Source organism: Rhineura floridana, chromosome 5, assembly GCF_030035675.1.
Source record: "Rhineura floridana isolate rRhiFlo1 chromosome 5, rRhiFlo1.hap2, whole genome shotgun sequence".
Lineage (NCBI taxonomy): Eukaryota > Metazoa > Chordata > Lepidosauria > Squamata > Rhineuridae > Rhineura > Rhineura floridana.
Genome location: NC_084484.1, coordinates 88,912,115 through 89,056,293, shown reverse-complemented (window position 1 = coordinate 89,056,293; position 144,179 = coordinate 88,912,115). Strand labels below are relative to the sequence as shown.

Below are 144,179 nucleotides of genomic sequence, written 5' to 3'. Positions count from 1 at the left end.
GCCAGTGGCCCTCCAGATGTTGTTGAATTCCAACTGCCATCAGGCCCAGCCAGCATGGCCAATGATCAGGGATGATGGCAGCTGGAGTCCAATAACATCTGGAGGGCCACGAAATCCCCATCCTTGCTATAAACCAATGTGTTACATGTATTGCCACATTCAGAATAGTGAGAAACCAACACTGTGTGGTAAAACCTTTAGAAATTACATAAGTGCTAATTTTTGCTATTTGCCAGAAGTTAGCACAATCAGTACACCACCGTTCCAAATATTATGTTCATAATATAATTCTGTGAAGCCTGTGATAAAATATTTCTTTTAATACAAAATACTAAAGTCCAAGTGATTTTTATTTACTGGAGTGAAAAAATAAACATTGCTCTACTTAGAGAAATTGATTTTGATGCCACAGGAAAAACTCAATGTAGAGTTGAAATAACCGTATCGCTAACAGCTTGTCTAGTCAATTGTCTCACTTGAATGTGCCTGCTCTGTTACAGGTGACTGTTGTCTTTTAAGAATTTAAATGTTCAGGCTTTTGATCTCTCTGATCCAACTGTTCTCAACTCTCTTTCCATGAAATTCAAAGGAATGACTGTGAAATTAACAAGAACATTTAGTACTTTTCAAAAGGATGCCACAGATTACTCACAGGTGGTTGGTACTTTTTACCCTTTTAGTGCTAAGCAGCACTAACAGAGAAATATGTGTGTAACACCACCACCACAAATGTAAATCCAGCAACACAATCACAATTATTACAAATGCATTTAATTGCAGGTCTAGCAAGAGTGCCACCACTGAGCACTCTTATTTCATGCTTTCACTATAATGTGTCTCAAAAGCCATTGAATGTATCCCTGTGGTAGTGATAATCCATGACACATACACACACAGAGAAGCAAGGTATAATCCAGACTAAGTTAAAATTAATTGGAAGAGTTAACTATGTGTTTAACAGTTCTTCAGTTTGGCTAAATTGTGCTCATAGTAAAGAAAGCAGTTTGAGTGAATCAGAGCTTGGAAGTAACTCATTGTTTTTAACGAGTTACTTGTAATTAGTTACAATTTTAAATAACGAGTGGGTAATTCCATTACATTTGGCAAGTAAAGGAACGACTAGTAATTTCCCTACTTTTCAGCTGCAACGTTAACGTTTCCACGTTAGGTTGGACGTTACTTGGGGGCGGGAACAAGGGGAAGTCAGCTCCTGGCTGTGATTGGTTAACACAAGACATGTGCCTCACACTGATTGGACCTCTGCGCAGACTCTCTCTTCCCTCGTGATCTGTGTTAGGAGGCACGAAGGAAGAGGTAGGCAGGGCCTGCTAGCGTTTGAGAGGACAAAATGGACGCCAGAGGAAAAAGCCAGGACAACGGAGGAGAAGGCCTGGCAGCAGCAGAATGGCAAAGAGCTGTGGAGGTGAGTGACGATGATTTGTGTGTGTGTGTGTGTGTGTCCCAGTGTGTGTGTTTTTGGCTGGAGTCTCTGGTTTTGGGAGGGGCCTCTGGCTCTCTGGGTACCACCCCTTACTCTCCGGACTCTCTGCTTCAATTAAAAAAAAAAGTAAGTTTCTAGGTGGTCTAATTCCCGAGATATACACCAAAACGTCAACCCCCCCGCACAACTTTTTTTTAAACAGATCCATGCTCTAGCTACAACTCCCATCAGCCCAATCCAGTGGCCATGCTGGCTGGGGCTGATGGGAGTTGTAGTTTAAAAAAGTAACTTTTCAAAGCTCTGGCTGTAACCCTGCCCTTTCATGACTGTAGCCAATGACGCCAGAGTTGTGACTTGTTGATCCAGGCATGCCTAGGCTGAATGTCAGAATATGGTGGCTTTGAGTTTTTTGCAGTTTGCGTAAGTAATATGGCTTAATGTTTTTTTTCCTCTTCTGTCCAAGAGTCAGACCCTGGGCTATGAAATATGAAAGTATTTAATCCAATATCTGCTTTTCTGGGAGTAAAGCCATTTCTGGGAGTAAAGCATGTACCTGGAGTAAACCCCATTGAACTCCATTAGGACTTGCTTTTGAGTAGACATGGTTAGGATTGTGCTGTAAATTAATGGGACTTGTGAGTAAACATAGTGCAGACTTGTGTTTGTGTTGTAAATCTCTCTCCCTCCAACCCTATTTTTAAAGAAATTAGGCAGGGTTTATCACAGTTTTTATTATGTAGGAAACTAATACTCATTTTTTAAAAAAATGAATGAAGTTTATTTATTTATTTATTTTTATTATTCGATTTATATCCCACCCTTCCTCCCAGTAGGAGCCCAGGGCAGCAAACAAAAGCACTAAAAACACTTTAAAAATCATAAAAACAGACTTTAAAATATATTAAAACAAAACATCTTTAAAAACATTTTTAAAAGCTTTAAAAACATTTTTTTTAATAAAAAGTTTAAAAACATATTAAAAAGCAATTTCAACACAGACGCAGACTGGGATAAGGTCTCAACTTAAAGGACTTGTTAAAAGAACAAGTTCCTTATCACTTGAGGCTGCAGTTTTCCCTGGTTGAGTAAGCCCCATTGAATACGTTGGGACTTGCTTCTGAGTAAACAAAGATAGGATTGCACTATAAATATCTTTACAGGTTATATAAATAAACATATTTGATAGTCATGCTTATATAAGTATTTTCATAGAATCATAGAATAGTAGAGTTGGAAGGGGCCTATAAGGCCATCAAGTCCAACCCCCTGCTCAATGCAGGAATCCAAATCAAAGCATTCCCGACAGATGGCTGTCCAGCTGCCTCTTGAAGGCCTCCAGTATCGGAGATCCCACTACCTCTCTAGTAATTAGTTCCATTGTTGTATGGCTCTGTTAGGAAGCTTTTCCTGATGTCCAGTCGAAATCTGGCTTCTTGCAACTTGAGCCCATTATTCTGTGTCCTGCACTCTGGGATCATCGAGAAGAGATCCCGGCCCTCCTGTGTGGCAACCTTTCAAGTACTTGAAGAGTGCTATCATATCTCCCCTCAGTCTTCTCTTCTCCAGGTTAAATACGCCCAGTTCCTTCAGTCTCTCCTCATAGGGCGTTGTTTCCAGTCCCCTGATCATCCTTGTTGCCCTCTTTTGAACCTGTTCCAGTTTGTCTGCATCCGTCTTGACGTGTAGAGCCCAGAACTGGACACAGTACTCAAGATGAGGCCTAACCAGTGCTGAATAGAGGGGAACTAATACTTCACGCAATCTGGAAAGTATGTTTCTATTAAAGCAGCCTAATATAGTATTTGCCTTTTTTGCAACCACATCACACTGTTCGTTCATATTCAGCTTGTGATCAACAACAATTCCAAGATCCTTCTTGCATGTCGTACTGCTGAGCCAAGTATCCCCCATCTTATAACTGTGCATTTGGTTTCTTTTTCCTAAGTGTAGAACTTTGCATTATCCCTGTTGAATTTCATTCTGTTGTTTTCAGCCCAATGCTCCAGCCTATCAAGGTCCCTTTGAATTTTCTTTCTGTCTTCCACGGTATTAGCTATGCCCCCCAATTTTGTATCATCTGCAAATTTGATAAGCATGCTCTGTACCTCCTCATCCAAATAGTTAATAAAAATGTTGAAGAGCACTGGGCCCAGGACCGAGCTCTGCAGTACCCCACTCATTACTTCCGCCCAGTTTTGTCATGCTGTGTCCCTATAAGTATCCAATTGCATACTATGGTTGTACAATACTTCCTTTACATTTTAAGTATGCCTTGGGGTAGTCATGGTTCTCCATTGTTTTCATCCTGAGGAGCAGATAGGCTGAGAAATGGTGAGTAGCCCATGGTCACCCACTACACTTTATAGCTTATTTCCATTTTGAAAAATTAATTAAAACAATTTACATGCAGGCAAAATTTATTAAGCAGATTCACACAATATGTGTAAAGCACATCCAACTCGCATTTCAAGCGCATGACTTCCCCTAAAGAATTCTGGGAAGTGTCATTTCCCCCTCACAGTTATAGTTCTCACCACTCTTAACAAACTGCAGTTCCCATGATTCTGTGGTGGGATTCATGTGCTTCAAATGGGTGTTGAATGTGCTTTAAAGGAATGGTGTGGATCTGCCCTAGGTATGATGTTCATTCAAGAGTGAATTGAAAAGAACAATTGTAAAAGATACTTCTTACTCTTACTCATTTTTCAGACCTCTTTCTGAAGTAAAGGGTCAAATCTGTAAAAACATTTGGAGCAGCCACATTAAAAGATAAGGGCAGGGTATTCCAGGCAGGGGGTTGCCAACCCTGCTTGGATATGGATGTCTTTGCAGAAGAACCCTAGTCAAGGTTTACCAACAGCACAGTCCAAACTATATCTACTTAGAAGTCAGTCCTATTGAGTTCTATGGGGCTTAATCCCTTAGTAAGTGTGTTTAGAATTGCAGCCTTCAGGAGCCTCCATCTTTACTCCCCAAAGCTCCCATCTAACATCTCCACAACACTAGGCTCCTTTGTCTCTGCTGTGGCCTTCTGGTGACTGCCCTAGCCTGAAGGCACTTAACCCTTCTTGCTGAAAGCAAGTAGGCTAGATTAAATGTTCCCTACCCAGGCTCATATATATAAAATATAAAAGATAAAAGATAAACGGCATTTTGTCAAAAGTATTTTTGTCTACATTTTATACCTCATCCTTGGTTTTCCAAGCTTGGCATGGAATGCTTCTCATACAGAATTAATTTGAAATGCTGCATATTTATTATCATAATCATCATATTCAAAATAAAAAATATATGTACCGCCTTCAAGTTGATTCCAACTTATGGTGACCCTATGAATAGGGTTTTCATGAGGCTGAGAGGCAGTGACTGGCCCAAGGTCACTCAGTGAGCTTCATGGCTATGTGGGGATTTGAACCCTAGTCTCATTTTGTTCTCACAACAACCCTGTGAGATAGTAGGTTAGACTGGCCCAGGCAGGGTTATTCAGTGAGCAAAAGTGATGCAAATAGGATCTCTTTTAATTGTGCTATCGACCTGCTTACTTCCACTCTGACTGGGGCATCTGGCAGCATGGGGAAGAGATGGGGGCACATCACAGCTGAAGTTCACCCATATAGGAGCATTATCTCTTGTGTATTACAGAGACGCCTGTTGCAGGTTTTGCTGCTCAGAGCAGCAGTCAGTTAGTGCGGCCACTTGAGTCACAGCTTGTTGATCCTGAGGAGGCAAAACTAGAAAGTGAGGTTCAGAAAGGAGGCCCTGTGCACGAGGAGGAGGAGGGCATGAAGCAGTGCCAGTTGCCCACAGCCACATCTGCAGAACAGCAAGTACCATGGTTTGGCTTTGAGAAAGCTTGTACATTTGTGAGCCAGAGTGGGAAAAATGTTGTTGTACGATGCAATTACTGCCTTCCAAGGATCAAAAATCTGAGATCAGCTGTTTCCTCCTCATCCAATGTGAAGAAACATTTTGAGGTAAGCCTTTGTCATGCTGGTCCTCAAAGAGTGTCCATTGTCTATTTATGTTTAAATTGTGAAGTTCCTCTTCCATTTTTTCTTGGATTCATGCTTTGTTCTTCTTCCTCAGAGGGCACACCCTGAGAAGCTGAGAGCAATTGAAGAAGCAATAAAGGCAAGGAGACGTGGCCTTCCTGAACCAATGCATGACACCCCTCCTCCCAAAATGCTGAAGCAGCAGCATACAACCCTTGAGAGGTGGGGATCTGGCAGGGATCTGCTTCTTCTGGCAGCCTGCCTACACCCTTGCTTCAAACTAGATTGGCTGGAATCGTGTCAGGCCACCACCCCATACCAACAAGTAAGAACATTAGGGAAGCCCTTTGGGTGGATTACTCCAAGGGAAATGTTGTCTCAAGGGAGGCATCAGAGGGCTTAAGGTGGTAGGCAGGGGCTGGGCCTTTTCTTTCTGGGGCTCCTCATCACAACCTTGGGTTGCTGCAGGTAATCCTTAAGGGTCTGCTGTGCTGCCCCATGAGTGTGGTGACTTGGTCACCTTCCTACCTTCCATGTCATCATCCACAGGCTCAGGCTGGACCCTGAACCAGGGGACATGACAAGCATCAGGAAATGAAGAGCAGATGATGGTTTCCTAACATATATGTGTTAACATATCCTCTCTCTTTCTTAGATACACAATGGAAGCCTTGCTGAAAGCTGAAATAAAGATGGGTGTACTTAATGAGGACAGTGATCAGTCTTCAGATAAAGACCAGGAAGGAGATGACTTAGAAGATGACTTCTTTAACTTTCTGCCCCAGGGCAAGAAGTCAGCAGTGGACACTGCTGAGGAGGAACTGGTGAGGTACCTGAAGTCTCCCAGCAGGGAAGTGTCATCACTCCATGGCTTTCCACGTGTGCTGCGGTGTTTTTTGCAGCACAACACAGGCATGCCTTCAAGTGCCACAGTAGAACGCCTGTTAAGTACTGGTGGCAACGTAATGACTGTAAAAAGACATTCCTTGTCTGACATGCTCTTTGAGCATCTTGTTTTTTTGAGCCATAACAGAAACATATTATAAAAGCATTTCAAGTGTAAAATTTGATTTCAAGAGTTGGGGTATCTTCATTGCTTGGGGGGATGTGAGATTCTGTTATGCCATTATGTTAATCTTAAGGATAACTTTTTTTATTCTACTACCCCCTGTGTGTGTGTGTTTATTTTTAATATTGTTTTAGGCTTCTTAGATGTGCAGCAGCCAAGGCCAGCACCTTGTAGGAGTTTTTTTTAAAAAGTAACTGAAATGTAATTGTAGTGATTACTTTTAAGAAAAAGTAAAGTAATCAGTTACTTTCAGAGCAATTGTAATTGTAACGGTAATTACTACTTTTATGGGCCAAGTAATTGTAACTATAATTTATTACTTTTTAAAAGTAATCTTCCAAGCTCTGGAGTGAATCCAGTGGTAACTACGGTATCAATAGTAACTATGGTGAAAGGAGAAGAATACAGTTGACCCACAAGACATTGCCAGGTCAAAAGGCTTGAAATGTTTCCCAACCCCCACCTATATTGCTTTGTAAGGTGAATGTAATGACATCATTATTATGCAGTGCTAAATTACAAAGTGCAGGAGGCCATAATGAAAGCCCCCTTAGCCACTCCCCACAAAGAGTCAAAATTAAGGGTGGCTGTGTGGATATATTTACACATACTGTATACTCATCCCCAGCAGAGAGCAGCAATACATAGCATAATTCCCAATTTATTAGGATCAGATGACAGTTGTAGAATAGTGAGCCAGCAAAGGGTGGTGTAGTGATTAGCATGTTGGAATTTGGCTGGGTAGATTTGGGTCACATCCCTGATCAGCCATGTAGCATTACTGAAATCTGTGCATAGTTACATGGGAGTAAGCTTTAAGGAGCTCAGTGGTACTTCTGAATGCATAGGCTTGACGTGTGGAATACATTTTTAAAAAGTTCTTCAACCAGCTGAAATGCAATGCTTAGCTTTTAATGAGAAATGCAAATAGCCTTCCACAGAATGACTAACGTGAGGTAGGAATTCCATCAAAGAACATGAAAATATCCAGCCTCTGCTTTTCTCACTCCATAGAATTCAAATTGTAATACAATACAATGCAAGAAATAAAAGAAGCAATAAATACAATTAAAAATCATTATGAATACTTAATGCGGAGACATGCTGCAGACTATCTGAATGAAGCTTGCAGACCATTGCTGGTCCATGGACCACAGTTTGCCCTACACAAATCTGTCAAACACAAACTTGAAAGTCTCATTATCACCACATTCATTTTTGCAGAGCAAGAAGGGTCCATCAATTACCCTAGAGTTCTAGGAGATGACAACAACATAGTTCCTCCTCTGAAAAAAGTTCTGGATCTGCATTCCCCTGTATTCTTCCTCCGCTATGCTGGTCAGAATACTCTTTTGAATGACAAAGGCCTTTCCCCCACTTTCTGTTCCAGAGATAGGAAACTTGTGGCCCTTCAGACTTGTTACTAGACTTCCATCATCCCTGTCCATTGGCTAGACTAGCTGGAGTTGAGGCAGTTGGGATACCAACAACATTGGGAAGGCCACAGGTTCCCAAACCCTGTTCTTTTCCATATAAACAATGATCACACATTCACTTACATACCATGAGAGAAGCCGTGTGTGAAAATGATCACTATTTCACAAGTCGAGATTATGATTTCCAATGTTTCTTATTTTGCAAAATGCTTCAGGATTAACTGGAACCAACTGGATGATAAGGGAGCACTCATCATTTTATTTGCTGCTAAAGGGGAAACGCTAGTCACCATTTGTTACCGTTTTTAAAACAAATCTGAGTTGGAGATCAGTTACTGATGTATATTTTAGGCCAAGTAAACAAAACTTTGTTATATACTATGGATGGCAACAACATTTCTCTCTGTTACAGTTACAAATTAACATAAACATAAAGAAGTCTCAAAGAACACTTGACAAGAAATAAAAAGAATTGGAAACAAACGTGAGATTCTCAGAATTCAGGGTAAATTATAAAGAGTTTGAATTGTTGGGCTTAAATATATTCACACAGATGCTGAAATGTACAAACAACTCCAGGTTTTCTTGGATCAAGGGAGCTTGGAAATATTTAGGAGTTCCCTTAACAGAAAACCATTCTGACCTGATAAAAAAAATCACATTCGTTGCCAGAAATATGAAAAGCAGATTTAGGAGTAGAAAACATAGTAAGTTGTACTTCGGCAGAATAACATTTAAGCTGCTTATTTCAGATTCTGCTTCTGGTTATTTATAATGAACTTATATGGAGCTGACAGACTATTGTGAACAACAATTTAAAATCTTGTTACAACAAAAAGATTTACAAGGAGTGGGGGGAAGCTTTGGCATTTCAAACCTGAAGCTCTATTACAAAGTCTACTGACTTCAACAGTTGACCTATCTAGTCCTAACCTCTGATTCCCACAGCAGAATGAAGAAAAAGTTAGGAACTAAAAGTTTCTTAATTAACATGAAATCACATCAGATTTTGAAGCTCTAGGAAGGAAACTCAAGGACTTTGGTGCCCAGATAGTTTTTTCATCCATCCTTCCAGTAATTAGAAGAGGAGTAAAAAGGGAAAGAAAACTACTCTATTTGAATGAACGGCTATGAAGGTGGTGCCAATGTGAGAGATTTGGATTCTGGGACCATGGGCTATGCTTCCTGGAAGATGGACTGCTGGCAAGTGATGGGTTGCATCTCACAAGCACTGGGAAGAATGTGTTTGGTCACAGCATGAAGTTCATCAGGAGGGCTTTAAACTGAATCCTAAGGGGGAGGGAGATGTAAATTGGGTGGTAACGACTGATGAAGGCTTGTACACACTAATGAGAACAGAGAGATCAGCTCTAATAGGGCCCAGTAACAGTCCTCAGAAACATGTAGTAAGGAAGCCAAGCCATAAATCACATGGTCTTCGATGTCTCTATACCAATGTGCAGAGCATGCAAAACAAGCAGGATGAACTTGAACTCTTAATACAGGAGGGTAATTACGACTTGATAGGTATAACTGGAACTTAGTGGGATGACTCCTATGACTGGAATACAGCAATTGAAGGATATAACTTGTTCAAAATGAACAGAAGGAATAAAAAGGGAGGTGGAGTTGTGCTATATGTTAAAAATATATATACATGCACAGAAACACAGGAAGATGAGCTTGATAGCTCCACCAAGAATATCTGGATTAAAATTAATGGGGCAAGTAATAAAAGGAATGTGGTGCTTGGAGTTTACTACCGACCACCCAATCAAGGAGAAGACAAGAATGTAAACTCAGAACAATTGTAAGTACGGTTCCATGGCAAGCGACCCTAATGAGAAAAGGAGTCCAAGATGGGGGAGGGGGAAGTTTCTAAAAAGGGAAATTCTAAAAGTGCAATGGCAAGCAATTCCAACCGGGAAAAAAGGGGGGAAACAGCAGAAGAAGCCAGTGTGGCTTCACAAAAAGCTTAGAGATGACCTGAAAACAAAAAATGACACATACAGGAAGTGGAATGAAGGCCAGGCCACAAAAGAAGAGTATAGGCAGGTATCACGGAATTGCAGGGATAGCGTCAGGAAGGCTAAAACTAAGAATGAGCTGAGGTTAGCGAGGGATGCTAAAAGCAACAACAAAGCTTTCTTCAGGAATGTCCATAGTAAAAGACAGAGAAAAGAAATGGTGGCACAGCTACTCAATGAGGATGGCAAAATGACAACAGATGACAAAGAAAAGGCAGAAGTCCTCAATTCCTACTTTGGCTCAGTCTTCTCCCAAAAAAGGGTCTATGACCCGGGAAACATGAAGTAGAAGGGGCAGGATTGGAGCTTGAGATTGATAGACAAATGGTCAAGGAATACCTAATCACTTTGAATGAGTTCAGATCTCCAGGGCCCAATAAACTGCATCCTAGAGTATTGAAGGAACTGGCTGAAGAACTCTCAGAACTGCTCTCTATTATCTTTGCAAAATCATGGAGGACTGGTGAAGTGCAGAATGACTGGAGGAGAGCTAATGTTGTCCCTATCTTCAAAAAGAGCAAAAAGGAGGAACTGGGGAACTACAGACCAGTCAGCCTAACATCAATCCCTGGAAAAACTCTGGAGCAGAATATAAAGCAGTCAATCTGTAAGCACCTTGAAAACAATGCAGTGATTACTAGGAGCCGACATGGATTTATGAAGAACAAATCCTGCCAACTAACCTTATCTCATTTTTTGATTGGGTAATCTCCCTTGTAGACTGTGGGAATGCTGTGGACATAATATATCTCGACTTCAGCAAAGCTTTTGACAAAGTGCCCCATGATATTCTGATTAGCAAGGTAGCTAAATGTGGGCTGGATGGAACAACTATCAGGTGGATCCACAGTTGGCTCCAAAATCATATTCAAAGAGTGCTTATCAATGGTTCCTTCTCAAACTGGGCAGAAGTAACTAGTGGGGTACTACAGGGCTCGGTCCTGGGCCCACTGGGCTTCCACATTTTTATTAATGCCTTGGATGAGGAGATACAGAGCATGCTTATCAAATTTGGAGATGATACAAAATTGGGGGGCACAGCTAATACCGTGAAAGGCAGAAACAAAATTCAAAGGGACCTTGATAGGCTGGAGCATTGGGCTGAAAACAACAGAATGAAATTCAACAGGGATAAATGCAAAGTTCTACACTTAGGAAAAAGAAACCAAATGCACAGTTATAGGATGGGGGATACTTGGCTCAGCAATACAACATGTGAGAAGGATCTTGGAATTGTTGTTGATCACAAGCTGAATATGAACGAACAGTGTGATGTGGTTGCAAAAAAGGCAAATACTATATTAGGCTGCTTTAATAGAAACATACTTTCCAGATTGCGTGAAGTATTAGTTCCCCTCTATTCAGCACTGGTTAGGCCTCATCTTGAGTACTGTGTCCAGTTCTGGGCTCTACACGTCAAGACGGATGCAGACAAACTGGAACAGTTTCAGAGGAGGGCAACAATGATGACCAGGGGACTGGAAACAAAGCCCTATGAGGAGAGACTGAAAAAACTGAGCATGTTTAGCCTGGAGAACAGAAGACTGAGGAGAGATATGATAGCATTCTTCAAGTACATGAAAGGTTGTCTGTGACGCCCTTCCCTGGCTCTCCCTGTCAGGTTCCTACCTGCTCGTGGTTACTGCCTGTCTCTAGGCACCACCAGGGACTCCACCAGTCCGGACTGTCCTTTTTTATGGTTTCCCTCTCCGCTCTAGCATAGATCTCAACAGATCCCCCTGCTAGGCAGCACCACCAGTCACATCCTATAACCAGTATTCCTAGAGACTCTGCCTGAGTCTCCCTCAATTAGGTTACCTCTGTGACTGCGTGCTTAAGCTGTCCCAATCCCTTTGATTTACTCAGACTGCTTATAATTCTGGTTTGCTCTGAATACTTGTGGTGTTATATTCTTCCCTTCACCCGCTGCCACCATTTGCCACTCTTCTGCCTTGGTTATTTACCTCACCCTCCCTTCTGGTCTGTGAAACCCCAGCCAAGGATCAGGCCTCTGGTAAACCAAATTAAGTATTTATTAAATAACACAGAGAACAAGATTAACAAGATTTCTTCATAAGGCACATAAGCATATGGTTTTATCTAATACTAATCCGAACTCCACGCCCCTCCTTCTCCACGCTGTCCTGACAAACAACTCTCTCAAACCCACCAACGTCCACCTCACATCCACTTCACATCCCCCTCACATCCACCCACATTTACCTGTCATACTTCCTTTTATACTGTCAGCCATTTTAAACATTCAGCCAATCATCCAGCATTCTACTGCCCATTCACTCCCCCTTCCTCTTTCATTCTACTTACCATGTATCTCCTATACAACCAGCACTTACCCTATTTACACTAATACAGGAACATCACATTGTCACACAGAGGAGGGCCAGGATCTCTTCTTGATCATCTCAGAGTGCAGGATGCAGAATAATGGGCTCAAGTTGCAGGAAGCCAGATTTCAACTGGACATCAGGAAAAACTTCCTATCTGTTAGAGCCATACGACAATGGAACCAATTACCTAGAGAGGTAGTGGGCTCTCCGACACAGGAGGCATTCAAGAGGCAGCTGGACAGCCATATGTCAGGAATGCTTTGATTTGGATTCCTGTATTGAGCAGGGGGTTGGACTTGATGGCCTTATAGGCCCCTTCCAACTCTACTATTCTATGATTCCATTTAGGTCACTCACCTTAGGAGTGTGAATTTTATTGTCCATAATTTTATACTGACCACTATGTACCTATGGAAAAGTAGGCTGAACACTAACAACCTCTCACTTCAGCACTTACGTCCTCCTTCAATCTTCCTACATTGAAGAGAAATTATAAAGAACATTTCTTAAGAATAAATTTATCTTTTGCTTTACAAATGCAGTCAGGATAGTCACCAGGAGGAGTTTACAATTAAATTACAATACATAATAAACCGCACAAGTCATGTGAATCAGCAGCATCTAAAGTTTTCACATGTCTGCTTCTCCTTTTCATTCGTTTTAGGTGAAACAGTGGTGACTCAGAACTGCCTGGGATCAATATGAGAGTGAATACACTTCCATTCAATCAATAATGGTAGGGGACTCAAGAGTGGGAAATGCCCATTCTAGATAGGATTACTTTCTCTGAGTATTGTGTTTACAACACAAAATCTTACAAAATATAAATAATTCCTAAAGCACCGTACAAATATACAAACTTTTTTTAAAATCACAATTTAGATACTAAAACAGAAATGCATTTGATTTCAATCCAACAATCCCATTATGAAACCCCAGATCACAGCCATTAAAAACAATTCACTAAAAGGCAAAAAACCCTTGTGATTTAAGAATATACCTATAGCCAACAAATATTTCTATCAAACTTTAAAATGCAGGTAAATTTGGCAACTATAATAAATATACTAGGGGAGCAGGAGACCTGACCTCCTCTCTGAGATATTGTACTGCCCTACAAATTTGTCAAAATGCAAACACAATTTAGGCTGGTCTTTCACAGTCCAATCCACTTCTTGTGTAGCTTGGTAGAATTTGGTAATATATGTCTCTGAGTATATGGTGAGTGGTGGCAACACCTGCCATCAGGGCTACATCTCCAAAGATGAATGACATTTTTTGTATGATTGTTGGTGTTCTTCTTTCTTTGATTCTTTCCTGTGTTACTACTGTTTCTACAGAGAATCCAACCTAGAAAATTATATTTCTCTCATTATTCATCCTAGAGGTCTGTGTCAAATTTATTTTCATTAATTTCAAAGCCCTTTTATTGGTCAATATCATATGATGGTGAAGATAGCCTTTTGTGTTTTAAACTGGAGGTTATGTTCTATTTTGGGTGCATTAACAGTTGAATCTATAACTGCAGTTTGATGTAAAATCAGACTGGCTACAATATGTTGATACTTAAGCAATGAATCTAGCTCTTGGAAAAAAACAAACTTGGCCTGCCCAAGATGCATGTGTTCAGCCTGCTATGCCCAGAGCTTGGAAGATTACTTTTAAAAAGTAATAAATTACAGTTACAATTACTTGGCCCAAAAAAGTAGTAATTACCGTTGCAATTACAATTGCTCTGAAAGTAACTGATTACTTTACTTTTTCTCAAAAGTAATCACTACAATTACATTTCAGTTACTTTTTTTTTAAAACTCCTACAAGGTGCTGGCCTTGGCTGCTGCACATCTAAGAAGCCTAAAACAATATTAAAAATAAACACACACACACAGGGGGTAGTAGAATAAAAAAATTATCCATAAGATTAACATAATGGCATAACAGAATCTCACATCCCCCCAAGCAATGAAGATACCCCAACTCTTGAAATCAAATTTTACACTTGAAATGCTTTTATAATATGTTTCTGTTATGTCTCAAAAGAACAAGATGCTCAAAGAGCATGTCAGACAAGGAATGTCTTTTTACAGTCATTACGTTGCCACCAGTACTTAACAGGCGTTCTACTGCGGCGCTTGAAGGCATGCCTGTGTTGTGCTGCAAAAAACACCGCAGCACACGTGGAAAGCCATGGAGTGATGACACTTCCCTGCTGGGAGACCTCAGGTACCTCACCAGTTCCTCCTCAGCAGTGTCCACTGCTGACTTCTTGCCCTGGGGCAGAAAGTTAAAGAAGTCATCTTCTAAGTCATCTCCTTCCTGGTCTTTATCTGAAGACTGATCACTGTCCTCATTAAGTACACCCATCTTTATTTCAGCTTTCAACAAGGCTTCCATTGTGTATCTAAGAAAGAGAGAGGATATGTTAACACATATATGTTAGGAAACCATCATCTGCTCTTCATTTCCTGATGCTTGTCATGTCCCCTGGTTCAGGGTCCAGCCTGAGCCTGTGGATGATGACATGGAAGATAGGAAGGTGACCAAGTCACCACACTCATGGGGCAGCACAGCAGACCCTTAAGGATTACCTGCAGCAACCCAAGGTTGTGATGAGGAGCCCCAGGAAGAAAAGGCCCAGCCCCTGCCTACCACCTTAAGCCCTCTGATGCCTCCCTTGAGACAACATTTCCCTTGGAGTAATCCACCCAAAGGGCTTCCCTAATGTTCTTACTTGTTGGTATGGGTGGCGGCCTGACACGATTCCAGCCAATCTAGTTTGAAGTGAGGGTGTAGGCAGGCTGCCAGAAGAAGCCTCTTGTCCTCCCAGATAGCTGCAAACCGCTTTCTTAGGGCTTCGCGCACACCTCTCAGCAGCTGAAAACAGTATGTGTACCTCTCAGGTTTGTTTTCCAGTCCTTCTAACTTGCGGTCCAGATTGCAGAGCGTTGGTAGCAAATACCCCATGAACAGGCCGTTCTCCCGTTGCAGGATATCTAGGGACTGGACTAGTTGCTCCATAATCTCTGTGTATTCCTGTACCACTTCAATCTCAGCAGCTGTGATCCTGGACAAGGAGCAGCGGTCTATTATGGCATGCATTTTTAGTGGCACAGTTGACAGGAGCTCATGTAGTTGCTTCAACGCATCAAAGGTGGAATTCCACCTGGTCTTATTCGGTACCTTCAGATACACACCATATTGCGCATGGATATACTCAGCAATCTGTGCTGACTGGTTCTGCTTGGACCACAACTTGCTGCACTTTCCCATCAAGGAACGAAACTGTTTCTTGAAAGGACCAAGAAGACTACTTTTGGAGGAGTCAGAAAGCATGGCCTCTATGTCTTGTGTTGCCACAAGGTTGAGGGTGTGGCTAGCACATCTCTGTTGTGGTGGTAAAACAAAATCCTCTCCTGAGTCTGCAGCTTCTTCCTCTGCCTCAGGTCCTGTGTCCAGGATCTCACAGATAGGCACAAACTACACCTCAGCCTCCTCCTCCTCCTGGTTATCACCATCATCGTCACTGGTGCCTGCAGCTTCCACTGGTTCTTTGGCCATGAAAACTCTGAACGCTTTCACAAAGTTGGAGCCATTGTCTGTAGTAGTGCACATAACTTTGTTGTGGATCCTATACTGCACATGTACATCATGCAGTGCTTTTGAAAGGACATCGTATGTATGGCGCCCCTTCAGACGCTTACAAGCCAAGGCCCCGACCTCACGTTTCAGGGTAGTTGGGTTGATCCAGTGGGCTGTTACCCCAAAGTAACTCTTCTTGCCATTGGTCCAACAATCTGCAGTGGTTGCTATATATGCCACAGCACCCATTCGGTTTGCAAGAGTTTCTCTCATGTGGCATGCTCTCTTCTCAATTCCGTCTCTCAGAGTCTTGGCACATATGATGGTGAGATCTTTGGGGAGTCCAATGCGAACCAGATTAATGAATGATGGTTTGTCCACAGTCTGAAGTGGTAATGTCTCCTCTACAATGAAATCAATGATTCTCCTGTCGAGATTGCTCTGGGTGACAGGCTCCCTGCCAGATCCCCATCTCTCAAGGGTTGTCTGCTGCTGCTTCAGCATTTTGGGAGGAGGGGTGTCATGCATTGGTTCAGGAAGGCCACGTCTCCTTGCCTTTATTGCTTCTTCAATTGCTCTCAGCTTCTCAGGGTGTGCCCTCTGAGGAAGAAGAACAAAGCATGAATCCAAGAAAAAATGGAAGAGGAACTTCACAATTTAAACATAAATAGACAATGGATACTCTTTGAGGACCAGCATGACAAAGGCTTACCTCAAAATGTTTCTTCACATTGGATGAGGAGGAAACAGCTGATCTCAGATTTTTGATCCTTGGAAGGCAGTAATTGCATCGTACAACAACATTTTTCCCACTCTGGCTCACAAATGTACAAGCTTTCTCAAAGCCAAACCATGGTACCTGCTGTTCTGCAGATGTGGCTGTGGGCAACTGGCACTGCTTCATGCCCTCCTCCTCCTCATGCACAGGGCCTCCTTTCTGAACCTCACTTTCTAGTTTTGCCTCCTCAGGATCAACAAGCTGTGACTCAAGTGGCCGCACTAACTGACTGCTGCTCTGAGCAGCAAAACCTGCAACAGGCGTCTCTGTAATACACAAGAGATAATGCTCCTATATGGGTGAACTTCAGCTGTGATGTGCCCCCATCTCTTCCCCATGCTGCCAGATGCCCCAGTCAGAGTGGAAGTAAGCAGGTCGATAGCACAATTAAAAGAGATCCTATTTGCGTCACTTTTGCTCACTAAATAACCCTGCCTGGGCCAGTCTAACCTACTATCTCACAGGGTTGTTGTGAGAACAAAATGAGACTAGGGTTCAAATCCCCACATAGCCATGAAGCTCACTGGGTGACCTTGGGCCAGTCACTGCCTCTCAGCCTCATGAAAACCCTATTCATAGGGTCACCATAAGTTGGAATCAACTTGAAGGTGGTACATATATTTTTTATTTTGAATATGATGATTATGATAATAAATATGCAGCATTTCAAATTAATTCTGTATGAGAAGCATTCCATGCCAAGCTTGGAAAACCAAGGATGAGGTATAAAATGTAGACAAAAATACTTTTGACAAAATGCTGTTTATCTTTTATATCTATATCTATAATTAGCAATACAGCTGAATGATGTATGTAAAGTATTTTTTCTTTCCCTTTTCTTTTTTATTAATATTTTAGTACTACTGCTAAAGTTCTGATGAAAGAATAAAGCATTCATTGGCCAAATTCAAATGATTAGAACACATCACATAAATTCCACTGAAGTTGGAGTTTTTGCCATAGAAAATGAAAAAAACGTATAACCTATGATAGCCCAATAGACAATCAGAACTAATATAAAACCCTATTGCTTCTCATTTGCAAATCTTGCAAGATCTAAGGTAACTCTAGATCATGTGAGTTCAGGTGATGCATGTTATGTACATTTGTATAGATATTAGCAGAGATTGTCAACAGTCTATTTCTCTCTGGGACTGGGAATCTCTCTCTTTCTCACAGAACATGAGTTTGAGAGCTGGGGGACTGAGAGGAGGAGCTGCAAGGACCCTACTTCTCACCTCATCTCTGCCAAGAACAAAAAAATCAGCCTTAAGCCATTTATTATACGCCTAATGATTTATTATTATTATTATTATTGTTATTATTATTGTTATTATTATTATTATTATTACTGAGACAGTTTTTGTCCCACATACAATTCAGTCTTGTGATTAAACAGGACAAAAATACAAATAAAAAGAAAGATGGAGTTCAAATAAATATACAATAAAAAGCTAGCCGGCATTTTAAAAGGCAGGAGTGCTCTGTCTGGATAAATATAGCACACAGCTATGCATGGGAACAAGGGGGAGAGTTCAAAAAGGGGGGGGGAAGGAAGAGAAGTAGTAGGCCGAAATTTCGGAAGTGCCTTGTGATTGATGGAGGGGGCGGCAGAGGCAAGGAGAGGCAGTGGGGGGGGCAGAACGGTGCCACGGGGGGGGCGGGGGGGCAGAACGGTGCCGCGGGGGGCACACACACACACACACAAATCATTGTCACTCACCTCCACAGCTCTTCGCCATTCTGCTGCTGCCTTCTCCTCCGTTGTCCTTGCCCTGGCTTTTTCCTCCGGCATCCATTTTGTGCTCTCAGATGCTAGCAGGCCCTGCCTATTCACCTCTTCCCTCGTGCCTCCTAACACAGATCACGAGGGAAGAGAGAGTCTGCGCAGAGGTCCAATCAGTGTGAGGCACATGTCTTGTGTTAACCAATCACAGCCAGGAGCTGTCTTCCCCTTGTTCCCGCCCCCAAGTAATGTGCAACCTAACGTGGAAACGTTAAAGTTGCAGCTGAAAAGTAGGAAAATTACTAGTTCCGTTACTTGCCTAATGTAATGGAATTACCCACTCGTTATTTAAAATTGTAACGAATTACAAGTAACTCGTTAAAAATAATGAGTTACTTCCAAGCTCTGGCTATGCCTAAACTATTCCACTTAAGGAAAGGTGGGCATGGACAATTAAAAACATAGAGCACACCTAGAAGTTTGCTAGAATAAGTTTCACCTCCCTCTGTTTTATCTTGTGCAAACAGAGACACTCCTCATGTCCACTGGAGACTATCCTGCAGAATAGTCAGTGCCATTATTCCACAATTGGTTTGGAGCTTTTTTAGTGTAAATTATGCAAAGTGTTGCTGTACTTCACATATACACAGAAACAGAAGTAAAAGAAAATGATTTCCTATAGGAAACTTCACTAAAATTGCAAAGTAAATCAAACATATTTAAAGTGACTATCTGAACTATATAATCTATCTTAATATTGTTGCTTCCTCCTTGCTAAAGCAAGATCAGCACAGCATATGCCTTATTTCTGTTATCTGGGCTGATTGCAGTTGTTGCCACCACTCACCGTATGCTCAAAGGCATGTTACCAAATTCCTCCAAGCTACACAGGAAGTGGATTAGACATTGAAAGACCAACCCAAATTGTGTTTGCATTTATATTTATTTATTTATTTAATTTGTATCCCGCCCTTCCTCCCAGCAGAAGCCCAGGGCAGCAAACAAAACACTAAAACACTTTAAAACATCATAAAAACAGATCTTAAAATACATTAAAACAAAACAGCATTAAAAACATTTTAAAAAACAACCTTAAAAAGGGTTAAAAACATTATTAAAAACAAATTTACAAATATTTACAAATTTGTAGGGCAGTACAATATTTCAGAGAGGAGGTCAGGTCTCCTGCTCCCTTGGTGCATTCAGTATAGCTGCCCAATTTACCTACATTTTAAAGTTTGATAGAAATATCTGTTGCCTAAAGGTACATTCTTAAACTGCAAGGTTTTTCTTTTGCTTGTTAGTGAATTTTTTAATCCAGGAGATAAGAAATGGAATCCTGTGCAAATTTGCTGAGAATGGATTGATCATTTGCATGCTTATTGAATTCTGTGGGATTTACTCCCCTGCAATCATGCTTAGGATAGGTGAAACTGACCGCAAAGGAGAAGGAGAATAGGGAGGGAAGTCTAGAGTGGGCAGAGGAGGAAGAAGGAAGGAAGAGGGAGAGAGGAAGAAGAGGGAGTGAAGGAGAGGAGAGAGGGAGACAGGGAGGGGAAAGGTATGTCTGATCATCTGCATGCTTACTGAGTTCAATGGGATTTACTCCTGTGTAATCATGCTTAGGAGAGGTAAAACTGACCATGGGGAGGAGGAGAAGGGAGACGGGAGAGAAGGGGAAGGAGGAGGGGGAAGGAGGAGGGAGGGGATTAAAAGGGGAGGGGGAGGGCCAGGAGGGGCTAAGGAAGGGGAGGGATCATTTGCATGTTTTTTTGAGTTCAGTGGGATTTACTACAGTGCAATCATGCTTAGGATAGGTGAAACTGACCTGGGGGAAGGGGAGGGAGGGGGAGGAGGGAGAGAAGGGGAAGGGTGGGGGTAGGGAGGAAGGTGGAGGGGGGTGAGAGGGGCAGGGAGGGAAGGAGATTGGGGGGTGGGCACTGAGCAGAGGGAACGCCCCTTTTCTTTCCAAAAGGAAAACATTGTGAACAGTATCGTCTTTCAAGGTTTCCCCCACCTTTTTATTCTACAGCAGAAACATGTAGTCTCTCACCCAAATTTAAAAGCTGTCCCTGGCCACATCCACACTAGTCCTTCATTTTACTTTAGACAGTCATGGCTTCCCCTAAAAGTCTAGTTTGTGAAGGGTGCTGAGAGTTGTTAGGAGATGCACTATTCCCCTCAAAGAGCTATAGTCCCCCCAAGAGGGGCTGAGCGTTAAACCACTCTGGCCACTGGAGCTCTGTCAGGGGAATACGAGTCTCTTAACAACTCTTAGCATCCTTCACAAACTATACTTCCCAGGATTCTTTGGGGGAAGCCATGACTGTCTAAAGTGAAATCAAGGTTTGGCATGGGTATGATAATCTGATTAGCCAAGCCAATCAGCTGTGAGTCTGGCTTTTAGATCATTGACTGTTGGTTCTTACTGAGCATGCCTGTGCTTATCATTTAGTGTTAGATTTCTGAAATTAATTCAAAATCAGCCATGCATTATTTTTACTTTTAAACTGCAGATGATGAAGGTCAGAGTATGAGGCAAGGTCAGTAATAGGATTACAGGTACTGTGTGAACATGGCTGATTTTTACTTAATTTCAACAAATTATGAGGTCACTGACAGAAAAAAGTCCAATAGTGGTCTGAATTTCCCCCCTCTTGTTTTACAGTTTGAACTCTTGATTCTCTCTGAGTGTTTTGTGTATCACCATGAAAACCTAGAGGTTTGTTAAGCAAGCATTTGTGAGCTCAGGACTATAAGTTTTGTAAGGTTTTGCTTTGAAATGAGCTTATAGGAAGCAGCAGAGTGGCATGGGGGTGTTTTCAATTTAACACTGTGGAATGCGAAAATCCATGCTGGCTACAGTATACAGCCACTCTTGCTCCGAAAGTAACTGATTACTTTACTTTTTCCTGAAAAGTACAGTAATCACTACAGTTACATTTCAGTTACTTAAAAAAAAAAACGCCTACAAGGTGTTAGCCTTGGCTGCTGCACATCTAAGTAGCCTAAAACAACATTAAAAATAAACACACACATACGGAGGTAGTAGAATAATTATTTTTATCCATAAGATAGCAATGGTGGTCTCTCCGCTGGTAAGGGTGGTGTGGAAGGAGGCAGAGGCCACTACTCAGATCTTTGCACATCAAACCAAGTGCAACCCCCCCCACTCAGCCAGCAAGCATAATCTCTCTCACTTAACCACCTCCCAGACCCTGCCCTGCCACCAAGTAAGGGACACTCAGCCAAGCAAACTTTTCCCCCCGAGATGCAAAAAAGTTAAATTACTGTAAATGCAGCACGGTAGCCAGAGAGGGTGGTGGAGGCCACTCTGTGTGCCAAGTGCAAACACAGTATTCACACACACACACACACACACACACACAGAGAGAGAGAGAGAGAGAGAGAGAGAGAGAGATCTTTTACCTCCACAGTGCTTTATCTCCATTTTGCTGCTGCCTGCTTCTCCTCTTTTATCCATGTTCTTGCCCTTCGGCTCCTTTTTCTCTCCACTCCATTCTTCACCAACACCATAAAAATTTTTAAACAATTGTTTTCTCTGCTCCACCCCGTCTCACTCTCCACCTCCTCCCTCATCACCTTCTACCCACCCACAGAGCATGAGGGAAGAGAGACGCTGCACAGAAGCCCAGTTTGAGGCACATGATTTTCATCCACAAATCAGAGGAGCAGAAGACTTCTCCTGCTTCTCCACCCAAGCAATGCCCAAAGGTAATGCTGGAAACATTACAATTATTCCTCAAAAGTAATTAAATTACTCCTAGTTCTATTACAATCAAAATGTAAACAAATTACCCACTCGTTCCTCAAAAAAGTAATGAATTACAAGTAATTCATTACTTGTAACGAATTACTTCCAAGCTCTGGACCTACCAAAAAGAAAAGTGAAGGGAGCCAATTGTACCACTTTGAGGAGAAGCAATACTGGGTTCCAGATAACAGCTGCGCCCAAAGTATCTTTTTTCAGCTTAAGCCAGCTTTCCACTATGTTCCTGGAACATACCCTGGCCACTGTCATGTTCACCTTTTAAACTTTCTAATTAGACTATTATTATGTGCTCTACATGGAGCTGCTCATAAAGATTGTCCAGAAGCTTAATTCAAAATGCTGCTCCCCATTTTTGATTATGAGAACTTATTACTTTTCAGTGGTTATCAGTGTGTTTCATGCTCAATTCAAGGAGCTGCTTTTGACCTAGAAATCCCTAAATTACGATGGAGAACCTGTGGCACTCCAAGTGTTAGACTACAACTCCCATCCCCAACCATTGTAAGCAGGAATCCAACAGCATCTGGAGGGCCACAGGGCCCCCATCCCTGCTCTAAATGATTTGGGGGTATTTCAAGAAGCATCTTCTCCCATATGAGTCTCCTCTCGGCACCCTTTTAGGATATAACAATGAGACCTTGCTAAGGACTTCACCTTTTGTGGATTCCTGTTTAGTATCCACCAGAAGCAGTCTTTTCAGTAGTTGCCCTAGGAAACTCACTTCATCCCATCTTTCAGAAGGAGATGTATTCTTATTTCAGGAGATGTATTCTTATTCTACAGGTTTTTTTTTTAAGAATCATACCCTGAAAAGTGAGGTAGGAATTTGGAAGCTGAGGAGTGAGCTTATTTTGCCTTGCTACTGCTTGGTTTTGTTTTGTTACCAATTTTATTGGTTTTGGTTTTAGTTTCATTGGGCGGTTATTGTTTAATTATTCATTTACGGTTTTATGTTGCAAGCTGCTTTATAAACAGCTAATGAAAAGCAATAAATATATTCTGTAAACAGTGAAACTGAGAATCCACAGATAATCCTAAATAAGGATATGTGGGGGGGGGAAATCTTGCTGTACATCTAAAAGCCTACACAGCTACTTCTTCCTTTTAACTATTATTATTAATTACAAGAACAGTGTTTGTGGGCAATCCTTACTGAAAATGCAGTAAGGAGATTTATCTGTTTCCTCCTCAGTGCTAACTAAACCCACCTCCTCAAAAGGCTAGAAAGCTTTTTCTAAGTATTCAAGGTATGCTGGAAAGTGTTTTAGTTCTAATCACATGGGGTGAGGCATGGGGGGGGGAAAGAGATATAATTATCCTTTCCCCATGCACTTCATTTCTGGTAAAGACCCCTCTCAGCTATAATCAACAAAATAAAAAGAGTGAGGTAGATACATACCATACATTAAACATAATGTGTCATTTGGACCTAACCCAGCTAAAAAAAGGTAAATATTGATTTATCAGAAACCCTACTTTGGCCCTGAGGAACAGGCCAGGTTGTACCTTGCAAGGGGTAAAGGAAGGGGAACCATATGGGGAACTGTATAGCCTGGGTGATGGACCCTTAAGTTTTGCCAGGCATCTTGCTTGACTACATCATCTCCTTTTGATGATATGATGCTTTGCACAGGACCTGGGTAGGATGGACCTCAGTGGGAACTTTGCTTGTATGTCCATCTGCTATGGCACTTGACTTCTGCAACAATCAGGGACTTGGAATTAGGAGGAGGTAAGGTGAACCTGGGATCCTCTGCAGGGAAACACTTAAGTAATATAAATGAAATGTCCTGCATCTGGGAAGTGTAGGTCACCAATGCACTGAAAAATAAAGACGATGTGGGCAGGAAGAGGAGTGAGTAAAAAATGAAAGGAACTAAATGTAAAAGATGCAGGGTCCAGGGGCAGAAAAGCAGTGAATCAAACAAAAAAGAAACTAAATACAATCAAGAATCAACGATTAAACAAATGGAATACCAAGTCAGGCAAGTGACAAATATGGGATGAATCAAATAAAGGGATATAGAACAATTTAGTAAGGAAATAAAGAATGCCATCTTGACACATTTGGGAAGCTAAAGTGGTTCATGGAAGGGCATATCTAAAAATGGAATTCCTCTGATGCATACAGGAGAACTGCAAGTGGAATAATTTCTAGCGAGCCGTATGAAAATGTGCAGAGTTAGGAAACATAGGACAGCCCAGGTGAAAAGTAGTAGTAAAGCGTTCACTGTTATCTTCTGTATCTGTCAATTCAGTTTGCTGTCTGCACACACAGACTGAGACGAGACCCAGGCCTCTAAGGCTGGGGTTTTTTTAGTGCTGTGGATGATTAAGACAGAATATTATGATGACTGACAATATGTTCTTTGTTTGGTTTTCTTGTTTTAGTGCATTCTATCATCTATATTTGCTTGAATAATTTGGATAGATGTTTAACTATACATCACCCAGAGAATGTTAAATTATGGGGTGATTAACAAATCAATAAATAATATGTTCAGCAAAATGACAGCAAATACTGTTAGAATTTAAAAGGCTTTCTCCTTGAAGAAAAACCTTATAAAAAGAAGCAAACCTTTCTATATGAAGAGAAGACAGGTTAAAAAGATGAAGATTTGCTTGTGTTGGCTCTGACTTTGATGAGCAAATTGCATTTTTGCAGATATCCAGTTTGTCCTGTATTTTTTCAATAACTTCCTCTCTTTAGCACAGAAAGCTATTTCTTTTCTGTATTATTATTATTATTAAATTTTATTTATACCCTGCCTTTCGGCCAAAGGCGGCTTACAAAGAAAAATAAACACAGGTATAAAAATACAATAAAAGCAATACAATTTACAAAAAATAAATTTAATAACAAATAACATTATCATTATCGGCACCGCCAAGAAATAAGAGGTGGTGTTCTGTAGTCATTTTCTTCTGTAGTTATTTTTGGCCACCCACTCCATCAAGCTCCACTGCTGCTAGCCAGAGACTAGAACTGCATCCACAGCATTGTAGATACTTAGATGAGGACTCTTCTTTCTGCTACTTTTATAGGTAGCATCTTATAAATAGGTAGGAAGCATTTAGTCCAGTCTTTGTAAGATATCATCAGTGAGGTTCTAGGGTCACATACACCAGGGTGCTGCCTGCCACAGAAACCAATGGGAACAAAACAAATCCCACCCACTACCACATTTAGAGATTTTTAAAATTTTGAGTAGAAAGAGTTAAATGGAGCTTATGCCACGGAGCTGTGGGTACAAGATTACAATTTTAGCACACTATGAATAGGTAAGAGCTTTTCAAAAGAAGAGTATAACTAAAGGTGTGTTCACTAACTGATATTTGATAAAATATTGTTCAAGTAAAGAATAAAAACATGGGCAGTAGCTGTGCGATAGAGCTCCTTCTTGCCATACAAAACGTCTCAATCCTGGTCATCTGAAACTGAAAAATAATCTCAAATAACAGATCACAAATACCTAGTTCTTAATCTTCATAGAGCTTCCTAAGGTTCCCCAGAAAAACCCAGGCTGAAGACTTGATTTGCAGTCCCTGGTAATAGCTACTACATGCTAGGAAGAAGTCAGCAGGTGGCACAGTTATACACATATTCTGCATCTTTTTCATTAGCTGACTCATTTTCTTTTCAGAGTTGGTTGTTATGCTGGCTTATAATGCAACTTTCCCTTTAACTACCTTATGCTGTACACTTAAATTTATTTCCAATTCACAAGGTAAGAAACAAAGGCATTCGTATACCGAATGTGTTTAAACTAGTTCCCAGTTCCTTATTTGCTTGAAAGTTCAAAACACTAAAAAAGAAAAGTTGACAGTTACAGCAACTTCAAGCCAAAGTTAACACATCTCTCAACCCCAAAATATATGTTGGGGTACCCCATATGGTATATTGCTTTGATTGGGGGACTCTCCCCATCAAGAATAACAATAAATTTATTCAATCAAAATCATCAGGCTTCTGAAATGGTATTAAATGTATAATTATGTCATAAAATCATAAAAAATAAGTAACTGAGGGTGCCCACCCCAAAATCTGCTCTGGGCCAGGACAAATCATACACCCTAGGAAATGGGAGGATGTCCTCTGTGACATGCCAGTGCTTCCTGTCTAGCCCAGAGCTTCTGCTGGGCACAGGGCATGGATAAGGGCATCGACACAAAATGAAAATTAAAAAATGCAGAAAAAATAAGTAACTGGGGGTGCCTATCCCAAAATCTGCTCTGGGCCAGGACAAATCATACACCCCAGGAAATGGGAGGATGTCCTCTATGAAATGCCAGTGCGTCCCACCTGGCCCAGAGCTTCTGCTGGGTGCAGGGCATGGATGAGCGCATCTACGCAAAACCAAAATAGACAAAAACATACAGGAAAAAATAAGTAACTGGGGGTGCCCACCCCACAATCTGCTCCAGGCCAGGACAAATCATACACCCCAGAAAAGGGGAGGGTGTCCTCTATGAGGTGCCAGTGATTTCTGCCTCAGTTACTTATTTTTTTCTATTTTGGTTTTGTGTTAATGTCTTCACCCGTGCTCTGCGCCCAGCAGAAGCTCTGGGCCAGGTGGGATGCACTGGCATCTCATAGAGGACACCCTCCCCTTTCCTGGGGTGTTTGATTTGTCCTGGACTGGAGCAGATTTTGGGGTGGGCATCCCATTTACTTATTTTTTCCTGCATGTTTTTGTCTATTTTGGTTGTATGTAGATGCCCTTATCCATTCCTGTGCCCAGCAGATGACCTGGGCCAGGCGAAAAGCACTGGCATCTCGTAGAGGACACTCTTTCCTGGGGTGTATGATTTGTCCTGGCACAGAGCAGATTGTGGGGCGGGCACCCCCAGTTACTTATTTTTTCCTGCGTGTTTTTGTCCATTTTGGTTTTGTGTAGATGTCCTGATTCGTGCCCTGCGCCAAGCAGAAGCTCTGGGCCAGATGGTAAGCAGTGGCATCTTGTAGAGGACACCCTCCTCTTTCCTGGGGTATATGATTTGTCCTGGCGCAGAGCAGATTTTGGGGTGGGCACCCTCAGTTACTTATTTTTTATGATTTTATGACATAATTATACATTTATTACCATTTCAGAAGCCTGATGATTTTGACTGAATAAATTTATTGTTATTCCTGATGCGCAGAGTCCCCCGATCACAGCGATATATCACATGGGGTACCCCAACATATATTTTGTGGTTCAGAGACATGTTACTTTTGCTTGAAGTTGCTGTAGCTGTCAACTTTTCTTCTTTTTTAGTGTTTTGAACTTTCAAGCAAATAAGGAACTGGGAACTAAGAATCAACTTCAGCGCCAAAACAGTCTGAACTGGAAAGGTAGTTCATGGCACAACTGTAGCCCAGGCCTATGCATGTTTAGTTTAATGTAATTCTCAATTTTTTCCAGTGGCAGTTACTCCTAGGTAAGCATTGTGGAATGTACACTTGTCTACAGGGGAAGAATAATTTAATGCAGTGGTGGTGAATTCCAAATTAACATACCTAGAAGCAATGGAATCTGCCTTATATGAAATGAGAACGTTGATCTATTTACCTTTATGTTTCCTACACTGAATGGCAGTCGTTTTCCAGATAGCACCTTTTCAGCGATACCAGGTGTGACCTTTTGCATGCAAAATATGCACTTTTATCACTGAGCTTTTGCCATTCAATAATAAATAATTATTCAATTATTCGTTACATCTTCTCCCACTATCCCCTTAAGGAGACATATAAAAAAAGAGTTCTTTCTCCTAATTTATAGTTGCAACCACCTCCTTAAGTGGAGTAAGCGAAGTGTTCAGGACAGGCTCAATTTCAACTTAATTACTTTCACGGACAAGTGAGGATTTGAATCTGCGTCTCTGGTCCAAAACTTAACCCACTAGCCAGTGGCTCAAAATCAGACTGATTGTGTTTAAATGGACTAATTTCAACAGGGCTTACTTCTATATCAGCATGCCTAGCTGCTTTCAATTGTTTGTTGTGAACAGACTCAGCATTACCATTCTTCAAACCCTTGCACGATTATCTTTGTTTCTACGAAGCAGATCAGCAGGGTTTAAATAAAAGAATAACAACAACCCGGCAAGGCCTTTTTTGTTACCCGTTCAGCGCAACACCTACTGTCCTACTTTGGCATTTCAGACTTACAGTAGTTTGCAACCTCACCAGTTCTTCAAAGCGACCCCCACCCTCCTCGATGGTAGGACAAGAAGCTTCCGGAGCGTTCGCTGGAAGCCTCGACTCCAATCAGAACGCTGGCCCCGTTGCTATGCGACCGTTCCCAAGCCGCTATGTACGGAAGGAAGTTTGCGTTTCCTCGGAGACGAGAACGCTCAGTGCTGGGCGCCGGCTTGGCTACAGGTCGCCATGAGTTCCCGGAGCAGCGGGAAGGAGGGCGACAGTGGATGCGGAGTAGGCATGAAGGTCGCCGCAGCCTCATGGGACATAGCCGGGGTGCGCATTACGCCGCCCGAGCTGCGCTTCGTGGACGCGGTGCCCGGAGCTCGCTATCGGGCGCTGTTGAGCATCCAGAACCTGCGGACTCACAGCTGCGTCCTTTATTTGCTGTCTCCGGAACGGCCTCAGGTGGGCAGAGATGTGGGGAGCCTGGAGGTCCGGCATCAGTGGGGGCGAGGAAGCTGAAAATTTCCATGAGGGGCAGAATTGGCCCTCGAAACACCCTTTCTTTTCCTTGAAAATGGCCCTGTATGTAAATGGCCCTTCCCAACGTGCTTCCTTTGTCCCAATACTGTCTCTTGGGTGCGCGCGCTGTGTGTTTACAAATTCGACGGAATTTGTTCTGTTAACGTCTACAAAATAAGTGGGGTCGCAATTTAGCAACGGACATCTGTTATGCATGAACTCTCTTACTATTTTTTGCCTTGTCGGGGACACCATGCCGCCCAGGGCTCCTGTGGGACGAAGGGCGGGATATAAATCTACTCAATATTAATACGGGGGGGGGGATGGCTAGGGCCATCCAAGGGAGAATAAAAAACAAGCCCTTCATTGTGCTTGGCTCAAGACATTTTTTAAAAGGAATTGATACTGAGTGTCTCTTTTTTCATTCAGATGGTTTGCAGGTGGCCATGTACAAGTCCTGACATTTGTACTGAGGCCAAAGTGGTTCAGAAAAAAAAGGGGGGGCTGTGAATACAGCCTTGCAAATGCATTTACACAAGTTCCTAGGCTAGCAAAATTCTTACTAGCCTGCCCACCACTAGTAAATACATGAATTGAAAAGCAAATTAAAATTAAAAACTGATGCTTATGATCCATATCCTGCAAAAGAATGAAGATGCAGAGAACCAGACGTTGTCATGAATTCAAGAGCTGTTGGAGTGTCCTGCTTCAAGGCACCAAAGTGCTAACAGTCGAGGGAGTCATGCTGAATCTGAAGACGACTTTGACTTCTTGAAAGACAGATTGAATTTATGACTTTGCAAATTGAGGCCATGAGAGAGGACTGCTTAAACAGACAGGAATTGGACTGGGTGTGGTCTGAAAGACAAATTGGAATGGGCGCAGAAAGACTGCGAGTTCCAAATGAGAGAGCAGCAGATGGCACAAGAAAGCTTGGGAAATCTTAATAAAAAGATGTTTCCAACTTTCCATTCTGGAGAAGATGTACGCATGTTTTTCCAGATTTTGCAGCAAGTCTTTGAGGACTAGCATGTTCCTAGACAGCACTGGATGTGCATGTTGCGGGAGAACTGAGAGAACTCTTGGGCACATTGCCTAGGCAATTATGCTGATGATTTTGACCATTTTTTTTGGACTTGCTCATGAACATTTTGCCCTCTCAGCAGATGTGTGTTATTGCAGGCTGGAGGCTGTGCAGAAACGGGGAAAATAGAGTTTTTCAGCTTTTGCTTCCTGGCTGGGAAGGGCCATGGAACTGTGGGTCACTATGGCTGAGGCCAGGACCCTGGAACGTGTTCAGGACTTGTACACCCATGAGCTTTTTTATAAAGACATCGGTTCTGGTCCGGGATCAAAGACCAGGTACCTTGTGAGATGCTGGGATTTCAGCTGATCAGGTGGTATCCTATAGAGATAGAGGCGGGGCTGGCCAAAGGCTTCCTTTTGGTAAGAAACCTGGGACTTTTCCTAACAAGCAGCCTGAATGCAGAGCTCAGGGCACAAAGAAACCATGGCAACCACCGGCCAGGGAGGAGGGAGTGCAGGAGGAGAGAAGCAGAGTCAAGCCACCTGTTGCCTTGTCTGTACCTGCTAAAGTTCCAGTGGATATGAAATGTTTCAAATGTGGGGCTCTATGGCACAAAATGGATTCCTGTCCTAAAGTGGACCCCAAACCAGCTGCACCTATGACGAGAGGGCCAAAAGTTGCACCAGTTCAGTGGGCAAGGGACTGTGAGGAGCCAGGAGGGCCTGAGGGGCCAGAACCTTCTGGCTGGTCTTCTGCTAGAGAAGAGGATTCTTCAGACTTTGATTTTTCAGTCCCCAGCTCCCATAATAGCCCTGCTGTACCAAAGAGACCCACTTACAATTTGGCTTTGGTGAGTGTTGTACTGCGGGATGTTCAGGTGCAGAGTGGGGGAAGGAGGTAGCCCTGCTCCAGCGGAGTGTTGCTATTAACTCAATTCGGCTAGCCATGGCTGTGGGGGTTCTGACTCGCCCCAGTGAATAAATAGTTATGAACTCTGTATGTAAACCACGGCAGTATGAGTCTGCTTCTAAAGAACTGTCAAGTGGTGAACAAATAGTTAATGCAGAAACTGAACAGAGGCTTGTCAGCTGTGAAGATTTATGAGCTGGAGATAACTTTCCTAGTAACCAGGCATTCCCCTTAGCAACTGACACTGGCCCAGAAAGGGAAGAAGTTTGGCTAAGTGAAAGAGGGGACCTGGAAGAGACTTTTGAACCCCCTACTGCTGTTGAGATCTGGGGGGAGGGAGTTTACAATCTGAACTTGGAACTGTGTTGTCTGGGGAAGAAGCAAAAGCATGTGTTCCTGAGACTAGCTTACCAGAGGCGAATCTTGGAATGTTGGAGAACCAAGGAGGTGTTGATTCTGCCAGAAAAGAGCTAGTAAGAAAAACCAAGCTTGTGACTTTGGGGAAGTTTGATACTGTAAGCGTTTTAACTGGGATACAGCAAAGCAATGTTGGGGTCTGTGTGGAGAAGCTGCTTCAGCCGAGAGAGGAAGTGGGGGAAGACCAGCCTCTCCTTAATAGACAGGCTGGGAAGATGCCTGTGTTAGAGACTGCAGCTCTGCCAGACTTCACTTTGTCTGAAACGGTGGAGCAGAGTTTGTCTGCTGAGATGATACCATCTGTGGCCGAGGTCAAAGTTTTGATTCCAGACAGGGGAAGAGGAGGAAGCCTGAATCCACTGGGAAAGACTGTTTTGGACTGTGACACTGAGATTGTGCCTAGTTGCCTACCTTTCTGAGATCTGAATGGCAGCGTGGCCTAGGGTTTTACTGCACAGACTATGGGCAAGATTGTTTATCTTCGCACAAGGCAGAGTTTGTCTGGTTCAACTCCTAGATCGTCCTGCGAGTGAGAATTTAGCCCTTGTATCAACTGCATGTGTCACTCTTTTACCAACAAGAACTTCTGAAGAGAGGTTTTTGCAAGAATCTTGGCAGTCTGTTCCTGATTTTGGGACTGTATTTTTTCCAGTCAGATGTATGTAACAGACCTTGTGTTCCTCAGAAACTGAATCATAATTGTAATGTCATTGCTGATGTGTTATTCATTGCTGAAGTTACCTGTAATTGTGATTGCAAACTGGTTCTGTTAATTTGTCCTGACATTCCTCAGGTTAATTTCATGGGAGGAGGTGAGAAGTCAAACCTCCAGACAAAAAGGAACCACATGTTAATCATTTGAGCATTGTTTTCAGAGACTTCAGGATGCTGGGTTGACCATTAAAGCTCAGAAATGTCAATTTGGGTTGGGGGAGGTGGTTTACCTTGGACACCGTGGGGGTGGTGGTGGAAGTGTGAAATCCCTAGATGCTAAGATGGAAGCAATTCATAATTGGCCTGTACCTCGCACTAAGAAGCAGGTCCAGTCTTTTTGGGGGTTAGTGGGTTACTACAGGAAATCTGCACCCCATTTCAGCAGCATGGCTACACCCTTGACTGACTTGTGTAAAAAATACCAGCCTTATCAAGTGCAATGGACTGACAAGTGTCAGCATGCTTTTGATGCCTTGAAAGCTTTGCTGGTTCAACATCCAGTTTTGAAAGCTCCTCATTTTTCTGCTCCTTTTGTTGTACAGACTGATTCTTCAAATTTTGGTCTTGGAGCTGCGTTGCTTCAACATAATGCAAATGAAGAGATGTATCCTATTGCATACCTTAGTAAGAAATTGACCCCAAGAGAACGGAATCTGGCCACTATTGAAAAAGTTGGCTCTTATATGGGCTTTGGAGAAATTACGCCCTTACATGTGGGGTCGTCATTTTCACTTGCAAACTGACCATTCACCTTTGTGTTGGTTGGCTAAAATGAAGAACTCCAATCAGAAACTTTTGAGATGGAGTTTGGCCTTGCAAGATTTTGATTTTTCAATCACTCACATCAAAGGAAGAGAAAACATTGTGGAAAATAGTCTGTCCCGAGCTTAGGCTCCAGAGGATTGATTTTTTGGTTCTGCTGACCTTCGCCTGAATTTTGGTTCTGATTTTTATGGTTCTGTGATTTTAAATTGGTTTTGGATTTTGATATTGGATTGTTATGGTTTATGACCTATATTTTGTTCTTGGACCTGATTTTGGGTTGTCCACTTTTTACTCTTAACTTTTTATTCTATTATTAAAGTCTTTTTGGAATCTTTTGCCTTTTTGGGGTATTTTAGGGGTCCTTTTTCTTGTTAAGATTTCCGTCTTTTAAAGAATTCTCTTTGAGGTTTTTCTCTTAAATTTTTGAAACATACTTTTTAGTAAGGCTTAAGTCAAGAAGTAGCTATCAGGCTTGGGGCATATATTCAAATATTTCTTTTTATTAAAGTCTTTCAAAGATGTCTTTTTGAGTTTGGTTGCTAACCTGTTTCTTTTCTACATCTTCTTGGGCCAATGATGAAACAGAGCTGTTTAAGCTCTGATGTCATCTTTTTGAAGGGGGAACATGTAATGAACTTTTCAGAATGGTTCAATGTAACATGGCTCTGATGCAGTGTATAGTGGGGATTTCATCTTGTGCAGAGATGGGCCTCTGAGTGAGTGGAAAAATCCAGATTTCATTTCTCAGCTGCAGTTAATTAGGAGGCCTATTTATCTGATGAAAACCTGGTACCAAGATCAAGCAGGCCTGGGAACGGAGGGGAGGATAGGCCTGTTAGGCACGAAGACTGGAGAAGCCTTGAGAAACATTACCTCATTAGAAAGCCCCCTGATTGGCTAAATTAGTATGGTCTGTTACTAGGGTCTTTTCTTTAAGTATAGGGGGTGAAACCTATAGCCTTTGTTCCCCTGGGTTCCATCTAGACAGGTGGTTACCAGAGTGGGGTTCCACTTCCTTTCACTACCCAACTTATGCCTCTCTGGGGAGAGGTTAGACTATCAACGACTACCTCTTCAAGTAAGTAGAATAGGCTAGTTAGTTTTGTTATTTTGGTTTGTGTCTGAATTCTCTTGTATGTTTTACCTAAGCCCCTGTTTGGGTATGGGTTTTAAGGAATTGTTTTGCTGCTATTAATTGTGCACTTATATTTTGTTCAATAAAGCTACTTCTTATTTACCTATGTGTGTTTTTTGCAGGAAGGGAAATCTGGCTCTGAATCTGGTACCTTGACAACTGACTACCGTGTTTTTGGGTTGCTTGGGACTTCAGGACAAGGAGTGCCTGTTTGGCTCTTGTCCTTGGAAATCCCTAGCAGAACTATTTCTGGGCTCTCGGTTTCCCCTGACTCAGTGTGATTACTCAGATTAAGGGGTGGTGGCAGCCTAAGTACTACCTTGCAAGGTGTTGTTGGTTTGCTCAACCTTGGCAAGGGGGGATATTTTGCCGGGACCAGTTGCCCAGTGTTTGGAATTGGGTCCTGGAAATGTGCCTAGCACCTGTAGGGTGGCACTAGGGCATGACAGACGTCATAGTGTACAGGGACAGAGATTGTTAATAAGTTTTTCAGTAAGAACCCCAAGAATTATAGTGTAATGTGTGCCTATGTTCTACTGTTTCTATTCAGTTTCAATAAAATGTCATACCTCTACTCTGTGTTTAAGTGGCTTCCAATCTGAATTTGTGACCTTAGTTCATTGATTTAAATTTTATGTGTCCATTTGTGTCCACTGGGTGTCCAAGTGGCTTCCAATCTGAATTTGTGACCTTAGTTCATTGAGTTAAATTTTATGTGTCCATTTGTGTCCACTGGGTGTCCAAAAGATAGGACTGGGTGTCTATTTGGACACACAACTATTACTTGAAAAATGCTTTAGTTTGCATCCAGGTCCATGATCTGCTGAATTACTGCCTGCTATGCAGATGTGAAGTGCAGTCTAACTATACCTGAAAGGGAACATGTTCACATTTCAAAATCTCTCCATCATTAGAGCAAAAGTTTCATGGACTGAGGCATTGGACCAAGCAAGACAGGAGGTGGAGCCAGGGAGGGAGAAGGTATGTAAAATAAAACAGACTGGAAGCATTCAATATACATCCCAATTCCAAAGAAGGGGGATCCCAGGGAATGCAGTAATTATCGAACTATTGCCTTAATATCCCATGCAAGTAAAGTAATGCTCAAGATTCTGCAACGAAAGCTCTTACCATATATGGAGTGAGAAATGCCAGATGTCCAAGCTGGATTTAGAAAAGGAAGAGGTACCAGAGATCATATCACATACATTGGATAATGGAACAGACCAAGGAGTTTCAAAAGAAAATCACCCTGTGCTTTGTAGATTACAGCAAAGCCTTGATTGTGTAGATCATGAAAAACTATGGAATGCTTTAAAAGAAATGGGGGTGCCACAGGACCCGATTCTCCGGATGTGCAATCTATACTCTGGACAAGAGGCTACTGTAGGGACAGAATATAGAGAAACTGATTGGTTCCTCATCAGAAAGGGTGTGAGACAAGGGTGTATTTTATCGCCCTATTTGGTTAATCTATATGCAGAACATATCATACAGAAAGTGAGAGGGAGAAATATCATTAAGATATGCAGACGATACCATACTATTAGCAGAAACCAATAATGATCTGAAATGAATGCTGATGAAAGTTAAAGAGGAAACCACAAAAGCAGGAGTATAGTTGAATGTCAAGAAGACTAAAGTAATGACAACAGAAGATTTATGTAACTTCAAAGTTGATAATGAGGACATTGAACTTGTCAGGTATTATCAATACCTTGGCACAGTCATTAACCAAAATGGAGACAACAGTCAAGAAATCAGAAGAAGGTTAGGACTGGGGAGACAGCTATGAGAGAACAAGAAAAGATCCTCCAATGCAAAGTTGTATCACTGGCCACCAAAGTCAGGATCATTCAGACATGGTATTCCTAATCTCTATGTATGGATGTGAAAGTTGGACAGTGAAAAAAGCAGATAAGAGAAAAATCAACTCATTTGAAATGTGGTGTAGGAGGAGAGGTTTACGCATACCATGGGCTGCGAAAAAGATGAATAATTGGATGTAAGAACAAATTAAACCAGAACTATCACTAGAAGCTAAAACGATGAAACTGAGGTTATCCTACTTTGGACACATAATGATTAGACATGATTCACTAGAAAGGACAATAATGCAGGGAAAAACAGAAAGGAGTAGAAAAAGAGAAAGACCAAATAAGAGATGGATTGATTCCATAAAGGAAGCCACAGACCTGACAAGATCTGAACAGTGTGCTTTCTAACGCATGCTATTGGAGGTCACTGATTCATAGGATCGCCATTAGTCGAAATTGAAGGCATATAACAACACAGTTAGAATAGAAAGGTATAACCCACTTCCCAGTTCACTTCCTCCTCCCTCCATTCCCCTTTGCTGCTTCAGTTGTTGCCAAAATAAACAGAAAACCCCAAGTTCATCAAAAGGTAAATTTTGGAACATCAATTAATATTTAAGAAAAAGAGAAGGCATTTGCCACTGGAGAGTTACTGAGTAGTATTTCAAATCAAAATCCTCAGTAGGTGTCAGGCCCAGGATGTGACTCAGGAACCAGACCAACGGCTGTAGTTAATTCGTGTTTTATTAGGGTAATGTCCAAACAAAGACTGCGTTTTCTCATGAAGCAATACAGGGATACAGGTCCTGCGGCATTGGGAGAAAGTTGACAGAGCAAGGGACTTCTTCCCGCCTGTTCTTTAAGAAGGGGCCAAACGGGCACGCAATCTTTCACTCCTCCTTAACTGCCCCTCAGGTACTGCCCGCCTTTCCCCCCTTCTCTCCTGTCTTTTCAGCTGTCTGCGTGTGCGCGGTGAGGGGGGAAGCATCACCCCCTCCTCTTCTGAAGTTTCCGATTCCAGGATGGGGGATAGGGGAGGGGCTGATGGTAAACTGCCTCCCCGCTTTTCGGCTGTGAGCAGCCCTCCCTCTTTCCCCTCTTGCTCTGAGCCTGAAAGAGGGGGAGGCATGAGAATGTCCAGGGAGGGCTCAGGCTCCCCGTTGCTAAGCGACCTTATCACTGGCAGTTCCTCTGTTTCGTCTTCGCTCCAAAGGGGGGAAGTTCCTCCCCCTTCCCTCTGCCATCCATCCGAATACTCTTCTCCCAACTCTCCGGAATCCAGCTCCCCGGGATTGGGACCCCAGCTCTGCCTTCCGACAGTAGGTAATACAATAGAAGTTTGTTATAATGTGTCTCAATGTACCACGGAATTGGATATACCACAGTATGACCATGTCCCCCGAGTAAAATATATAGTAAGCAGTTCACACATCTTTTAAATCACAAGATCGAAAAACATGGAGGTACCTGTCCTTCCAAACAACTTTCCTCACTTCAGTACCTGTCTAGGAACCAGTACTGTACTAGGTGATTTTAACCCTTAAGAGTGAGCCGGAGCTGAAATGCAACCAGGGACTGTTTCTCATTTACTATTATATCAGCCTTGCTTTCTTCAGAGGTGGTGAACACATGAATGAATGAATGAATGAAACTTTATTTTTACCCCGCCCTTTTTCCAAACTGGAACTCAGGGCGGCTTACGAATAAAACTACATGTAGTTAAAAACATAGAAAAACATACAATTAAAATACAATTAAACAATGCACAACCTTAAAACCTTAAAAGGCACTTAAAAATCTAAAAACAATTTAAAATAATACAAATAATAATATAAAACAATAAAACAAGCCTTGTAAAGTCCAATCCTAAACACCTTCTATCCCAAAAGTCAGTCGGAATAAAAAATCTTTACTTGCCGACGGAAGGATGGCAAGGAGGGGGCCATTCGTGCCTCCCTAGGAAGGGAGTTCCAGAACCTAGGAGCAGCCACTGAGAAGGCCCTATCTCGCGTCCCCACCAATCGCACTTGCGAGGGTGTTGGGACTGAGAGAAGGGCCTCTCCTGAAGATCTCAGGGCCCGGGCAGGCTTATACAGAGAGATACGGTCTGACAAATAGCCTGGACCTGGGGCGTATATGGCTTTAAAGGTCAAAACCAGCACTTTGAATTGTGACCGGTTGCACTACCCTCTCATGGCCGGAGACAGGAACACAAACTGATCTTTGTCTGTTGGGCATGGCCCCCCAGTCCATTTTCTGACTCAGTACAGAGCTAATGTGTGTTTCACACCCCACTTGTGTCCACTTTTATCACAGGCTTGTGTTTCTTGTTTCTTACTGTTTTGTCTGTTTTGTTCTACCTTGTTCTTCATCCTCAGTGGTTCTTTCCCTGATGAATCCTTCAGTTTGCTTCCTTGGGTATTTTTGAGCCATTTTTTCTGTCAGTGTTCTTTCACCTTTTCTCCTGATGTCCTTCACCCTCCATTCCCCACCCTTTTCCTACCTCGCAGCTTTCCCCCCCAGTGGTCATTTATCACTTCTCAGTGTTGGTTACTTCTCAAGCTCTTTCATTATTTTCTGTGGAGGTGAATTTGTTAACTTATTCTTTCCTCAATATTACCCTTCTTTTTTTCCTTTCCGGGTCCATCCCTCAGCCTCAGTTGTGGCAGATGTGTCTCAGCTGCGATAGCAGCAGTTTTTTCTTTTCAAGCATTTTTCTTCCTTTTTTTCTCCACAGCCCTATATCTGTTCCCACTTTCCTCTTTCTGCTCCCAGTTGCAGCTTTTATTAGTTTTGGTTGCTTCTTCTTCTTTTGCCCTGATCTTCTTGTCTGTTTACTTTTTTAAAAGAATCTTTCTGAGTGCCTTTCAATGCCATTTTCATTATAACACGGAAGCCCTATACTGCGGGTGCATGCTTTGTCCTCCGTCCCCGTGTTATAATGAGCTTCTACTGTATTTCATAGATGGGCAATGAATATTCTCTTGCCAAGATAAAATGATTTACTTTGTTGAACTGGAAATTGAATGGTTTATTTCTTCAATATTTTTTGCAGTTCAAATTAATTGTGGATAATCCAAAGAACCCGGTTGCTTCTGGACTTCACATAACAGCCACTGTGGAATATCATCCTGATAGTGAGACAGACCTTCAGGATAGGCTACTCCTTCATGTAGGAAAAAATATAATTGAGATTCCTCTAATAGGGTATGGCATTTAAATGTTTTGTTTTAGTAGTTAAATTTTGTTTAAGGCTTTTCATGAAAATGCATTTATTTTTAAAAACAAATACCGGCACACAAGACTGAAGAGTTTCTAGACAGGAATCTGTGGGCATCTTCCAAAATTATGGTTTAAAACAACCTGAAATTTCCTCCATATGATTCTTGTGGCTTAACGTTTTATGTGGGAAATGACTTTAGGAGCCAAACCACATATTGGAAATGGAAATGGACTGCCTTCAAGTCGATCCTGACTTATGGCAACCCTGTGAATAGGGTTTTAATGGTAAGCGGTATTCAGAGGTGGTTTACCATTGCCTTCCTCTGAGGCTGAGAAGCAGTGACTGGTCCAAGGTCACCCAGTGAGCTTCATGGCTGTGTGGGGATTCAAACCCTGGTCTCCCAGGTCCAACACTCTTAACTACTACACCACACTGGCTCTCTAAACCACATATTAATTGCTTGTAATTAAGCTCCATAGTTTTAAAAATTGAAATAACTGTTGAGGTGTTTGTAAGCAGGATGAAGACCATGATTCTGACCCCCCCTCCCCAAATTACATTGATGCCAATGGAAGTTTCTCTCCTAGCTCTAACATCAGCAGGGGTGGGGGTTTCTTCTGTTAAAATGGCTTTGCTCCATTTTTAATCTTACTGACATGGGGTTGCCACTTGTCAAATTTTTTACTAGATTAGTGTGTTTCTTTTTAAATGCAATGCCCAACAGAGCAATCCAAACTCCTGCTGAACAGTGGCAGAGCATGATGGAACTGGGGAGCTGCCGCCACCAGATCTACTTTGCTCATTCTGACTGGGGTAGAAAGTGGGAGGAGACAAGCAAAATTCTGCTCCCTACACGAGTCTGGAGCTGGCGTAGCGATTGAGCCCAATGTCTTCAAGAGATTAGGCTCGAGTAGATCGCATTCTGGCTTGGGGCTTTCTGTGGGTTGTTGTTGGCCTGCACTTTCAGTCAGCAAAATGGGGAGCTCTGCATGGGTGGATTATCACTTTGTGGGCAAAGGCTGGTGAAGTTGTTCTTAGCTGGGTGGAGGGAGACCAGCACTGTGCATCAGGGATTTGAATTGTGCCCTAAAAACAGCAGTATTAACCCAATTTACCTGAGAGGAAGCATCATTGAATTCAGCTGAACTTTCTTTTGAGTGATCATGGTTACGACTGTGCTGTAAGCCAGCTGTTCACATGAGCTATAAGAAAGCTAATTAGCACCTCGATCAGAGTTATTAATTAATTCATATACCACTTAAATGCCAAAATGGTTTCTGATATGATGGTGATGCCCCTAGGGATTGTGTAACTGTTGTGGGAGGGGTTCCAAAAGGCAAATGTTGAGTTTTGACAGAGCTGCAATCTTAGGTACCCTTGGGAATAAGTCCCATTGATCTTACTCCTGATTAAACATGAATACTCTTGTGTTGTCCATGGTTATAATTTTATATTTTTATTTATTATATTTGCATCCTGCTTTTCTTTCATCCTGGATCTATCATGGTTCTTATATTAGGTCATTTTTGGCTCAGAAATGTTGTGGGGACCCTGAGAAGGCCCTGCTGAGGATGTCAGTGCATGGGCAGGCACATGTGAAGATATGTCCCCAAGCTGTGAAGAGCTTTTAAGGTCAAAACTAGTACTTTGAATTGGGCAGGGAAATGGACTAGAAGCCAGTGCAGTTGGTGAAGCATAATATGTTCATAATGCACAGTCCTAGGTAGCTGGCTAGCAATTATATTCTGAACTAATTGAAGTTTTTGAACATCTTCAGAGGCAGGCCCATGTATGATGCATTACAGTAGTGTAACCTGGAGGTTTCCAGAGCATGGATGACTGAGACCAGGCTATCTCTGTCTAGGTAGTTAAACCAACCTAAACTGGTAAAAGGTGCTCCATGCTATGGAGGAAACTTCACCTCCAGTGAAGAGATTGTAGTGGCTAGAGTGTCAGACAAGGACCTGGGAGACCAGGGTTCAAATCCCCACTCTGTCATGAAGTTCACTGGATGACTTGGGCCACTCACTGTGTCTCAGGCTAACCTACCACACAGGGTTGTTGTGAGAATAAAATTGGGAGGGGGAGAACCATGTTTGCAGGCCACCTTGATCTCTGTGGAGGAAAGGTGGGATATAAATGTAAGAAATAAATAAGAAGCACCTTTGAGGTTTATCTCTGGCAAGTTGCTATCAATATTCCTGGGTACCAGTAGATTTTTAACCTTTCTCTTTCTTTTGTTATCTCCTCACCAAAATATATTAAAACAGTGTGCAAATGAAGGCTCATTTAGGATGCAGTTTGTGATGTTTTGTTTCTGCATTGCTCTCCTAGTGTCATTTGCTACTCTGAAGGGATGGGGCAGCTAGGGCTGCTTCATATAATGGGCATAATCCACTGGAAGTTAGTCATGATTTGTAACATGAATCCATGTTTACTTAGAAGTAAGTCCTATGCAGAGCTTGGAAGAGTACTTTTAAAAAGTAATAAATTACAGTTACATGACCCCCCAACAGTAGTAATCACCGTTATAATTACAATTGCTCTGAAAGTAACTGATCACTTTACTTTTACTCAAAAGTAATTGCTACAATTACATTTTAGTTACTTTAAAAAAATTGCCTACAAGGTGCTGGCCTTGGCTGCTGCACATCTAACTAGCCTAAACAACATTAAAAATAAGCACACACACACAGAGGGTAGTAGAATAAAAAATTGTATCCGTAAGATTAACAGAGTGGCATAACAGAATCTCACATCCCCTCACCCCACCCCCAGCAATGATGATATCCCAACACACATATTTTTTGTATATATATATTGCCTCCAGCTCTTTTCTCCTTCCACTCCTGTCAATTGTTAATTGTTTTCTCCACGCCGTCTCGCTCTCCATCTCCTCCCTCGTTGCCTCCTAAGTACCCATAGAGCATGAAGGAAGAACAACGCTGCACAGAAGCCCAATTTGAAGCTCATAATTTTTATTCACAAATCAGAGGAGCAGAAGACTTCCCCTGCTCCCCGGCCCCAAGTAATGCACAAAAGTAATGCTGAAAACATTACAATTACTCCTCAAAAGTAATGAAGTTACTACTCGTTGTATTACCAGCAAAATGTAATGAAGTTACCCACTCGTTACTCAAAAAGTAATAAATTACTTGTAACTAGTTACTTGTAACTAGTTACTTCCAAGCTCTGGTCCTATGAGTTTCAGTGGGGCTTATGTTCAGGTAATTGGGTATAGGATTGCATTCTAAATCCTATTGGTGTTACTGTGATTTTAGCTTTCTCTCTCTTTCGCTATACTGTATCCAGTGTCTCTTTTGTCAGAAATCATGAGCTCATACAATACTGAAACTTATATAATGGTATAAAATTTGTTGAGATATATTAAACTGTGTTGATTTTTTATTTTAAGTGCAAGTAGACCAGATTGATTTTAAGAATTTATTGTTTGATGCTACAAAGACATTCACACTATTTAAATATTTGCAGTTCAATGTGATTAAATTGTCCTTAAGTTACCATAATTAAGAAAACACATCTATCTATTGGCGATCACTTGTGGCTGAGTAAGATTGTCTTCCAAGATAAGGTCTTTAACAGTGGGTCTGTAAGTGACTGTGGAGGTCAATTCTGGATCCAAACAGCCTCCCACAGTGAGGACATAGGTTTCCAGGTGGAAGATGGTCACGATGAGGATTTGTTTGATGTGCCTTCCGCTAGTTTGTTTGCCCTGTATTTGTGTTTCTTTGAAGTCCATAACACCTTCGATAATAGCCGACCTCCATTTGGGACGTTCATGGGCCAAGACTTCCCAGTTCTTGATGCTCATGTTACATTTTTTTAGATTCGCTTTAAGAACATCTTTAAACCTCTTTTACTGTCCACCAATATTCGTTTTCCATCCTTAAGTTGGGAGTAAAGTAGCTGCTTTGGAAGACGGTGATCAGGCATTCGATGTTGAAGGATCACATTCACACTAATTATAATATTTGCAGTCCAATGTGATTAAATTGTCCTTAAGTTACCATAATTAAGAAAACACAATGACATTTTAATAAACCTCTTCTGTCTGCAGTTGCTGCTGCTAAATTTGGTTATGTAATTAAATTCTGTGTGTGTTGAAAATGGAGGAAAGCTTATTTCTAAAACATTTTTTTAAAAATGCAACCAATAAAATAATAAAGAAATAAAGTAGTGTCAAACCAATTAAAAGTGCAATTGTTTTGCAGTTTAATCCCATGTTGCTGCCTAGAAATTGAACCTGAGATAGATTTTGGCACAGTGACTGCAAATAGCAAAGTAATTAGTCGAGAGTTTAAAATTACTAACTATGGATCATCTCCAGGTAAATATTTTCTATGTATTTAATTATACTAAGTTCCTTTTCTGATAATACGGAATGTTGATGGGTTTCCTAACTAACTGTATATTCTGAAAAAATCTTATTTGTCTCACAGTTGTTGGACTCTCCAAACGAGGGTTGTCAACTTTTGGGAGAGCTACTATCATAGCTGGTATCATCAAATAAAGTTACATGTTGGAAGAGTCAGGATAGTCAAAAGAAAGTACTTCTTCATGCAGTGCATAGTTAAACTGTGAAACTCACTCCCACAAGAGGCAGTGATGGTCACTGATTTGAATGGCTTTAAAAGAGGATTAGACAAATACATGCAGGATAAGACCTATCAGTGGCTACTAGCCATGATGCCTATGTTCTTTCTCCATGGTAGGAGGCAGTATGCTTTTGAATACCAGTGGTTGGAAACTGCCAGAGGGGAAAGTGCTGTTGTGCCCAGGTCCTGATTATGGGCTTTCCATAGGCATCTGGTTTGCTACTGTGAGAACAGGATGCTGGACTAGATTGGCCATTGGCCTGACCCAGCAGGCTCTTCTTATGTTCTTATCACATATTGCTAGGCTAGGGAAGCAAAAACTGTTTTTCTCTTCTTCCTTATTTTCCACTAATTTCTTAAATTGGGGATTGTATCATTGTATGTGAAATGGGTATGTATGTATGCACCACTAGCAATATTGCTGTTTCCACATGCCATGCATGACCATTGTCATTTGGCCTAGGCGTCCTGATTGTGACTTTACTTACAGTCTGTGGCTAAGGGCGCAATCCAAACATCCAACTGCAGTGGCTCTGCAGAGCTGCTGCTGCATTCACAGCCCTGTGTTTGCTGAGGTAGAAGGTGGGGAGCAGGATGATCGAGCCTCAGCCCTGCACCACCTTCAGGTTGACATAGTGAACAGCTCTGGATCAGATCCTATGCCAGCTGGCAATAGCTGTGAAACTGGCTTAGGATCCAGCACATCCCGAACTTGCTCAGCCCTGTTCCCTTCTCTCCCTCAGAATGACTTGTTTTGTGACTTTCCACTGGTCTCTGCTGGTGGGGATCTCACCAGCAGGCCTACTGCCTGCATGTTAAGCAGGTGGCAGGAGAAGGTTGGCATTGATGGAGTGATGTTGGCAGCAGCCTGGGGGAAGAGGATTTGGATTGCTCCGTTAGCTTGCTTACTTGAGCTTTCTGCTTTCTAAAGGCTTTCAGTCGTTTTGCCATGGATTCATTGTTTTAACTCTACTGTTTTCTATGTGTAAAATGAGGTCATTTTTCTAGAGACCTTCTAAATGCTTAATTCCTTATTAATATGCAGTATTTGTGATTTGATGTGTGTTTGCAGCAGTGCTTACTTGTTTGAGTTGTGTGCTTTTACATCTTGTGACGTAGTTTTGTCAGTCTTGTGACATTGGGTGGCATTCAATGATGTCCGCTTGCTTGTGCAAGGGAAATCCATTTGCACATTGGAATTTCTTATTTCTCTTCTTACCCCTCCCCCCCCGGCATGCCCACAAAATGTGCTCTAGCAGTTCCTGCAATTCTCCGGAACAGATTTTGAGGGTGCACAGGTAGCAAGAAAGAAGCCCTGTTGCATAAATGGACATCTGTTTGCACTATGTTGGATGTCATCTATAATGTGCGTGACACAGTTGAAGTCCAGGTTGTGTTAACTTTGTCTGTGTTGGCCTGAGGTCATGTGCAGTTGTATTTCTTGGTGCCAGAGGGTTTGTTAACATGTGTTGTAGCTGTATGGCTTAGATGAATTGAGCCTTTTCTGTGGGCTCTGCCTCTGGGAACCTGGCTAAGCATCTGAATTTTATCTTTCAAGAGTTGGCAATCCTACTTTACATTATTTTTTGTGTGTCCAGACAGGAAGAAAGTACTATCTTTTTCCCGGCAGCTCTAGAAGTTTTATGAAGGTTCAATTGTAGTAAAGTTCTTTGTTGTAAGCTTAGAATGCTCTCTTCTCTGGAAAGAACTCTCTCTTTTCTCTTTGCTTACCTAAGTAGAAGTGTAATGACCATCACTATGCAAAGATAGGTGTGGAGGAGGATCTGTGGATGGCAAGGACCTTTAAAGAGGTACATTGTATCTTTGTCCAGATTTTGTGCTGCTTCTGGGATTCTTGTTGGTTTGGCCAGGCTATCCTATATCAGAGTGGGAGTGGGCTTTGAATCTATCAGTTAATTTTACATGTGATGCATAACATGTTTATATATTTTGTAGGTACATTTGGTATAAAATATAGAGGGAGTGCCCCCATTTTTATATTGCCAACCAGTGGGGTGGTGGAACCCCAAACAGTACAGCTGATTAAAATGGAGATCTGTACAGATGTACCCCGAACAATTCATCAACCAGCCATGTAAGTTAATTTTTTTCTGCTTGGATTGCTTTTGGATTTTACTTTAATTAATTATCTTTAATTAACTTTAATGCTACATATTTATAAGTTAAGTGTATGGCTTGCACATTAAAACACTCTGTACTCAAATTACTCAGATCTAAGAGGTATGTATTTATATCAGTCAAATATGTGGAAATATTGCATCTTTGCAAGAAGAGCAAGCTATACTGAACAGGAGAACATTTCCCCATACGGCTCAGTTACCTTTCTAAAGGAGTTAATGGCTCTCACGTGGCTGAGGTTAATGTATTACAGTGTTACCATCATCTAGAGCAGCCTTTCCCAACCAGTGTGCCTCCAGATGTTGTTGGAGCACAACTCCCATCAGCCCCAGCCAGCATTGCCAATGGTCAGGAAAGATGGGAGTTGCGGTCCAACAACATCTGGAGGCACACTGGTTGGGAAAGGCTGATCTAGAGGATACATAGCTGCCAAAGTCCAACTCTCAGTGAGAGCTGTTCTTGCCTTGAAGTTGGATGTACCCCTTATTGTTACAAACTGGGGATAAAGGAATGAATACATGCCCAGAATGTTGTGTGACAATTATACCACCATCTACTCTGATATGAAGCATTAAAGCTGTAGATGTGTCTAATATATTTGTGACATAGGCAGGTGCTTCTATTGATGTCCCAATAAAATAATCTGTGTATTTCACCCCAGCCATGGAATGCCAGAAGCAGACAGCTTCTGTAAATTCCAGTTATAAATATATGCCTTATTTAAATGCTGTAATAAAATACTGAGTTCATAAGACTAATACACTATTGTAACGCAAATCTTTCATATTTTCCCCTTCTATTCCTTCTTACCTGTTGCTGTTACTCAAAAGTGTGAAACTGCAAGGACGGCCCAGTGCTAAGATAATCATCAAAGCCAATATAGTGGAGCAAATTCTTGAGCTTTTGGGCACACCTCAGTCGAACACAATAAAATGTGTTAATTTTGGATGTGTATATTTTGGAACCTCCAAGACTGAAGAGGTTATTCTTCATAATAAAAGCCCAGAGCCTATGGACTGGGTGGCAATCTTGCAGGACAATGCTATTGGTGGAGAGATGGTAAGGAAACCTCTCTTGGCTTTAGTCCTGTTTTCTAAAGTGTGCCTGTTTTTCAGCAGGGGTTCCTTTCCTCATGTGTACCATGGTTGGAGGCTAGTCCAAGAGAGAAGAAATGTTTGGAGTTTTTCTTTAAGCTAATATTCTATGCCATTACTATATACATGTATGTATACCAACTGTGAAGGAATCCAGCTGGGTGGGAGTGCCTCACAACAGGAGGACATGCAGAACATCTGGCAGCTGTTAAAAGGTCAGCATGAGTAATCGCTTGAGCTGGGTCCCAACAGGGAGGAGAAGGAGGAGGAGGACATAGAGGAGTGATATAGAAGAAGCAGAGAAACCAGGGTGGTTTGGAGGTCAAGGAGAGGTTTCTGAGGGAAGAAGGAGCAGGTAGAGGGAAAAGAGATTAACCACAAAAGGCATTTGAGCTGTCTTAGCAAGAAAAATGAAATAAAAGAGCAGGAGTAATAGGACAGATGGGTCTGGAGCTGTCATCTCTAGTGGCTAACCAGAAAGAGAGATAGACATGAAAAGGCAGACAGGAGAGAAAACTGTACAAGGAGAATCAGGAGAAGAAATGCGTAGGGAAAGACATGGGAGGAAAGGCAAGAGACCCAGAAAGACAGATAAGAGAGAAAAGACAGACAAAAGAGAAAACATTGTATAGTTAACAAAACAGTGGAGTCCTGGGATGAACTCTGAGTTCCCCTTTGGGGGCTCTCAAAGAACAAGAGGCCACCTAGAGTGTTGAGGCACCTGAGACCAGGGGCAAGGATAGAGCTCACTCCAATTTTCTCAGCTTTGTGTCACACTCCAGTATTATCAAGAAACAGAATGTGCAGTGTAGATGTGGGCTGGCTGGATTTTGTAATATAAATTAGGATGGGAGTGCAAAACCTGTTCTGTGCTTGATACACTGAAGTCTCCAGGAGTAGATTTAGCCCTAACCCCAGTGGTGTCCTTTAGTGCAGCTCTGTTCACTCTCCTGTAGGTATCATCCATTCTCCCCTGTAGCAATCTTGACACCTTTATTGCAGTCTCTAGGGTGGTGTCCAGCACAACACCTGCTGAGACATCATGGCAGCAGTTTCAATTTACGTGGGCTGATGATGTTGGCAGGGTGTTTGTAGCCATGTGCTCACCAGTGAGTTCCCTCAACCTTTGCCCCTGTTGGCTTCTTGAAGCATTCTTTGAAGGGAGTATGGCTGGGTGGGTTCAGAATGTGGGAGGGAGTGGTTCCAGCTGTCTTGAAAGAGGCAGTAATTTGACCACTCCTGGAAAAAATCCACTCTGGACCCACTGGTTTGTGACTATTGCCCAGATGCAAATGCCCCTTTTGAGGGAACATGATTGAGATGATTATGGTGGGACAGTTGCAAGCACACTCTGATGAATCCAATTATTTTGACCCATTTCAGACCAGATTCAGGCCTGATTATGGGACTGAATCTATCTTGCTCGCCCTGATGGATGCCCTTTATCAGGAGAAAGGCAGTTATTCTTACTTGATCTCTCAGCAGCTTTTCATGCTGTTGACCATGGTATTCTTCAGAACCTACTCAGTGAGATGGGCACTGAGGCACTGTTTTACAGTAGTTCCAATCCTAACTCAGTTTTATAGAATAGCATTGGGTGATTATTATTCAGCCACTGGCACTTGTGCTACGGGTGCTTCAGGGTATCATCACGTCCCTGATGCTATTTAACATCTATGTCAGGTACAGGGAACCTTTGGCCCTTTAGATGTAGCTGAACTGCAGCTCCTACCATCCTTGGCCATGCTTGCTCAGGCTGATGGGAGTTGTAGTTAGGGTTGGGATCTGATTGTTGCAGCTGGGTTGACTCCTTTTTGCTGGACTGACAAGTGGCTCCTTTCTGTTTCAATTTGTTTTTCGCAACTTTCCATTTTTACCATCCCAGTCTCTTTTCCTCCTGAGGAATATCAATACTTAGACTGTTCCTACCTGCTCGTGGTTACTGCCTGTCACTAGGCACCACCAGGGACTCCACCAGTCTGGACTGTCCTTTTTTATGGTTTCCCTCTCCGCTCTAGCATAGATCTCAACAGATCCCCCTGCTAGGCAGCACCACCAGTCACGTCCTATAACCAGTATTCCCAGAGACTCTGCCTGAGTCTCCCTCAATTAGGTTACCTCTGTGACTGCGTGCTTAAGCTGTCCCAATCCCTTTGATTTACTCAGACTGCTTATAATTCTGGTTTGCTCTGAATACTTGTGGTGTTATTCTTCCCTTCCCCGCTGCCACCATTTGTCACTCTTCTGCCTTGGTTATTTACCTCACCCTCCCTTCTGGTCTGTGAAACCCCAGCCAAGGATCAGGCCTTTGGTAAACCAAATTAAGTATTTATTAAATAACACAGATAACAAGATTTCTTTAAAAGGCACATAAGCATATAGTTACATCTATTCCTGAGGTACTGGTCTTAGTATTAATCCGAACTCCACCCTCTCCTCTCAAAACCCACCAAAACAACCCTCTCAAGTCCACCAACGTCCACACACGTCCACACCACATCCACCCAGATTTACCTGACATTCTTCCTTTTATACTGTCAGCCATTTTAAACATTCAGCCAATCATCCAGCATTCTACTGCCCATTCACTCCCCCTCCTCTTTCACTCCACTTACCATGTATCTTCTAAACAAACAGCACTTACCCTATTTACACTAATACAGGATCATCACAGCCTCCTCCTCCTCCTCCTCTCTGAAATGTATCACACACACACCCAGCCATGGAAAAAAAGAGATCGCCTGCCTTCCAGGTAAGTTTCATGTTAGCAAAGCAGAGACCAGACTAGTTAATTCTCCTCCTCCTCCTCCTCTGACTGATGTATCCTTTGCCCACTCAGCCCAGCTCAATGAAGCTCCCACCCCTTTCTATCTTCCTTTCTCTGTGAGTCTGGGCTCCTGCTGGGAGGAAGGGCGGGATATAAATCAAATAATAAATAAATAAATATGTGTGTAGAAAAGCAGCTCATCTGCTGTGCTGGAAGAAAAACAGCTGTCATGATTGCAGTTTGATTGCGGTTTTATTTTACATACACGCATGCACGCACATATATGTTATGGAGAGAGGATGACAGAGTGATAAGGAGGGAGAGATAAATGTTTGAGGATTCAACCTTACAGAGCAACACAGAGCTCTTTCTCAGTTCCTGCCCCCTTTGGCTCAAAACAAGTTCCGAGAACTGCCAGGCTATGTTCTCATTTTTATTATTTATTTATTTTTTACATTTATACCCTGCCTTTCTTTTCATGACTGAAACCCAAGGCGGCTTACATATGGTTCCCAGGCGGTCTCCCATCCAGGCACTGTCCAGACCTGACCCTGCTTGGGAGCTGGCCTTACGTGCCTTCAGACCATAGCCTGGGACCCTTTGCTAAAACAGCATCAGCATCTTCCTCCTCCACATGCCCATTTTTCCCTTTGCTAGACATACCTCCTCCATACCTAATTGTTTTTGACCTCACCCTACCCCTGGAGAAAGCAGTTTCAGCTTGTCAGTTTCAGTTAATAAACAAGACAGGCTGGTCAGTCAGCTAGTTTAATGTTGTATCCTATACTTAAAAAAAAAAAAACTATGTCAGGAAAAGCCACAGATGTTCTGTAGCATTCAGTATTGGTCCACAGAGATTGTGGACATGTGAACTGTAGGGGAGTCCTGTTTCAGTCCTACTTCAGCAAAAAATCTTGTCCATCCCCAGTTCAGTAATATTTGGAGGGCAAAAGGTTGCCTACTCCTGATTACACATGGATTTGTTGGGAGCAGTCAATAGCAGCTTTGAGATTATCAGTGTGCTGATAATACCCAGCTCTATTTCTCTGTAACATCTGAATCAGGAGAGGCCATGTAAGTCTTGAACCAGTGCCTACGCTTGGTGGTAGGCTGGGTGAGGGTCAACAAACTGAGTCTTCATTTTGCCTAGATTCAGGCACTGTGGGTAGGCAGTTCCTTAGTCTGGATAACTGGTCAATTGCCTGCTTTTATGGGATTGTTCAGGTTTATAATCTGAGAGTGCTGCTGGGTCCATCTCTGTCACTAGGGGCTTTGTTATCTCTGGCAAGGAGTGCCTTTAACCTGCTTTGCATATCATGACCGCTGTTGTCCATGCACTAGCCACCTCTGGATTGGATTACTGCAATGCACTTTATGGAGGACTTTCTCTGAGATTAGCCTAGAAACTGTAGCTAATGCAAATGCAGTAGTTCGAATGTTCACTGGCATCATGTTATGCTACTGGTGAAGGAATTGAACTGGTTCCCAATTAGCTGTGAGACTAATTTCAAGGTGCTGGTAATGGTGTACAAAGCCCTTTAAAGCTTGAGACCAAGATACCTGAAAGATAGTCTCACTTCATATGTACCCAACCGATCACTGTGATCTGTAGTAGAGGGCCTTCTGAAGATAGTAGCATGATACTGGAATCAGGCTTTTAATGTGGTGGCATCTACTTTTTGGAAATCCCACTGATTACATACCAGCACAATCTCTATTAACTTTTTGGTGCCTATTGAAGACCACCTGTTCTAAACAAGCCTTTTAAGCAAATATTTTTATTCCTATCTGGATTGGATTTGAAATTGTTTTATTGTTAAATTGCTTCAGGATGTTTTATGGGAAGTGATCACTACTTTGAATGAAAAAAAGATTCTTGTGGGAAAAATACATCACTGTATTTGGGTATCATGTTGTGATGGAACTAACCCAATCTCCCCCACACTGGGTGGCTTGTCCTCTACCAACTAGGACTCCATGGCAAAGTTGTAAGGCATCTTTTCGTTCCTCCAATGTGTGGGCCTTCCCTGCCTGCATACCCTGCCTGTCATAAAGATGGCATTTGCCAGTGTATAATAATGCTGTGGGAAGCTGGAATTGCTTTTAAACGTGTTTTTTAAGATGTTTGGTTTTTTTAAAGATGTTTTAGAGTGTTTTTAGTGTTTTTGTTTGTTGCCCTGGGCTCCTACTGGGAGGAAGGGTGGGATATAAATTTAATAAATGATAATGATAATGATAATGATAATAATAATAATTTTAAATTGGCATATTATACCAGTTATGTCTAGAAGTGGTAAACACAAGGCTAGGTGGGATCTAGTATTAGGGATATGTGCCTTTCAAATATATACAGCTTTTACTTAGCTACTCTTTCAGTGTTAGACTCTATGACATCTCTTTATTGCTTTTGTATGTAACAAAACCTTAGCCTTATTCAATATGTGCGTTATTAGTGTTTGCTTTTCCTGCTTTTGTCATTTTTGTCTGAAAAGATCAACATGAAAAATTGAGAATCTGAGTGTCTCTTAATATATAATTTATACTTCTCATTGTCTGCCAGGGTGCAGATATTCAGAAGAGTACAGATGCTGTTTTAAAAGTCTTGTATTACACTGATGGAAAACCAGAACAAGATGTTTCCAGTCTGATTGCCTGCATTCCTAATGAAGGAACACTACAGCCTTATCAGAAAATGATGATTACTCTTTGTTTTAGCCCAAAGTAAGCATGAAATGTGAACTTAACTATCTATATCTATATCTATATAATAAGATGATGAAAAAATGAGAAATTGACCTCAAAGATTATATACTCCTATACTAAAAGAATCATTAAAGCTGTAAAAAAGTAAGCCTCTAACTTTTATAATTATCATGTTTTGGCTAACTACTCTCATGGGAAGGTAGCTAGGTGAGCTGGAGGACTCATCAAATGGGATTATGAAAAGGGCTATATATTTAGATGATTTGGAAGTTGGTACACCGGGAACATTCTTAGCATAGTGACAAGTGAGAAGTCAAAAACGAAAGTATTTATTTTCCTGCACAGTGAATGAAGTAATGACCCTGTAGAAACAACCACATTAATTAGTGTTGATATATTGATATTGCATAGAAAACCTTAATTACTAGTTTTTCTGTTTATGCTTGTTAAGATATTAACAATTATAGTATGGTATTTTACCCACCTCCCCCTAGTAATATAAATTTAATTGTAAATTTTACAGGCAGCTGAAAAGGGACAGGGACCTTAACAAAATTCCACCAAGACAAGATTATGCTCTCTTTCTGAAGTTTGAAGCTATAGGAAGTAAAAATGACTTCTTACAAACAATGGCTGGTGATGATAGACCCGCAAATGGTATGGTACTAATGAATATGAAATAAGTATAATGGAATTAGAACTGTACTCTTGCCTCTATATTATACAGCCATGAGGGTGGCTGTATACTATAGCCAGTGTGGATTTTTCGCATTCCGCAATTTTAAATTGAAAATACCTCCCATGCCATTCTGATACTTCCCATAAGCTCATTTCAAAACAAACCTTACAAAACCTGTAGTCCTGAACTCAGAAACGCTTGCTTAACAACTTTCTAAATTTTCATGGTGATACACAAAACAGTCAGAGAGAATCGAGAGTCCAAAGTGTAAAAAGAGAGAGAGAAAAACCAGACCCCTTTCGGACTTTTTTCTGTCAGAGTTCTCATAATTTGTTGAAATTAATTAAAGATCAGCCATGTTCACAGAGTACCTGTAATGCTATTACTGACCTTGCCCCATACTCTGACCTTCATCGTCTGCAGTTTAAAAGTTAAAAAAATGCCTGGTTGATTTTTAATTAATTTAAGAAATTTAGCATTGAAGTAAGGGATAAGGCTAGGCATGCTCAGTAAGAACCAACTGTCAGCATTCTAATAGCCGGACTCACATCTGCTTGGCTTGGCTAATCAGGGAGCCACACACCAGACCTTGATTTCCTTTAGTCAGGCATGGTTTCCCCCAAAGAATCCTGGGAAGTGTAGTTTGTGAAGGTGCTGAGAGGAGACCCCCTGACAGAGCTCTGGTGGCCAGAGTGGTTTAACAGTCAGCTGCTCTGATTGAAGCTCTGTGAGGGGAACAGGGCGTCTCCTAGCAACTCTCAGCATCCTTCACTAGCTACACTTCCCAGGATTCTTTGCGAGTAGCCATGAATGTCTAAAATATAATAAAGGTGTGGTGTGGATGTGGCCAGGGACAGCTTTGGTTTAAATTTAGGTGGGAGACTACATGTGTCTGCTGTAGAATAAAAAGGTGGGGGAAACGGTGAGAAACAATGATACTGTTCACAATGTTTTCCTTTTGGAAAGGAAAGGGGCTTCCCCTCTGCCCAGTGCCCACCCATCCAATCTTTCCCCCTGCCCCTCCCTCTCCCTTCTTCCCTCCCCCTCCCTTTCCTGCCCTCCTCCTCCCCTCCCTGGCACGTTACCAAATTCTTCCAAGCTACACAGGAAGTGGATTGGACTGTGAAGGACCAACCCAAATGGTGTTTCCATTTTGACAAATTTGTAGGGCAGTCCAATATCTCAGAGAGGAGGTCAGGTTTCCTGCTCCCCTGGTGCATTCACTAGAGCTGCCTAGTTTCCCTGCTTTTTAAAGTTTGATAGAAATATCTGTTGACTATAGGTACATTCTTAAACCGCAAGGGATTTTTTGCTGATTAGTGAATATTTTTTAGGAAGATTAATGAGATTTGCATATATACAGTATATACCACTGCCATATTTTGCCATGGAATTTTTTTCTCTTGGCACAGGCACTCTACAGGCCACCTCAACCAGAATGTCTTGCTCTGAGGAAGGACCCCCTTGGCACTTTCTGAGAGTAAGGCTCAGGCAGGGAGGAGAAGTTGAGGTGGCAGTGGAGAAACTGATAGTACTGCCTTTGTCAGTGCAGCATAAAAATGGTTAAAAGTGAGACCAGAAGGGGAATGGGGGTTTTTTAAGGCGAAGAGGAGGCTGCTGCTTCTGCAGAAGGGTGGCAGTGGTAGTGGGGGAAGAAGAGGTGTCAGAGGCACTATCCCTTGTGCTGGCCCTGCAGCGTATGGAACTTCTTGAAGACACTTCTGAATTACAAATACACATATCAAGAAACATGTTACCTGACAATTTATGTCAACTCAAAGAAACAAACCTTAAACACTGCTTGTAGGAGATACAAAATCTCTAAAACTACTGCTGGAAGAGACCTTTTTGGTTAGGGATGGGAGAGAAAATAATTTGTACTTCCTGAACTTATATGTGAAAGGAAATACAGCTCTACTTTGAAATTCATAGCACTCTACATTTTGTAGTGCAGTTCTCCACCCAAATAATATATACAAAAATGTATGTATTAGTGAGCATAATGTATAAAAACACATTCTGTTTTGGAAAAATGGCTTGCAAGAGGCATATACAAGTCAAAATCACATACAAAAATGTATATTGGGAGAAATGCACACAAAAATGGGTATGGGTCTTTATATGGACACATATGCAGAAATGGGATGAAGTGATGTTAAGGTTGGAAAAAGGAGAAATGGAGAGAAGTTGAAACTGACAGATTTGTCCATTCCTATCTTGTGCCCCTGTGCTTTGAGTCTGTCTGTCCGTATTTATTTATTTATTACATTTATATACTGCCTCATAGCTGAAGCTCTCTGGGCGGTTTACAGCAATTAAAAACTTTAAAAACAAATTTTAAAACAAAAAACAATATAAAAACACATGCTAAAATGCCTGGGAGAAGAGGAAAGTCTTGACCTGGTGCCGAAAAGATAATAGTGTTGGCGCCAGGCGCACCTCGTCGCACAGATCATTCCATAATTTGGGGGCCACCACTGAGAAGGTCCTCTTCCTTGTTGCCAGACTCCCAGCTTCCCTCCAAGTAGGCACCCGGAGGAGGGCCTTGGATGTTGAGCGTAGTGTACAGGTGAGTTCGTGTCGGAAGAGGCGTTCCATCAGATATTGTGGTCCCAAGCTGTGTAACGCTTTATAGGTAAAAACCAGCACCTTGAATTGAGCTCAGAAACGTTGTTGTTGTTATGTGCCTCCAAGTCACCTACAACTTATGGTGACCCTATGAATCAGCGACCTCCAAGAGCATCTGTCATGAAGCACCCTGTTCAGATCTTGTAAGTTCAGGTCTGTCGCTTCCTTGATGGAATCAATCCATCTCTTGTTTGGCCTTCCTCTTTTTCTACTCCCTTCTGTTTTTCTGAGCATTATGATCTTTTCTAATGAATCATGTCTTCTCATTATGTGCCCAAAGTATGATACTCAGTTTCATCATTTTAGCTTCTAGTGATAGTTCTGGTTTAATTAGTTCTAACACCCAAATATTGGTCTTTTTTGCAGTCCATGGTATCCGCAAAGCTCTCCTCCAACACCACATTTTAAATGAGTGGATTTTTCTCTTATCCGCTTTTTTGACTGTCCAACTTTCACATCCATACATAGAGATTGGGAATACCATGGTCTGAATGATCTTGACTTTAGTGTTCAGTGATACATCTTTACATTTGAGGACCTTTTCTTGTTCTCTCATAGCTGCCCTCCCCAGTCCTAGCCTTCTTCTGATTTCTTGACTATTGCCTCCATTTTGGTTAATGAATGTGCCAAGGTATTGATAATCCTTGACAAGTTCAATGTCTTCATTGTAAACAGTAATGTTACATAAATCTTCTGTTGTGATTACTTTTGTTTTTTTGACGTTCAGCTGTAGCCCTGCTTTTGTGGTTTCCTCTTTAACTTTCATCAGCATTCGTTTCAAATCATTACTGGTTTCTGGTAGTAATATGGTATCGTCTGCATATCTTAAATTATTGATATTTCTCCCTCCAGTTCTCACACCTCCTTCATCTTGGTCCAATCCTGCTTTCCGTATGATATGTTCTGCATATAGATTAAACAAATAGGGTGATAAAATACACCCCTGTCTCACATCCTTTCCGATGGAGAACCAATCGGTTTCTCCATATTCTGTCCTTACAGTAGCCTCTTGTGCAGAGTATAGGTTGCGTATCAGGACAATCAGATGCTGTGGCACCCCCATTTATTTTAAAGCATTCTATCATTTTTCATGATCTGCACAGTCAAAGGCTTTTCTGTAATCTATAAAGCACAGGGTGATTTTCTGCTGAAATTCCTTGGTCTGTTCCATTATCCAACGTATGCTGGTGATATGATATCTGGTGCCTCTTTCCTTTCTAAATCCAGCTTGGACTTCTGGCATTTCTCGCTCCATATATGGTAAGAGCCTTTGTTGTAGAATCTGGAGCATTACTTTACTTGTATGGGATATTAAGGCAATAGTGCGATAATTACTGCATTCCCTGGGATCCCCTTTCTTTGGAATTGGGATGTGTATGGAACGCTTCCAGCCTGTGGGCCATTGTTTAGTTTTCCATATTTCTTGACAGATTTTTGTCAAAATTTGGACAGATTCAGTCTCAGTAGCTTGTAGCAACTCTATTGGTATGCTATCCATTCCTGGTGATTTGTTTCTTCCAAATATCTTAAGAGCAGCTTTCACCTCGTATTCTAAAATTTCTGGTTCTTCATCATACAGTTCCTCCGTGAATGAATCTGTCATCCTGGCATCTCTTTTATAGAGTTCTTCAGTGTATTGCTTCCATCTTCCTTTTATTTCGTCTCGGTCAGTTAGTGTGTTCCCCTGTTGATTATTCAACATCCCTACTCTTCGTTTAAATTTCCCTTTCATTTCTCTAATCTTTTGGAATAGGGCTCTTGTTCTACCTTTTTTGTTGTCCTCTTCTATTTCTATACAGTAACTATTGTAATAGTTCTCTTGTAATAGTTCATGGAAACATACAGGCAGCCAATGCAAGCGGGCCAGAATTGGTTTTATATGTTCAAACCATCTGGTCCCTGTTACCAATCTGGCTGCTGCATTTTGCACAAGCTGCAGCTTCCAAACCGTCTTCAAAAGCAGCCCCATGCAGAGTGCATTGCAGTAATCTAACTTGGAGGTTACCAGAGCATGGAACACTGAAGCCAGGTTATCCCTGTCCAGATAGGGGCGCAGCTGGGCCAACAACCGAAGTTGGTAGAAGGTACTCCGTACCAGCGAGACTACCTGAGCCTCAAGTGACAGAAATGGTTCTAGGAGAACCCCCAAGCTATGAACCTGCTCCTTCAGGGGGAGTGTAACCCCATCAAGGAAAGGTTGGACATCCACCATCCAGTCAGAAGAACCACCCACTAGCACCTACTATTTGATCAACTGTGATTGTGATGAAAATCCAAAGTTGTAATGGAGATCTTTAAAAGGCTTGAGAATGTTAACCAGTATTAGCCTCTGTTAGTATACTAGTATGCTTTATTATGGAACCAATGTTTGTGTGATTGAGGTATTCTCTTTCTCTACTGTGAAGTAAAATACTCTGTATTAGTGCAGAATAGATGTTCACATCTGGCTGGTGAAATCTTTGGCCCTATAAAATAGCCGCTGCAACTTGCTAGGAGCTAGGGAAGGGAGTCTTTGCCATTCCAGGCTTTATGATCTTAGGGAGAGGGTGTGTGTCTGTGTTGGCTGTGTTTGTGCCTGCTCTTGATGGTATATTGACACACAGTGTTGGGGAATTAGGTCTTACCAATGAACCCAAAGCCACTCCTGGGTGATCAGGCCTGGAGATAGCTGGAACAAATAGGAGTGTTGGGACCACACCAAGATAAAAGGTTTTAAAAGATTTAATGCCCAATTAATACAGCTAGAGGTGCTCTTGTGAGTCATCTATTGCAAGAATTGTAAAATGCAAAATCAGATATGCCCAATAGTCCTGCTCTTTCATACTCACACAAGTAGCTGGTGGCCAACCAGTACTATAGCGAGGAAGAAGAGACTTGGAGAGGGAGAGGAGGTGCGCTCATGGAGCCTTGGATAGTAGGTTGTGATAGAAAAACTACTCAAATCTTCTGGTGAAGCTGGGGTTTCTTTATAGTTAGATAATGTTTTGATGTTCTTTTGATATCTTCACTGAGCCCTGGTATCACATCCATCAGTTGGTCAGCTGGCACTTGTAGCAATGTCAGCCTCTTGGCACATCCATGTTCTCAAGACTGCATTACCTCTTTCTCATGCCAGCCTGGTGCCTATCAAGGGCGCTGGTCATGGGATCTCTTTTAGGGTACTCAAACTTGCATTAGAATCATAACCTTTGTTTATGTTTAATGTGTTCCAGACACCCAGCAGTTGTTCATAACTTTCAGTGCCTCCAAGGCTCCAGTTTCAGCCATAAGCCCTAGAAAGAGAAATTCATTCACACCCACACATCCTCTGCATGTTATCATAACATAGACCACTCTGTTATCTGTGGCCTTGGTAACTAGCTGGTTCCTTAGTACATACAAGCAATGTAACAGACACTGTACTTTGTTTTGCAAACAAGATGGAAAGTTATAAACATTCCTGGCTTTATCTCAAACATTGTATTTCTGACATTTTCAATATTCAGAGCTTTTCTTATGTTTATACAATGATAGAATAATTACAATAAATGCATAGCAGTGCAGAAGCATATAGAAATATTCCAATAGCAGTATCAATTATAAATGGCATGAATATATAAGTGTCAAGAGGTGTTCAGGCATTGATACTGATAGGAAGGAGGAAAATATACAGCAAATATACTTTAATTAGTGTCAATATGACTTTATCTTACCATTCAGATTTAATGGGCCGGCCCTGTACTCATTGTTCAACTTGGAAGCCCAAGTTGTGGGTGGTGCTGGGTAGGTGCACCCTTTAACAGTCTGGACATTCTTACCAGATTTAGCTGTTAGGATGACTATGCTAATGTTGCTTATTACTATAATGGGCTGTTTGTGGCTGGGGTTTTATGATAGTTTTGTTGCCTTTGTTTAAAAAACTGTTATTACATTTGGGTATTTTATGTGCATTTATAATACATTGTTACCTGCCTCAAATATTCAAGAGGTAGCAGGATGTACATTGATATACTAACATGCTATTATGTATGAGTAATCATTTATATAAAAGGGGGCAAATTATATGAAGACAACCTTTTATTATGTATAGCTTATACTGGTTACTATATTGTCAGTCTTTTCACACCAAATGATAGCATATTCTTTTTTCCCAATGCTTTTTACAGAGAATAATCCTCATCAGGTTGAGTTGGGTTTGACAGGCTCAGGACTTCCGGTCATGTTGACATTCATCCCAGGACCAGTTGTTAATTTTATGGAGTGTTTCATGGGTGAACATACAGATGTTCTTTGCACACTCAGTAATGAATGTGATATTCTTCCAGTAACATTTGTTTTTCGTAAGATTGCACATTATAACATTTGTCCTGAAAAGGGAAAAGTAAAAGCAAACTCTACACAGGTACTCTCTCAATTTTTCTTTCATCCTATATACCATATATGTAATTAACTTTCCCAGTCTGCATCTGTGTTGGAATTGCTTTTTATGTTTTTAAACCTTATTTTTTTAAAAATGGATGTTTTTAAACCTTTGTTTAAAGATGTTTTTAAAACATTTAAAAAAATGTTTTTAGAGATGTTGTGTTTTAATATATTTTAAAGTCTGTTTTTGTGATGTTTTAAAGTGTTTTTAGTGGTTTTTCCCCCTGTCCTGGGCTCCTGCTGGGAGGAAGGGCAGGATATAAATAAAATAATAAATAAATAAATGTTCAAAGTGCTTTATATTATGAAGTGTTGTATAGTACAATAACATAAATTTAATTTGTCACTAAAGCAGTGTTATCATAATAATGGCATAAATTAATGATGGTCACTTAAAACAAAAACACCAGAACTTGCTTTTAAAACAAGACAGGCTTGTATAGTTTGGTATATGCAATATACGTCATTGTGCAAACATTTTGTGTGTCATTGATGAATATGGTGAAGGCACACTCTTAAAGTGGCCTTCCCTTTCCCCCCTCTACCAACTTGTCATTGAGATATTATTTCTCACATGCATGACATTATAGTCATCTTTGCTTCTTCCTTTAATTTCTCTTCCCACATCAAAGCAATTACAACATTGTTACTTCATTCTTTTCTCACCTCCAAGATGCACCCTTTTCTCGGTAGTACTAAAATGTTTTCTGTTCTTCCCTCTGTGACAAAAATTATTATGACTATCTCCTTGCTACCCATCTATTCTGCCATATCCCCTTAGTAGCATATATCCAGAATACACCTATTATAACTCCTGGCCTGAGACTGATCCTGTATCTTTAGGAAAAGAGAAAGTCAGCCAAGTGCAGGTGTTCTTGCAACCCTGTAATGGGAAAAACCACAAGGTGGAATTCTCCCTTCCCCCTGCCCAACTTTTAAAGATACAGAAGACCTCTTGGAGGCCGGGCCTGGCAAGGGGGGAAGGGAGGATTCCACCTTGTGGTTTTTCCCATTACAGGGTTGTAAGAACACCTGCACTTGGCTGACTTTCTCTTCTCCCAAAGATATAGGATCAGTCTCAGGCCAGGAACCTGGCAACCCTAATTATATTATATATATGTCCTATTATTGTTCTGATCTATTATTGGCCATTACTCCTCTCCTCACATTGATTCTTGTCAGGCTCCACAGGCTTCAAGCTTCTATTCCTTACTTCTAAAGCCATGTACTTCTGGATGTATCTACCCTTATTTCCTCTTCCCCCTCTATTTTGTCTACCCAGTCTTCTTCCAGACTCCACTTCGGTCTTAATGCCTACTTTCTTGCAGTTCCTTATCTTCAAAATAGCCTTTTCTATTTTGAGTCGTTTGTCAGGGCCCACCTTTGCAGAACACTTTTATCGAGCCATCTTAGCAACACATACTTTCTTATTGCCTTCTGAATCTCCCTTGTCCCATTCCTTTACCTCATTAATAATCATTGAGCTCTGTTTCATCAACCTTTCCATACCATCTCCTGTTTATACATTCACAGTGCAGGCCTATAACATCTACTTAGAAGTAACTCCTGGGTAAGTATGTGCAGGATTGCAGCCTTAATGTACATTGTAAGGGACCTTGTTTGTTCTATATTGTATGAAGCAGTCAGCAGATTGTGAAAATGAGTAGTTGGATGAGGATGTTTTAACTTCATTTTGCTGTATCACTCAATTAGAAGAGATTTTCACTACTTAAAATGCAAGAGATAAAAGCTGTTTATTTGAAAGATGGGGATTTAATATGTTGACATTAAAACAAACCAAGATCAAGCATAATGTAACATTTTAAAATACCTTATTGTGTGTATTTTTTGTCTTTAGGATGTGATATTTTCATTTATTCCACGTCACATGGGAACCTTCATAGTGAAGCAGGTGGTAGATATCATTGGTCCAGTGGCAAAGAAAGATGACTTACCAGCTCTGAAGATGAAACCTTTTCATCAGATACACTTAACTTTTTCTGGTCTGTGCAAGTCTGTAACCAATAAAGTTGTGCTGAAAACAAACCCTGGTATGTGGAAAAAGTGACTTAGATTTTAATGTGTTTGAAATTATATTTCAGTCAGTTTTTCTGATGGAGAATTCAGACAAACAGAGACTGATGTATTACAGCTAGCACTTGGTGATTTTTTTTTTGTATGGTAATCAAATGCATTGACAATTCATTGGCGAAGTAACAAGATAGTTTCATGTCATCTTGTGGCTAGGGATGCGAGGGAAGCCTTCCACTTGCCCTAAACATGAATTTGGGGGCCCTTGAGCATCCAATTAAAACTCAAAGTTTATTGAGAGGATTTTGTAATGCTTGATTGGGCCACTTAAAGGGCACGGATTTGTGCCTCTCCACCTCTGGATCCAACTCTCCACCCATCTGCCTGCCAACCAGCCCATTCCCTACCCCACCTCAGTGGAAAAGCTTACCTTGAAGGCCAGGACTGGGCCATAATTGGTAGTTGGATTCTTGGGAACTGGAACAGGCTCATCGGGCCTCTCTCCAGATTTTTTCTGAACTATAGAACAGGTTCCCAAACTGGCCTGCAAATTCAGGTGGTCCGCGGTGTGTCTGTGGATTTGTGATTGAATGTGGGAGACGGTACATCCATTGCATTAAATATAAGGATTTAATTGTATTTTTATTGCTTCTTTTATTTCTTACTGTATATTATTGTATTATGATTTGAATTCTATAGAATTCAAATTGTAATGCAATAAAATACGTTAGTGTCTTTTTCCATCCACTATCATGGGGGCTGAATTGCTGTCTCCGTGATCTCCAGCCACTGTCGTTTTCTGCTGGAGATTATGACAATTGTAGTTCAGCCATCATGATGTTAGGTGGATACAGATACTAGCAGTATCGTAATGGTGTTGTTAGCATTCCTTGCTGTTTAGAAAAAGCACAGGGGAAAGGCCCAATGAGCCTCTTTTGTCTTTCAAGAAGGCATTTGCTACCCTATCTTGGCTCCTAAGGTAAGCCTTTCTTTCTTCGGAATCAGGATAAGCTGGCAGGTGGGGTATGTGTGAGCACAATCAGTGTTGGCAGACCAGTTGAGGTGGGCTGTGCTGCCCACCTTGCTTATGCTTGCAGAAATTGAGAGCAGAGTTCACTTATGTGAGCACCCATAGCCAATTTCCTGTGGTAATCTTTCTAAGGTGACTTGTGTTTCCCAGTAAAGGGTGACTTCTGATCTCTGTCTGTTGACTTAATGTGAGAACATTCAAGTCAATAGGCACTGTGCCAGAATCATTGTGCTACTTTCACTAACTTGAATAGTTTGTTTGAATTATCCTTTATGGAACTGAAAGTAGCCAATTCTGGTATAGCATGCTGGAATTCCTTTTTGCAAATGCAAAACTGAAATTTAAATTCAAAGAGATGCCTGAGCATACTCCATATGCGCAGCCATTTTTTCTTTTGAACTATCCTTTTACATTGTCTCCCTTGAACCCCCAAACTGCTGTTTGAATGCCTGAATTAAAAAATATAGTTTGCTGCTGGGCATTAGAGCTTTTCAAAGGAGACAAGTGTCTGAGGCATTCATGCTAATTTCTTTTAGCAAAACTCTTATGCCTAATTGCAAAACGGTTTCATGAGTATGAATGGAGGCGTCTGAAGAGCAGTTTACGAGTTCTGGCAGGTTCTTAAACAGGTAACTCAGGATACAGTCTATTGTATACACAGAATGCCTGTGACTTTTTGGATCCCAGTCAATGTCCTCATTCATATGTAATGCTAAACCAAACTGCGGCTTAGCATGAATGAATAAATGTGTCGACTCTTGGAGGGGAGATGGTGGCTGCTTTGCTCCTCCCTAGTTGTGCTGGTGCTGTGCTGTGCTGTGCAATTGCCTCAGGTGGCAGATGCTGGAGTGCAGTGTTGGCAGCTCCGTGGTTGGTCCTTCAGAACCTTCCAGTTGTTGGAGGATAGAGTTCTGCATGGCCTGCATAGTACCCCTAAATTAGCTTGCTACCTGAGGTACAGAGGATTACATTACCTGGACACCAGTGTTGAAGTAAAATTCAGCTGCCACAGCCCAGTCGGCTTCTGTCCGTGGAATGGGGAGGGATGTCACCTTGTTCTTTGTTTCAGGCACCAAAATGTCTTGAGCTGTTCCGATATAGTAAACTGTATAAACATCTATAAAACCAATATGAGAATGTGATCCTTCATTTTTAGAAAAGATGATTTAGGAATTGAGTTTTTTATAATTTAAGGGAATAAATATGATAGTAATTTGTACTCTCTATTTGTGATACCCATATAATTTATTTTTATTTAAATTCTGGCCAAGGTTTAACACCACTGATTTCCAATGCAGTGGGAATATTTGTAGCTAACAAGATGGAACAGACCACTGATGTTGCACCTGTAGCACTTCTTAAATCAGATCAGACACATATTCATGCTCACCGGATAAATAGAAATTTGAGCAATGCATTGGTAGCTCTTCCTAATGATCGTCCAGCGAGCATAAGACCTGCTGAATTGCATAAGGATTACAGGTAATATTGAACAAGCAATAATGATCCAGAACAATAATTAAGTTACCACCTTAAGGGTGGCATTCAATAATGGCCATCCAATTGCACAACAAATTTCTGCTTGTGCAATAGGACTTTCCATTCCTCTCCCCACCCCCACCCCGTAGCTCTCCACATGCCCTCACAATATGTTCTGAAAGGTTCCCCTAGCCCTCCAGACCAGATTTTTGAGTCAATATGGGGGGGAGAAGAAGGAAAGTCCCATTGCATGAGTGGATGTCTCCTTCCATGACATTGGATGTCGTAAATACTTTATTTGGTATTCTTTATTGTTTTGTCCCAGTGACAATTAGGTTTATGTAGTGAAACTGCACTTAGTTGTAATTGGTTTCTTTTTGTGTAGAAGGATGTTTTGCTAATATTGGATCCGATCTATATTGTTTGTTTTGCAAATGAAAGGGCTCCTGTTCAGAGAAGGCACCAAGATCCAGTAGAGAAGGGGGCAGTCTTCCCTCTGCAGCCCACTGCGCTGCCTCAAGCCTCCTCTGAAATGTCTCCCAGTCCTCTAGAGCAGCTTTTCAGGAGGCACAGTGCGAGGGCAGGGAATCAGCAAATATAGTTTTCTTGTCTGCTTCCTCCAGTGCAAGTAGAACTCTGCTGAGTGGGACTCTAGATCCAACCCATAATTTACCTTTATTTCAAATCTGATTACAACTATCCTGTGTTAGGATTGTCTTTGCAAGTTCAAATGCTGGTAATAATCAGTGGAAGAATGGAGGTATGAATAAAATATATAGCAAAAGCAGAATTGTCTTCTTTATCCAGCACATATTTAAATCATCCATGCCCTAATGAGGCTGCATTTCTTTTTCCATATTTAGGACTATTTTCACAAAGGTTGCCAGGTACAGTTATTTGGATCCAGAGTTTTCTTACACGGAATATGAAGAACTGGAAAAGCAAGTGAATAAGGATTACTATGCAGGCTATATTCAGAGTTTAAGACAGCATCGTTTGCATAAAAAAACTGCTCGGTAAACATTGCTTTCAAATAAACTGCAAAGTGCTCAAATATTTTGAAGATTTATAGCGCTGTAGTTTCATTCTTCATTTTAAACTTTTTTTTAAAGCTACAGATCCTTGTACTCAGCTTTGAATTTGGAGGCCCAGATTGCTGCTGTATCCAGGAGCGCATTTGCCCAATTAAAACTGGTGCGCCAGCTGCGCCCGTTCCTGGAGCTACCTGATCTGACTAGGGTGATGCATGCCTTGGTTACATCCCACTTAAACAACTGTAATGCGCTCTACGTGGGGCTGCCTTTGAAGACTGTTCGGAAACTTAAATTGGTACAAAGAGCTGCAGCCAGAGTGCTAACCGGGGCTGGTTACAGGGACCATACAACTCCCCTGTTACAACAGCTCCACTGGCTGCCAATTTGTTTCTGGTCACAATTCAAAGTGCTGGTTTTGACCTACAAAGCCCTATACGGCTCAGGTCCAGACTGTTTGACAGATCGTATCTCCCTACATGAACCTGTCCGGGATTTGAGATCTTCAGGTGAGGCCCTTCTTGTGTTCCCCACACCTTCGCAAGCACATACGACGCGGACACGAGATAGGGCCTTTTTGGTGGCCGCCCCTAGGCTGTGGAACTCCCTTCCGAGTGAGGTGCGATCAGCTCCCTCCTTGCCGTCTTTCTGGCGACAAGTAAAGACTGTTTTATTTCAACGGGCATTTGGGATAGAGAATGACCAGGATTAAGTGTCATAGGTTTGGTGATTACATTATATGATTTTATTATTTTAAATTGTCCGCTGTTTTTAACCTATATTTTATGGTTTTAATTTTTCTCATAGTTTAATTCTTTTTTAATAATATACTCTGTATGTTTTAATGGTGTTGTTTTTAGTTGTAAGCCGCTCTCCTATTGGAAAAAGGGCGGGGTAGAAATAAAGTTTATTATTATTATTATGAATAATGTATCTAAAATGTGGCATAAGGGTTGAGAGTAATTCTACATACCTGAATGGGCTTGAGAACAATCAAACCTACGTAGATGATATTTAGAGATACAGATTTTAGTCTGTGTGTGTTCAGTCCCTAGTCATTGGCGGTTCCCTCCAGGGTCAACTTACTGATTTGTGATCTGCGATGCCTCTTCCCCACTTCCTTTCCCCCTAACCATATTGGATTCTTCACCGTTCCATGCTGAAAATGCATGGAAGACCAGACTTGACATTTCTAACATTTTAAAGTTGAACAAATGAGAAGGGTTCCATCAGCCAAATATACATTCACAGATTTCTGGTATGTTTGTTCTCACCACGGTGGACTGAAGGGACTTCATTTGTTTGGAAAAGCTCGCCATCATGTAGGCTTCAGACGCCAGGGTGACTCCCACACATTCTTCCTGATACTAGTATCAAGGAGGCAGGAAATCCTTTGCTCACCAGTCTAGATAACAATTTCAAGCAGAAAAGCCTGACAGTGTTTTAAGTTCTGTGGTGGGTGAGTCTTCAAGTTCTACATTTGTGAGGCAGCCACATCCTAATTAGAGCTCTCATTGTAAGGGTATGGTGTATAGATGACACAGTTAAGAAGATAATGCTACCTTCAGCATCATAGTGGACATACAGGAGGAAGTTACATTGGGATATATATTTGGCCCAAATAATTTGAAAAAGATGCATTTGGGTATATACATGATAGGTTTTAACAGTAGAATTGAACTGGGTGTCAGTGCTGAAAACAGGACTCGTTTGGGGAGTTTAATTTTTTTTTAAATTAGATTTATATCCTGCCCTTCCTCCTAGTAGGAGTCTAGGGTGGGCTCTTCCCCCCCATTTCTTGTGAATTAAATTAATCAAAATGTGTACTCAAAAATTTAAAAAACTTTTTACAGTGTTTTTGCTACATAGCTGAATGTCATACGTTTCTTTACCCCCCCACCTTATAGGATCTTTAAAATGCTTAATAATTCTGTGGATATTGGGCTAAAACCAGCATCGGGCTTGAAATCACCAAGGATTAAAAATTTACAGGAGGAGAAATTGGAGGAAGAGGTTGCTTGTGTAACAGAAAGTAGCCTATTAACTAGTCGACAGTTAGCAGAAATTGAATCTAAATCTGCAGCCAGAGAGGTAAGTTCAATATGTTTTGATATGTCCTAACTTACTTGTAGCTGTTCAAAATATAATGTAATGTGTAACTTGCCACTCTCTACTGTGTTATCCCTACTGATATCCCTGCAGCCCTATCCATATTTCCTCAATAATCCAGAGATGGGGGACCGTTTTGGGTCTCCTTGGCCCAACTTTGACAGGAAGGCAGGAAAAAACCACCTGTCAACATAATGATGTCATTATGATATCACTTGATTGGCTAGTGGGTTTACCTGTCAATTATTATTATTTTATTATTATTATTGTTTATTTCTATCCTGCCTTTTGGCCAAAAGGCCCTCAAGGTAGCTTACAAAAAATAAACACAAATATAGCAATACATATAAATAAAAACAGCACAATTTACAAAAATTAAATAACAAGGTAATATTATTATTAAAAAGCAACAATAACAACTTTAAATGAAAATACAACAAATCACACTTTCCTAACATTTTCCTAATAAATTCCTAACAATTAGACATCTACTAGTTCTTACATCAATATGTTGACATCACAACATAATACCACTCAGGTGTCCTGCTGGTACTGCATCTGACAGGAAAAGGAGCAGGAGCAGTATAGCTTTTTGCCAACATAGATGGTGTCCACGGTAAGCAGTACTTCAACTTGTTCACAGGGATGAAGCAGTTGATGTTCCAGCTCTCGTAGGTCGTTGCAAAGGTGGAAACGATGGGCTTGGAAAGAAAGGAGAGGAAAGAAGTAGAAGCCTGTTCGGCATGGGTGGGTCTGCCTTCGGGAGAGATGGAAACGACGGGCTCAGAGAGGAAAGGAGAGGAAAGGGGTGGAGGCCTGCTCAGCACATGTCATTATGACATTACATGATTGGTAGGTTGGTTGTCCCATCTACCTATCAAAATCCCTTTCATAGGGTTTCCAGGTTTGGGAACCACAGCACAAAGGGCATTGCCAGCCCTATGGTTTGCAAGAGTCTCCATGCTTTTTTCCACCCTCGATGTCGGAGGTGCAAAGGAGGAGCGTGGGGAGGCTTGCAAAGCCCTTTGTGATGCTCCGTGCCTTTCTTTCCATCCTTGATGTTCGAGGTAGAAAAGAGAAGGGGGGGGCTCATAAAGGGCTGCAAAGGGCAGTGCTGGAAAGGGTAACTAGTTGTCCATTGAATGGAAATTGCTTCCCCCTCCTTGAGCAAGGCACACTCATGGTTGGGAGCGTGCCTTGCCTGCTTTAAGCTCTGGATTGTTCCTCTGAAGTCCTGTCCCACACCTGATGTCATATATGACACATTTTGGGGTCCGCAAAATGGCCTGGTGGGCTAAATGGGAAAGACTGTCAGCCAAGTTTGACACATGGCCAGAGGTTCATCACACTTCAATAGTGCCACTAATTTCAGTGGGATTACTACTGGAAAAGTGCATACGATCCCACATTTAGAGTGGTATAACATCAGTCTGCAGCCTCCTTTTTTCTAAGGACCTCTGTAGATTGTGCATTAAATATTCTCTTGTGTTCCTTTTTGTTGTGGTTCTGGGTAGCTTGCTTTTTGTGGTGGTGTTTTTCTTGTAGGAATATCTAATATTTCCAGCTAATAATAGTAATAGTTATTTTGGTGAAAATCTGGTTTCCCTCCTTCCCCAGCTACAAAATGCAATTGTAAGGTGTGGACTGGTTGGACAAAGTTGTGATACAAATGTTAGTTGTGAAACACCCCCTGCTTTTCCATTCCCCCTTGGTTGCATATTGTAAACTTGAAATTTTTTTTTTATAAATGCTGCCCAACTTTACATCTCATGCATATGAGTGCTGCTTTCTGCTCAGCTTGCTCTTTGATCCTCCCTCTCCTGCACAGATGTAGGCATGTAAGAACATAAGAAGAGCCTGCTGCATCAGGCAAGTGGCCCATCTAGTCCAGCATCCTATTCTCACAATGGGCAACCAGATGCCCATGGGATGCCTATGTACTGATTGATCATTTGTATACCTAGGTACTGGTTGACCATTTGGAAAATACTTGTGAGTAGGTTCAAGTTGAGCAAAGTCCTGCTGGTAGTTTGTTGCAAGTTGGCTCTGAGCAGGTCTGAAATTTGAGCACCTGCCCCCCCTCCAGGACCCAGTGATTTACTTGTGGTGGTAGGAAAGGCAGCTGAGGCTATTCATGCAAATTTCCTCCAGGGAGAAGAGCCTTTGACACTTGGAAGGTCTTCCCTAGTGGAAATTGACACAAATGTTATCATTTTCTGAGGGAATGTTGCCCTAGTTATCTTCTTGGAAGGAATGGATACTCCTCTGGAGAGCTAGAGTGCCTGCTGCTGCCTTTCTTGCTGCCATTGGTAAGCTGCTGGACCCCTTGAGGGCAAGGAAGAGGAATGGTGGGTGCAGATACTCTGTGAGCTTTCTCAATTTTTTTGCGGATTAAACTCATGTGTTTGTAAAAGCCAAGCCTGGAGCCTCCACATGGGGCACTAATTGTGGGGTGGAGCACACCCCAGGCAGCAACGGGAGGGAGGAGTTAGAATTCTCCCATCCATGGCCCAACTGTCCTGAGATCACCCACAATCCTGGGCAGTCTCGTGAGAGCAGCCAAGGGGTGGAGCCAGATCCTGGCCTTTGAAGGCCTCAGCCTCCTGAGAGCCGGCCTCTTTCTTCGTGTGCCGGCTTTCCCACCCACCGTCCCTTGGTCTTAGGGTATCACTGAGCTGTGTTTAACTGGGCTGCTAGTTGACAGGGCTGGATAGGAATTTTTCCTCTCAACGAATCTGTCCCCATTATTGAGCAGGTTTTTTTGCCTATCCCCCAGTGGTTCGCTGTGCAATTGTTAGGCGTTCATTCACCTATGTCACAACTTTAGATGGAAATGGCATTGGGCAGGTTCAATCATAAGGGGGACTCCCATAAGGAGTCCAATGGGGTACACGCTGGCCACACCCCTAGCTCGGGAGGGGCATCGCCTCATCCAGCTTACAACCCCTCCCATTGGTTGGTCAGTGGGACCACAGGTGCTTTGGGTTCACACCCCACTTGGGTCTAAAGTGGGCCAACTCCCAAGGGTAGTTCCCAACTGCTTGTTTGTTGATTCAGCATTTCTCCAGCATGGGCTGCTGGAATGAAGCGGATCCTTGCCCTACTGCCATGCCAACCCCGCTTTACTTCCTGTTATCCATAAAGTTGTGGCCCTACTTCACCCATAAATTTGTGTCTGGCTGTGTTATTCCCGTTGCTAAAGGGGGCGCAACATGCTCCTACCACACAAGCACAATTCTTTCTAAACGTCAAGATGTTCATGCATCCGTAAACAGAAGAGGTCCACAGAATGAAATGAGAGATGGCAGAAAGTACTTAATGGCAGCATTATTGAGAGTCCTGAAGTAGTGATGTTTTTTAACAGGACAGTGGTGCTCAGATTAGGTTTTCCTGGAATGTGCTTTCTTTCCCAAACCTCCATTCCTCTTTATTTGCTCACCCAGGTTCTGTGGATGGTGAATAAGCTGTGTACAATGTTTATACATTTGAACAAAAAACTATCACATTAAGATATTATGTGGTTATTCTGTTGGCCATTTTTATAGGTCAATGATGGGCTGAACCCTGTACCAATTTCGCCACAAGAAATTGAAGACTGTAGTTTAATTTTGACAGCAAAGCAGCTTCATCAAATAATAATTGGTAAGTTTCTGACATGTTGGTAAGGTTTCTCCTACCTTTAAACACACAAAAATGCATTTCTTTAAAAATAGAAATAACTGTAAAGTAAGGCCATATATTTCCTTGAACCTTACTGTTGTGTAATCTGTGATAACTTCTAATTATTTACAATATAGAAAAGTGTAATGCCTAAAGGGCCCAGGTATAAACCTTTTCCTCTTAACCTGCACTGGCTCTGCCAGGTATTAACTATTTAATTTACTGCCATAAACTATACATTGGGGCCAATTACTTGGTGCAGCTGGGCGAGGGGAGAGAAAGAATGGAGTGTGTGTGAGTGAGTGAAAAGGAGGGATGGTTCTGGGCCTTGCCCACTTTTGACACTGGTACTACTCACTGCTGGCATACAGCCTCTAACAGATTTCCCCCAAGGGAATATGGCTCTCGGGGGTGAGGGGAGTTCTCCCCCCCCCATGCTTTAGAGTCTGCTATTGATGTGGGGTTTTGGGGGGGGAAAATGAAATGGAAAATTTTCTTATGCCAATTACGTTAATTGTCATTATGTTGCTTGCACTGGAAAATTTTCAGTTTGCATTAGAAAATATTCCTATGTCCTAGAGAATGATCTAATTTAGCATTTACATTTATTTACTTGTCTTTAGATATATAGATCCTCCGTGGCGCAGAGTGGTAAGCGGCGGTAACGCAGCCAAAGCTCTGCTCACGGCCGGAGTTCGATTCCAACGGAAGGAGGAAGTCGAATCTCCGGTAAAAGGGGTCGAGGTCCACTCAGCCTTCCATCCATCCGTGGTCGGTAAAATGAGTACCCAGCATATGCTGGGGGGTAAAGAAAGGCCGGGGAAGGAACTGGCAATCCCACCCCATATATACGGTCTGCCTAGTAAACATTGCAAGACATCACCCTGAGAGTCAGAAACGACTCGCACTACAAGTGCAGGGACACCTTTCCCTTTTTTTTTAGTAAACAAAGCTTAAAAAGTATTTCATGTTAATTTTTTGTTCTAATACACCACAAGTATTCGACCTGAAATATTTAAGGGGGGAAATCAAAGCACACAATGTGATTTAAATGTTATGTAATGTAGAGATTTTTATTGGAATATTTGTAAAAATGTAAAGACAATAGCAATGAGATAATTACCTGAAAACTGCCAACTTTGAAACTGGCAAGTTCACATAACATTGTATTGGCATCCTCTTGTTGCTAATAAACTTATAAAACAGAACATTTTCTGTGAAAAAACATTCATTTTGGAAAAATATCCACCCTAGATCACTGGAGTGAACAAAAGCCCTGCTTCCCCTGGCCAATGTCGGTCACAGGGTTCAGAAAGTCCTCTTGGCCCCAAAAAGGGTGACTGAGGAAGAATACAGTAATCGGAGCTAGAGCTATCAGTTCTCCATCTCACGTCTTTTCACCTGACTTGGCCACTTGAAAAGCCTCCCCTCCCCCCCCGCTTGCCCTGTGAGGTGGAGTAGAAGCATGGAACAGTTTTAAGTTATGTAGCTTGCTAAGGTTTGTTTCCCCCCACCCCTAGCAAAAAAGTTAATCAGTGTTCTATTTTTTTTTAATTCTGCAGATGCATTTCCTTTCAACTGTCTCCTTTCCATTCCTTTCAGGCCCTTCCATTATTGACTTTGGTGAGGTTTGTGTGTGTTCTACATCTACCAGAAAAATGCATCTCATAAATAATCTCCCTGTGCATATTTGGATACAAGTAGGAATTGACAGTGAGGAACTGCAACAGACCAGTCCTTTGTCTCATGTCATGCCACCTTTTACGAAGGCTTACATTCCAGTTGTGTTTGAGAACAACAAATTGGGAAACTTCCGAAAGTAAAACTTCTTATTTGACTCTCTAGGTGTAAATTTTATTACTAGAGGGAACATAACCTTTTAGTAAAGCACTCTGAGGGAGGAAAGGGTTATTAAACCTCTTGTTGCAAAGCAATTGTAAAACTGAAAAACAGGCTTAACTTTGCAAAATCATTGTATGCATGCTATCTTGAACAAATGGCATTTTCAAGGATGTTTAAATGCTGTCCAGGAACCAAACAAAGCTCTATGTTGACTTCTGTAAAACTTAAAAAAAAAAATAATCAAGCACATTTAGGCTACAATCCTGTACACACTTATCTGGAAGTGACAATTGAATTCAGGGGGATTACTTCTAAGTCGACATGCATATAATTGCACTTTTAATGATGCAGTTTAAACTGTCGATGCTGTCTGGTTGCAGGATGATAATGCTTCGTATGTGTCTTCTGTAACAGATGTTTGCCTTTGTGCAGTTGTACCAATGGTATTCAAGGAATTAGATGCCGTGTACACTTAGTAAAAATAATAATAGTCCTAACTCTAGAGTTCTTTAAGCGTTAATATGCCTATGAGTAAAAGGAATAGTTGTAAAGCAAATACATACCTTATTGTAATTATGAACATGTGTGTTATATAGTAGGTGTTATCTTAGAAGAGGAGCTCGCTCCTATATGATGGAAAAGAGAGAATACTTCTTTTAAGATGGCACTTGCCATCTGCAGTTTTTATAAGCATTTGTCATAGACTTAAAAAAAAAAAAATCTGCCCCATTCACCCAAACACCTTATTAAAGAGGAAAGCACAAAAGCAGGACTACAACTGAACGTCAAGAAGACTAAAGTAATGACAAGATTTATGTAACTTTAAAGTTGACAATGAGGACATTGAACTTGTCAAGGATTATCAATACCATGGCACAGTCATTAACCAAAATGGAGACAATAGTCAAGAAATCAGAAGGCGGCTAGGACTGGGGAGGGCAGCTGAGAGAGAACTAGAAAAGGTTCTCAAATGCAAAGATGTATCACTGAACACTAAAGTCAAGATCATTCAGACCATGGTATTCCCAATCTCTATTTATGGATGTGAAAGTTGGACAGTGAAAAAAGCGGATAAGAGAAAAATCCACTCATTTGAAATGTGGTGTTGAAAGAGAGCTTTGTGGAAAAAGACCAATAATTGGGTGTTAGAACAAATTAAACCAGAACTATCATTAGAAGGGAGAGAGCTTTTTCAGTTGTGGCCCCCAAGCTTTGCAACACCCTACCCCAAGAAGTCCGCTCTGCTCCCTCCCTGATGGCTTTCCGGAGACTTCTGAAACGATCTTGTTCCGGAGAGCCTTTGGGAGGGACTCAAGGTAGAATCTCACACTGATTTTATGGTTTTATGCCTTCTATGTTAAATTTTACCCTTGTCGTCCCCTTTAGTACCACACCCTATATATATATATAGTATGTATTTAATTGTATTTTGTGTATTTTAATTTATTTTAAGGTTTTTTGATTTTATTGTTTACAGTTTTATTATGTATGTGTTACATTTTATTGTGTAAGCCACCCTGAGTGCCCTATTATAGCGTAGAAGGGCTGGATAGAAATATTTTAAATAAATAAATAAAAGCTAAAACGATGAAACTGAGGTTATCATACTTTGGACACATCATGAGAAGACCTGATTCACTAGAAAAAACAATAATGCTGGGAAAAACAGAGGGGAGTAGAAAAAGAGGAAGGCCAAACAAGAGATGGATTGACTCCATAAAGGAAGCCACAGACCTGAACTTACAAGATCTGAACAGGGTGGTTTATGACAGATGCTCTTGGAGGTCGCTGATTCATAGGGTCGCCATAAGTCGTAATCGACTTGAAGGCACATAACAACAACAAATATTTTTGAGCCCTGTCTTTTAATATATTCAGTCATGGGTAATGTATATGTGTGTTAAAATATGTTTCAATTAACTTTTTTATTATTGCATTGTTGATGTTGCAATGAAGCATGTGATGAAGAAAATATCTTCGGTATTACAGGTCTTTCACATACTCGATAAATCAGCATCACACTGGACATGTGTTAGTGGTAGCAACAATAGTACCTGTTGCCCTGGAACTATCTACAAGGGAACTGACCTTGACTCCTGCCTTTAGTTACTTAGCAGAAACTGGATTTAGAGCAACAGTCACACTATACAATCGCAAAAACTACCCTGCAAAATTCACCTGGAAGCCTATAATCCCAGATGAAGGAATGGCATTTTCCATATGCCCAGAGGAAGGTAAGGTACTATTTAAAGCAATAAGTAAATAATGAAATGTGTGGTGAAATAATGTTTTAATCTGATATTTAGTCTGATATTTAAAGTGTTGAAGGGAAAAAGCCATTTGCCACGTGACCTCTCTTCCTCAAAAAGAAAGTCCACAGAGATGTGAATTAAGTCTAGCATTGTTCAAAATGCTAAGCCAGATATATTTACAGGTATTTATGTTACTCTTTAATTTTTCTTACCATATTTTTCTCATGTCCTTCCTTTAAGGAGCTCAGGGTCACATACATGGTTCTCTCTTTGTCCATTTCCCCCCCCCCCCCACACACACAACCCAGTGAAATAGGCTAGGCTGAGAGGTGGTCTGCCCAGGTCTTCAAAGTCCTAATCTGACACTAACTACTACATGACACAGCTACCAACCTGACAAACTGTTAAAAAAATTGGCTGTCACTTGCTTAAAGACTCCTTAGTTGATTAATCACTGATAATTACACTTGAGTATGCATAAAACCAATATTTCTGTTTTAAATTAACATGGTTTTTTATTTGTTGGCATACTTTCTTTTTAGAACATTAAACAACACTAAACATAATACAGGACAGATGCAGTTGTAATTCTGCATTCAGGATTTTACACAATTTCCCCCTATATCTATGCATCATCTGTATTGGGGTGGGAACCCTTTTCAGCCTACGAGGTCACATTCCCTCATGGGCAACCTTCCAGGGGCTGCATGCCAGAGATGGGTGGGGTCAGAAGCAAACGTGGTTGAAGATTACATTCTAGCCATGCCAAGTCAGAGATTTGTACACACACCTTTCTATGCTCCATTTAGGCAACCAAGAGGCATTACCACAGTTCAGGAACACATTCCAACCAGGCGAAAGCACACAAGGAGGACACAGAGCAGGGTTGATGAGAGCTCTGGCCTGGGGAAGGGTGTGGCCTAGCAAGAGACCTAAGGGCCAAACAGAGAGGGCTAGAGGGCCTGAGATTCACCACCCTTGATCTAAAGACTAGCAATTGACCTACTATTTCTGTACGTCTGCACACTTTCCATATATTTTGTAGCCTTCCAGTGCCTCTTTTGAGCAGTAACCAATTAGATAAGATTATGATCCAGCATCAAGTAGGAATTCTCATATAGTTTGTGTAGCTAGAGAGAATTATATGATTGTCCTATTTTTCATGCCCCCCCTTGTGCTTACTGAGAGCCTTTTAAAGAACTCAAAAGGTGAGATCTGCATCCCATGGAAAGCAGCCAGTCCAACAGGAAGGCTTGTTACCATCCGATTAGAGTTACCAGGTCTCTGGCTTTTGGGTGGAGTCTCTGGTTTTTGGGGGGCCCTCTGGCTCTCCGGCTAACATCCCTTAATCTCCGGACTCTCAGCTTCAATTTAAAAAATAAATTAAGTTTCTAGGTGGTCTGGTTCCCGAGATATACACCAAAATGTCAGCCCCCGCCCCCGCGACTGTTTAATTTATTTAACTGATACGACACTGAAGTTGTGATCGGGGGACTCTCCCCATCAGGAATAACAATACATTTATGCAGTCAAAATCATAAGGCTTCTGATATTATCATAAATACATAATGATGTCATAAAATCATAAAAAATAAGTAACTGGGGGTACCCATCCCAAACTCTGCTCTGGGACAGGACAAATCATATACCCCAGGAAAGGAGAGCGTGACCTCTACGAGATGCCACTGCATCCTGCCTGGCCCAGAGCTTCTGCTGGGCACAGGGCACGGAGGAGGGCATCTATGCAAAATCAAAGCAGACCAAAACATACAGGAAAAAATAAGTAACTGGGGGTGCCCACCCCAAAATCTGCTCTGGGACAGGACAAATAATATACTCCAGGAAAGGGGAGGGTGTCCTCTACGAGATGCCAGTGCATTCTGTCTGGTCCAGAGCTTCTGCTGGGCACTGGGCATGCACGGGTGCATCAATGCAAAATCAAAATGGACAAAAACACATAGAAAAAAATAAGTTACTGGGGGTACCCACCCCGAAATCTGCTCTGGGACAGCACAAATCATATACCCCAGGAAAGGGGAGGGTGTCCTCTATGAGAGTGTCCTCTATGATATGCCACTGTATTCTGCCTGGCCCAGAGCTTCTGCTGGGCGCAGGGGAAGGATGAGGGCATCTATGCAGACAGAAAGGGTAGAGAATCTTCTTACTCTTCCTCATTTCTCAGACCTCTTTCTAAAGTTGAAGGGTCAAAGCTGTAAAGAAGTTTGGAGCAGCCACATTAAAAGATAGCGCAGGGCATTCCAGGCAGGGGGTTGCCAACCCTGCTTGGATATGGATGTCTTTGCAGAGGATCCCTAGTCAAGCTTTACCAACAGCACAATCCAAACTATATCTACTCAGAATAAGTCCTGTTGAGTTCTATGGGGGCTTAGTCCCTTAGTACGTGTGTTTAGAATTGCAGCCTTCAGGGGCATCCATCTTTACTCCCGAATGCTCCCATCTAACATCTCCACAACACTAGGCCCCTTTCTTCCTACAGTGGCCTTCTAGTGACTGGCCTGGCCTGAAGGCACTTAAACCCTTCTTGCTGAAAGCAAGTAGGCTAGATTAAATGTTCCCTACCCAGGCTCCATCTTTTAGCTAAGATGTCTAGCTTAATTTCCAGTCAGATATTTTTTTTAATTGTATGCTCCAAGCAACTGTGATTGATGCTTAATGTATCATGCTTAATGACATCACTCGGGCCTGCCCCGTGACATCAACTGGGCCCACCCCGTGACATCACTCGGGCCCGCCCCTAAAATCTCAGGTTTTGGGATGCTTCTGTCCTGGCAACCCTACCTCCGATGTCTTTGACTGGATGGTTTATTTAAAGCGACATAGGGATAGTAATCTTCTAGGCTGAATGGTGGACTTTTTTTTGTTCTGTTTTGTTTACCTAGCTAAGTTGCCTAAGGCAAAGAGCCTAGGTGATGGTGTTACCTGGGTGCAAACAAAAATGCATCAGAGGACACTTTGAAATATAACAGGTTGGCTTGGGAGCGTTGCCTGATTAATTAGAATGCTATTTTTAATCAATATGCAAACATTTGTTTGAGTGCTTTGGATTTTGCTTTCATACAACGCACCAGTTTTTGTGTTTTTGAAGCCCAATTGTTAATAGTATTTTTTAACAAAGTATATCTCACAAACTAGAGATTTAGAGAACAGGATTACTTTTTACCCTCCATAATCTTTATCTTTAGCAGCTATAATATATTATTCATTTTCTGTATTAATTTAGGTGTTGTAGAAGGCTGTCAAGATCAAGAGTGTGAAGTGGTTTGGCATCCAAGTTTTTCTTCTCCAGTAACAGGAGAATTTGATTTGTGTGTGCATCAAGGAAAAACACTTAAACTGAAATGCTTTGCAAAGGTAATAGTGTACTCTTTTGCTATATGGCTAGTGCTTGTTCCAGTTTGCTATGGGAAAACCTGTCTCCCTGTGATTGAAGGGAAGAGCTGAGGCTCAGTGGGAGAGCACATGCTTTGTATGCTAAAGGTCGTAGATTGAATCCCTGGTGCCTCTAGGTAGGTCTGGGAAAGGCTCCAGCCTAAAACCCTGGAGAGTCACTGCCAGTCAGTGGAGACAGTTCTGAGCTAGTTGGAGCAATGGTTGTATTTGGTAGAAGACAGTTTCCTATGATCCTAACCCTTGTTCACAATGACAACTTAATCTGAACAAAAAAATAAAAAATTATACTTCAGCAGAATTAACCACTGATTGTTAAACTAAAACAGTCTATAGTGTAGGTATAAGGTAAAATTCCCAATGACAGAAACAGAGTAGATTCCTTGATTTTAGTAACATGCGACAGGTGATTAAACATCAGGATTGCATTGAAAGGTGGGTAAAGGGGTTGTACTATATTAATTAAAGCAAGAAAAAATTAGGATATCAGTGGGGTTTCCTGTTTTCTTGTCATACTTTTCTACTTAAGTATCTATTAGTTGATAAATGTCAAGCATATTTTGCTGGGCTTCTAATACGAATTTAGTGGTCTCATACATTCACTGTCAAATAAAGTTAAATGGATGTTTTTGTTTTTATAATGGAGTTGGGTGTTTTATTCAAATGTATCAAGAAGATAAATTTTAACTTCCTTTTCATTTTATATTTATAGTCTATTTGTGGGCATGCTCTGTGAAGTCAAAAGAGAATCTGAATCTGTGCTGGAACATGTGCATTGATGTTAATACATTATTATTATTGTTATTATTATTATTATTTGTTGTTGTTGTTGTTATGGTTTTCTTTCTCAATACTAGCTTGGCACCACCAGTGTTCAGTTTAAGGAGCAAAGGATCACCTTTAATCATGCTCCTCTGCATTTAACTACCTGCAAGACAGCCATTCTTCAAAACTTGGGGCACAACCATGCATACTTCCAGGTGAGGCATACCCAAGGTGGGTAGCATTGTGCATACCGCTGTGTGACCCTTAAAGCCCCAAATGTATTGCAGTTAGAGTGCTAAAAGTGTAGTCTTTTTCAAGCCACCCTCCAACATGGCATAAGAGAGGGGGAAATGGGCAGGCACTTTCCCTCGTACTTGAAAAGGACATGGCAAATCACTAGCAAATCACTGAACTTGAAACCTGAAAGTGGGACTTCGGACGCACTAACCATCTGGTCAGCAGCACCCCTGGAGAGGTTAATGTAAAGCAAGGAGCTCTGGCCCTAAATCATGGAGTGATGAGACCTTTCAGAGGTAGACAGAGACTGTCCTAGGAAAGGAAGCACTCCTGATAGTGTTCAAGCTCCTTCCAGGGAGCTTACAGGGATTCCAAGTTAATATGCTTAATTTAACTACTGCAGGCAATTCTAGAAGACATAGTAGGGAGCAATTAACATACCCCTGCATTACAGACAGGTTGTCCCAGTGTTCTATGTACCTTTAAAGACAGTTTGAAAGCTACAATTGGTACAAAATGAGACCACCAGAATGCCAATAGGAGCAAGATGATAAGAGCAAAATATATCAATCCTACGCCAATTATGTTGGTTACTAATTTGTTTCAGGGCTCTATTTAAATTAATGGTTTTAACCTTTTTATTAAAAAAAAACGGTTTGTAGCCCATTTAGGGCATTTTAAGAGATTAACCCCGATTTACCTGCCTGAGCCTTATGATTGGCATCCAAGACCCTGCTGTCTGACTTCTCAGTAGCAGATTGTTGGTTCTTGGGTTCCAGGGAGAATGCATTTTTGACTGGTGGCAGTGCAGCTGTGTAAATTCTCTCTGGTAAAGAAAAATCTGAAAAGATTTCTTTTCCTGTTTTTAGATGTTTTATTCCAGAAGGCTTTTTATCATTATTCTGTTATTTTAATTAAATCATTTGTTTTATTCTTATTTTAATGCTAGTGTGTTTCGAATGTGATATATTTTTCATCAGTGTTCATTGTTGATTTCTTTGAAAAATTTGTCAGGAAGGCAAAGAATAGGTATGATTATTTCTCTCCAGAAGAAGTCCTATAACTTAGATTTTATAGCACTTGTTTTTATTGGCAGGTTCTTGATGCCAATCCTCTTCCTGGAATGATTATCTCTCCTTTTCAAGGTGTAGTACCTGTGGGAGGCCGCACTGAAATCAACATCTACTTCAGACCCAATGCATTAATGAAATTTGATAGCAGAGTTGAGGTATTAACATTTTGAATAGCAATCAAAAACATACACTTAGCTGTTAAAAATACCTATCTTTTAATATGGTAATACTTTTGAGGAAAACACATGTGAATCCTATGATAATGATTGGCTGAGCATCTGTGATGCAATGAAATATTAAACAATTTTATATCTGCTGAGGTCATAGAATGGTCAACAATAGAATTTTTGGAAAAGTTCAGCTTCTGTGATGGTGATTAAAGGAATGGTTTGTCTGGAAAAAACTTTCAAAATAGGGATGGGAAAAATATGGATTATGGAAAGTGAGTGGGAGAAGGTCTCAAAAGGCAGACAGCCCACAGGAAGGGGTGGTTTAAGAAAGGCGGGAGAGTAGTAACTGAACTAAAAAGAAAAAATGGAATATCAAGAAACCATGATGGGAGAACACAGCTGGTGAAATCCTTCTCAGACAGTGAGATCCCAGAGATAGGAGGAAGTGTGTTATGCTTCATGAATTGATTTGAATCTAGCAGTTTAATCCCCCAGGAAGAGAGACATCACCTGAACTCAGTTGTTCCAGGCAAAGGGGTGTTTTACACCAGGGAGAGAGACTGAAAGGTGAAAGCATATTTTTCCACTGCCCACTCCTCATATTTTAATCATAGAATCATAGAATAGTAGAATTGGAAGGGGCCTGTAAGGCCATCAAGTCCAATCCCCTGCTCAATGCAGAAATCCAAATCAAAGCATTCCCGACAGATGGCTGTCCAGCTGCCTCTTGAATGCCTCCAGTGTCGGAGAGCCCATGACCTCTCTAGGTAATTGGTTCCATTGTTGTATGGCTCTAACAGTTAGGAAGTTTTTCCTGATGTCCAGTCAAAATCTGGCTTCCTGCAACTTGAGCCCATTATTCCGTGTCCTGCACTCTGGGACGATCGAGAAGAGATCCTGGCCCTCCAATATGTGACAACCTTTCATGTACTTGAAGAATGCTATCATATCTCCCCTCAGTCTTCTCTTCTCCAGACTAAACATGGCCAGTTCTTTCAGTCTCTCATCATAGGGCTTTGTTTCCAGTCCCCTAATCATCCTTGTTGCCCTCCTCTGAACCTGTTCCAGTTTGTCTGCATCCTTCTTGAAGTGCGGAGACCAGAACTGGATGCAGTATTCAAGATGAGGCCTAACCAGTGCTGAATAGAGGGGAACTAGTACTTCACGCAATTTGGAAACTATACTTCTGTTAATGCAGCCTGATATAGCATTTGCCTTTTTTGCAGCCACATCACACTGTTGGCTCATATTCAGCTTGTGATCAACGACAATTCCAAGATCCTTCTCACATGTTGTATTGCTGAGCCAAGTATCCCCCATCTTATAACTGTGCATTTGGTTTCTTTTTCCTAAGTGTAAAATTTTGCATTTATCCCTGCTGAATTTCATTCATGATCAAGGGAATCAGGAGTGATACCTGAGATGTATATTTTTAAGACCCACATTATTCTTTATGATGTTGTGATTTTAAGTTATTTTTAATGATGTATTTGTAACCCACCTTGGGACTTTAGGGCAAAGAGTAGGTTGTTGTTAATAATCTGCACTGTTCACCATTTTTTTTAAAAAAAATATATCATGCTTTTTCTGACTCAACAACAGGATATAATGAGATTGAGATTGGACTAAATAGGTTTTGAGCCCTCCCCCAAGTAAACTCTGTGATTCTGGTTATAAAAAAAGACAAGTTTAGCATGACATGCTCCCTTTTTTGGGGATAATGGCCTTTGCATAGCTAGATATGGCCAGATATTGGTGATATGTTGTCACAGAAATTAAATAGTTGCTGATCCTTGTAGAAGGGGGCATATCTTTCTTGACCCTTCCCCTGGTTGGAGATGATGTCATTAAGGTTTCTGTGTCTGAAAGAGAATAAAAGACTTGTAGTCTTGGAACAGAGTCTGAGAGATACACAGAGACCTGACTTGCTTTCTTTAAGAATCCAATGCATTGGGAGCTCCATTAGAAACCTAATGGGGAAGCAGAATCTGTTGGAGTGTTAATGCTGTGAACATCTTATACATAGTCTTTATGTATGCATAAATAAAACCTTATATCGCAGAAATGACACCAGTCTCTAGTGACCTTCATTCCAAGGAAACCATATTCAAGGTTCACATACTGCGACCCCTGAAATCTCTCTCTAATTGGAGTTTGGGATGTGTGTAATAACAATATTAGGGGTAGTAGTCAACATAGCACTAGGGCAATTGTTCGGTCAGTGCAAGGATTTCTTGTTGCGCAGTGGAACAATCTTCCCCTCGAGAAGATTGCGCCTGCTAAATCTGTTCTGGGGTTCAGAGTACATTTGGGGACAGTGCTGGGTATGTGCAGGGAGAGGAGGGGGAGGAGGGGGAACCCCCATTGCGCTAGTGTTAACTAGTGTGAGCGAAAAAAAATTAAACACCACCCTAAGTGACTAATAAATAAATAAATGTCAAATATGCATAAAATATGTTTTTGAAGCATCCTCCTTATTGAGGTCAGACTGTCCCCCACATGATATGAATTCAGATAGTAGCTCAAAATGTATTTGTTCCAACAGACCTTTCGAGCATAAGAGTGACATCATTTGTATTTATATAATTTAATGCTGATTTGTCTGATGTATTTGTACTGTGCTTTTACTTTGTTTTTATTCTGTACCTCCGTTAGCTATCCTGAGTTCACATCAGAGGACGGGTGGGATATAACAATAACAACAACAATAACAACAACAACAACAACAACTGAATTAATCAACATAAAACCAGCAGAACAGACAAGTAGCATTTCAGCTCCATTTCAGCTACCATGAATGGAAGGTTGGGGGATGGGGGAGAAGCTGATTTTTGCCAAATACTTTTGTCACCCCTGCACTCCCTGCAAATGTGCCTCAACCTCCAGAAGTGTGTGGGACATGTTGAAAGGTTACAGGGGACCTAATTTGGTCTGTGAGGCCATTTCCCCCCAGCCATGCCCACCTGTCCCACATGTGATGTCATATGACATCAGGTGTTGGGCAGTTAAAGCTGTTGGTACAAAGAACACTTGGGAGTTTTAAAGTGCTATCTCAATTGTTCCTTGGTAAGCAGGGCTTTTGTGTTTGGTACCAAATGCAACCCCCCACTGAGATTGGTTCCTCTCAGGAGCTTCTAATGAGAGCCATCAAGTGTTGCTGATCTGTGCTGAAAGCAGCTTAGTGTTAGTGTCAGTGCCAGTCAGCTGATCGGTGGTGCCTTCAAGGCCTGTTTGCATTAGCTCGGATCTTTCCTTGCAGCACGACTTAAGTTCAAGCTGCGCTGCAAAGGAAAAAATGGTTCACATAATGTCATTATGACATTTAAGTAGGATAGCATACTTAAACGGATTTGGGGACAAATGACATCCCCTTCAGAAACAAACAAACAAGCTCCTCTTAGTCATTCTATTATGCATGCTCAGGTCCTTATTCCATTGTGAATATGGATGATGTTTGATGTGGCCTAGTTAATCTGTTCTCACTGTTCATGAACAACTGCATTCAAGTAGCCTCTAACATATTTGTCAAAGGGTAAATGCTTTCAGATAATATAAGGTAGATTAAAAGGAGTTGTTTGTATAGCTGGGGGTAGTTAATGCATACAACTTTCTTGGGAATCCTAGGGCTGAATTTATAGTTGCTTAATAATCACACAGCAATATGCAATTGAAAAAAAAATAGAGCAAACTTAATTGCCTGACTACTGTGTTACCAGCAACTGGTGTGGATGTTAATGCAGATGGCTAGCCTGTACAAATAACTGTAGATGCAAGTAGCTTGTTCTGTAATCAGTGTAAAGATGGAAGATGAGTTCATGGCAAATGGTCTAGTTATAATGTAATCAGTTATTTCTGTTAGGTCCAAACCCAACACGCAAACCGTCACTGTCTACTCAGCTCACATCCACCCGGGAAGGTGCAGAGTTGAGAGCAAGAATCTATTGCCAGAGGCCAGGAACTAACACACAATACTACCTTTGCAAAGGGGTCCCAAGACCTGCGAGCGAATTGCCTTTCAGAAGTGGGAACCCCGTTTATTGAAATACAGTAGATTATATAGATTCCCCAGTGGTTACAAAAATGGGGAGCAGACGTCATAAAGAATAGAAAACATTGCTAGACATAGTAATATCTAAGATATGGAAAAAGGGGTGCTTAGGATAACAAAAGCCAGGAACATCTTGCTTCTTTTAGACATGGGCTTGCATAGTTTCTACGACCCTGAGATAAGCACTCAGAGTCAGAGGAACAAAGGATAGATAGGAGCAGGGGAGTTTCGGTTACAAGTGGGATCATTAAACTAAGAATACACTCAGGTTACATTTCTACATTTGTAAGCGTATGTGTGTCAAGGTCTACAACCATGTAAATGAAGCATAGGCATTCTTTTGTGATACAGTTGGTAACATCATATAAGGCATTGAGTATAGATATGCAGAAGGAAATGGGAGGGGAGCACATTTCCAGTTCAATCAGGCTTTTATTCACTTAGCCACTGGAATGTTTGGGGTCAGGTCATCGGGAAATAAACTGATATCTACTTTATATCAAGTCAGTAATATTTCCATACCCAACATTTCTATAGGTAACCTGCTTGCAGAAACATATGCAGCAGCGACAAATGAGATGGGTTGGGAATTTCTATATTAGGTATAGTGATTATTTGTTTCCTATGTTAAATATATACTACCCACTATGAGAAGATTTGTTCCATGTTGCATACATTTTGCAATGAACATATTTTTCTGTAAATATTGTGCCATAAAAATGTTGTGATAAACACTACATCTACAACCTTATTAATGTTTTATAGTGGTTCCGATCCTATCTCCAGGGTCGTTTCAGAGAATAGCATTGGGTGATTATCTTTTGGCCCCCTGGCAGTTGTGCTATGGGGTGCTGCAGGGTACCATCTTGTCCCCAATGCTGTTTAACATCTATATGAAGCTCTTGGGAGCAGTCATCAGGAAATTTGGGGCAAGGTGTCAGCAGTATGCTCGCGATACCCAGCTCTATTTCTCTGTAACATCTGAATCAGGAGAGGCCGTGCAAGCCCTGGACTGCTGCCTGGACTTGGTGGTGGGCTGGATGAGGGCCAATAAACTGAGTCTGAATCCTAGCAAGACGGAGGAGCTGAGGGTTGGTGGTTCCTGAGTTCAGATAATTGGTCAGTTGCCTACTTTGGATGGGGTCGTAAAGAGCAGGTCTGTTGTTTGGGGGTGCTCCTGGATCCATCTTTGTCGCTAGAGGCACATGTGACCTCAGTGGCTAGGAGTGCCTTTTACTAGCTTCAGCTGGTAAGACAGCTGCGGCCATTTTTGGACTTGGATAGTCTGACCATTGTTATCCATGTACTGGTAACCTACAGGCTGGATGACTGTAATGTGCTCTATGTGGGGCTGCCCTTGAGGTTGGTCCGGAAGCTGCAGCTAGTGCAAAATGCGGTGGCGAGACTGCTCAGTGGGGTAGGGTATTGGCAACATGTCACCCCACTGCTGAAAGGACTGCACTGGCTACCTATTTGCTACCGGGCCAAGTTCAAGGTTCTAAGTTTGGTGTACAAAGCCCTACTACACGGCTTGGACCAGGATACCTGAAAGACCATCTTCTCACTTATATACCCAGTCGATCACTGCGCTGTGCAGGTGAGGGCCTCCTGCAGATACCATCTTATCAGGAGGTCCATTCTGCACAACATAGGAAACGGACCTTTAGTGTGGTGGTACCTACTCTGTGGAATTCCCTCCCCTTAAATATTAGACAGGTACCATCTCTGTTATCTTTTTGGTGCCTATTGAAGACCTTCCTCTTTCAACAAGCTTTTAAGTTGAGACCTATCCCAGTCTGCATCTGTGTCGGAATTGCTTTTTAATATGTTTGTAAACCTTTTTTTTTTTTAAAAAAAACACCAACCAATATGATTTAACCTTTTTCTCTTTTTTCTTTTTTAAGATGTCTTCAAAGCTTTTAAAAAATGTTTTTAAAGATGTTTAGTGTTAATGTATTTTTAGTCTGTTTTTATGATGTTTTAAAGTGTTTTTAGTGCTTTTGTTTGCCTGCCTGGGCTCCTGCTGGGAGGAAGGGTGGTGTAGAAATAAATAAAATTAAGCTGATTTAGGCTGATTCAATACCATGGGTTTGAAACGGTTTCTGAATTATACCATTTTGTGAATTGTTACAGATAATATTTTAACTGTTAATGTGTAAAAATACTTTTGTATTGAGAATCCATTCCCAGCAAATTCTGTGCTTGGAATTTCTATTGGCTCTCCTTAAGACTGGATATTTTTGTCAGATACTTCTGGTGTTACCATAATTAAAATGGGCATTTTTTGCAAACCTAAGTTCTTTTTGTACTTGTACTGACTTCTTCATTGTTATTTGTTTATTTTAGGCCATATTCTCAACTAGTATTACATAAAAAATATACATTCTGACAAATCTAGCTTCAACAATGGCTACACTCTTTGATACCTTAGCTATTAAGCAATCACATATAAATATGCACTACATCAGATCAATGTCATGTGTTGCATTACAGAAAACAATATTTGCAGTGCTTTATATACAACAGAGCAGGGAACGTCCACATTAGAAAGACTGTTTTGCATGGTGATATACTGGAAAAACTTATCAGTTTTCTTTTTCCCATTAATTAGGTAGCTGTACGACATGCAAAATATTTGGAACTAAGGATTGGTGGATCTGTAGATGTTCCTGACATAGATATCAGTATGGTAAATGTGTGACATTCTTTATTGGCCTTATTGTAGATGTATTATGTATACAGTACTAGATATTGTATATATTTTTGTATACCTGAACTAAAGCACCATCCAGAAGAAGCTGCACTCTTTTCTTAGCCCCATTCATTTTAATGGGGGAGATGTAAGCATTGGCTTAAATGTATTTAGGCTGGATTGTGTGCTTATGTTATGTGTTTAGAGGATGAAAACAAATAATGTTTGAGTTGTGTGTTTATACTAAAATATTGTATTGCTTACAAAAACACGTGTAGGGCTGCTGGCAAACCAAGCTTGTGCCTGTAAAAGTCTTCTTCAAAGGATATGCAAACTTTTGAAAGTCCCCCGATTCTTCTACAGCTCAGATTAAATCTAAGACTGAAAATAATTTGGGGGCTTCCTCTGTAGTCCAAAATGTTCCCCACTACCTGACAGATCCAAACCCGTCATCCCAACCCCACCATCTCTTCTGTGCATTGAGACTACACAGCTTTTTGCCTGTGTAGCTAACCCTGTACATTCAACTGGTAGCATTTCAAAGAGTGCTACCTTAATTCCTAACTTTCAGCCTTGTACCTAGCAACCTAAATTTCACTTCCAGGACCTTACATTTACATTTCCCCACATAATTAATGTCAATATGCACCATAACCACCGACTCCCCATCACTATCTACCAGGCTATCTAGTGCTTACTGATGGGCAGTAGTGTAGTGGCAAATTCAGAAGTGTAGGGTCCCTTCATGTTAGTCACAGCCATGCCCCCTTCCACCTTTTTTACTGCTGGGTTGAGAATGACATCCTTAATGCCTTGTCCCAGAAGAACAGACATCCCTAGGAGCTATCAGCATGAAAAGGGAGAGTGTTAGCTACTGAGAAGAGACTTCTCAGTTGCTGACTCACCTCCTTTCACTCTGGCTCCAGTCAGCATGAAAGGACAAGGAAGCATGTTAGAAGTGTCTTCTCAGTGGCTAACATACTCCCCTTTTATGCTTATTGGCTCATAGGACACTGGAGACATAGGGACCCTGCTCCCCCAAAAGTAAGGGGTCTAAGACCCTCCAAAACCCTGAACTATTACACTCCTGATGATGGGCTGGTGGGACTTATGGGAACAGTGGTATAAGAAACAAAGATTACTCGTTGGGAATGGATTTGTGTAATGAACAGAAAATGGCAGTGGCGGTCTAACGAGAAATGGTGAAGGAGGAAGAATGATAGTGGAAATCCAACAGATGATAAGTGGCTCAACACCAGAGAGTAAAAGTAAACAACAAGGGAAGTGGAGACGCTTATAGGGGTAGAATGGGAGCATAGCAAGGAGATTTTTTTTAAAGGCTAACAAACAAGTTGACAACAAACTAGGAAAGACCAAAACACAGAAAAAACATAAATACAGACCCAAACCAGGTAGGAGGCAAGCAGAGAGTGCACAAACTAACTAGCTTTGGTGAAGGCAGAAAAAAACTGATCCCAATCTGCAAGGGGAAACCAGAAGATCCTGCAAAATCAATTGGTGTCATTCTGCCTTTAACCACAAGGTGGCAGTCACATCCCACCTGAGTTCACCTTACATGCACAGGAGAAAAATCTAGTATCTCTTGTCCCACAATGCTCTGGGGAGAGAAAGGAAAAAGAAAAATATGTAGCTGGGAACAAACAATGGCAAAGTATCTTTGCTAAGTTTCCAAAAGTGGAGAGAGGAGAACTAAAAGAAGAAAAGGAAGTGGGGGAGAAATACCATGATATGGGTACAGAGGTTGTGAAAATTTGTTTTTACTGTGATAATTTTTCTTTAAAGAAATATTTATTTCATTTCTATCTAGCCTTTCTCCTATAGGGATACTCAATTAATACCTATAGGGTTCTTAGGTGGTTTGCCATTCAGGTGCAAACTCAGACCTGCTCAGCTTCAGCAAGGTTGCCACATTACATACTTTAAGAAAATGTTTGGGAATGGGTACTTTAGTTTGTAAACCAGATAAAGAAGGCTGTTTACCAAGAGTTTGTTTTAAGGCCATAAAGTGAGTTGAATTCAGAACAGAGTGTGGTCTTATAGCAATAACATTGGTTTAACAGCATAAATGTTCCAAACAAGCATCTTGATGCTGAGGTTGCTTCTTCATTTAAAACTGCTGGGCACATTAGGCAGTGAATGGAGTAACAAACCACTATCCTGTGTACTTTTTTAAACATTTGGTTGCTCGGCCCCACATTACTTCTTCAATATGGCTGTTAGCAGATCTAGTTGCTTACCTTTGTCCTTGGTCATTCTAGTGTTTTCTTCTTCTTTTTAAAGCACTCCTTTAATTTTCCTGGTGTTTATGTTGGCTCTACTCAAGAAATTCCATTCATTATTGAGAACAAAGGAAAAACACGGGCCAAGGTCACAATGGATTTATCAAGACATGAAGATTTTACACTGCGTTTTGCTCTTCAGCCAGGTATTGTTTCAGAACTGTTATCTACTAGGGAAGTTTGTTTGGTAAAAGAAGGAAAGGCCTAAGTGCTTCTACAACAAACATCGCAATTTTAAAGAAAGGAAACCTTAAGTAGTTGCTTCATGAAAGAAACCAATTGAAAAAGGGTTCTTCAGTATCTTATAGACATACATTTATATATTTATTTCATTTATACGCTGCCTTTCTTTCATCAAGGAACTGAAGGTGGCATACCTGTGGTTCCCAGGCAGTCTCCCATCCAGGCACTGATCAGACCCAGACCTGCTTAGCTTCAGCAAGATGGTGGCCTCATGTGCCTTCAGAGCATAGCATGAATCCTAAAGCTCTTTACATGAAAATCCATGCCAACCAGCAGTAATCCTGCCCATGCATTTCTGACTATCAGTAAAGTATGCAGATTTTCCCATGGGTTAGTTGTAAAAATATGGCTAAAATAATGCTAGCAGCTGGTCTCTGGGCTTAAATGCTATCAGTAGGTTTGTACAATATACTGGAGAAAATGTGATAGTGGGTTAAAGTACAATGGACCATTTTAAGAGTTCAAGATGCATTCCACTGCTGTTTTTACTAGAATCAACTAGCCTCCAACATATATTTTAACTCCAAACATGGTTGGATCAGACTATTGTCATATGTGGTTGAACCACTGATGTTAAGTCAGTCTGTTAACTGTGGGCTCATCACATTTATTTATTTAAGATTATCCATGATTATTGGGAATTGGACCTATCTGCAAGGGTTGTTCCCCATTCAGGAAGTTCCTGAGGGAAGAGTGGTTGCTGATGTCATCACAACACATTTATACTCATTTCATAATCTGTCCCCACCAGCCTCCCAAAAATGCCTACTGAAGTGAAATTCATTTCAAAGTGGTGCTCAGACCATTTTTAATTGGGATGGATCCCAGATGTAAGCATGAATAATGGCGATGGCAGAAGCTGACTTCCCTGCTCACTCCTTCCCATGGCAGGCCCCTATGCCACAGTCCATTCATTCAGCAGAGTCTACTGGCCCTAACCCTTGGTAGGGGAACTGCCACAGGAGAAGGGGCCAATGAACATCAGCTTCCACTAACCCTATTACATGTGCTCAATGCTGGATACAACCCAGAGTTGACTTTTGCAACCACAGGAAGCAACATGGTATAGGAAGCTGCCTTTTACTGAGTCAGACCATTGGTCTGTCTAGCTCAGTATTGTCTGCACTGATCCTCAGTGGTTCTCCAGGGTTTCAGATGGGGGTCTCTCCCAGTCCTACCTGGAGATGCCAGGGATTGAACCTGGAACCTTCTGCATGCAAAGCAGATGCTATAGCACTGAGCTACAGCCCCATCCCATTTTTGGCTTGTACTTGATATGGAAATCAACCCACTTAACTTGATTATTTGGTGAATTATTTGGCTTGACCTCCCTCTCTGATACTTTTCTAAACTGAGAGTCACTACATGTCTCCATTACATAATTTGAACCAGGATATGTGGACTTCTACTATAGAAACTTTGTGAAATAACTATACCATCAATTCACCATGTGGCAAAGTTAACTTGGATTGTTTATTCCATGTCAGAAATGAGTCAACCACAATTGTATCATACCATCCTCATTTTTGCCTGAAAACTGTTAGCCAGAAACCATGGTAAGCATAGCTGGCCATTAGCAACTTTTAAAAAAATCCCTACTGCTGTTACAGAGAGATATAGTGTTGTTTGTATCTTTGATATTTTCAGTGAACTTTGGAGCATTTTAAATTCAGCTTATGTCAAGATCACTTAAGATTGTTTACTTTTGTCTTTGCCTATAAGCATCACTGCTGTTTATACACCACTGGGAATATTTTTGTTCTGCTGTTGATGGCTGAGATAGAATTGTGATAGTTGAGGAAGAAGATTGTTAACACATAAAAATACTGTTAGCTGTTTCCAAAATTGTTTTGAGCAATGCCTTCTGTATTCTACGAGAGTCTTTAAAACTCTCTAAAGCCTCTCAAATGTTTTGGAAGGTACACCTCACTTAGTTTAATAGACTGTAAACTTCCTGATATGTTTAGGACAGGAGCATCCAGATTTCAGGTGTAAGATTCAGACACTTGTTCTTCTCTGTGTATGTCTCTTCCTTATCACTTTTGGATTGATGCATATAACCGGTATTCCAAAAAGACTAAAAATGGGACATAGTCAGTTTTGGGGATAGTTTTCTACCCAATGCAACTGCTAATGTAGTGTAAACTTTTCGTGTTTTACACTGCCTTTCATATTTTCTATGAAAGTGTGGTTCACAAATATTTAAATAAAACTAAATATATAGATGGGGTAGTATTAAACTGACATATATAGTTTTATGTGGCATTTTTCTACCCCTAGTGAATTCAAATATGTTTGGGGTTGGTAAAATCTTCCAAAACAGTGCCATGTGTATTGTGTCAAAAGAAACATATTTTCTGCTTTCCTGGGCTGGTTTTTTCTTGAAAAATCAGGTGGAACATTTTTTACCCCAAGAAGCTGTCAAGACTCCTTTGGCACTTTTGGGCTCAAACCTGGGATGGCAGTCTCTGGAGGAAGATGAGGAGAAAAGGGAGGGTGAGGTTGGAACACTGGAGTAGAGCCTGGGTGAAGACAGTCCTCCCTCCAAACCTGTCAGGCTTCAATGGTGAGACAGGACTCACATCTGCTCCCTCTCTTCCTGCGCTGTTAGAGTCTGGGAAGGGCTCTGAGCCACTGCCTGGGGTGGCTGAACAGAATTTGGAGGGTTAGGCAGGTCTGGTGGTGTCTCCCCGATGCAGCATCTCACCTGCAGGGGAAACATTTCTGCAGGTCAATATAAATATAAGTATAAATATAAATTATAATGAATACAATGCTCTGTTTTCGGATAGATGTGTTCTATACACCAGAGACTCCTCATTTATATTCTGCAACTATAGAAGCAAATTCAGCTTTGGAATGTTCACTGAACTTCACACCAAAAGAAGTAAGTATATGAGATAATGATAAGCAACCCATATTTTTAAAATGAGAAAAAATGTTAACTCTGTGAAATTCTTACAGAAACCTGAAGTCATCTTAGTCACTAAATTACTACATAGTCTATATGGCTGAGTGAGTAACTGGATCTGGCTGGTGGGTTGTATCTATCCATATTTTCCTCACTCACCGTGGGCCAAGTTTGACAGGTGGGTGGGGATCATGAGAAGTAATGGTACCATTCTATTCTCCATTGGTCAGACCTTACCTGGAGTAGTGCACCCATTTCTGGGCAGTTTAAGAAGGGTATTGACAAACTGGAATGTGTCCAGAGGAGGGTGGCAAAGATGGGGGAAGGTAGAGACCAGGTTTTATGAGGGACAGTTGAAGGAACCTAGTATGTTTAGCCTTGAGTAGATATGATTAAGAAGTGATATATAGCCATCTTCAAATATTTGAAGGCCTGTCATATAATTCATGGAACAAATTTGTGTTGTGTTGCTCCAGAGGCTTGGATTCAAACCAGTGGGTTCAAATTACAAGAAAGGGGATTTAGACTAAACATTAGGAAGAACTTCCTGATGGTATGAGCTGTTCAGCAGCTAAACAGAAGACTGCCTTAGAAGGTTGTAGACTTTCCTTTTAAGTGTTTAAGCAGAGGCTGGATGGGCACCTGTCAGACATGCATGAAGTAGTGGGTTTCCTGCATCAGCAGGGGTTGACTGTCAATGTTTCAGAGTGAGTTTGCCTATTATTGATAAAAGCTTTCTTCTCTATTGTCAGTTCTCAATTCCTTGGACACAGATACAGTCTGATCAAGGAGCCATCTTAAAGACTAGATTCTGTTGTGGCATGACTATAATCCTGTGCATAGTTACCTGGGAGTCAGCTCTGTTGAACTTAGTGATGCTTACGTCTGAATGCACAGATTCATCTTTTAAAAAACACTTAGCTTTAACAAAGGATCTTCCTCATCAGCTGAAATGTAACCTTTAGCTTTTCATTAGAAATGCAAATGATATTATTAAGAAATGTAACCATTTAAACTGCTAGCCTGAAGTAGGAACTCCATCAAAGAAAAGGAGAGAAGTATCCAGCCACTTGTTAATTCTTGTGTTCTCACTCCTTTTATTTCCATTCCTTCTTTTATTTCCATTTCTTTATAGGTATTTAGTAGGGATGTTCATTGGCTCTATGCACTTCACAAATTAGAAGGTGAATAAGGATTATTTGGTTGAGGTTTTCATAAGGCATCTCAAGTTTGATCAGGGATTCTCTAAAGTCCTTGTGCTAGATATCTTCTGTTTGGGAGATCAGGTTGTCAGAGATGCTTTGAGGACAGGAAGAATACAGATGGATTAAATATATCATAGAATAGTAGAGTTGGAAGGGGCCTATAAGGTCATCGAGGCCAATCCCCTGCTCAATGCAGAAATCCAACTTAAAGCATATCTGACAGGCTGTCCAGCTGTCTCTTGAATGCCTTCAGTGTTGGAGAGCCCACGACCTCCCTAGGCAATCGGTTCCATTGTTGTACTGCTCTAACAGTCAGGAAATTATTCCTGATGTTCAGTCAAAATCCGGCTTCCTGTAGCTTGAGCCCATTATTCCATGTCCTGCACTCTGTGATGATTGAGAAGAGATCCTGGCCCTCCTCTGTGTGGCAACCTTTCAAGTATTTGAAGAGTGCTATCATATCTCCCCTCAGTCTTCTCTTCTCCAGGCTACACATTTCCAGTTCTTTCAGTCTCTCCTCGTAAGGCTTTGTTTTCAGTCATCCTTGTTGTCCTCCTCTGAATCTGTTCCAGTTTGTCTGCATTCTTCTTAAAGTGTGGTGCCCAAAACTGGACGCAGTACTCAAGACGAGGCCTAACCAGTGCTGAATAGGGAGGAACTAGTACTTCCCATGATTTTGAAACTATACTTCTGTTAATGCAGCCTAAAATAGCATTTGCCTTTTTTGCAGCCATATTTCACACTTAGAATTTTGTTTCTGGGATATTAGTTCTCCCTCCCAATTTTGTATCATCTGCTAATTTGGTAAGCATTCCCTGTACCTCCTCATTCAAGTCATTAATAAAAATGTTGAAGAGCACTGTGCCCAGGACTGAGCCTCGTTACCTCCCCCCAGTTTGAGAAGGAACCATTGATAAGCACTCTTTGAGTACGATTCTGTAGCCAACTGTGGATCCACCTGATATTTTATTATTATTATTATTATTATTTATTAAACTTATATACCGCCCGACTAGCGATAGCTCTCTGGGCGGTTAACATAAAATACAATAAAATTACAGAATCTATTACAACAAGCATATAAAAACTACACAGTCTAAAATCAAATTACAAACATTTAACTAAAAATAAAATGCCTCAGAGAAGAGAAAGGTTTTAACTTGGCGCTGAAAAGATGATAGTGTCGGCGCCAAGCGCACCTCCTCGGGGAGACTGTTCCACAATTCGGGGGCCACCACTGAGAAGGCCCTAGATCTCGTCACCACCCTCCGGGCCTCCCTATGCGTCGGGACCCGGAGGAGGGCCTTCGTAGTAGACCGTAGTGTACGAGCCGGTTCGTATCGGGAGAGGCGTTCCGACAGATATCGTGGTCCCGCGCCGTATAAGGCTTTATAGGTTAACACCAACACTTTGAATCTGGCCCGGAAGCGTATTGGCAGCCAGTGCAGGCGAGCCAGCACAGGCGTTATATGCTCAGACCGCTTAGTTCTTGTTAGCAGCCTGGCCGCCGCATTTTGCACTAGCTATAGCTTCCGAACCGTCTTCAAAGGTAGCCCTACGTAAAGCGTGTTACAGTAGTCCAAACGCGAGGTTACCAGAGCATGTACTACTGATGTAAGGTCCTCCTTACTCAGATAGGGACGTAGCTGGGCTACCAACCGAAGTTGGTAGAACGCATTCCGTGCCACCGAGGCTACATGAGCCTCAAGTGAGAGGGAAGAGTCTAGAACGACTCCCAGACTACGCACCTGTTCCTTTAGGGGGAGTGTAACCCCGTCCAGGACAGGTTATATATCCACCATCTGATCGGCGAAACCATGCACCAACAGCATCTCAGTCTTATCAGGATTGAGTCTCAGCTTGTTAGTTCTCATCCAGTCCATTGTCGCGGCCAGGCAACGGTTCAGCACATCGACCGCCTCACCTGAAGAAGATGAAAAGGAGAAGTAGAGCTGCGTGTCATCAGCGTACTGATGACAACGCAATCCAAAACTCCTGATGACCGCACCCAACGGCTTCATATAGATGTTAAAGAGCATGGGAGACAAAACTGAACCCTGCGGGACCCCACATTGGAGAACCCACGGTGTTGAGCAATGTTCCCCAAGCACTATCTTCTGGAGACGACCTGCCAAGTAGGAGCGGAACCACTGCCAAGCAGTGCCTCCAACTCCCAACTCCGCAAGCCTCTCCAGAAGGATACCATGGTCGATGGTATCAAAAGCCGCTGAGAGATCAAGGAGAATCAACAGAGTTACACTCCCTCTGTCTCTCTCCCGGCATAGGTCATCAAACAGGGCGACCAAGGCCATCTCAGTGCCAAAACCAGGCCTGAAGCCAGATTGAAATGGATCTAGATAATCGGTTTCATCCAATAGCGCCTGGAACTGGTCGGCAACCACTCGTTCCAAGATCTTGCCCAGGAATGGAACGTTCGCTACTGGTCTGTAGCTGCTGAAATCTTCTGGGTCCAAGGAAGGTTTTTTCAGAAGTGGTCTCACAGCTGCCTCTTTCAGACAGCCGGGGACCACTCCCTCTCGCAAGGAGGCATTTATCACTTCCTTGGCCCAGCCAACTGTTCCCTCCTTGCTAGTTTTTATTAGCCAAGAGGGGCAAGGATCTAGTACCGAAGTGGTTGCACGTACCTGTCCAAGCACCTTGTCCACGTCCTCGAACTGAACCGACTGAAACTCATCCAACAAAACATGACAAGACTGTGCTCCAGACACCTCACTAGGGTTAACTGCTATAAAATGAGAGTCTAGGTCCCGGCGAATGCATAAGATCTTATGCTGGAAGTGCTCAGCGAACTCATTACAGCGGGCCACCGATGTATCTACCGTGTCCTATAGGCCTAGATGGAGTAGCCCTTGGACAACTCTGAAAAGCTCTGCTGGGTGGGAGAGAGATGATTTAATAGTGGCGGCAAAATGTTGTTTTTTTGCCACCTTCACCGCTCCTACATACAGCTTAGTGGAAGCACGAACCAGTGCATAGTTGCATTCGTTGGGAGTTCGCCTCCATCTCCGCTCAAGCCGCCTCCTGTCTTGTTTCATCGCTGTCAGCTCTGGAGTATACCAAGGAGCTGAATGAGCTCTACAGAGGAGAGGGCGCGCAGGAGCGATCGTGTCCACAGCCCGGGTCATCTCCGTATTCCACAGATTAGCCAGGGCTTCGACAGGAGCGCAAGTCCTATCAGCCAGAAAATCCCCCAGAGCCCTTTGAAAACCTTCAGGATTCATTAGTCTCCGGGGTCGGACCAATTTAATAGGTCCCCCACCCTTGCAGAGGGAAAAGGCCACTGAAAGTCTAAACTTCAGCAAGCAGTGATCTGTCCATGACAAAGGGAGAGATGTAAAACTCCCCACATCCAGATTACTATCCCCATGTCCAGTAGCAAAGATAAGGTCGAGAGTATGCCGTGATGTATGTGTTGGGCCCCTAACATATTGAGACAGCCCCATGGTTGTTATGGCGTCCATGAAGTCCTGAGCCGCCCTGGACAAAGTAGCCTCGGCATGGATGTTGACATCCCCCAATACTAATAGTCTGGGGGATCTCAACAATACCTCCGAGACCACTTCCGTCAGCTCAGTTAGGGAAGCCATTAGGCAGCAAGGTGGGCGGTACACCAAAAGGATTCCCATTCTGTCCCTCTGGCCCAACACAAGGTGCAAACACTCCAGACCAGTAACTGCATGGACATGGTGCTTGGTGAGTAAGATGGAACTCTTATAGACCACAGCAACCCCGCCTCCCCGACCCTCAGATCTACCATGATGCTGAACCAAGTACCCCGGTGGGCAGAGCTGGGAGAGACTAACTCCTCCCTGTTCGCCCACCCAGGTGTCGGTTATGCATGCCAGATCGGCTGCCTCATCCATAATCAAATCATGGACGAGGGAGGTTTTATTATGTACCGATCTGGCATTAAAAAGCAGCAACTGGAGATCTGAGAGTTGGCTGAGAGGACAACCAACAACCCTGCGGATATGAGAAGGACCGGAACGCGGTACAGCCACTATATGTCTGGGCTGCGTTCCCCTTACCTGGCACGTCCTTCTCATAACACCATACCTCCCTCTGCCCGTCACTACGGCAATTGGGGCCCCCTCAAGTCTCCCCGCTTGATGGAAAAACCTCTTCCCCAGGCACATGATAAACTATAAATGCAAAAAACTCATATGCTTAAAAATACACACTCACTCATAACATACATTCATACAGATACCCACACATCCAATTCAAGTCCGCACAGCAAACATAGTCCCGCACTCTGTACAAACGAACGCCAACTCTGGACCTCTCTTCTTCCACGAAGAACACCACCCTCGAAAAATCCGGATGACAACGATGTCGAGGAGGCGTGGGCCGCCAAGGCAGAGTGCAAACCACAGCGGCAGAGATAGAAACACGCAACGGCAAGGAGAACGGCAGCCACGGCAGCGACGGAATACAAGCCACCACAGAAAGAAGCGCGGCAACAGCAGCAGCAGCAACGGACAGAATTGTTTGCTATTGTGCCTTTGGAATTTCCCTTTTTAGAAACTCCCACCCATCTTGGACTCCTTTTCTCATTAAGGTTGCTTGCCATGGGACCTTACTTATCATTATTCTGAGTTTATTAAAATCAGCTTTCCTGAAGTCCAGGGTATGTGTATGGCTCCTCTCACCATTTGCTTCCTTTAAAATAAAAAACTGAAATATAACATGGTCACTTTCCCCTGGAGTTCTCGTAACTGTCACTTCATCTGTTAAGTCATCTCTATTGGTTAGAATCAAGTCAAAGATAGCTGATCCTCTAATTCCTTCCTCCACTTTCTGTAGGAGAAAGTTATCTCCAACACAAGTCAGGAATTTCTTGTTTGGCAGAATTTGTCTCCCAGCAGATATTGGGGTTATTGAAGCCCCCCATTACTACTACATCATGCCTCCTCAATACATTGGCAATTTGCTTTTCAAAAGTTTCATCCTTGTCTGATGTTGAGCCCCAAGTCTTTCAGGAGGATCAGGAGGGGAGTCGGTCAAGCCCCAACTTCCCCAGATAGAGCGGGGGAGGGGGAATCCAGAGGTAGGCAAGGCTTTCGAGGACAATGAGGGAGGGGGTATAGGTGACAGTCTGCCAGTTCCCACAGACAGTTCTCCCGCCAAAGAAGACCTTGCTCCACCTACAGACACCCCAACAGAGCCGTTGGGGGATGACCTGGCACACGTGCCAACTCTACCCCCCCAGGACTCCCTGCCTGGTACTTCAAACACTTTCCCACCTCCTGAAGCCGAGCCGGCACCTATCAAGCCTGTACTGTCAGATGAGCCAGTGGAGGCTTGCCCCCCCTCATCCTGCACAAGATGCCACGAGAAGCGGGTCAGCCACAAGGTGGAACTTTGGAGGAGTCACAGATTACGAGTGAAGACCTTCCCTACTTAAGGCGGTGCCCCCCTTATTGGGGTGCTGAGTCAACTTTCTTCACATGCTGCAGAGTATGCCTAGGTAGCTTAGTTAGGAACAGTAGTGAGCTAGCATAGTTAAGTCTCTGAAGCGCACTGCTTTTGATGCAACCGTTACTCTAATAAAACAAGAATTAATTCCAGTCTCACCTCTGTCTCGTGTCTCGCACTCTGGGCAGGACATCTGCTCTTTGATTGGGGGGTCGGTAGTAGACTCCAACCACCATGTTCCTTTTATTCCTTGCCCCAATTATTTTAATCCAGATACTCTTAGTGGGGCTACCAAGCTCATCCTCCTGTATTTCTGTGCAGGGATATACATATTTTAACATACAGTGTGACTCCGCCTCTCTTTCTATTTCTTCTGTTCTTTTTGAACAAGTTATATCATTGAATTTCTGTATTTCAGTCATGGGAGTCATCCTACCAAGTTTCAATTATACCTATCAAGTCGTATTTACTCTCCTGTATTAAGAGTTCAAGTTTGTCCTGTTTTTTCCCATACTTAGCATTAGTATACAGACATTGAAGATGATGTGATTTATGGTCTGGCTTCCTTCTTATATTTTTATGAAATCTATTATTGGGCCCCATTAGAGCCGTTCTCTCAATTCCTGTTACTGTGCATAAACCTTCATCGATCATTATCTCCAAGTTTGTCTCCCTCCCCTTAGGATTCAGTTTAAAGCCCTCCTCATGAAATTCATGCTGTGGCCAAACACATTCTTCCCAGTCCTTGTGTGGTACAACCCATCACTTGCCAGACGTCCATCTTCCAAGAATTGTAGCCTGTGGTCCCAGAATCCAAATAAACTCTCCCAGCAGACTGTTGCTCCTTTTTTATCTCTAGAATTCTATTTATTCTTCTCTACATGTTTACCTTCTTTTTCTGTCCTTGCTGTGCAGAAAGGGCACATTCCTTATGACTTCACTGATGCTATAAGAAGTGACTCCCCTTTATCTGGATCCCAAAGTCAGAGATGGCTTTTTTTTCTCCAGAGATTCAAGCTATGAAAAAAATACAGCAGGGATGGGCAAAAATACATCAAAGATGCCTCTTGTCAGTATGGAGATAGGGAGGGGTGAGGTGCAGGGAGTGCAGTGTGGTGTGGGTATGGCAATGGAGCCAATTTGGCACTTTTGCTGCTGTGCTGGTGCTGCATCCATACCACACTTGACTCCTTGTGCTTCTCCCCTTCAGTAAGCAGCAGCGACACTTCCTGTTCAGAAGCCAGCTGTGCAATGCCACTCTGCCTTCACCACTCCACCAACCACTAGATTTGTGAAGGAAGCTAGAAAGAAATATTATCTTGGTCTCTAACCAATGAGCTGGGAATCACACTGTTCAGTGAAGAGTGTGAAATATCTCAGTATAGCAACTTCACCGAGCTTTTATGAAATGTGTTTTGGGTATATGAAGTGCTTCCTCCCATATGCAAAACCTTTGTTGGCTTCAGGCCTTTAAGTAATTTTTTTATAAATGGTTGTATTCCTTTTTGCCACTGGTGAGAAAGTGACAACTTTGCATTCACCCTCTAGGTGGCAGCATATGACTTCACTCTTCCAATAAACATTAATGTTGATGAGGATCCATCTTCACTGAACACCAAAAAAGCAAGTCTTGCTGGTTCGGCAAAGCATATCATTGTCCCACGGCCTCAGATGTTGACTATACCTACTCAAATATGCAAAGTTCAAGCAACGGGTATGTACCCCGTACAAGCAACATACATGTGCTACATGGCATCTCTAGCCAGCTGGGCTTTTTCTTGATAGAAATGGGAACACCAGCTGATAGAACAAAAGGTATTGATCTGTGCCTTGACAAAGTAGGCATTGGAATCAAGTGGGAGCTTAAGAGCTTGTGCCAACATTTTCAAAAGCTTTTTCATATTTAATGTTTGAAATAGGGATTTAAAGAAAATGCACCACCATCTTCTAGTCAAGGAAATAATTACTGTGATGTGCCCTCTTTTCACATCCTGCATGCAAGAGAAGACTTCTATGTGTAGTTATTTTTTATGTGTAATTTTATGAGTGCAAAGTGGGGCTACCAAATGGAAGAGAGAAGTAGCTTCATAAATGGGGTTGGGAAGATGAAAAGAAAGCTTAGTAGATGTATGGGATGGGAAGGGGAAGCTTTGGGGGATTACCATGGTGGGAATAGTGGGGTTGGCATGTGGAGTGAGCAGGGGCACAACCCTGTGTGTGTGTGTATGTATATAAGTAAAATAAATGTGCACAAGTAAAATAAATGAAAACCACAAAAGCAAATTCGATACAAAACATCAAAATGCAACATAATTACAGTATGTGCTTAGAAAATTTTACAAAAGGTGAAAAAGCCCTCGTGTAATACAATCACCAAAATTATTCACATACACGTTCATGCTACACAAACTAATCTAATCACAAAACCCCACATACCCCATCACTCAACAGTCACATTCCCCTTGTGCTCACCACATCATTCCATCCCCTCAAACATTCAACAATCAGTAGTCAGATATAGAAAAATAGATCCACTGAATAAGAGCAATCCAGTAACAGCAGAAAAAAAAGGAATTTCCCTCCTATCTTTCACTTGGGGCAATATAAACATCCTCTCCCCACCTCTCGCCCAGGGGGATGAAGCCCTTCCCCACAAAGTGTGGGGAGTTTTGGGTGGCCACCAACAAACCTGATTCTCATAATCTGACAGGGAGTATCCCAGGCAATCAAATAAAAATAAAATAACCCAAGAACAACAAAGGAAAAATTCTATTATGAATAAAGTTACCTAAACACCTTGGGATGTTTGCAAAATTAATGCTAAGGAAATTGTTCTGTCAGCATAAGCATTTCTGCTTGCCCCATGGAACAATCTCCCTTTTCCCCTTCTTGCTGTTCTGGGGGTTCTCCTGACTCTCCAGAGGAGTTTGGGGGGTGCAGGAGATGCATGGGTATATAGGGAGGGGGAAAATCCCATTGTCCCAGTGAGAATCGTCCTTGTTTCTGCTAGTGCAACAAGTTAGTTGAATATGGCCCTTTGCTTGGCTAGCATCTTGAACTGTGGGAACGTTTGCTGATCTGTCTCGGACACTAAAATATTTTGGGTCAGCACTATGGATGGAATCCTCCTTTTTTATGTTTTGTTTTTAAGTGTGGCCTCCTGGTGGTCATTAATGATCTGATTCCTTTTTCCTCCAATATCTTCTCATTTTTCCAATCAATTTTTTTTTTGCTTTGTGGAGAATTATCGATATTATAATCGCCCTTTATTCATGAGTCTCTACTGGTATCAGTCTTTATTCTGAACTCTGTAATGATTGCCTTACATTCCTTTTCAAGTGCACTGCAGACAGATGATCAAATCAGTGTCTTCCCCCTTCTGCTTACAATCAACACCTCATTCCCCCTTGCTGCTTTCTGTCTGTCAGTTACAATCAACATCTCATTGATATCAGTGAAAGGGAATACACATTTGGAGAGCTTTCATAGAAAATAGATCAATAAAAGTATCACTCACACTATCGATGATTTCATAACATTTTTTTTAATAAAAAAACAAATAGGAAAAAAAGAAGAATGAATTGGAAAACAGGTGTGGAGAGTTGCTACTTCAACATTCTCTCTGCAAATAGAAAATACCAGAATTAATAATTCAATACCAACTCCTATTACTGCAGAAATGGAGCCCATCGCTAGCCAGCACTGGCAGTGCTATAATTTTATCCCCCTTTTCAGTAGCAAGGAAATAACACTAGACATCTTAGAAACATTTTAAATATAAAATATTTAAAATATAATATGCTTTGCAACTGATTTTTCTTGTATACAGATAATTACATGTTTGCTAATTCTGTAGCGTCTCCCAGAAGTTTTCCTTGTTAAAAACAAACAAACAAAACCAACTTCAATTAACCACAGGGGGAAAATCAGTTCCTAAAGCAACTAGAGGAATAATATTCCCTGTTGGCTCACTTTACTTTACTTTTGAATGCTACTGGGATGCTATAGGGTTAACATTTTAAAAAATGACACACAAGAGTGACGTGTAATGCTTGGGCATAGGAAAGGAGACATGTTATAAAAGAGCATTTGTCTCCAAGGGGGCATTGAGACTGTCACTTCTATGTGTGATTGACTACAAAAAGTCACACAAGAGAGTTACAAGTATGTACTGCATTCAGTGATCAGTCATGCTCCATTTCTCTGTGTGCTGCAATCCTATGCTTACTTACCAAGGAGCATTCTCCATTGAACATAATGGGGCTTCTGAGTGTACATGCATAGGATTGTACTATAAAGCTTATACCTAACTAAAGAGCTACAAAGATTTTCCTGATTGGTCAAACAGCAAATTTTCTTGGTTGTTGTCTCACTCCCTTTTTTAAAATGTCAGAGCCTTTTCCCCTTGTATGTTTGCACCATGTTTCACTTGCACTTCAATTGTTTCACCTTTTAATACAGCATTTATTAAGAAAACTACCGTATATTCCGGCGTATAAGACAACTTTTTAACCCAGGAAAATCTTCCTGGTGTTGCGATCCCCCAAATTTATGGTATTGGGGGATCTCAACATTCATGCCGAGACCGCTTTGTCTGGGGCGGCTCAGGACTTCATGGCCTCCATGACAGCCATGGGGGTGTCTCAATTTGTTACTGGCCCTACGCATATTTCGGGGCACACTCTAGGCTTAATTTTTGCTACTGGAGCAGGGGATGGTGATCTGGGAGTGAGGGATTTTACATCTATTCCTCTGTCATGGACAGATCATCGCCTATTGAGGTGTAGGCTCACAATGTTTTCTCCCCTCTGCAAGGGTGGAGGACCTATTAAGATGGTCCGCCCCCGGAGACTAATGAATCCTGAAGGTTTTCAGAAGGCTCTGGGGAGTTTTCCGGCTGATAAAACTGACGCTCCTGTCGAAACCCTGGTCAATCTGTGGAATACGGAAATGACCCGGGCAGTTGACACAATCGCCCCGGTGCGCCCTCTCCTCTGCAGAGCTCAATTGGCTCCGTGGTTTACCCCGGAGCTAAGAGTGATGAAGCAAGAAAGGAGACAGCTTGAGTGCAAATGGAGACGAACTCCCGACGGCTGTGGTCTTGCACTTGTGAAGATCTCTACCAAGCTCTATGTGAAGGCGGTGAGGGCAGCGAAGAAGCAGTACTTTGCTGCCTCCATTCAGTCATCTTCTAACCGCCCAGCGGAACTTTATAAGGTTGTTCGGGGACTTTTACACTCTGGTCCTCAGAACGCAATAATACCATCAATAGCCCGCTGTAATGAGTTTGCGAGACACTTCCAAGATAAGATCGCAAACATCCGCCGGGACCTTGACTCCAATATTGTAGCAGTTGAGCCTAATGAGGTGTCTGGAGCACAGTCCTGTCCTGTTTTATTGGATGAATTTCAGTTGGTTCAGCTCGAGGACGTGGACAAGGTGCTTGGACAGGTGCGGGCGACCACTTCTGCTCTGGATCCTTGCCCCTCATGGCTAATAAAAGCTAGCAGGAACGGAACAGCCGGATGGGCCAAGGAGGTGATCAATGCCTCTTTACGAGAGGGAGTGGTACCACCCTGCCTGAAACAGGCAGTGGTGAGACCGCTCCTAAAGAAAACCTCCTTGGACCCTGAAAATCTTGACAACTATAGACCGGTAGCAAATGTTCCGTTCCTGGGCAAGGTTTTAGAGCGTGTGGTCGCTCACCAGCTCCAGGCTCTCTTGGATGAAACTGATTATCTGGATCCATGTCAATCGGGCTTTCGGCCGGGGTTTGGTACAGAAACAGCCTTGGTCGCCCTGTATGATGACCTCTGTCGGGAGAAAGACAGAGGGAGTGTAACTCTGTTGGTTCTCCTTGATCTCTCAGCGGCTTTTGATACCATCGACCATGGTATCCTTCTGGGACGTCTTGCGGACTTAGGAGTTGGAGGCACTGCTTGGCGGTGGCTGTGCTCCTACCTCAAGAATAGTCTCCAGAAGCTGGTGCTTGGGGAGCATTACTCGAGTCCCTGGATACTCCAATATGGGGTCCCACAGGGTTCAGTTCTGTCCCCCATGCTCTTTAATATCTATATGAAGCCGCTGGGCGAGGTCATTAGGAGATTTGGAGTGCGTTTCCAGCAATATGCTGATGATACGCAGCTCTACTTCTCCTTTTCATCTTCTTCAGGTGAGGCTGTTAATGTACTAAACCACTGCCTGGCCACGATAATGGACTGGATGAGAGCTAATAAACTGAGACTCAATCCTGACAAGACTGAGATGCTGTTGGTGGTGGGGCTCTCTGCCCAGATGGTTGATGTCCGACCTGCCCTAGATGGGGTTACACTCCCCCTAAAGGAGCAGGTCCGTAGTTTGGGGGTCTTATTAGATCCGCTCCTGTCACTGGAGGCTCAAGTAGCCTCGGTGGCACGGAATGCGTTCTACCAGCTTCGGCTGGTAGCCCAACTACGACCCTATCTGGATAGGGAGAACCTTGCCACAGTTATCCATGCTCTGGTAACCTCTAGATTGGACTACTGTAATGCACTCTACGTAGGGTTACCTCTGAAGACGGTTCGGAAACTTCAGTTGGTGCAGAATGCTGCGGCCAGAGTTCTTACTGGGACAAAAAAATTTGATCATATAACACCTGTCCTGGCCCAGCTGCACTGGCTACCAATATGTTTCCGGGCCAGATTCAAAGTGTTGGTTCTTACCTATAAAGCCCTTAACGGCATCGGACCGCAATACCTGGCGGAACGCCTCTCCCGCTATGTACCTACCCGGTCGCTGCGCTCGACGTCGAAGGCCCTTCTCCGTGTCCCAACGCATAGGGAGGCACGGAGAACGACAACTAGAGCTAGGGCCTTCTCAGTGGTGGCCCCCGAACTATGGAACACCCTCCCTGATGAGATACGCCTGGCGCCTTCTTTGCTATCTTTTCGGTGCCAGGTAAAGACCTACCTCTTCGCCCAGGCATTTTAAAAAAAATTAAAATTTGAATTTAAAATTGAAAATTTTTAATTATGTTTTATTGTGTTTTTGTATTTTAACCTGTTTTATCATGCTGTACACCTCCCTGGGAGCTTATTGCTATAGGGCGGTCTAAAAATGTAATAAAATAAATAATAATAAATAAATAAATAAATTCTCAAAAGTTGGGGGTCGTCTTATACGCTGGGTGAAATGGTGGCCGCAAAAAACGGTGGGAAAATTGGCCAATCAGAGAAGCTTGGGGTGATAAAGAAGCAATGGCGGTCATAGGAATGCACCAGCAAGCACAAAACAGCCTCAAACCAAAACTCTGGGGCCGCTGGGCTGCGAGAGCACGATTGGGCTCAGCAAACAAGGGAAAGAATGAGCCGCAGCTGCGGGCTCTAAAGGCAGTTGCGGTAGGCTTAAGATGCCGCAGACGAGCCGGGGAAGGCAGAGCAACCCTCCCAGATAGGGGCTCTGACACAGAGCCGCAGCTGCAGGCTCTGGAGCTGCCGTGAAAAAGGTAAAGTGGCAGCAATACTGAGAGCAGCAGCCGCAAGCTCTCAGTTAATTCTAGGTGGCTTGCTGAGGGGGGGAGAACCGCAGCCGCGGTCTCCCGTAACGTCACTGAGCTTCAGGAGGCAAAGGAAGCCGTATGCACAGGCTTCTTATGTAGGGGTGGGAGAGCCGCAGCCGCGGTCTCCCGTAACGTTACTGAGCTTCAGGAGGCAAAAGGAAGCCGTATGTACAGGCTCCTTATGTAAGTAAGCCGAAGAAGTCAGGAAAAAATGCCGCGGAGCGGGCCAGGAAGCCGCGATCGCAAGCTCCTGATTAGAGCTGCGTCAGCCGCCAGAGAACAAAAGGAGCTGCAGCCGCAGCCTCCCTGAAAGCCGTAGGCAATTTACTGGGGGGAAAAACGAAAGGAGCCGCAGCCGCGGTCTCCCTGAGAGCCGTTAGGGAATTTCCTTCCTTTCAGCTTTAGAGTGAATTAGGAAAAGTTTAATCCACTTGCACTGTTTTATGTTTACATGTTTGATGACAAACAGCCTTATGTTTATAAGTGACAGTTTTCCTGCTAAGTACCTGCATGTCATAAGCAGGGGTAGTCTTATACGGCGAGTATATCCCAAACTCTATATTTTAACTGGAAAAGTTGGGGGTCGTCTTATACGCCCAGTCGTCTTATACGCCGAAATATACGGTAATTAAGAAAACTATTTCTAGAAAACTCTGGTATATATTTATAGGATGTGCATGGATTTCTTTTACCAGGAAGGTGAGGAACAAAGCTAAAGTGAAATTCAGCAAGATGGCTGATCTGGGAACAACGAAATTTGGCTAGTTTCTCAAACTTTGTGATGCTACTGATAAGTTATTTCATCCACATCTGTTGCACTTGACTAGCATGCCTGTATAGAAGTAGATGGGTACCTTTTTGCCAAATCAGTTGAAGCATCATCATTCATGAACATTCTCTGTTTTATAATTACTGAAAAGAGTTACCTGGATTTCTGTCAAAAACCTTACCATGTATCAAAACCTAATGTTTTAAAGTCATTTCAAATAGTCATTTTGGAGGCCATATAAAAGTGATGTAGAATTCTAGCCCTGTGATAACTCTAGCTGCACATACTTGTTATGCCAATATAACCATATGCTCAGAGGCACATTACCAAATTCTTCCAAGCTACACAGGAAGTGGATTAGACTGCGAAAGACCAACCCAAATGGTGTTTGCATTTTGACCAATTTGTAGGGTAGTCCAATATCTCAGAGAGGAGGTCAGGTCTCCTGCATTCACTATAGCTGCCCAATTCCCCTGCTTTTTAAAGTTTGATAGAAATAGCTGTGGGCTATAGGTACATTCTTAAACCGCAAGGTTTTTTGCCTATGAGTGAATTTCTCTGCTTTTTAATCCGGGAGGTAAGAGATGGGATCCTGTGCAAGTTAGCACCAGCAGTAACAGAAATAGTTCAGCAGTGCATTTAAAATGTTATATTACCATCAAGAATGCCTTTACGTTTACAAGAGGGTCATGGCTTAGTGGCAGAGAACATGCTTTGCATGCAAAAGTCCCCACATTCAATACCCAGCATCTCCAATTAGGGCTGGGAGAGATCCTTATCTGAAACCTTGTCAGTCAGTACTGAGCTAGGGACGTCTATTGTTATAAGAGAAGGCATTAAAAAGGATCTTATTCTCAACCCAGCAGCAAAAAAAGAAGGAGGGGCATGGCTGTGACTATCATGAAGAGACCCTGCACTTTTTAATTTGCTACTGCACTACTGGTCACAAACAGAAAAACCACTTGGCCACCTCATTAGTGTAATATGGTATTACACTAACTGCAAATGTTTGATGCCCCTGCAAATGTTTGATGAAGACCTTCTGTTCTCTGCAAAAGATGAAGAGGTAAATGCCTCTTCCCTATACAGCAAAGGCTTTCACAAAAGTGGGAGGTAGTAGCCAACACAGCACTAATTTCAGATGCGGGCTTCAACACAGAACTAATTTCAGAGAGTGAGTGAGTGAGTGAAAGAGATTTAAGATTAAACAGCCAAGAGCTAAATCCAAGATTAAAGTGTTAAAAACAAAGAGTCGCATCAAATCTCAAAATAACTACAGTAATGTTATGAGCACAGGTCAAACAGCCACACACACTTCAAACAAAAAGTATTTGAGTGTTTGTCATTTATAAACCCATTTAAGGATTTATACCAACAGCATCAACCCAAACACAAGAAGCCTTTATTTTTCTCACATGAGTGGGAAAGCAATGATCCTTCCACCCATTGCTGCCCTGGGCTCCTTCTGGGAGGAATGGTGGGATATAAATTTAATAAATTAAAGAAATAAATGCTGCTGCTACAGTCAATTTAAAAGTTCTTTTCAAAAAAGAAAAAGAAAAAACACAAAACCAAGAGACTGAACAACACTGGACTACATTTCAGGGTTGTCATACACAACTCCCTCTCGCCCCCCCCAATATCTGTACAGCCACACTAGGCTACTTTGCAGGGCTGCTGTAACCTGACTGCTGTAACCTATACATATATCCACCGCTCCCCACTGCTGCACTATGCATATACTAATGATTGTGTGTGTGTGTGTGAGTGAGTAAGAGAGAGAGAGAGATTTAAGAACCAAGAGCTAAATTCAGGATTAAAGTGTTACGAACAAAGAGTCTCATACAATCTCAAGATAACTACAACAATGTTATGAGCACAGGTCAAACAGCCACACACACTGCAAACAAAAAGTATTTGAGCTTTTGTAATTTATAAACCCATTTAAGGATAGGGGGTGGGGGGTGGCAGGGCGATTGAGCCAGTGGAAAGAGCAGGCTGCGGAAGACAGCGGGGGTGGGAACACACACACACGTCACTCACCTCCATTCTGCTGCTGCCTTCTCCGTCATCCTTGCCCTCTGGCTTTCTCCCGCCACAGGCCATTTTTTTTCTCTCTCTCTCTCATGCTTCCTCACACAGAGCACGAGGGAAGAGCAAGCTCAGCAGAAGGCCAGTGTGAGTCACATGTCTGTTGCCCACCAATCACAGGAGCAGACTTCCCCTGCTTCCTCCAAATAACTGGAAGGGGAGGGGGAGTGAAACGAAAGAACTGCTTTCTACTGCGCCTGCGTGATGTTATAACCCACGGTAGTGCATTTTTTAATCTATTAATTAAAAACAAACCTTTTTTTTACTTTAAACCTACTGAAGATGAAGGTATGTGTTTGGGGCAAGCTCAGGGATTTGATTAGAGATACCTTACAGTCATCTCTGATTTCTAATGAATTTCAACAGATTATGAGAATTTCTCAAGAAAAAAGTTCACACGGCTTCTTGTTTCTCTCCCGGTTTTCACTTTAACCTGTGGATTCTCTGGGGGAGGGGGTTGTGTATCACAAAGAAAACTTTAGAGTTGTAGAGCAAGCGATTCTGAATCCAACAGTATAACACTTGTAAGTTTTTGTTTTGAATTGGGACTATACAAAGCACCATAAAGGGGTGGGGGGGGTATTTTCATTTAACATGGTAGAACGCGAAAAATCCCTACTGACTATAGTATACAGCCACTCTTGTGGCTGTATAATAATGCCATAACAGTGTTGCAGTATGTTTAGGGATTTGGTATAAGATATCACCATATTATGTTAAGGTGAATTGGCCATAAGTCATGCTTGTTAGGTTCTTGTAGCAGTTGGTCACTCCCTCTTAGCTTTCCTTTTCATAGTAACAGTTAGTCTTAGTAAATCATAAGGCAGATGGCCCAATCCTGTGCACATTAACTTAGAAGAAAGTCCTCTTTAAGGTTGCAGAGCACTACAGCCTTAAAAGTATTTTGACAAAATACCAGCCTTTATTTCAATGCACTGAATTTTTTATTAAATAAAAAGTAAAAAGAATCCAGTATTGCTTGCTTTGAATTCATTTGGAAGGAAAGGTATCTTGGGTTCATCATGATGTTGTCGTGCCTTCAAGTCGACTACAACTTATGGCGACCCCATGAAAGAGCAATCTTCAACAGCATCATGATGGGTGTACAAAAAATTACTTCTTTTATTAATTATTGTGTCCTTTAATGTTAATTTCTTCTTTCAATTTTGGATTGAAAATTAAAAATTTAATGCTCATTATACATAGGCTGAATTCAGACCTGATGATGCCAGTCCTCCAAACCATAGTTTCAACAAGCTCACACAATCCTTTCCTGTGCTTTTCTCCTCTTTCATGCACAGGTTTCCTCTAATACTTACTGGTGTTCTTTAACTATAGTTTGCTGTGACATCTGAATTGGCAAGCTATAGTTAAGACTACTTCCAAACCATGGTTTACAAGTTGTTCAAATTATGATTTCAAATCATGGCTCAGAAACAAGACGCTAACCATATTTTGCTGATTCAGATACCACAGCAAACTATAAAGATTCTTTTGGCACCTTAAAGATTAGTAAATTCATTATGGCATAAGCTCTCGTGGACTACAGTCAACTTAATCAGATTCATGGTGTAATCCTAAATTGGCAAGTTTGTTGGGTAGAGTATGTAGGGGAGTGATGTCAGAGTGAAATAAAATGCAAAAAGAACAGACTGTAAAAGCAAAATAATGACAATGACCAAGTAACGTGCAATTGCTCATCTTCCAACTTGAGATATATCATCATCTGTCAGGAATGCCCTTCTGCATTTTATATAGGACAAGCAGGTCAATCTCTATGCAAAAGAATAAATGAACACATATCTGTTATCAGAAATGATAGCATCCAGAAATCAGTAAGAGAACATTTCAATCTACCAAAACGCTCTGCAACTGACCTTAAAAATGTCTATCCTTGAACAAAGGAACTTCAGAAGGAAACTCCAGCATGAATTCAGTGAATTACAGTTCATCAGGCAATTCAATTCTGTAACCTGTGGTTTGGATTGAGATTATACATTTATATCACATTACATGTATTCATTGGCTAACCATTGGCAAGATGTGTTATCACCAACACCACCTTGTTAATTGGTCACTGTCATTATTTTGCTTTTAGGTAATTGTCACTGTTCTTTTTGCATTTCATCTATATCTGACTTCACTCCCTTATAGCCCCCCTTCTCCTGAAACATGTGCATATATATTTGTCAGTTTAGGATTATACTTCATACATCTGATGAAATGGACTGTGGTCTATGAAAATGTATGCTAGAATAATTGTATTAGTCTTTAAGGTGCTACAGGACTCTTTGTTTTTGCTGCAATGGACTACTACTCTGGAAATTGTCAAACTATGGTTAGAAAAGAAAATCCAGGAAGTTGAGGTGGAAGTCCAGATCATGAGAGTATGTGGCATGTTCCTGAACCTTGAAACCATGGTTTGGAGGATCAGAATTGTGACATCTGAATTAAGCCATTGTTGCAATTACATAGTTATTTGAAATTGTATAAGCTATATTAAAAACTTATGCATTCTATGATGGAGGATTATTTATTTTTACAGTAAAAGTATGTCAGTTCCAGGGATGTCTAAAGTGATAAAAGATTTTAAAGAAAAGATACTTGCAGAAGCATTTGTAGAGATGTTAAATATAAATATGTATATTTGCTTCTCTCTCTAGTATTACAGCCACCTCTGCGACTTTCTCCTTTAGAAATAAAATTTCAGTATTGTAGGAGAAGTATGAACTTGGGTGTTATAGTTGACAGCAATAACATAAAGGTAGGTATATTACAGAGATGAATAGATCTTCTACTTTTGCTTCACTCTAGTTCTGTGGTGTTATGTGTTGTGCATTCCACTCTGGTTGTCTCCAAGCAAGAAAAAAGAACTCCAGAATGTTGGTGACAGATTTTCTGCATGTACCCTTACACTGCTCACCACACATTTTCTTCCACTGAATTTGTTTTGTTTTGCCTTTCTGTGTGAGGAGAATAAATAACATCTAAAAGAAAACAAAGGCAGTATGCAGTATATGATGTAGAATTAACAATATAGCCCTAGTGTTTAAAATCTAAATAAGCAGACACATGAGGAAAATATAGAAATGGAGGAAGAAAGACATTGACCTCATTTGGGTATAATGATAATTTAGGTTTAGGGTTACTGTCAAGGAACAATCCACTGTTTGTGGAAGACACTTTATTCTGCCATCAGCCTCATGTGCAGGATCCCCTTTTAATTCAACTTAACAGCTTTGCACCCTGTGTGGTGAATGCTTCTGCTTGCTTTATCTCTTATCTATCACCAGGCATTTATGGTGAAAATCACTGATTCTGGTAGAACACTTGATGAAAGATGTCTTTTGTAAAACACAGTGCCCTAGAGAGATGATAAATAGGACTTAATAGTTCTCAGTACTTGCCCCTTTTCCTGCTGCTCTATGCAGAGTAGTTTGGGGCTCCAGTCAGTCATAGGGACTGGCTTGTGGGGTTGAGGAACTATCCTTGCTTTGCTAGTCAGTCTAGAGGGTTGGGTGGCCCCTTCTCCTGGGGAGACTGCTGATGATCAGTGTGGACCCTGTCTGTCCAAGCCAGCGGGAGGTGCTCTCCCAAACTTAGGAATGCCCTATAAGACCCTGTTCTCCAGCCTTGCATCCCCAGATGTTCTTGGACTACAACTTCCATCATCCCCTGCCAGCTTAGCTACTGGCCAAGGGATCATGGGAATTGTGGTCTAACAACATCTGGGGACCCAAAGTTGAAGAACACCGCTCTAGGACACTGCTGTAACTAGAAATTCACGGCAAGAATTGCCTGGTTTTTTTCCCTTTCACCTTGCCCCCCCAACTCTCACCCTGGACAGTTCTCTCAAGATAATCCCAACTTCCTCACTATAGAAACCATATATTTTGTATTTGTCGGTCTCAAGTTCAAATGATATTAAGTAGTTTGAGCACCCTCACCTTAATACTGTAGTATGTTGTCTTCCTGTATAATATATATTTCAGTATCACTCCTAAAGTTTTGCATTTGCAGCTCGTGTGGTGTGATGGAGTTGCTCTTCCAACACTGGCATTACAGCAGCTTATCTGGACTGGACTGTGGTGGGGCAGTGTGGCAGCAAGGTTGGAGCTGTGAAGGTCTATTGACAGGAACACCAGTTGCTGTAGCAGTGCAAGTGACATGAGGCCGCTCCACAACTCTGCCCCACCATATGGACAGCTACTGATGTTTAGGAAGTTATGCTTGACATTTGGGGAGTGGGACATGACCATTTGAACTTAAGTCTCTCACGTGTTAATTATAAGCAGAGAAGCAAATCTTGTTACAGTAATGAAAGTAATGACCCTCCTATATTTCCTCACATCTTTCTGCAGAAGCTGCATCTGAGCAATATCTCAAAGAAACAGATTACTTGGAGATTTGATCTTGATGCTGCTGGTGAAGCAGTAGATAATGGCATCTTCAAATTTAGTTTGTATACTGGGGTTCTCTATCCAGGCCAGTATACAATTGTTACTATATGCTTCTGTCCATGTAAGTATTCCTTCCGCCCGATTTAGTCTCTGTCTGCCTCTCTCTCTCTACATGCGCACGTGCACAGACACAAACACGTAATATTATATTTTAAGGTTCCAACTTTGAAAGGGTTTTGAAGACTATGAAAAGCAACAACACTGTTTATTTTTTCTTATTCTATTTAAAACAAACATAAATATAATTTTCCTTGAATGTCTCAAAAATATTAGATTGGTACTAGGAATAAACAAAAGTTATACATTCCATATGCATAAACAACCGTATGCTCTGGAGCTTGACTTGGTTCTGAACCAAATCCAATTTTTGATGCCCAGAAGAATTGTAATTGCTCCTGTTTGTTGTCTTATGAAAGCTGTACTTGCAATGGACCCTCCATTCTTCAGTTTATAGGGACTTAGGAATGGAAACATCAGTTTCTATTTTGAAATTATTCAGTTCAGGGACAAGCATTGAGCTTGACTTGCAAAAGTGCCTGAAAACTCTTCTAGGTTATGGAGTTTTGCTTATTTATTCTTTTTTACTTTGTGTTGGCTATAAAATTCAAAAGCATTTTTCTCTGGCTCAAAGCAAACCATGGTTTTCTCACCCCTACCTCCAATTAATTTAGGAAATATTGCTGGAAAAATGACTATAGAACATACTTTTGTTTTTTAGAGCGTACAGGAAGTTTTTGAAGGGTATTGAGTTTAGGCTGCAGTCCTGTGCACAGTTACTAAGAGTAAGCTGCATTGAACATAGTGGGACTTACTTCCAAGTAAACATGCATAGGGTTGTGCTATCATAGACATGGGAAGTTGAATGAATGTTGGTTTATTTCTAAACCTCAGTGAACAGATGTACATTCCTCATTATATCTATTATGGACAGAAATTTCCAACCTTGTTGGCAATAGAGAGAACCAAATGGCTAAAAGGACAAATTGCAACCATTTACTTCTTGTGGCAGCCCTTCCAGGTTTTAAACAGAAGCAAATTGTGTAACTGGGGAATAAGCTTGCATAACTGTGCTTGCTTGCACTGTACTGAGTTGCATACCTCTTTATTTATTTATTCATTCATTCATTCATTCTTACTTAGTTCTTAGTAAAGGGTAGTTCTTACCCACCCTTTACCATAAGGTTCCAGTGCAGTAACAGTAAAATATACAAAACAAATAAGACCTTTACAATCCTAAAACAAGAAGTTTTCCTTCTTCAGGGTATATTGTGCCCTTTTAAATTCACCTCAAACCATCCCTAAAAGCTTTGAATTGGATATCTTCATGCAAGATGTAATTCAAAAGATACTATTTATGCAGCAGCTTCTTGAACATTTTTTGGCAATTAAGTGCCAAACTGGAAGTGGAAAAACCTTTACTGGAAGAGGCTGGTATGCTTTTTCCTGGACCATCCTTTGACAACCCACATTGGGCTGATTCTTATATAATGTAAAGCATGGTTTAGCACTATGTGCACAAGTTGGAACAAGCCCAAGGAAAGTGTCAGGCTTGCATACTCCTCTGTCCTCTTTTCTCCACCTGCAGTCACCAGAAGGACTTTGCTCACTTTAACGTTGTTATCTTTTCGGAGCCAGGTTAAAACCTTCCTCTTCTCTCAGGCATTTTAATCATGTAACATTATCACATCTTCGTACTTTTGTACTTTTACATTTAATAATTTTAGTATTTTAGTATATTAATATTTTAATATTTAGTATTCCTGTGTGTTTTTGAATTCTATATGTGGTTTTAATTGTATATTGATGTTTTATCCTGTTGTGAACCGCCCAGAGAGCTTCGGCTATGGGGCGGTATAGAAATTGAATAAATAAATAAATAAATAAACTTCCAGTTCCACAGAGATTGTGGTTTAAAACAAACTGTTCAATTCCTAAACAAGCCAAGTTTAGAAGGTTATGAAGCTGGCTTGATTAACTTACCAGAGTTAGTTTTAAATCATAATCATACATAATGCTAAGCTGGGATTCCGTGTAAGTAAATGCTAGTAAGCTCATTTCCCAGCTCCCTCCCAGCTATGTAGGAGGAGATGGGAAGTGGGAGTGTGTGAGCCTGGGGCTTCACTCTGGCTCTTTTCTGTTCATGCATGTAGTGCTAAACCAGGGTGGGAAACCTACAGCCCTCAGCCTATTTCCAAAAGTCTCTACAAACAATAAGTTCAAACCCCTAGAAAAGTGATCTGTACCTGCCCAGCAGCTTGTTTAGCGGATGGGGGGAGATGAAGGAGAGAAGAGGATGGCCTAGTCCACTTTTGGCCCAACCCCCATCCACCCTGGCTTTGGTTCTCCCCACTGCTGGCATGTGGCCCCCAGACAGATTACCCCCAAGGGAATGTGGCCCTCGACAGGAAAAAGGCTCTCCACCTGTGCGTAGTCATGGCTTAGTGTTACCTGCTTGTCACACACTGCATATTAGCATAGAAAGTGCAGTGTGTAAAAAACTATGGCCCAGTTTGCATGTCTTGCAACTGACTTCTTAGCAGTTAATGATTACATCTAATCCTTCTAAAGAAGGTATTTCATATTCCACAGTTACTGATAGGCAAACAGGTATGTTAAAAAGACAATGAAGAACACTTACACAGTATGCAGCAGCAAGGATTTTTAAGTAAGTTTAGTTCATGTTGTCTTCAAATGGCATATAAATAGAAATCTTAGTGCAATACCCTGTGTACCCTTTACACATTTGTAAATATGCTGATTGCTCTCATCACTTTACCCCAAATATTTTACAAACATTCATTTATACTCATTGTGTGTGTTCTGCCTTTTGTGACAATGAAGAATTTTAATGCAGATCTGTATGCAATATGTTAAAAAAAGGTTTGTATGAGGTTCATTAATGTAATAAAATAAAAATGTTGCAAGGTATTCCCACCACCACCACCTAAGAAGTGCTCTTGTTCAGGGCTCCAGTCAGCTTGGGAAATGAGCCTTGCCACTTTGTTCAGGCCGGAGTGAGGGGAGAAAGGAGGAGGCTAGACAGAGTTTCAAGTGGCATCCTAACATTCCATTCTCAACTGCTCTCAACCACAGACTAAACGGATAAACTCACAGTGTTTTTTTTTAAAAAAAACCTTTGTTTTGTAAGTGTGGAAGCTCAGAGGTCTTTGTCTGGCCATTTTGTTCCCACCCCTCTCCATGCCTTTTGCTTCACAGACTTACATACTTCTGTATTCTTACGGAGTCTGGTTGGTATGTAGAAATGGCTTCCTTATCTTGAGGTAGTCCCATTTCACTTCCAAACTGACAGGGTCTTTACCACCTGAGTTTGCTGTTAGAGAAAGTGATTCCTCTCTGTGAGAATTACTGATTTCAAGGTTTGCCGCTTTGCTTCTCCCTGGTCTTCTTTAGGTTTGTCCTGTGCTCAGCTAAGGCTTTTCACTAACTGTGAGCTGTAGCCAAGAATAAACCTTGGCTATAGCCAAAAGTAAACCTATTGGGAATAAAATTCTTGAAGGGAGAACTTGAGGGATGGCAGGCGACTATCATCAACACTAGGCAGAAGTGGAAACTGCAGGGAGTTTCAATCCCTTTGAAGGATCTGAATTTGGGAGTGCTCCTTGATAGCTTTGTCACTGGATGTCCAACTGTTTTCCATGGCGAGGTCATTTTACTAACTGAGGCCAGTACATTAACTATGTGGCCTCTCCTAGACGGGGAACTCCTGACCACAGTTACCCTCTCTGCAGTGCTACTGGGCTACTGTAATGTTGTATGTGGGTCTTGAAAATGGTTCAGGGATGCAGCTGTGAGACTTAACTGGAAAAATAGCTTGCTGGGATATATCTTAATTACATATATTAAAATAACTGCTGACTGCCAGATTGTTCCTGAGCCGAATTCAAGGTGCACCTTCTGACCTTTAATGATCCTATAAACAGCTTGGCTCCTAGCTACCGCAAGGAACACCTATCCCTATATTAAAGACCAGATGCCAAAGCTCCTCCTCTTCTTCTTCTTCAGGTCCCCTTCAAAGCTGATGGTGACTGAGGCTGAGGTGCTCCACTTTTGGAACACCCTCCTGAGAGAGGCCTACCTTATCCTTTAGGCATGAAGCAAAATCTTTTTTATTCTCCTATGTTTTTGAGAGACCTGTTTTGTTCTGTTTGCTTTTATGCTAGTATAGTGTAATGGGATTGAGGGATGAAATAGATTATTTCTTTGCATCCCCTTCAAGCCTGTGATCTTGCATCTGAAATTGGGATATAAAGCAAGAAACCTGCTCTACTGGTCAAACTCATTTCCTTTGTTAAGCTAGCCTGTGAGTTAATGGATTTATTGAATGGTCAATCTGTATATCCAAAGGGAGCTATTGGAACAGTTTTCAGGGGGAAAGTCCTCCTCCTCCCATCCTGGAGCCAAGGAGAGGCTTGTGCTTTTAGTCTTGTGAGAAGAAAATGGGAACTAGGGAGACACATAGAAAGGCCTGTTTTCTGCAAGCCTGATGGAAAAGCAGTCTATTGGACTGCTAAACCTATAAACCCCTCTATCTTAAGCTCTGGTTGCAAATATGTGTAAATAACAACCATATATACTAAAAGACACCACAGTCTCCTCTGACCTTTCCAAGGAAACCAAACCCTGTGTCAGTGCAGAAACCCCTGGAAGTCTTGTGCCGCTTGGAGATTGGAGTGGTGTGCAACAATATGTTTTGATTGAAATTTCTATGTAAACCGCTGTGGGATGAATGTTGGTATATAATCCCCTCAATAAATAAGCAAGCCAGAATGAGTCAGCTGATAGTCCTTGGGTTCTTCCTTCCACCACACAGGAACTTGACGTGGATCTGGGACACACTAAGAAAGCAGTCAAGACTGCTTTGCTGCAGCCTCATTTAAATGCAGTCAAGGCTACTTCATTGCTTAATGTTGTATTTAATGCAGTTAAAAACTTCACAAGATTTCTGGACTAGGCCTGTGTCATGGATAAAGTTAAATTCAACTTCTTACAGACCTGAACTTACAAAATCTGAACAGGGTGGTTCATGACAGATGCTCTTGGAGGTCACTGATTCATAGGGTCGCCATAAGTTGTAATTGACTTGAAGGCACATAACAACAACAACTGATACAGCTGTGAGCTCACCTCCCTCTTTTCAAAGCCATCTTTGCTTGCCATGCATCCATAGAAAGTTTGATCGAGATCCTATCCTACAGAGTGAAATAGGGTCTTAATACTTTGCTTGCTTACTTAGATTTTCTATTACTTTATGTTGGAAAGGCCAGTGATGAAAAGGGCTAGTGATAGAAATGAAGACAGCACCACAAGGTAGTGTATTCAGAAGAATATAGGGAGGTGTAGGCACTGGGAGCTTCAGCTCTATCAAGATTGGTATAAGCAAGATAACTGTTAAATCAGCCATTCAGTAAGTCCACAAAAGTAATTACCTCATTTTTTTATTTGCTTACCTATTCATATGTGTTGATGAAGATAATTTGTAATCTGTGAAAAAGTAAGGTCTCATAACTAGCTGTTTAGAGGAGCTTTTTGTTTGACTAGGTGAAGGGCAGTGTATAAGCCTTGTCAAATGTAAGTGATATTTGGCATTATGGGTTGTGTTGTAATATCGATGAGGAACAGAGGAAGAAATTTATTTAGAACTAGCTTAATACTGATGATGCATCAAAAGTTATATATTTGTTGGCAAATTGAGTGTGTTATCTTTCAAACTTTCTAAGTTTGCGGTGGCTGAATAAACACTAGGAATGAAGTAAATTCTGAAGTTCTTTTAAATAAATGAATTACGGCTCCTTAAAAGCTGGGCCCCTTAATAATAGCGTCATGGCATTTCTTTTAAACTTATAGACCTGCTAACTTGCTAGAAATTGAGTTTCAGTTTCTGTTTTTGGATTGTGGTATAATCTGCATAGTGTGGCATGTTATATACTGTTAATGACACTATCTAGTTAAACAGTACAATTTTGATTCTGGCATATAAAGTCATGTTGTGGCAGAACATTTTGGATATATTAGATTAGCATTGCTGGGCAACTGTAGAATTGTATAACAGATGAATTCATTGCCTTTACAAATTCCTGACACTTCTCTTTTCACTATTGATGCATTGACTGGCACTGTGGGATGGGTATTGGAGCCACTATTTTACCATGGATCTGCTTCTGCCTGCAGGCTTGGATCCAGATACTAGCATTGGGAGATAGTGCTTTGGCCCTATAGTCTTTACCCTTTGGTGTGCTGCAGAGCCCAATCTTGTCCCTAATGTTATGTAACATCTATATGAAGCTATTGCGATGGTCATTCGGAGTTTTGGGGCAAAAGGTCTTCAGTATGCTGATGACACTTGGCTCTGTTTCTCCATAACATCTGAGTCAGGAGGGACTGTGCAAGATCTGGAGTGTTGTCTGAGAACAGTTATTGACTGGATGAGGCAATAAATTGAGTTTGAACCCTGGGAAGATAGAACCACTGTGGGAGAGTAGTTCCCATGCCTGGAAAATTTATGTATAGGGTTACACCACCTCTGAAAGAAGTTCATAGTTCGGAGTTGCTCCTGGACCCATATTCGTTGCTGGAGGCTCAGGGAGCCTCAGTGGCTAGAAGTGGATTTTACCAGCTACAGCTAGTATGCCAACCATAACTGCTTTTAGACAGGGATAGCCTGGCCACAGTAATTCATGCACTGGTAATCCCAAGACATTTGATTGCAATGCACTCCATGTGGGGCTATTCTTGGTACTATCTCCACCTGGTACAAAATGATGTGACTAGACTGCTTGTGGGAGCAGACTACCTCCAGCACAAAGCTATGATGCTTAAAAGCTTGTATTGACTGCCCACAATTAATCAAGGTTCTTGAATGAATTTACAAGACTCTCAATTCCTTGAGTCTGTAATAACTTATGGACCACCTTATCTCTGCCCAATCAGTGAGGTCTTTGGGGGAGTCACTGTTAGTAGTTCCGTATGGCATAGATGCACAACTCATATCTACCAGGAACTGTGCATTCAATATTGCAAGTCCAACTCTGGGGAACTCCCTCCCAGCTGAGATAAGGCAGACCCCCCTCCCTGTTGAACCTCTGGCGGTTGGTGACTTTTAAAAATTTCAGCAGGCATTTAAAGTGAGATTTCATGGTTAATTTTAATTGATTTTATGCTTTCTTGGATCCCTGTTGTATATTGCATAGGGACTGTAGCATTAAGCAGCATATAAAATATTAAAATAAAATAATTAGTCCTTTGTAAAATAATTTTCTAGAAAAATGTGTTGAATCTTGTCAGAAATGCTACACTGTCCTACAACTTGTCCTCATGCTTAGCATAGTTTTCAAAAGAAAACAGCATGTGTCATTTTTAAGAATCCAGTCTAATTTGTTGCTTAAAAAGTGTATGTCATTTATGTTAACATGGCAGACTATTACATTTTCCCCCAGATTGGCCTGGGGAATACACAGCAGAAGTGCCAGTGCTTTTGAACGACGAGGTATCTGTTTACAGAACTGTCACTTTATCTGGGTCTATGAAGTCATCCAAGATCAACTTTGAACCTCAGCTTTTGATACTGACTCCAGTTCCTCTCAATGTGAAAACAGGGGTAGATGTCTGTGTAATTCCCCAGGATTATTTAAGGTAAATCTTCATCCTAAATTGCAATTTAAATTTCAATAAATCACTACTACTTTTTTCCTACTAGAGTTCTTTTGTGAAACTTTATTAATTGAAAGGGTGAATTTACACACACACACACACACATGAGAGGAAGTTGTATTCTTCACAGAAGATTGACATTTTCTATCTACTCTTCAAAATAATGTCTGAATAATGTCAGCTGAAACAAATCATGAATTCCCAGAATAGTTTAGCTGTGAAACAGGCTTACCTACATAGCTTTTCTTGACTCTTATAATATTTATATGGGAACTTGGGTTAATTCTTTATGCCTTATTATGTGTCAGTAGTTTGCTGTAAGGGAATTGGATCCAACCACAAGGCGAGATCCATACGTGGTTACCCCTCCATAGGCCACTTTGACAGTGAGGACAGGGCTTCCCACCTGTCAATCACCTGATGTAATATGACATCAGGTGATTGAAATTTCAAGCCACAGTTTCAAAAGAAAATTCCTTTATAGCCATGCATCGAATTTGGAACTTTTTGAATTCAGTGCCTTTTTTGTCACCCTGCATGGCAACAGAAAAAGGTGCCAAATTCAAGCTGCAGCAGCAGAGGAAAATTCAGAGACATACTTAGAATGCTCTCCTGATGCTTCTTTTGCAGCTGCAACTTGAATTGTTTTGCACTTTCCAGTGCCTGATGTCTTATGACATCAAGCGTGAAGATGAGTGTGATTAGCCGAAAATAGCCAAATTGGTACAATGCATCATTTGCCTAGCCTATGATGATACTTCAGCTGCAGCTGCCCATACTTTTTTTTGTGTTAGAGAGGTTCAAGTAGCCACATAGGATTGCATTATTCATAAGACTGTGTTAAAATAAATTAGCGATTTTATAAATTTTTGTCAATCCATTCCTTTATTATTTGGAATGAATTGGATCTACAGAACTTGTCAACCTCTTATGCATGTCCTGGAGGGTGCTGGATTTGTGTTGCTCAAATAATAATTCACCATGCCATATGACAAACGTCTTTTGAAACCTGAAGAGGTTCAAAAGTGGTTTGTGATATGGGATAGGGTCATACCATTCTACATGGAGAAGAATGTTCTGCTGGGCATATTCAAGCCCTTTACCTGTGCTAAAAATTGTTATTTGTACAAACATTAAATGGCATTTCTAGTTAAGGTTGCTTTGCAAATAGTCTCAACAAAGGAATATGCAAAATCAGTGTAAATTTTATTATTTAGGAAGTTAGATAATGTAAAACTATAAACTTTGAAAATTATTAATAAAGTTTAATATAAGCTGAAATCCTACTCCTTTTGTTTCTGGACCCCAAGCAATAAGTGGTTGTTTTATACCTATTAGCCTGTAGCACTTTTTAATCTGATAACTAATTACATTTTAAGATACATTTTTAATCTTTTCTTCAAAGTAATTGACTGAAAACCACTGTGAAAATATACTGTACTCATCATGTTGATCCTTTGGGACTATGTATTTTAATGTCTCTTTTGTAATAGTCCAACAGTTCTACAAGTTGAAATTCCAGAGTTGGATCCTAGAGGAGAAGATGATGATGATGATGATCGGATTAATCCTTTAACTGTGGATTTTCCAAATGGCAATGCAATTGAAATAACACCAGAAGGAAACAATATTGGATTTACTTGCCATGTCAGTTTCTGTTCTTCAAAGCCAATGTCCTTTTTGAAGAATGTGTTCTTTGTTGATGGAGAAAAAAACAGGTATACTTAGGTAATTCTATGTGATGAAGTAACTTGGGATTTTTTTTAAAGATAGCAGAGGGAAAATGTATATTTTAAAAAAGCCTGGTTTGAAAATAATGTAGTCAAATTATGTCTTGAGGGCAAATCTCATTTGAAACTTTACAGTTTAAAATGGTTGACTCGCTACATAGAGAGAATTCCAGTGAATGTGTGACCCAACGCTGGTTCTAGGATTTTGGTGGCCCATAGGCAAATTTACTCTCATTGGGCCAATGAAGTGGCTATATGGGCCAGCTGGGTGAAAAGGAGATGGGTCCCTGTTTTTTCCATGAGGGGGGTTCTCTTAACAATCACCTGCAGAAGTGGGACTGAAGAGGAGCAGAAAAAGGAGACTGTGTTGCCTTTTTAATGGCACATGTGGCAACTTAGTTCAAGACATAAATTCAGGAGAGCTGGAGAAAGTGTCAAGACAATTGGGGAGTATGGAGACAAAAAAAGTAAGGAAGTTGCATGGAATGGGCAATGCCTAACATGCTCTTTATCTTGGCTCAGCTCATCAGGCCTAACCTGTTGGCCACTCAGAGCTGCAGCTGTTTTTTCTCTTACACCTTGTCATGAAAGAGGGAACATGGGTGGGCAGGCTGGTAGTAAAGACAGAAAAAGAACAACAACAGGAGAAGGTAAACAAGCAAGCAAGTAGCTGATTACTTCCCCCCTCACTATTGTAATTTCTTGGGCTTTTTCTGGTTTTATGTATTTATTTATTATATTTAAGATATTAATAAATTGCCTTTCCTCTGAAAGAGCTCAGGATGATATACAACATACATATAAACCTTGTTACACTTGCTAAAAAGGAATATTAATAACTCATTAAACACTGGTTCAAATATTGCTGCTGAGGATTAAACATTCCATAATCAAAATACAAAAGCCTGGGTAAATAAAATGTTCCATTGACATCTGAATACCAACAATGAGAGCAACAGACTTATATCTAGGGGAAGATCATTCCAGAGTCAGGACCCTACCATGGAGGAAGCCCTTCTACCTGAATCTTCTTCCCCTGAATCTTGTTGGAGGAGTGCAAAAAGAGCTCCCCTGGTTGATCTTAAGTATCAAGATGTCTGGTAATGGAGGAGTGCTCCTGCAGATATTTGGGTCCTAAGCCATTTATTTCTTACCCACTCTTTACCAAAAGGTCCCAGGGCAGGTTACAATAATAAAATATACAAATATTTAGGGCTTTGTAAATCACCACAAATATCTTGAATCGAGCCCAGTAGCACACAGGCATCCACTGTGGAGTTTGTAGAATTTCTGTTACATGATCCCATCTTGCTTCTCCAGATACTGACTTGTCTGCTGCATTCTGCACTAGTTGCAGCCTCCAGACTGTGTTCAAGGGTAGCCCCATGTTCCTTGTAACTTCATTGCAATAATCCCAATGCAATTCCATGAGACTATAGGCTTCTGATACAGACTATCTCGGGCTAGGAATAGCCATATCTGGTAAATCAGCTGGATTAAAGGGCATCAGCAATCATGGCAACCAAAGCAGTCTGCATGCTGAAATCAGGCCAGAACTTGGATTGAAATAGATCTAGTTTTTTGCTTCAGTTGGCCTGTCATCATCCTTTTGAGAACCTTATCTAAAAAGAACTGTTGGTTTCCTACCTGAATGATAGTTCTGTGTTGCTGGAAAGAAATGCATCAGATTGGGTTTTGGCACCACCTTGTGGTTGCAGGCAGAAAATACAACTTTGAAGGATGTAGGCAGCTCCCATAATGCACTCCTTCAGTTTGCATCCTCGCCAAGCTCAAACAGGTTAAAGAAGAAAAAACAGCTATATACAAAAGGCCTATTTCCTTATTAATGAGTAGATAGGAAGAAAAACCCTTATGTAAAAATTGTAGACTGACAGTATAGTTAAGAGGGAAGCCATTATGTGTCCCGTGTGAAAGACATTAAGTGGATCTGACTGTACCCAATTCTCTCAGAGGGCTACTAGGATAACCAGTTCAGGTAATTTTTGTTGGTGGGCTCTTGTTGGGTCCAAATCAGGTGTTCAGGAGGAGTCCTGGTAAGGAGGAACTTGGGTGATGCCACCCCAATTTCAGTGATCATGATAGAGGGTATAGCCATGTGGAGGTGGTGAACTATCATAGAAGATGAGGGCAAGGCTATCTATGCCTTGTTCCTTGCTCCCACTACTGTCATGGATGGGTTCCTCGTTGCTCATCTGCTGTGCCCACTGGCCTGTGTGTGTTGTTGTTTAATGCCAGATTGGTACACAATAAGACAACACTCATCCATGATTTGATTGTGGATGAAGGTGCTGATTTGGTGTGCATTACTGAGACCTGGGTGGGTGAGCTGGGAGGAGTTGATCTGACCCAGCTTTGCCCACCTGGATACTCGGTGCAACACCAGCACAGGCTGCAGGGATGGAGGGGGGGGAGGAGTTGCTGTGGTCTACAGAACTTCCATCTCTGTCACCAGGAAACCACTGTCTTGAACCTGGCTGTAAGGGCCTGCATCTGGTGTTGGGCCAAGGAGACAGTAAACTAGGGCTGCTTCTGGTGTACTGTCCACCATGCTGCCTGGCAGCTTCTCTGACTGAGCTGGCGAAGGCCATCTCGGCTGTGGTATTGGAGGAGCCCAGAACAATAGTCCTGGGTGTTTTCAATGTCTATGCTGAGGCTGCCTCTAGTGTTCCGGCTTGGGTCTTCATGGCCTCCATGATGACCATGGGGTTGTCTCAAGTTGTCACTGGCCTGACGCATAGGGCAGGGCACACCTTCGACTTGGCTTTTGCTTCAGATGGAGGAAGGGGTGGTCTGGAGATGGGTGTGTGTGGATGTCACCCCACTGTTATGGTCAGACCACTTCCTGGTGAAGTTTAGACTTATGGCTCCGATCCTCCCCTGCAGGGGTGGTGGGCAGATTAAGATGGTTCACCCCCAAAGACTAATGGAATCCACTGGATTCCTGAATGCCCTGGTGGAGCTCCCAGTAGATAGAGCAGGTGACCCTGTTGAAGCCCTTGTCACGCTGTGGAACAGTGAGGTTCATCAGGTTCTTGACACGGTTGCACCCGAGCACCCTCTCTGGCATTGGGGAGTCCGGTTTGCACCTTGGTACACCAGTGAGCTAAGGGCAGTGAAACAGGCTGGACAACGGCTAGAGCACAAGTGGTGAAAGGCTGATCAGGCACTAGTAAAACATCATAACCATGCCTACTGTGTGGCGGTGAGGGCAACAAAGAAGGCCCACTTCTCTTCCACCATCGCATCCTCAAGTAGTCATCCAGTGGAACTTTTCCGTATTGTCAGGGGTCTGTTGACATCAGCTCCAGGAAACGGAGTTTTAGACCCTTTGGAGGCCCACTGTTAATTGTTTGCAAGGCACTTGGAGAGTAAAGTTGCTCACTTCCGTAGCAATCTTGATTTCCCATCCACATCTACTGTAGTCCCCAGTGAGGTTTCCAGTGCAACGTCTGCTGCAACTTCTCAGGAACGGTTTCAGTTGATGCGGCCTGATGACATAGACAAGGTGCTTGAGACGATGCAGCTAGCACCGTGTCCTCTCAACCCTTACCCTTCTTGGCTTATTAAAACTTGCCGAGGGGGTTTGACTGAGTGGATCCAGGGTGTGGTCAATACATCATTGTGGGAGGGAGTGGTTCCAGCCACCCTGAAAGAGCTGGTGATCCAACCACTCCTGAAAAAGCCCACCCTGGACCCATTGTTTTGTGGCAGTTACCGACTGGTTGAAAATACCCTCTTTTTAGAGCAAGTGATTAAGAGGTTTGTGGCGCAGCAATCACAAGTACTCTTGGATGAAACAGATTATCTTGGCCCATTCCGGTCTGGGTTCAGGCCTGGATATGGGACTGAATTGGCCTTGGTCGCCCTGATGGATGACCTTTATCGGGAAAAGGACAGGGGGAGTGCTACCCTGTTACTCTTACTTGATCTCTCGGCAGCTTTTGATACCATTGACCATGGTATCCTTCTGGGCCGACTTGGTGAGATGGGTATCAGAGGCACTGTTTTACAGTGTTTCTGATCCTATCTCCAAGGTTGTTTTCAGAGAATAGCATTGGGTGATTGTCTTTTGGCCCCCTGGCAGTTGTGCTAAGGGGTGCCGCAGGGTACAATTTTGTCCCCCATGCTCTTTAACATCTATATGAAGCCCTTGGGAGCACTCATTGGGAGTTTGGGGGTGAGGTGTCAGCAGTACGCTGATGATACCCAGATCTATTTCTGTGTAACATCCGAATTGGGAGAGGCTGTGCAAGCCCTCGACTGGTGCCTGGACTTGGTGGTGGGCTGGATGAGGGCCAATAAACTGAGTCTGAATCCTAGCAAGACAGAGTTACTGTGGGTTGGTGGCTCCCGAGTTCAGATAATTGGTCAGTTGCCTGCTTTGGATGGGGTTGTACTCCCTCTGAAAGAACAGGTCCTTAGTCTGGGGGTGCTTCTGGACCCATCTTTGTCGCTAGAGGCCCATGTGACCTCATTGGCTAGGAGTGCTTTTTACCAGCTTTGGCTGGTAAGACAATTGCAACCGTTTCTGGATTGGGATAGCCTGACCACTGTTGTCCATGCACTGGTAACCTCCATGCTGAATGACTGTAATGCTCTGTATGTGGGGCTGCCTTTGAGGTTGGTCTGGAAGCTGCAGCTGGTGAAAATGCGGTGGCAAGACTGTTCAGTGGGGCAGGGTATCGCCAACATGTCATCCCGCTGCTGAAAGAACTGGCTTCCCATTTGCTACTGGGCCAAGTTCAAGGTTCTAGTTTTGGTGTACAAAGCCCTATAGAGCTTGGGACCAGGATACCTGAAATACCGTCTTATACCTGATATACCCAGTTGATCACTGTGCTCTGCAGGCGAGGGCCTCCTGCAGATACCATCTTATCAGGAGGTCCGTTCTGCACAACATAGGAAACGGACCTTTAGTGTGGCAGCACCTACCCTTTGGAATTCCCTCCCCTTAAATATTAGACAGGCGCCATCTCTGTTATCTTTTTGGTGCCTCCTGAAGACCTTCCTCTTTCAACAAGCCTTTTAAGTTGAGACGTTATCCCAGTCTGCGTCTTTGTTGGAATTGCTTAATATGTTTTTAAACTGTCTTTTTTAAAAATATATGTTTTAAAACCTTTTTTAAAAGATGTTTTTAAAGCTTTAAAATGTTTTTAAAGATGTTTTGTTTTAATATATTTTAAAGTCTGTTTTTATGATGTTTTAAAGTGTTTTTAGTACTTTTGTTTGCTGCCCTGGGCTCCTACTGGGAGGAAAGGCGGGATATAAATGAAATAATAAATAAATAAATAATACTAGGGTGTGTCCTGATGAGTTTCTTTCCAGCAACACAGAACTACCATTCAGGTAGGGAACCAATGGTTCCTTCTTGTGTTGCTTGAAGAAATTCATCAGGTTGGGATTTTCTAAAGTTTCCCATGTAGGGTGGGAAATAAATAAGCCCACCTCTAGTCAAGAAGGGCCTGCTGGAGGACCCTCCTGCCAAAGGCTGCCTTGGCTGAGGCATAAGTATCAATTTTATAGTGCCTGGTAAAAGAACTTGGAGGTCTTAGAGCCTCATGGGCGAGAGCTATGCACACTCTAATCCATCTCGAGAGAGTGGAAGAGGTTTCCGTCCCAGTGATGCTAGGTGGAAGGATATAAAAAGTGTGCCAATTAGCCTAATGTCCTTAGTCCTGGCAATGTAGACCTTCAATGCCCGTCTGACATGCAAAGAATGCCAAGCATGTTCTAAGGCATGGGATGGAGCTGGGCAAAAAGTTGGCATAATTAGCTCTTGCTGTCTGTGAAATTTTGTCAACACTTTAGATATAAAGGAAGGATCTGTTTGGAGAACAACCCTATCTTTATGAAAAATACAGAGGTGTTTAGCCACCGAAAGGGCATTCAATATAGAAACTCTGCGGGCAGACATTATGGCCACAAGGAAAATGATTTTGAAAGACAGCATCCTTACTGGGATTGTGGATAAGGGTTCAAAAGGGGACTTCTGCAAAGCGCACAGTACCTTATACAAATCCCAGGAGGGAAACCTATGCACACTAGATAGACACTTTAAGGTTGTCCCCTGTAGAAAACGTTTCAGGAGAGGATGGGCAGCTAGAGGTGCAGACGCTGGGTCTGAAATATAGTAGGACCCCGCTTTACAATGCTTCGCTTTACGGTGCTTCGCTAATGCAGCAGTCTCAATTAGACACAATTAGACTAAAGCCCCACTCATATGGTGCTTGTTCTACATTTACGGCGGGTTTTCGTCATCGTGTGCCATTCTATTCAATGACTTCTGCTTTTCAGCGGTTTTTGCTTTTCAACGGGGGTCCGGAACGTAACCTGCTGTATGAGTGGGGCCCTACTGTAAGTGAAGAAAGTGCTGCAGCTTGTCTCTTCCAAGGCCCTTCTTAAGGCCGTCCTGGAGAAAAGCCAGAATATGCGAAATGTTTGCCTTGCAAGCAGACAGTTGCTTGGAGGAGCACCGTGAGTCAAATGCTTTCCATGTTGAGGCATAAATGCAAACAGTAGATGGGTGTCTGGAGGCCAAGATGGTTTCAGTGACCTCAGAGTTAAGACCAAACCTTCTCAAAGGTCTCTGTTCAATACATAGGCTGTCAGCTGGAGCCAGGCTGGGCCTTGGTGAAGTAGAGGCCCTGGGAGATTATGTCCAGAAGATGTGGAAGGTGCCATAGAGGAGACATTGCCAGAGCCAGAATCTCCGACAGCCAGGGGTGTCGAGGCCAGAAAGGGGCTATCAAGATCACATGAGTCCTTTCCTCCCTGATTTTTTGTAGGACCTGTTGTGGGATGGGTATTGGAGGGAAAGCATAAAGCAGTCCCCTGGGCCAAGATGCGATGAGAGCGTTCAGACCTTCCGCCCTGGGGGAGTGGAGCTCAAGAAGAACCTCTTGAGCTGATAGAATCATAGAATAGTAGAGTTGGAAGGGGCCAACTTCCACCCCCCTGCTCAATTTATTTATTATTTATTTATTTCATTCCATTTCTATACCGCCCTTAGCCAATGGCTCTCTGGGCGGTTCACAGCAAGGAATAAAATACAATACAGTAACAATCAGATAAAATCCCTAAAACAGACAACTTAAGCATTTACAATGCAGGAATCCAAATCAAAGCATTCCCAACAGATGGCTGTCCAGCTGCCTCTTGAATGCTTCCAGTTGGAGAGCCCACTACCTCTCTAGGTAATTGATTCCATTGTCGTATGGCTCTAACAGTTAGGAAGTTTTTCCTGGTGTCCAGTCGAAATCTGGCTTCCTGCAACTTGAGCCCATTATTCTGCATCCTGCACTCTGGGACAATCAGACGAGATCCTGGTCCTCCTCTATGTGACAACCTTTCATGTACTTGAAGAGTGCTATCCTACCTCCCCTCAGTCTTTTCTTCTCCAGGCTAAACATGCCCAATTCTTTCAGACTCTCATCACAGGGCTTTGTTTCCAGTCCCCTGATCATCCTTGTTGCCCTCCTCTGAACCTGTTCCAGTTTGTCTGCATCCTTTTTGAAGTGCGGAGACCAGAACTGGATGCAGTATTCAAGATGAGGCCTAACCAGTGCTAAATAGAGGGGATGGTTGTCTTCTGATGCAAAGAGGTCTAACAGGGGCTCCCTGAAGTGACGTGGAAGCTGAAAGAAGATCTTCAGATGAAGCATCCGCTCTCCTGGTTTCACTGGTTGCTGACTCAACCAATTGGCCTGAACATTGGATGTCCCGCTGATGTGTTCAGCAGACGGGGATTGAAGGCAATCCTCCGCCCAATTCAGAAGCAGGGAGGCCTCTGCTTGCAGTTCTGCAGATCTCATCTCCCCTTCCTGGTTGATATTTGCTTTTACAATAGTGTTGTTGGTCCTTAAGAGGATGTGGGATAGGTTGAGATGAGGAATGAAGAACTGCAGGACAAAGCGTGCTGCCCTTAACTCTGACCAATCAATTTTCTTTGTTTGATCTGCTAGAGACCCAACATCCCTGAACCATGCGGCCCAGGCTGTGGCCTCCCCATTCACTGAGGCTGGCGTCTGAAGTTATTGGTGTCCGGGATGGTTCCATGAAGGGAAGACCCTTCTGAAAGTTTCGATTCTGGGTCCACCAGGACATGGCTGTCCTCATTGCAGGAGTGAGTCAGATCTGAATGTGCTGTCTGAGAGAGATGGCATGTTGAAACGGGAGAAGGAACCACTGAGGAGGCCGTGCATGATATTTGGCCCACGGAGTCACTTGAGATGCTGATACTAGTTGACCTAGGACCTTTGCTAAAAACATTAGGTCTGCAGTTTTGGACATCATCAACTTGAGGGCTGCTATCTTGATGGACTGTGCCCTGTCTGGTGAAAGAGAAATTGACCCATTGACCATGTTGAGAAGAGCTTCTAGATGAATCAGGCGTTGTGTAGGACTCAGGTGACTTTTCTGGAGATTCCCCAGGAAGCCGTGAGACTGGAGTTCGGCTAAGGTGATTTCGATATTTTGAAGTGCCTGTGATTTGTTGGTGAGTGAATGAGCAGATCATCTAAGTAGGGGTAAATATGGATGCCTTGGAGGTGAAGATGAGCCACTAGGGCAACCATACCCTTTGTGAATACCCTCGGCGCTGAGGCTAGGCTGAAGGGTAGAGCTCAGAGTTGGAAATGTTGGTGATTGTAAGCAAAACAAAGAAAATTTTAATGACTGGGGTGGATGGAAATGTGCAGATAGGCTTCCTTGAGGTCTATCGATGACATGAAGTCTTGAGAGCCTCCTTGATGGACACGAGGGTTTCCCTCCTGAACTTCCTGAGCACAAGCCATTGGTTTAGAAATCTGAGGTCCAGCACAGCCCTTCAAGAATTTCGTTCCCTCTTTGGCACCACAAAGAATATGGGGTAGATGCCGAAGAAGAATTCTCCTGGAGGGACTGGTTCTATGGCTGCCATGGACAGTGGGTGTTGAATAGTGTTCTGTACAGTCTCCTGTTTCGCTGAAGAGTTGAACACTGGTGATGGAAGGAATTGGGGTGGTGACTAGGACCAGAATTCGATTTTGTATCCATGGAAAATTGAGTTGAGGACCCATTGATCTGTTATTGAGGCCTGCCAGGTGTAAAAGAATTGTTGAAGGCAACCTCAAACCAGCGTCTGGATGGTGTCATTGTGGATGTTGAGCCCACCCTCCTTTGTTGGAGGGCAGGAACTTCGCTCCTTGTTAGACTCTGGAAGAATATCTGGGCTTGCTCCAGTTGCCTCAGCTGGGTCTGGAGTCCTTGTACCTCTGGGGTGGATGAGAGCTCTGAAAAGACTGACTAGATGGGTAAGGGGAGAAGTGATGAGAGAAGTGCCTGTTGTCCCTCTGAGAGGAGACCAGCACTTTCCTCTTGTCTTTGGATTCAACAAGGACGTCCATCAAGGTGTCTTCTCCAAATAATTTTCCTCCAGAATAAGGAACCATAGACAGGTTGACCCTGGAGATAGTATCCGCCTTCCAGTGTTTCATCCAAAGGGTCCTTCTGGCCATCACATCTGCCACCAGAGACCAAGCTGCAAACTGAGTTGCATCTAGTGTAGCATCTGCCACATATGCTGCTGCCCTGGAAATCTTCAGGAGGGACTTGCGAACTCGATCTAAGTCCTGGTTGGGGTTGTTGATCAGGTCATCCAACCAAACAAGGGCTGCACAGGTGAAGGCTGAAGCAGAACAGGAAGCTCGAATTGTTAAAGCTGCAGCTTCATGTGCCCTGCGTAGTACAAAGTCCAGACACCTCTCATTGGGATCCCTGAGCTGAGAATCTCCCTTTTTGGGGAGGAGGTTCTTGGCCACAAGAGCAGAGATTGGATAGTCAATGGCTGGAATTTTCAGTAGTTCTGTAAATTCTGGGTCTAGGCTGTAAAACCTATTAGTGAGAGACACAGACTTTTTATATTGCAATGGCATATCCCATTCTGCCTTAGCGATAGTTTTAAATGGCCCAGGGACAGGAATAGACTTAACTGAGGACATAGGCTCAGGTAGTGCAATCACCCCCTTAGATTGAGCTGGAGGTGGCTCAGTGGCACTGGACCTAAGGCCAAGAGTTGCTAAAGCTCTGGATAAAATGAGGGCAAAATAAGACTCATGAAAGAGGTGATGAGAGGATTGTTCTTGTATCAGGGAGAAAGTTAATTAAAGGAGTGCATTATGAGAGCTGCCTACTTCCTTCAAAGTTGTCCTTCTTTCCTGCGACCACATGGTGGCGCCAAAACCCAACCGGATGAGTTTCTTCCAGCAACACGAGAAAAGGAGTATTCACGCCTGGGCAATAATTACCCAGTATCTCTTAGTTAGCAGGAGATCAGCCCTGATAGATTCAGTGCTAACCCTGAGCCTGTGTGTGACATAAGACACATAAAATGAAATCCTTTATTAAATTCATGATTCAATAATATATTGCTGATATATTATGTGATTTTTTTAAAATTTTTGCAGCAAATGACCTAATACTCATGAAATTGTAATAGATTACATTTTTCTATGACAGTATACAAACTGAATCAGTAGTTACTTGTATGTGTAGGAGCTCAAAGCATAGAGAGCTCCATGAGAAGAATCCATCATTCACTTCAGTGATGATAACAGGTCTCTGCTATGCAATCTTCACTTTGATGAGAAAAAACATCTGCTGCTTACATGGGAACTTCAGAGGAACTTTGAATCTGATAACTAGTATGTAAATCTTTTCAGTAAGGGCTACCAAAAGAAATAAAAAAATATTCTTGGCAAGATTCTTATTGCCTTTGGTACCCCTAAAACCTTCAACTGTAACTGCTTGTTGTGCTAGGTTGTCTCACATTTGTATCTTGCTCTTTCTCCAAGGAACACAGGATGGCATATGTGGGGATCTCTTCACACTAAGTTTGTGACATAGCTTCGGCTGAGAGTCAATGACTTGCCCAAAGCTACACAGTATGCTTTATGTCTGAGTGGTAATTTTAATCATTGGCTGCCTAGTCCAAGTCCGACACTCTCTTTGCTGCACCACACTAGCACTCACTATCATCCAATATTCAATTGTTTTGAATGATTTAAAAATTGTGAATAATTATATTGGTGACATAGAAGGAAAATCTTATAACTCTGAAAAAAATAAAATACTCCAAAATGTTTTGAAGTTGATAGTTATGTCCCATTTTTTCAAGTTATGCTCAATTAGTATTGTTTCAAAATGAGCTTTTGTATTCATGATACATAATTACTGCATAAAATTCATATTCCGCTCTTCTTAAGTTTTACTTCCCTAGTGGCATACAAAATGGATAATCATTTCTAAAAAACATTTAAAACCCATTCCCTCAAATGTCAGGGAGCAAAAGAATAAAACCATCAGCAATTATTCCATAAATGCTCTCTGGAGCTGTTTTCATAACTCATGGCCTTAAAGGTGTAAAAAAATAACAAACCTGATTATGAATGCACAAATTTCTGAAAAGCTTAATAAGCTGGTGACACTATTGTTTTGGGACTTGCCTATCTTTAAGCAAGTCAAAGTCTAATAAAGGGATTTTCAAACTTTTTATCCCTGAGGCCCGCTTCAGACAGCTAAGAATTACTGAGACCCGACAGTCACAAAATAGTGGTGAAGGAGCAAAGCAAATCACAAAATGGTGACAGATGAAGGCTGAGTTTGGCATAATCACCTGACAGTTACTGACATCATTTTTTTACTAATATATAATCCATCTTTCAAAATTGCTAAATTATTTGTATAAGAATGTTTCTTGTGGTAACAAGTTCTATAACGAGCTTTCTTCTAGTTTTGCTGCTGTTATATGCCTTCCAGTTGATTACGACTCATGGTGACCCTATGAATCAGCAACCTCCAATAGCATCTGTTATAAATGAAGACCTTGTAAGTTCAGGTCTCTGGCTTCCTTTATGGAATCAATCCATCTCTTGTTTGGTCTTCCTCTTTTTCTACTCCCGTCTGTTTTTCCCAGCATTATTGTCTTTTCTAGTGAATCATGTCTTCTCATTATGTGTCCAAAGTAGGATAATCTCAGTTTCATCATTTTAGCTTCTAGTGATATTTCTGGTTTAATTTGGTCTAACACTCAATTATTTGTCTTTTTCGCTGTCCATGGTATCCACCAAGCTCTCCTCCTACACCTCATTTTACATGAGTTGATTTTTCTTTTATCCTCTTCTTTCACTGTCCAACTTTCACATCCATACATAGAGATCAGGAATGCCATAGTCTGAATGATCCTGACTATAGTGTTCAGTGATACATCTTTGCATTTGAGAACCTTTTCTAGTTCTCTCTCAGCTGCCCTCCCCAGTCGTAGCCTTCATCTGATTTCTTGACTATTGTCTTCATTTCGGTTAATGACTGTGCCAAGGTATTGATAATCCTTGACAAGTTCAATGTCCTCGTTGTCAACACTAATGTTACATAAATCTTCTGTTGTCATTACTTTAGTCTTCTTGACGTTCAGCTGTAGTCCTGCTTTTGTGCTTTCCTCTAACTTTCATCATTATTCATTTCAAATCATTACTGGTTTCTGCTAGTAGTATGGTATCGTCTGCATATCTTAAATTATTGATATTTCTCCCTCCAATTTTCACACCTTCTTCATCTTGGTCCAATCCTGCTTTCCGTATGGAATGCTCTGCATATAGATTAAACAAATAGGGTGATAAAATACACCCCTGTCTCACACCCTTTCCGCTTGGGAACTAATAGGTTTTTCCATATTCTGTCCTTACAATAGCCTCTTGTCCAGAGTATAGATTGCGCATCAGGACAATCAGATACTGTGGCACCCCCATTTCTTTTAAAGCATTCCATAGTTTTTCATGATCTACGCAGTCAAAGGTTTTGCTGTAATCTGAAAAGCACAGGGTGATTTTCTTCTGAAACTTCTTGGTGCATTCCATTATCCAATGTATATTTGCGATATGATCTCTGGTACCTCTTCCCTTTCAAAATCCAGCTTGGACATGTGGCATTTCTCGCTCCATATATGGTTAGAGCCTTTGTTGTAGAATCTTGAACATTATTTGCATGGGATATTAAGATAATAGTTCAATAATTACTGCATTCCATGGGATCCCCTTTCTTTGGAATTGGGATGTATATGGAACGCCTCCAGTCTGTGGGCCATTGTTTAGTTTTCCATATTTGTTGACAGATTTTAGTCAAAATTTGGACAGATTCAGTCTCAGTAACTTGTACGAATTCTATTGGTATGCCATCTGCTCCTGGTGATTTATTTCTTCCAAGTATTTTAAGAGCAGCTTTCACCTCATATTCTATCATTTCTGGTTCTTTCATCATACTGTTCCTCCATGAATGAATCTGCCATCTTTGCATCTCTTTTACAGAGTTCTTCAGTGTATTATTTCCATCTTCCTTTTATTTCATCTCGGTCAGTCAGTGTGTTTTCCTGTTGATTATTCAACATCCCTACTCTTGGTTTAAATTTCCCTTTAATTTATCTAATCTTTTGGAATAGGGCTGTTGTTCTATCCTTTTTGTTGTCCTCTTCTATTTCTATACAATATCTATTGTAATAGTTCACTTTGTCCCTATGTACTAGTTGCTGTATTGTTGCATTTAGGGTTCTGACTGTTTCTATCTCCTCTTGCTTTTGCTTTCCTTCTCTCTTTAACCATTTTAAGAGTTTCTTCAGTCATCCATTGAGGTCTTTCTCTCTTTTTAACGAGAGGTATTGTCTTTTTGCATTCTTCCCTGGTAATGTCTCTGACTTCAGTCCATAGTTGTTCTGGCTCTCTGACAACTAAGTTTAAAGCCTCAAATCTGTTCCTTATTTGATCTTTATATTCTTCTGGGATGTTATTTAAATTGTATTTTGGCATTATGATTGCTTTGTTGTTCTTCTTTAGCTTTACTGTGATTTTTGATATGACCAGTTCATGATCTGTACTGCAGTCTGCTCCTGGTCTTGTTTTCACAGAAAATATGGAACTTCTCCATCTTCTGCTACCAATTATATAATCAATTTGATTCCTATATTGACCATTTGGTGATGTGCACGTGTACAGTCATCTTTTCAGTTACTCAAAAAATGTGTTTGTAAGGAACAAATTATTGGCTTCAGAGAATTAAATAATTATTTCTCCTGCTTGCATTTAGGGTTCTGACTGTGTTTCTATCTCCTTTTGCATTTGGTGTCCTTATCTGTTTAACCATTTTAAGAGTTTCTTCAGTCATCCATTGATGTCTTTCTTTTTAACTAGAGGTATTGTCTTTTTGCATTCTTCCCTGATAATACCTCTGACTTCAATCCATAGTTCTCCTGGTTCTCTGTCAACTAAGTTTAAAGCCTCAAATCTGTTCCTTATGTGATCTTTATATTCTGGGATGTTATTTAAATTGTATTTTGGCATTATGATTGCTTTGTTGGTCTTCTTTAGCTTTACTCTGATTTTTGATATGACCAGTTCATGATCTGTACCGTAGTCTGCTCCTGGTCTTGTTTTCGCAGAAAGTATGGAACTTCTCCATCTTCTGCTACCAATTATATAATCAATTTGATTCCTATATTGACCATTTGGTGATGTCCACGTGTACAGTTGTCATTTTCGTTGCTCAAAAATGTGTTTGCAAGAAACAAATTATTGGGTTCACAGAATTCAATAAGTTTTTCTCCTGCTTCATTTCTATCTCCTAAGCCCCATTTCCCGACAATTCCTAGTTTTTCTCTGTTCCGTACTTTTGCATTCCAGTCCCCATGATTATCTGCACATCCTGTTTTTGTGTGTGATCAATTTCTTCCTGTAGTTATGTGTAAAATCTTTCCAATTCCTTTTTTTTTGCATGTGCCGTTGGAGCATAGACTTGGATGATGGTTATGGTAATAGGTTTCCTGTTAAATCTCATTGATATCACTTGCTCAGACCTTGTGTTATAGCTCCTAATTTTTTGCTCATCATTTCATTATTCATTGGCGATCACTCGTGGCTGAGTAAGATTGTCTTCCAAGATAAGGTCTTTAACAGTTGGTCTGTAAGTGACTGTGGAGGCCAATTCTGGATCCACACAGCCTCCCACAATGAGGACACAGGTTTCCAGATGGAAGATGGTCACGATCAGGATTTGTTTGACGTCTTCCACTTAGCTCGTTTGTCCCATTAACCCTGTATTCATGCTTCTTCAAAGTCCATAGCATCTTTGATAATAGCCGACCTCCATTTGGGACATTCATGGGCCAAGACTTCCCAGTTCTCAATGCTCATGTTACATTTTTTTTTAGATTCGCTTTAAGAACATCTTTAAACCTCTTTTGCTGTCCACCAATATTCCGTTTTCCATCCTTAATTTGGGAGTAAAGTAGCTGCTTTGGAAGACTGTGATCAGGTATTCAAACAACATGGCCAGTCCAGCGAACTTGATGTTGAAGGATCATTGTTTCAACACTGGTAGTCTTTGCTTCTTCCAAAACGCTAACATTAGTCCATCTGTCTTCCCAAGTAATCTGCAGAATTTTCCGGAGGCAGTGTTGGTGGAATCTTTGAAGAATCTGGGAGTGGTGTTTATGAATGGTCCATGTTTCATAGGCATACAGTAAGGTTGGTAGTACAATGGCTTTGTAAATAAGCATTTTGGTCTCCCTGCGAATATCCCAATCCTTGAACACTCTACGCTTCATTTGGGAGAATGCAGCACTCGCAGAGCTCAGATGATGTTGAATTTCAGCATTGATGTCAGCTTTTACAGAGAGATGGCTGCCAAGATGGGGGAAGTTCTCCAGCGTCACACCATTAAGCTGGATTGATGGTGCTACAGAGGGACTAGTTTGCACTTGTTGATGAAGCACTTTGGTTTTTTTAATATTAAGTGAGAGCCCAAGCTTTTCATATGTTTCTACAAAGACATTTAGGATACTTTGAAGATCTTTCTCTGAATGTGTGGAGACTACATTATTATCGGCATATTGAAGTTCTACGACAAAGGTTGACATTACCTTACTTTTTGCTTTCAGCCTACTGAGATTAAAAAGCTTTCCATCTGTTTGATATATGATTTCCACACCAGTAGAAAGTTTCCCCTCAATAAGGTGTAGAATCATAGCAATGAAGATAGCAAATAAGGCAGGAGCAATGACACATCCCTGTTTTATGCCTGATCCGACTCTGAATGGACTGCTCTGAAAGCCATTGTTATCCAAAATTGTTGTTGTCATGTTGTCATGAAGGAGTTGCAAAATATTCACAAATTTATCGGGGCATCCAGTTTTCCAAAGGATGGTCCAGAGAGCAGTTCGATTGACAGTATCAAAGGCCTTAGTCAGATCAATAAACGCCATGTATAAAGGTCGATTCTGCTCCTGGCATTTTTCTTGAAGCTGTCATGCAGTGAAGATCATGTCTACTGTCCCCCTGGAAGGGCAGAAACCATTTTGAGATTCGGGGAGGACATCCTGTGAGATCGGCAGGGCGCAATTTGTGAGGATCCTTGCAAGGATTTTACCTGCGGTAGCTTGAAGACAAATACCTTGGTAGTTCCCACAATCTGCTCTATCACCCTTCTTGAAAAGGGTGATAATTATGGCGTCCCTAAAGTCTTCTGGGATCTCCTCCCTCATCCAGATTTTTTCAATGAGCTTATGAAGTTGTTGTGTAAATTCAAGCCCACCTTCTTTAAAGATTTCAGCAGGAATCCCATCAGGTCCTCTAGCTTTGTTGTTCTTCATTTGATTGATGGCTTTACTGACTTCATCCAAATTACGGGATGCTGCAAGCTCGTCTCTAGTTTGTTGTTGTGGAATTTGCGAGAAGACCTCACCAGGCATAATAGAGTTACGATTAAGGCGGTCATGGTAATGCTCTTTCCAGTGCAGTGCAATAGACTCTTTATCCTTAAGAAGTTTGGTACCATCCATTGAATGTAAGGGTTTTGTACCATAATTTGTTGGTCCATAGATGGCTTTTGTGGCATTAAAAAAGCCACATGCATCGTGAGCATCTGCAAAGTGCTGGATTTCTTGAGCTTTCTTTATCCACCAGGCATTCTTAAGTTCTCTAGTTCTTCTTTGGACCTCAGCCTTTGCACTGGCATAGATTTTTTTCTTAGCTAATGTTAATGTCTTTCTGTCATATCTGGAAGGCTTTCCTTTTTTTGTTATGATATGTTCAATCTCACTATCATTCTCATCAAACCAATCCTGATGTTTCTTAGTTTGGTATTCAATAGTTTGTTCACATGCTGCAATAATGGAAGTCTTCAGTTTAATCCAGTGTTCCTCAACATTTTCATGGAGTTCTGTCGGCAGATGTTTCTTGAGAGTTGTTTGAAAGCAGGCTCGCTTAATAGGATTTTGAAGGGCATGGATGTTTGTTTTACGCCTTGGTTTTATTCCTTGAAGCCTATGTTGAGGAACAATATTAATGGCCATAGTGGATCAAATTAATCGGTGATCTGTCCAGCAGTCATCAGCACTCATCATGGCCCTAGTGAGAAGTACATCACAACTATCTCTGGCACAGACAATTACGTAATCCAGGAGATGTCAGTGTTTTGACCAAGGATGCTTCCATGATGTTTTAAATTTATTTTTCTGGTGAAAGAGTGTGTTTGTAATAACCAGATTATGCTCTGCACATTTAGTCAGAAGTAGGATTCCATTCAGGTTGCTGTTGCCAACTCCTTCTTTCCCAATGGTTTCTGGCCATAAATTGAAATCACGCCCAACTCTTGCACTGAAATCGTCCAAGAGGATAATTTTATCTTCCTTAGGTATCTCTAAGATAGTATCCAGCTGGTTATAAAAATTTTCCTTGATGTCTTCATGAGCATCTAATGTTGGTGCATAAGCACTTATGTTGCCTGCTGGTTTTTGGCAAGTTTTAACCGGAGAGTTGAGAGTCGTTCATTAATGCCAATAGGAACTTCTGGCAAGACCTTCACAAGATCGTTTTTAATAGCAAAGCCTACTCCATGTATTCGTCGTTCTTGTTCAGGCAGTCCTTTCCAGAAGAAGGTATAACCTCCTTTTTCTTCCTTCAGTTGTCCTCCTGCTCTTCAAGTTTCTTGGAGTGCTGCTATGTCAATATTAAAATGTCTCACCTCCCTCGCGATGATGGTAGTCCTGTGTTCAGGATGTTCACTATCTGTATTGTCCAGCAATGTTAGTATATTCCATGTTCCAAAGTTCAATTGTCTTTTGCAACCGCTAAGTGGTGACCCCACTGAACGTGGTAATCCAGTCAGGGAGAGATGAAGCAGACACTGTTTAGGGCACCTTTTCTAGCCCCCTCCCCATATGGGGTGAGCAGAGTGGATCCTGAATAGAACTGCTCAGTCATGGATATAGCTGCTGAACTACTCAATTGCCTCAGTCCTTGAGTGAGGACGACTGATTCTTTATCCACTGCCCATGTGCCGGTCCATGACTAGGGGCTTCTGGATTTCACAGTCCTGCCCCCATCGCCAGTCGCCGATTGTCATGGGACTTTTGGTTTAGTTTGGTTTGGTTGGAAGATGCCTGTGTGTGAATTTGTTTTATGTGGGGAGATCGGCTCATGACGATCAACACACACAATCTTGACAGAAAAAGGCTTTGATCCAATGGTGTGGATACCACGACAATTGGAAGTCTTTTATCTGCTGCAGCCTTCATCTGCCTTCACAGCCTTTGTAACATACACATTGTTATCCTCCACCTGTTCTGCCATTGAGGACATTCTTGGATCGCTCTTTGTCTGGTTCCTCTCCCTTGTCCTTACCACCATGGGTGACCCTGCTGGGAGTACATGACTCCTGATGGCATCGCTCGTAGGGTTCATTGGAACAGACAAGCCCACACACCACTACAAGGTGACAATCCAGGCAGGGGTATTTTTTGCTGCACCACTTCTCAGTATTTCCAATTTCCAATTTTTTCATTGGAAATTTTTTCATTCCCAATTTTTTGCTACATCACTTCTCACTATTAAAGCAACCCTGTTTCTTCTTAATTTCTCATTTCCTGCATAAAATATTTTGTAGTTGCCTGATTGAAAATGTCCCATTCCTGTCCATTTTAATTCATTCACACCAAGTATTGTGATGTTGATACGTTCCATTTCTTGCTTGACAATTTCTAACTTTCCCTGGTTCATGCTTCTCACGTTCCATTTTCCTATTGTGTACGTTGTACAACTCCAGACTCTCCTTTCGCATCTGTGCACATCAGCCTCTGGGCTTCCTTTTGGCTTTGACCCAGCTATGTCATTAGTCACAGCGGTACTTGTACTTGTTTGTTGTTCTTCCCCTTTAGCCTTCTGACCTGGGGGTCTCATGTTCCAGCACTATCTTGTTTTGCATTTTGGATACTCTGTTCCTAGCTTTTTTGTGCTAAGAGGTATTCATAGGTGGCTTACCATTGCCTTCCTCTGAGTTTGGATGCATCTTAGTCTGTTGTCTCAGCTTTGACCATTCCCTGTTGGGTGCCCCTGCTAGGAATCTAGCCTCTTGGTCTAGACTCCTGACGGCATGGCACTCAGCTTCTTTGATACTCTCAAACCCCCTCACCATGTTAAGGTGTACATCCTAGAGGAGGTTCCTCTAGTTATATACAGACATATGCTGTGGAGGTATTATGACAGGCTCCCTGTTAGAGGTAGAATTTGCTCGTCCAGAAATGCTAATAATAGTTTCTTTTGTATTTCCCCTTCCCATCCCCACAAGCCTCTTGAAGTCTATATACCCATCTCCTGTAATTTATTCTCTCATTTTACTTGCACACTCAACTTGTGCCTTATTCCTCCCCAGAACTGCCAGGTTTGTTTCATCTCTCCTCTCTTGTCCTTGTAGATTCACTTCTTCAACAGCTTTCCTCTCCTATCCCCTTCCTTTTATTGTCAGTTTATTTGTTAATAAAAGTGATAATAAATATTAACCTTTTATTCCTGTTTCTAATTTGCTTCAACATCTCCTCTGGCCCTTTTGCCTCAGAGAAAGGAGACCTTCTTTTCCTCCCCTCTGCCAACTTCTCTGTCTCCTGTTCACCTTTACTCTGCATGCAAGAAGTTGCTGGTACTGGCTTTGGTCCAACCAAAAGGCTATGGGATGACTAGGAAGCGGGACAGGCAGATGACATGGCCCAGAGAAGGCTATGGCACTGAGGCCCACTTGAAAGTGGCCCAAGGCCTA

General features: G+C 41.8%; 1 protein-coding gene across 1 annotated transcript; it reads left to right on the top strand.

The window, feature by feature from the left end:
• Positions 1-28,559: 28,559 nt before the first annotated feature.
• Positions 28,560-98,900, top strand: LOC133386076 (cilia- and flagella-associated protein 47-like). Its single transcript, XM_061629700.1, has 22 exons — positions 28,560-28,778; positions 38,675-38,826; positions 43,075-43,190; positions 45,415-45,553; positions 46,428-46,656; positions 52,019-52,179; positions 52,685-52,818; positions 59,614-59,849; positions 61,728-61,920; positions 64,202-64,412; positions 65,273-65,425; positions 67,348-67,531; positions 71,095-71,191; positions 72,812-73,028; positions 75,041-75,285; positions 78,545-78,675; positions 79,569-79,691; positions 80,810-80,941; positions 87,616-87,693; positions 89,998-90,142; positions 93,032-93,126; positions 98,583-98,900. The coding sequence occupies exons 1-22, from the start codon at positions 28,560-28,562 to the stop codon at positions 98,898-98,900; spliced, it is 3,708 nt and encodes a 1,235-aa protein (XP_061485684.1).
• Positions 98,901-144,179: the final 45,279 nt, after the last annotated feature.

Coding starts and splice junctions, on each gene's coding strand:
- LOC133386076 (XM_061629700.1), top strand. CDS start 28,560: ATGAGTTCCCGGAGCAGCGGGAAGGAGGGCGACAGTGGATGCGGAGTA. Junction 52,180..52,684: donor ACTCTTTGTTTTAGCCCAAA/GTAAGCATGAAA, acceptor TAAATTTTACAG/GCAGCTGAAAAGGGACAGGG. Junction 93,127..98,582: donor TGAACTTCACACCAAAAGAA/GTAAGTATATGA, acceptor ACATTCATACAG/ATACCCACACATCCAATTCA.